Below are 120,602 nucleotides of genomic sequence, written 5' to 3' on the forward strand. Positions count from 1 at the left end.
TATCTGTGATGGGTTTTGGATTCACAGGTTTGGAGCCTCCTGTGCTGAAAACCGCATTTCAGTGAATGTGATGCATATGTGGATGATGATGATGATGATCTTCTGCAGGACTCAATAAGTCAGTGCAGATGCACCTTAAAACAGAAAGTAACAATAAGGATAATATTACAAAAGGGCAATTTATTCAGATTCATACATAATCTGGACTCTGGACACTTGAGATAGGACAGGGGGCTTTGACACTGAGGGGACACTCACTGGAGCAAAAGAGCAAAGTCAAATGGATGAAACGTTATAGAGAAAAGAAAATCTCATTATATGGGAAAGAAAACAGTTGTGTTAATTTCATGGACTGCTTCAGCGTGCCAGAACAGGTGACAGAAGGGGAGCTGTCCAATATGCAAGTAAGGAGTGCCCCCCGTCAGCTTCCTCGGTGTGAATGAAATAAATAAACAATGAATGGTCCACTCTCCTCACGCGCCTCATCCCATCTCATGCATGGCTGCCAGTAATGGTCTACTGGGTGTCAGCTTTTATTGGCACGACACAAAGCAAGTGCCAAGGGCTCGGTGGCTCGACTCCCCGCCGCAGACTCGGCCTGTGGATAAAAGCAAGCAAAATGCCCCAGTCGAGCTCACAGACATAGTCATGTTGGGCTGGAACGAGGAAGTGCAGTGGAGAGGGGAGGGACTCAGGGCGCAGCTCCATGGGGCCGCCGCGGCGCTGCGACCTTCTGCACATGGAGCCGGGGAGAGTTGGAAGAACTTCATACTGCAAACTCAAGGAATAGCAGGTAAATGGCTTCCACCGCGCTTTTTAGCTTGACACTGATATTAAAGATTAGTTCAGGGCGTCTAAAGCGAGCTCGTTTATTCTCAGGGTTTTTTAGGAGGCATTTGCACCTGACTGGAAAAGACTCTCCTTTTAGTTTCGGTGCAGGTGCGCCGCAGCATCAGATCCCGTTTAGTGCGCGTTATTCTGTGCTGCCACAGGACATGTAACGGATCAACTAAGCAGAGTGTCTTTAAGAAGTAAATACAGAAAATAAGCTCGTTTTTACGCGTCATTTTTAACTAAATAGGCAGCAATTTAACGGAAATAGTGGAATGTTCCCCTTTTTCCATGTGTATTTTTCTTTTGGGAACATATGGATAAATTATTTCACAATCACTTACATCTACATAAAAATACTAATCTGATTTCGAAGAGTTCCTACTAATTATCCACGGATGTGCCTATAATTTTAAGATATTTAGCACCTTTTTGCGCTCCTGTTTTAGCACCTGTTGCAACAGATGTGCGCACTCAGTAAACTTGAGGTTGTCCCTCTGTTTCTGAAGTTGGCCCAAGTTTAATAAAATATTAAAAGACATATTTACAGGTGAATAAAAACACTTTTGATAAAGTCGTAAAGATGTCGGGGCCGAACAGCAAAACGTATGTGAAAATACTTCAGCGCTGCTTAAACAGGAAATCAGTACGCGCAGACTAACGCTGTATGTAATGTTCCACTGAAGTTAATAATCGATCAATCTGATCATTTCTCATGCCGTTAAGCTTCGTATTCACCTGTTCGAACCACAGTCTCAGTTGGTCGTGAAGAGAAGAAAAACACACACTGGAGGCAGGACTGATGAAACTTTTTACACCGCTGACACTGATGTGGAAAGTGCTTCATCAACGCCCAGCCGACAAAACCCAGAAAGATTCACTCTCAAAGTGTTGAGAAAATAATGTGTTTTCATCTTTTGGACACGTTGCAAAACTTAAAGTTCCTGATTGTAGATGTTGAGCCTCTCAAAGAAAAAAAAAAAAAGAAAAAAAGAACAAGAAAAAGAAAAAAGAGCAACCTTTAAAGTGGCGTCTGTGTGATGTAAAGTCAATGAGTTGCAGTTCGTTTGTTCCAGTCAAACTGAGAGAGCGCATCTTCATTTTATAGAAACTGTACTCTGTACACAAGTAGAAATGCATTTGAAGTTTACTTTCAGTTAAAATGTTATTTTTCCCTGAGTGTGAAACATTTCAAGGAAGTTAATAATTCTGTAAATTCCCTCACATCAGACTGAAATGCAAATATGCAACAAAAACTATCATTTGGCAAAAGCAGCAGAACAATACGTTTGATTTCAGAATTTCAATCTATTTAAAACTCGCAAAGGAACGCCAATACCTGCACAAATAGGACTTTTTCATAGCTGGGTTGGACAGAGAAGTGCTGAAAGTGCTGCAAATCTGTCTGTAGATACATCATCTTTCTTGTCAGGAGAAACAGAAGTAGGAGGGGGGAGGGGGGGCAGAGGAAGGCAGACAGTTATTAAAATGATTGTACTGTCTGAATAGCAGAGTAGTGAAGTGTGTCAGATGCAAATGAAGGAAACTTCTCTTCAGCGTACCTTTACTCTCCCCTCACCCCCTCGATAGGCTCCCAGAACACATCCGCTAACACTATCTACCCACTTACACCCATACATTTCATGAATTACTGATGAGAATCTCTGTGTGTTTGGTAGTGTAGGATAATCTCTTCTCCTAATGCTTGATAAGAAAGCGCCCACAGCTTCATTACATCTCATAAACCCACAACAGTGAAAATTATTAATTCAGATATTTTCATTAATCGTCATTAAGTCTGCTTCGTAACTGTCTAACTGTCTAAAGTGGAAACTTTTAGTCGAGCCTGTGAGTGTAAATGACTTGAATTATGATTCATCTTGTTTGTGCATGAAATCAGAGTGAGGTCAGCAATAAAGTGTAATGGTACAGCACTATTATTTATGTAGTGTTGTATGTAAATGTTGTAATGTTTAATTGCAGCCGAAAATCTAATTGTCAGAAGCAGAAACGTATAAAGATATTTAACACCGGCTTCTTTGGCCTTAAATCCCACTTTTATTTAGTTTTTTTATGCTTAATCATTCCATGAAAAGTAAGATGTTATCAAATTACGCCATAATTATGGGCATTACTAAAAATAATTAAATGTATTGATTCTTAATGACATGAAACTTAATTTAATTGTGACTGAAACACTCTAGAAATGTCTTTTTTGTGACGTTTTTCCCCATTTCTATACTTAAATGTTGCTTCATCAGTCTTTATTGCTGATTTGAATTGTGTAGTGTGTATCTTATATATAGACATACGACACACGCCGTGTGTAAGCTTCCTCCTGGGTATCCAAACTCTGCTGGTGTGGTCCTCAGTATCTGTTAACGGTTTCGTTGTTTCTCATCTCCACCCTGTTCCCTGGTGTAGCTTTTGCACCTCAATATGAGCAGACGCCTCTAACCTCCCCCCTCTAACACACCACCACCATCCACCAAACACACACACGCACAGGAGGAGGACCGAGAATTCTGTCAACCCACAAGCCTCTTCCTGCCTCTCCTCACTTGACATATTCAGACCAAAACTTTTCCAGTCCCCCTGCGCTATATGTCACAAGTCTTTTCTGTGACTTCTGTTTCACTGGCTGAAAGATTCCACCTGCCCCCAGTCCACACACACACACACACACACACACACACACACACACACACACACACACTCATCTCCTCCTGGTTACAACTAGATCATGAGCAATAAGGGGTAAAAAAAAAAAATCCTGCTGTTGTCACAATTTCAGTTTGACTTGATTAAATGAATGAGAAACATGTTTTTGACTGGATGAAAACCTTTTAACTGCTCAGCACACGCTCTTATCAAAAAGTATGTTTTCGTGGCGAGACTTAAAACTCGTCGTGGTATCTAAAGATTGAGTCCCAACATAAAACAAAATGGGGAAAGTTCGGATAGTCCCAGAAACGTCTGTAACATGTAGACAGTAAAAACAGAGTGAGAGTCGTAGAATTGCAAACTAAACAGCTACTTCCTGAATATTCTACATGCACCTTACTTTCCACATGCCTACGCAAGTGGGTTGTGGCTGAATGTAGGATCTCTCTTTTTTATTTCTGTCGAAGCCCCCCCACCAACGCATCCGTGTTTCCCCTCGCACCATCTGCCCAGAAAAAAAGGGCACACGAGAATATACCCCCCTCTGCCCCCGACCTTCGAACTCCAGATGCTGAAGAACGGCGCTGCAGAGTCGTAGCTCAGCAGAGTAACACGCAACACCCCCGTGTTGTGCTGAACAAATCATCTGCACCAGCAACCTTTGCCCCCCTCCCCACCCCCACCTCCTCCTCCTCCTCCCCTCACACTTGCATCCTGGGCGTCTTCAGGCCGTCGAGCTCCTGACTTGACTCCGCAGAATGCTGCGCGTTGCGACAGAGTGGCCCGGTCGCTTCCCACTATTTGTTCCAAATGTGTGGAGCCATCTGTCAGTAAAACAGGAAGGCCTAGGTTCCCCTTCTCCCTTGGGCTCGTTTCGCTATTTTCGGGAGCTTCACTTCTCCCTGAGTGGTTGCTTGGACTGGGCAGCGGCCCCACCAAGGGCTTCTTGAAGTGGCGGAGCTGGGGCTGAGGCTGTCGGGCCCATCTGCTGCAGGCTTGAGGGCCATCCATTATTAATGGGGCCACAAGCACTGGTGACTCCTCAGATATTCAGCCCTGGCCAAAGGAGCGCTTCTAAAAAATAAATAAAGAGAACTTCTCTGTCCTTCGGCCTGCTTTTCTGTCTCTTCTTTTCTCTGCACCTTCCTGTTGCATTTGCTCTTCTGACTTCTTGCCCTCCCACTGCTATCTACTTCTCTGCCTCTATGTCTTTCCCGCTGCTTCTCTGTCTTCTTCTCTCTCTCACTCTCCCTCTCTTTGTTTCTCATTGTGCCTTGCATGCGTCTGTGCTCAGGCCGCGGGCTCAGCGATGCATGCTCAGTAAATTAGAGAGAACATGAGCGCCGATCAGCTGGGCACGGCAAACACCCGCATCCCCGTGACCCGGGGCCAGTTAATTTTCTGCTTAATTTTGCGGCAGTCAGTTTGCATTTTTGGATGATTACGTGGCAGGAAATTAACAATAAATAACAAATGTGGTCCGAAAGCCCATTCCCGGCAACCCCGCTATACCAGCGGGCCCCATCAGCCGGAGCCAAGCCGCTCTCCAAGCTCGGTCTCTCTGTCAGACTTGTAATGAAAATGTCTGTAATTCTTTGTAATGTAGTGCGGGGGACAGTGGTGTGTCTGCAGCTGTGACAAGACTGATCTCACTGAGGTTACAAAGTCACGCCGAGAAGTACACCTTTTACTCCACTCTAGCTTTTTATAATGTTGTTTCTTCAGCCTGCACTTGATTAAACTTACACACATCTACATCTCCATCTCTCTCCCATTAGAGTACTTGCACCGCATGGAGACAGAGGAGGCCCAGGAAATGGTCCAGATGCCAGGTAAAAGACCACCTACTGCATGATTGAGCCATAGAGTGCAAAAGGTAGATACAATAGGCCCACAAACAGGCTCTTACACCAGCCGGAGGTAATTTTGCTCCTCCTGAATGAGACACGTCGAAGGGTTGCGTGGTGAGTGATGGGTGTTTGCTGATGTGTGTCTCCTCAGGCAGGGACAGCCCCCCTGCCAACGAAGCTTCCGAAGAGGCAGAGGAGCCCATGGCTGTCCCTGAGGACCTGTCAGCCAGCTCCACCCAACAGCAGAACAGAGGGGACAAAGGTACGAGGCAACATCTCACCAAACGCACCCACAGCCAGAACATCACTGATGCTCAAATTAGGAATAAATAAATCTAAGTGTGTGATTGCCACGTTAGGTTGAGTGTATCCCGTGAAGCAGCAGTCAGAATGAGTCAGATCCACTGCAGTGCCTTTCCCAGCAGTAATGTATTCATACCCAAAGCATCCAAATCAGAGTAAAATGGTTAAATGAAAGTAATGTCAGTATCAAAAGCATAACATATACATAAAGAGCATAAAAATGTTTTCATAACTTAATCCCATACACATCCAGTGGGAGATTTTTGCTGTTCCAAATCCCTTGGAAAAATTAATTTAAAGCTGCACAGAGACACATTTAGGTCATTGGCAGAAAAGGTAAAAAAAAAAAAAAAAAAAAAAATCCCTTTGATCCATGGCATGTCATTAATAAGCCGAATCTTAAGGAATAGCTAATGTGGCCTTGATTTGAGTTTGTCAGCATCAAGCCAGGGAATATCATGGTGAAAATAAGGATGAAGCACATCGGCTGCGTATATTTATCTCAAGGCTCCTAACGTGGGTGGCTCGTTCATGTTCAAGGTGGAGTCATTACTGGTCATTAATAGCTAATCAGTTTTACATGACAGCAAGATGAATCAGACATAACAGCTTTCATAGGATAAATGTAGGTATTATGTTTCTTATTCCCATTGTTTATTCATGAAATGCGCAGCTTGTTGGCACTTTCAAGCACATTGATATGTCCGCTGAATGTACAAAATGTTAGGGGCTGTCACAGCTTTCAGGATGTTTTCAGCTCAGGTGAATCCATGAATTCATTTATTTAATCTTGACCGATCACAAGGATGGAAGATACAGGGAATAGAGATATAGAGAATGAAAAACTTTGAGGAAATGTCTCAGACAGTTGTGCAAAAAAAAAAAAAAAAGGTGCAAATCACAAAAATGTGGGTGGTATGTATTTTGTTCTCATCTACTTAATAGCGAAAAACAAGCACGACATCTGACCATCCTATTGGTGATTTTCCACTTATCCAGATAGTGGCATAGATTAGCAACACACAGTCAAAAATAAAATGTTGAGAGGAAACTGAAATAGGATGTGTAAGAGTTTCCTAAGAAGAACTTGCCATCAGACAGTTTCAACACTCCTGGAGATAAAGAGTTCAGGAACAGGGCCAAGCTCAGAGAGATCAGCGCATCACTGCACCACATAGGTCACACACCTGCACACACACACACACACACGCTTACTCACAAAGGCTCTCTGTTTGACTTTACAACTGTTGAGCTGTGTGGCACCGAGCGCAACGCAGGCAGGACTCTCTGAACACACAGAGTGAGCTCTGCAATGGCATCTGAACAATTAAGACATGTCTAATCGAGTTAGGGAGCGTTTGGAGAGCGACTGCGTGCGTCTCATCTCAGTCGACTCATGTTTTGTACAATATGGGAAAAAAAAATGGGCGTCATAGTGAGAAAGCAGATGATTTAAATGTTTGACTTTCATCGTTGGTATAAAGAGAGCAAAGAGGCCAAAGCTGCCGGCGTGGGTGTATGACTTTGTGTACTATAGGTGGGTTTCTGTTTATTCCCTATACAGTATGATCATGCACATGTGTCTGTATAGGAACAGACAGAAAGAGCCCAAAGAGCGAGAGAAGGGAAGTGCAAGTATCTGGTACATCTATGCATCGCTGCCTCTGTGATAAAAGCCAGAATGAGTTATAATTATCGCCCAGGATCATGTGCTGCTCAGTTCTCTGTAGTGAAAAAAGGCAAAAAGCAGGGGGACTATATGTGGGACATGGGACCTCAAAGTATCGAAAGCTCAAAACCTCAAAACCCAGGTTGTTTCCTGTTGCAAATAAAGTCTTCACAGCCTGGGATCGTCATTGTTGCTGCACATTCACAATGCTGCAATCCACACGCATGTGACTACGAGCCTAAGGGAGGTTTATAGTAGGTAGTAAGTAGGTAGGTCTGCTTTGTCGTCCATATTATGTTGGCTCAGTGTGTCTCGTAAATTGTCAGAGAAGTGCAAACTAAATTAATTTTATTGTCCTGTGTGGCTTAAACTGCAAATAGGGATGGAAACATTGCATTTTGTTAGAGTCGCAAGGCGGTAAATGACCTTCTCAACATCCCAGTGAAATGATTTCTCTTTCACTTTCAGTGATTCAGACAGAGCCCTTTGCTATTTCAGAGACCCGAGACTGAGAGGGAGACTGAGCTGAGTCTAGTTCCCGAAAACATGGAGGCGAGTTTTTAAAAAAAAAAAAAAAAGTGTGAGGGGAAAAGCAGGCTGTTTTTGGTGTTCCTGCAAGTCGTGTCGAGTGTGTTGCTAGCGTGGTTTAACACATGTGGTTCCACTATCTTGCACACAGGGTTATTTTCAGGCAGTGAGAGCAGCACGAGTCAGTAACAGGAACCTCCAGCAGGCTCCCTGTGTTTCCACACTGCACAACTAATATGCTTGCTAACTTTTTCTGTTATTGACCTTTATCAAAATCGCTTAATTATTTCTTCTTTTTATGCCAAAAATACTTCTTTCACACTAATGCTACAGCTTTTTTTTTATATGCCTCGGTCACGTCTCTCATTATTTGTCACTGTTTCAGTCTCTGCTGCAGAACGTGTTTCTCCTCTACCTGTAATCTGAGCATCAGATCCCCATCAGGTTATAACCATTTTATTGCGAGCTGCTTTGTTTGTCTACGATGTGATCTGACACTTGCTTCCCAAAACAAGCAAATCAGGATGTGTGACTGTGACAAACATGATATAAAGTAAAATGCCTTCTTCCTTCTCCCAATTCAGTCACAACTTCCTCATATCCATGAGAAGTGGGTGGCAGCCCAGCGTTCATGGTTCCCTTCTGTCTGCTTTAGCTGGCTGATAACCTGAGAGCCTTGCTGGTGTATTTAGTGTCACAGGAACTGACAACCACTGATAAACATAAAGGTTTTTCAGTGTGCTATTCCAGCAAATCTGAAATAAGCAAGAATGTACAAGATGTGTTGTGTACAACATCCACCTGCTTTAGGGTTTAAATGGAGGAGTCGATCCTGGATCAGTGGCTCTACTCCCATGTCTCTATTGCTGATACTGAGCAAGCCAACAGTCTCATTAAGCCTTGCTATTTGTACATCATTTTACAACTCCCTGTGACATCAAAAATATATCTCAGTTACCCAGAAAACTGTGGTTATCAGAGGTTTTGTGGCTAAAACCATACATTGAATTAGCAGTGTTGACGTGACGTAGCCACTTATTGAGTTTTGCTTTCGAGCTTTGGGATATGCAAATGAAATGAACTTGATCACTCACTAAAAAGTCCCTCCAGCTTATCTTAATTTTTTTCTGACTTGCATCACTTACATCATTATTAAAGTGCTTAGGCCCGACTGAAAAACCTCGGCGGTTCAAGTGAGAAATTCACATGCATGTTTTGCGACATTTGCAACGTAAAATCACCAGAAAGACTGCAGCTGCTCAGTGACTCTCTTCACCTCTGCACACAGCGTGAGTAGGACAGGAACACAACCTGACTGCATTACACAAAATGTCACAGAAGGGATAAACGTGTCTTAAGGCTGTCTTTAGCTCCCCAGGGCACTGCGAAAGCAATCTGGAAAAAAAAAAAAAAAGAAATTTGAATTCTGTTCTTCTTATTTTTGAGAGTATGTGTAAACTAGTATGTGAGCAGTTGGCTGTAATGGATAAACTGTTGACATAGCTAAAAGTAACAGATAAATAGTTAAAGTAAATATATAAAGGAAATGGGAAAAGCAGTTTAGTTTGATCGATTGATTGGATGAGATAAATAGTGGTGTAGATAACAGGGAACATGAGTTAATCTGACTGGTTATATCTGTTACCGCAGTGTGTGTAAGGCCTCATCTTAACTCCTGTGAAATGAAAGTAAAAGCAGTCGAAAGAAGTGACATTGAAAGCATAACGCCAATAATAGCTTTGGTAGTTTTTATACTAGATCCCCACTTACATGCATTGTGAGCTTTGTTGCATTGTGATGACATTTTGGTGGCACATGTAGCATGTTTGGTGGCTAATTCATCCACATTCTGTCCCATAACTCATCATCAGCTTTTGCACTTTAATAGAATTTAAGCAACATTTTGTCTTTACAAGCAGTGAAGCTTTTCCTTCCCTTTGCGTGCGTGACTGGCGTCTCTCTTATCTCATCAGCTCACCAAAAGACAAGAGAGTTGGTCCAAAAAAATTCAACAGTCGAGTCGATGAACAGATGTTTGTCACGCAACAGCATGACGGTTTTTTTTTTGGAAAAAATGGTGTGCGGAGATCGGATTGTGTGACTTTGATCAGAAAAGCGATCGTAAACATCTCATGATGCCCTGTAAGTTTCGCTCCACCTCCTGTTCTCTATGGGAAAAAGTCTGTGCATTGATTAGGGGATTTATGTTCCCCTGGTGGCTCTCAGTGAACACAAGACTCCTGTAAAGAAAAAAAAAAAAAAAATCATGTTTCAGTTACAGGCTGTTTTACAATTCCTTTCCCGTGCTTCCCTTTCTGTCACTTCTCCATAATTCTTGGTATTTCAGTTAGGCAGGCCCTCTTTCTGAAGCTTCCCCTTTTCCATAGATTCCTATATTTCATGATTTCCACTTCTTCCTCTTCAGTTGTACAAACAGAGGTAGAGGCATGGGGAAATCAGGCTGCCACCGTGACATGCAAACCACAGGCTGGTCGCTGCGAGACTTGCATGATCTGTCGGTTGTTTCTAAAGTTCTCTGGTGGGAAAAGAAGGAGCTGGTAGTTCAACACACTTCTCTTTTTTATTTGATCACTCTGGGAAGACCAGACGTCGAGCGTCTGTCTAATTCTTCCACAAATAAGCCACCGATCCCGCAGCATTTACACTCTGTAGAGGAATTAGCTGTAAAAGGCGAGTGTGCCTCGTGTGTGTGCTCATCATAGTCTGTTGCTCTGATAGACGCCGCTGTCGTCCCTAGTTTCACACTGCTTCCTGTGTCTCTGTTTCCTGTTTATCTTGCTGTCATTTGTTTCACCAAACTGTGATGGTGTGAGATGATGTGCGCGTTTCTTCATCTCATCGCTGACATCCTCAAACAGCAGACGTGCTATCCACCTGTGCATCCTTGTGAAATATTCGATGCTGCTTTGAAAAGAATAAGCAGAGGAGTCTACAGTTTAAATGGGTGGGCTGTGGGTTGATCTTATCTGATGTTTTGTTGACTTCTCACAGGCTGAATTTACAACAATGCTTGAAATAAGAGGAAGTTTTTGATGTGGCATCCCGGTAAACATGAAAATGTCGTATTGTGCACTAAAGGAAGTTTGCTATTACAAAGCCGTTATTGCTCTAGTTAGATTACAGTTCAGTTGCAGTGCGATTACACACAGTGTCTATCCCGACAGAAGAAAGAGGGAATGAATGCCATATTGAAGTTCAGTTACTCATCAACACAGTCTTTATAAAATGAGTAAGTATGAAATTTATTTGAACAAGAAAAAGAAGTAATTTAATATAAAATATGTCATGTCTCGTTCACAGAAAAGAATGGAATTGGTTGCATGAAGCTGAAAAATAAAAGGTTAAACAGTAAGACAAAGACGAATTTAACAATGACAGCTGGTCAGGTGAATGAGGAAATGAACATAAAAGTAAAATAATTACAACAAAGAGATTAAGAACAATATTAAAAGCAGCAATAAGGACAGAGTGCTTTTACTCAGAAGGAAGAAAAAGAAAAAGAGGAAAAACAAAATGCTTTTTTAAAAGTGATCATTTAGGGACGGTGACCAATGACCAAACATCTGTTAGAAACATTCATTCAGTGAGTGAGGACAGTCCAAAAGGTTCACAAAATCGTTTCACTCTCCTATTATAGAGCCTTTCAGACAGAACAAAGGCGACTTTAAGGCTACACAGTGTTACAATAAGCAGCTGTATCTATTCTTCTGTCACAGCATCAATATCACACTGATAAATTACCCATCTTCAGTATATAACATCATGAAAGAACCTTGCTCGTATTCTAAACCGTGGCCCCCCCTTGCCCTCTTTTCCAGCCTGTAACATTAAAGTTGAGGCTCGCAGTGATGAGGAGAATGGGCTGGCCTGTGACATGAATGGCGTGGAGGAGGAGGAGTGCGCGGAAGACTTGCGCGTGATCGATGCCTCGGGGGCCAAGGTGAACGGCTCACAGCCGAGCCCCGAAGCCAAGGCCTTCTCCTCGGCCGGCGGTATCCGGCTGCCCAACGGGAAGCTCAAGTGCGATATCTGTGGGATAGTTTGCATTGGCCCCAATGTGTTGATGGTGCACAAGCGAAGCCACACTGGTAAGCCGTCTGCAATACTTCTTGCCCTTCCTTTGCACCCATGTTCACTGTTAGTATGAGAGGGTGGATCAGGGGTAGAAAGGTGTCTGCTGGGGCTCATGTTTAGAGCATTTCTTTAGACTTAAAATGGCAGAAATGAAGTGAGGAGTTGACTCCTACTCTTTTTTGGCATTAACACAAGCAGTGTCACCGTGTATATACTGTAGCTTTGTGTCCTCTTTGCCTACACACAAACATTAGTCTTAGAAATAAGCTGCAGAGCAGAATAAACTGCTCTTATGTTTGCAGTCACTCTTATACTCAGCAGCAGTTGCAAAGGCATCCTTGTGTTTGGCTGTATGCATGTAGACCTTCTTATCGTGCGTGAAATAGACTTTGAACATACCATTAGCATTCATTATTGTTCATCTTAGTGACTCTGAATTACCACATGACAAGCAGCGGTAACTGATCAAATTATTGTGCGATAAAGTGGCGGAGACGAACTTGGTCCGAAAAAACTTGCCCTCACTTGAGAAACAGGATATCTGCTGCAATTAAATGGAATCTCTATGAACTGGCAATTATCTGGCTATTAAAAGTTTTTCAAATTTCAAAATTGATATTCTATTGTAATGAAGCCAAACCAGTGGTGGGGAACATTTTTGAAAAAGGCACTTAACTGTTAAGCTTTAGAAACTAATGAAACTCAAAATGGAAGAAAGGAACACTAGACTAATGTAAATGCAAAAGAAAGTACAATAAAAGATATAATGAAGTGCCTCCTATTTAAATAGAAAATATTCTGTGGTGAGTCTTTGCTCCTGAAATGCATTTTTAATGAATTTCCTTTTTTATATATTTTTGCTGCTTCACTGGTGACTCTTATTTTATGGGGGGCCTTTGAAAAAAAAAAAAAAAAAAAAGCCATATTAAAACGTTCTCACAGAATGCCACAACACTCGGAGAGGCTGGATATTGGTTTATTCCAGAAGCGCTGATCAGGAAGACTGGCTCTCAACACAAAGTGTTTCCTTCGCTTTATTCAAATGAGGCTGAATTTGCATTGTGATGTGCCGCTCTTATTTTAGAGACGAAGAAGGGGAAAAAATGAGATTTTCAGATCAAATTGACCTAGGCAATGGTGCATTACGGAACTGGCAGGCTGAGTCTGAAAGGCTCTTGTTCGATCAGAGCGCCAGAAGTCGGTGGGGCAGGGGGAGCATGGAGAGATGGAGTGTCACTCTGCTGTGAAACCCTCCCACAGGCTGCTGGATCGCTCTCTGCCCCGGGGACGCTCCATCATCCGGCTTGTTCTGGTGCTCGGGATGCTTGTAGTGCGGTGACCCCGCATTCCCACAGCAGCAACACGCTTTTTCATCTATGTAGAAAAGACAAAGACTTTGCGCTTTTATTGTTGTCAGTGAAGGGATCAAACCTAGTGAGTTTAGGGAGAGAGGTGCAATGCAGAAAAACAGTAACATTAAATCATGAACTGCCTGGTAGGGTGCATAAAAAGCATATAAAATGGGGTGCCAGTCAATCATACAATGCATTCTCTCTGTCTTTTCAGTGTGTTTTATCTGCATCTCTTTACAGTCATGTGCGTCTGTTGTGTTCTTGTCCTCAGGAGAACGTCCCTTCCAGTGCAGCCAGTGCGGAGCCTCGTTCACCCAGAAGGGTAACCTACTGCGTCACATCAAGCTCCATTCAGGGGAGAAACCCTTCAAGTGTCACCTGTGCAGCTACGCCTGTCGCAGGAGGGACGCCCTCACCGGCCATCTACGCACCCACTCGGGTGAGTATGCAAAGCTCCCCCACGCTGAAAAGTGCTGTTCTCATGGTAACTCTCGGTGGAAGCCTGCACGAAAGGCATGACATGTTCTGCAGTGCATACAGTGAGAGCTCAGGGCTCCGTAAGGGGAAGTTGACAGGGTGTAGATATGGTGTCACCTTTTTTTTTTTTTTTTTTTGTGCAAATGTTTTGCAGAAGTACGTGTTAATGAAATTTTTGGGTGTAAAAAGGACACTTAAAATGCCTGCAGGCATATAACCTGCAAAGTTATTCTTAGACACCAATTTCAACTTAAAACAATTTGCATATTCTGAGGCTGAACCAGCAAACATGACAGTGAGCATTATGATTACTGAGTGATGAAAAGCACAGGCTGCGTGGACGCTGCAGTCAGTCAGCTTACACACTAGGCTGGCCTGGTCTGTATTTAGTGTAATTTTTTACTGTCATCAAATAGACCTGTCAACATTGGGATTTGAAAATATGGAAAAATGGGCCGTCCCACCACCCTTACCCTTACATTTAGACAAGGCCAAACGGACTTCTAAAATCACAACGACACAACAAAGATGTGGGAGAATCGTGGGTACTTCCAACTTCCCTGCTATGTTTGTGACTCCAAGCCCATTCATTCCTGCTGAAGGCAGTTTTTACAAAGGGATCAATAATATGTTTCATTTTTCAAAAAGGCTGGCCAATCTAAACAAAGGGGTCATTTATGTTTTGGTCTATACCAAAGAGGAATAACCTATAGAAATGGCTCAAGCTCAGGGCTGTAGCCAGAATTTTAGAAATACTGAGGTCATTTTTTATTTAATCTTTTTGTATTTTTTTTTTAATATATTTTACTTATTCAGCTGTCCATTTATCTTTTCGATACATTATCTTTCACAACTGTGGGTTTAAAGACCTTCTCAACAAGGTCAGAATAAGTTCCTGGTTAGGAAAAGTTAATCCCATATTACTTCTTTTTCTATCTAAAGTGGCTCTAATCAGGAATCATCCCATAAAATACCCTCCATGGGTATGTTTGTTTTTTTTGTAAGACGTAAACTCTCCCTGAGCTGCCTTCCGAATTCCCCCAAAAATCCAGAAGACATGACCTTGGTGACCTCAGCAGTCGCTGCAGCCATGATGATGCCATAACAAGAAATGTAAAAGGATCCACAAGGGAAGTTATTGTGCTGGACTTCCCAAAGAAAATCTGTCAATCAAAGAGTGTGGGCGGTGCTGCCAGGCCTTTTCTTTGGGTTTTCTGTTGATGTATTTTTAGGTGATGCCCTTTTCGTTGTCTGACCACCGTCCATATTAAATACTTCCTTTTATTCCACTTAAAGTGGAAATATAAAATCCATCACTGTCTGTGTTTTTCCATTATTGTGTGACCCAACCAAAATGTTTTCATTTAACAATGACTCGTGTTATTACTTTAATATCAGCCATCACATAGAATATCGCACGGCTCTTTTCGCTGACAAAGCTTTATTTTTTGCAGTTGGCAAACCCCACAAGTGTGCTTACTGTGGCCGGAGTTACAAGCAGCGCAGCTCTCTCGAGGAACACAAGGAGAGATGTCACAACTACCTCCAGTGCATGGGGCTGCAGAACAGCATCTACACAGGTTGGCACCTCACCAGATGTAGCTTTCAGGCAAATCTGATGACCTCATTTACCTTGAATGCCGGACTCACTGTGCATGCAACCGCAGTGTATCATGCTGATGATGTTGCTGTTAATAAAATGCTCCAACCAGTTAGCTTCATTTACTTTCATCTCCATTTGAATAAAGGCTCATGCAGAAGTTCATCTGATATTCAAAATAATCGCAATGCTAATTAAGTCAATTTAATCATGTGAGTATGAAGGTCTGTATTTGTCTATATATACACTCAGCAGTTATAAATTGAATGAACACAAAAGAATTTGTGAGAAACACATCTGCACGTCATCTGCGAGCATGAATAAAACAAACACTGTATTTATAGACCAAGTGCTTCACATGTGTCAGAATAGTCCGCTCTGTGCTCTGTGAGAAAAATACCATCATGTGTTATCAGGCGCCGGTTCATCACTTTAAACAAAACAAGCTCAAACTACTTTGACTCTGAAATCTACTTTTCTGTCTTGCTTTCCAGTAATAAAGGAAGAAAGCAACCAGAATGAGCAGAGGGAAGACTTAAGCCAGACGGGATCTGACAGAGCCTTGGTGCTAGACAGACTAGCTAATAATGTAGCTAAACGTAAGAGCACTATGCCACAGAAGTTTGTGGGTAAGGGCTGAAATCTGCTTCCTTTGTGTAATTTCCAATGTTGCTACTTTTGCTGGAAAAGAAGTGTAACTGCTGCACCTGTGGAAGCTGCCTAGGCGAAGCTGCAGTGTGTTTTGTGTTCATTAGCCTTGCATATTTCCTTGCAACCCTGGCTCTGCAGAATGCATGCAGTGTAACAGACAAAAGTCTATTTTTGCTGTTCAGCCTGATCAGGAATTGTGCCTTTAACTTGTTTAATTACTGCTAGAAGATGCTGCGTTTTAATATTTACCGAGTGTTTACTCTTTGATATTAATTTTACATTAAGATTATGATAATCTCCATAACAAAATGAATTATTAAGAAGCTGAGGGAAATGCTAATATCAGACTAGAAATACCAATAGGAGCTCATGAGAGCAGAAAAAACAACAAGAGTGAGTCATTTTCAAACTCAGCTAGAGAGGAGCAGCCTCAGTATTAAGATGGAGGAAACACAGCATGTAGGTGAAAGTTTCAGCGTGTCAGTCAAGTATAACCTTCACATTGCTCCTCTGTGTCTGTCTGGCCCCTTAGGTGACAAACGTCTGTCAGACCTCTCCTACGAGGGAGGAGCAGGTGAGCTGATTCAGCCCCACGTCATTGACCAGGCCATCAACAGTGCCATCAACTACCTGGGGGCAGAGTCACTCCGGCCTCTGGTCCAGACTTCCCCAGCCTCCTCTTCCGATGTGGGCCTCAGCTCCATGTTCCCCCTCCACAAGCCGGCACCTGAGGGCCACGTGGGGTCGGCCCTGTCAGCCAAAGACAGCGCAGCTGAGAACCTGCTGCTGCTCTCCAACTCCAAGTCTGCCTCCAGCGAGAAGGACGGCTCGCCCAGCCACAGCGGCCAGGACTCCACAGACACCGAGAGCAACAATGAGGATCGCCCAGGCGGGACGGCCCCCGGCCTCATCTACCTGACCAACCACATCACCTCGGGGGTGAGGAACGGCGTGCTCCCTCTGGTGAAGGAGGAGCAGCAGAGGCAGTACGAGGCCATCCGGGCCAGCATGGAGATGGCCTCAGAGGGCTTCAAGGTGGTGACGGCAGACGGGGAGCAGGTGAGGGCGTACCGGTGCGAACACTGCCGCGTTCTCTTCCTGGACCACGTCATGTACACCATTCACATGGGCTGCCATGGCTTCAGAGACCCCTTCGAGTGCAACCTCTGTGGCCACCGGAGCCAAGACCGATATGAGTTCTCCTCTCACATAACGCGAGGCGAGCACCGCTACTGATCCCCGTAGACCGGAGAAAACACACACTTCCACACAAAGAGGTGTATATATGGAAAACATGAGACACACACTCGCTCATTGAAGTGCACCTGAAATAAATGCATAGAAATACAAAATGTCAAATACACTGTTGATGTCTTAGAGTTGTGTTTTTTATACAAAGTACGCATGTTTGTTGGACACAACTATAAAAAATGCATTTATTTTCATGCTCAGAAGGAAGACAAGTTCATCTGTCCGTATGGAAGAAACAAAATGATGTTCAGTGAAGACAACACAGGTTTTAAATCATGTATTTACAGCTGACACTTGTATAAAATGTATGGCAGCAACCTTTTTCTAGATTTAAAATAGAAAATATTTCCATCCTTACATTTACATATCTCTGTATGGAAGTGTCTGAAATGTCAATAGAATATTCTATTCTGCAGCGATTTTCAGTGCAGGAAAACCCATTTCAATATCGGTATTAAATACAATCAGTATAAACTTAACAATCAATGTAGATAACCCCACATTTCCTTCCAAAGTTTCAACCTGTTCTTGTATTTGTACCAACCTACATATTATTTATATCACATTTACACGCCAGTCTGTTTTTGTATTTATTAGAGTGATCAATGTTTGTCTGTAGAGTAGTTAATAAGAGCTGCATCTCTTTCTGTCCAATTGTACTAAATGTGTTTGAGGTGAAAACATGACTGCTGCTGGAAGCTGTTTTTAGTTTTAGCGAAGGGAAACGTCGTCCTGGCCTTTTGTTTTACACCTGATGGCTACAAATTGTCTCACTCACAAAATGAAAATGAGCCATTTGAGGTTTGAAGGAGCTTTATGCTTGCGAAATATCAATAAAGGATATTTTATATATGCAGAAAGAGTGTTTTATTTCCCAGTGACTGTGTATTATTAAGGCAAAAGCTGAATTTATAGTTGATGGAATTGTTAAATGAATGAAGGCTTACTGCAAACAGACCTGAAGCTACTTGAGATTATCTTGATATATTCATATTGATATTTTATGGCAATAATAAGATCGTTTTTCTTTACTGGATTATATTAACCACTTGTCAAAGAATATGGAAATGTCCACATGATGGCCAAATAATTCCTGGAGTTCATGCAAAGTTTCTCTGAGTTTTACTTCATCATCTTTCCTTCTTAAGAAATACAGAGATTTCATTTCACACTCTGGAACCTTCTGAAATAATTAAGCTTAGATGTCATTCAAGATGCTGCTCGCTCCTACCTGTCAAGAAAGAGCCAAGAAGGAGTGAGTGACTGGCATTTGAGTACAAAAAGAAAAAATACAAAAACACTGGAAGAGCATTTACAGTGAGAGGCGAAAAAATAGACACTTCTCCACATGATGTGCAATTATGTGTGGTTGCAAAGAACTTTTTTTTCTCCTCAAAAAAACTAATTTCCAACAACTATTGATCTTCAGGGTTTCAAAAAGCACCATTTCCAACTAAAGAGATTTTTTCTGATTATCTGATAATTTACCAAGGATGGCAAACAGACAGAGAAGACCAGGCTAACACATCAGAGTGGCATTTGTCTGCACAGAGACCCTCGTGTTAAAACTGTGACACCAGGGGACTACTGGTAGCATACGCAGCACACCACACACACACATTAGGGGCCGTTATGCGTGTGGAGACTCTCTGTGTACACACACACACACACACACACAGCGGCATGTTGACATGTGCTGCGTCCAGGACCTGAAGAGTCCCGCTGGTCCTCAGAGGAGCTGCCGCAGCAGCAGAGAGCTGGGACAGGAGGATCAGGCACTGGAGCAGAAGGCAGGGGCCGGGACTCTGAGGGCCAGGCCTGTCTGGAGAGGCTCAGCCGAGGCCGGCAGAGGAGCTCGATGGCGTTGTGCTGCGACAGCCTCGTCCAGATGGCTGCTGTGTGATTTAGCGGAAACGGGAAGCAGCTGTGGCCAGCGCTGAGCCCCCCCACGCTTGACTGGGACCCAACAGGGGAGGGAGGGCATTTGCATGAGAGGGATAATCTGGCCAACCAACTCTGGCCCTGCCAGAATCCCAAATCTCACTTCCCCTTTCAGCCAGCTGACTGAAATACTCCTTTAAGAAGCAGACTTAGCCACTTCCAATTGTGCTGTTAACAGGATCCAACAAGATGTTAGTAGTTTTTCACACTTTTCAAGGCTGTGTCCCATAAATGGATGAACATAATAGATAATTCACTGCAAACTTTGTGAAGTTGGTCACTGTGTCTCAACATTTGGGACCAACTGCACCATTAAGTATCACATTTGATTGTCTCTCTGGGCTTTTCTTCCCATAACTGGAAGTCTATTTGGTTATGGCCAATGAGCAAATGGGCCCGTCTGGATTTTTGTGTGCATCAAATATAAGGTTTTTCACCACTTTCCCAGTGGAACAGACTCAATCAGTCAATGACTGCATTTATCTACAATATCAAGGTACTTATACTTGAGTCTTTCTATTTTATGCTACTTTATACTTCTACTCCTCCGGATTTCAGAGAGAAATGTTGTAATTTTCACTCCACTATTTTTATTCAACATCTGTGGTTACTTTTCAGATTAAGATTTGACATTAAATATATTCCATTAGTTCATAAAAGATCAGATTAAATCAGTGGTTCCCAACCACTGTATACTTAGGGCCCCACGTCATGCATCTGCTGTCTGAGTCGTTATCAAATCCATCAAAAAGACATTTCACCTCTAAACGTGTTACACAGTTTTATTTATAGTGTTTGAGGCCCCAAGAGGTAAAATTATCCCATATGTCATCACGGAACTGGACTAAACAACCAAACTAGCTGCAACTCAGCTTGCTAACCAGCAACAACGGTAAAATTCTGCTCTGATGCATCAGTATTAAGATAATAGTATAACAGCCATGGGGGCTTTTTTTCCTCTGCAAAGTGAATGTGTTTTTTTTTTCATTTTTTATTTTGACACTTATAATCCTTAGATGAGGTTTAAAACCACTGACAACCACTGTTACATTTCTTTCATTAAATACAAATCCAGCAGGGGACCATGAATTTCCAGTGCAGCCTCACGAACTCATGCTGTTCCACTGATAACGGGAAAGCTGTCAATAATAATTGCAAACACAATCAGATTTTTTCTTGCTGTACGCGGCTCGAGCAGAATAAAGGTAACTCTGGATTACATGCTGCATTGTTCCCTAATGAATCCCCCATGCGTGTAAAGGCAATTTAAATCCAGTGCAGAAATGGCGGACCCGCCACCAACAATGAAAACTACTATATAGAGAGAAGACTGAATGGATACTGCTGAAAAAAAAAATCAGTCCATATATTAAATAGACATATAAAAGATTACACCTTTAAATATATTTTTGTTTTAAAATACTTTCACTTTCACTCTGGTAAATTTTTTTGATACAGGACCTTTATTTGTAATACAGTATTTTTACATTGTTGAACAGATACTTTTAAAGGTTGACTGCTTCCTCCACGACTGTCTACACCTGCTCTCTGGGAACAGCCTGATTCCAAACATAAAGCACTTATGAAAAATCATCACCATCCACATGTTACTGAGACAACCAAGTCTTAGGTGGTGTATTTCTACCTCAATTTTGTCAGTTTTCCAAATTTCAATGACATATAGGCAGTAGAATTACATCATCATTACATTTTTAAATACGTGTACTGTGTAATGTGTTTGTGTCCACTGCTGCACAGTCAAATCGAGGTACAAGCTTCCACCATATGGCACTATTTTCAGTCCATACTCTCTGGATCCCGCCAGCACCAGAGGAATTCTGTGCATCTGTCCCGGTCCAGCTGTGTGGAGCCCCCGTGTACGGAGACGCCCGAGGGGAGGTTGTGTGACTACTTTCACTGCTGGCTAATTCAACAAAGTTTCAACACAGTGGCCAACCGCACGTCTGAAATATTTATCAGCGACTTGACAAAAAGATGAAAAATAAATGAAAATCTTTTTTCATGGTCTTCCAGATTTTCAGAGATTGTTTCATTAAACTTACATGAGAGTTTCATGTGTGCACAATGGTCCTCTTCAATAGCAGCATATGTATGACCAGTGAGGCGTTCAGCTCCAAAAACATCAACAATGAATAAGAACCTCTGTTGACAACCACTTGGCAATGGATTAACCAAGTGTCTGCTGGGTGGAGGAGAGCAAGCGGCCATCTTATTTATTATTATTAATACTGACAGCTGAGACTTTAAGTGGACAGTTTGAAACAGATACATCTAAACGGGCCCTGAACCCTGTGGATTAAGGTCACTTTTGTAATTTTCTAATAAAAGGGATGTATTGCAGTCACAGATTTTCCTGTTGAGTCCACTGCTGTCTTAATCACTGACAGGAAGGGAAGCAAAGCATAAGCAAAGTTTTCAGGGGTTTTTTTTTTAAACATGAGACTCTGGATTCTCTGTGTTGCCCAACTTCTGCAGATATGATGAGCTCATCCAGACTCAGGAACATTTCAGGACAATGAGACGCGTTGGATATGTGCAAATAAAGCTCTTCACAGTGATCACACTGCCCTCTGTGGATTATGAGGAGGAGGATCAAGCAGGGAAATGCCACAATGCGCTGGAGACAAACATACTATTGATTTATTTCAAGTCTGATATGTAAACAAAGTGTAGATCAGAGCAAAATATATTTTATTAGCAAAACATAAAATTTTAGCAATGCATTTAATTGAAGCAAATTACAGCAATGTCAATTAAGTGTGAATACCTGAACATCACATATAGAAAAAAAAAATTTCAATTGCTATAAAGGAAGTAAAACAGTGTTAACTGTTAACACACTGTTGTTACAACGGCCTGCAGGTAAGAACTGAAATCAACGCGTCACAAGACATCAGGTTGGCTGTAAATAGTTGAACTAAACTGGCCCGTCGGACACACAGGGGATGGACAAAATAACAGAAACACCTGCTCAGTAAAATGCTAACACATATCTCTACATTTAGAAAATGATCTTTCTGAAGCTTTTTGGTGAGACTGGAAGGGAGCTTTTGATCCAATTGTAAGGTTGTGTTTTTGGCAACAGTGTGAGGAGCTCTTGTTATTTTGTTGATAATATTTAAGATCTATATTTTTCCTCCAGAGCTTAAATCTATATTTCAACTCCATTAGCAGAGGTAGAGGATAATCAGGATGAGGAGCTAAGTTTAACGTCCACATCCAAAAGTCTTATTCCACTCTTCATACAGCTCCAGGTCTTTAGAGGAGACGCTCGGTCGTACAGTCTTCAGGGCTTCCTGGAAGTCACTGTACAGGATTGGTCGCATCTGATCTGCGGTGATAGTGGCGATGTCACTGAGCTGGATGCTGCGGATGGGCCCCAGTGCTGCCTCTCGACACAGCTGAGTCATATCAGCTCCTGAGAAGCCCTCGGCGGCTGTTACGATGCTCTCCAGCTCCTGCTCTCTCAGCTGGTTCTTCTCTCGAGCCATGAGGTTCGTCACTATCTGCCAGCGGGCAGCTGCTTCGGGCAGGGGGATGTATAACCTCTTCGCCAGGCGCCGTCGGGCAGCCTCGTCTATCTCTTGAGGTCGATTGGTGGCGCCCACCACCAGGATGCGGTCCTCGGCCGCCGTGGCAGCCCCATCCAGCTGAACCAAGAACTCTGTCTTTATCCTACGTGATGAGTCGTGCTCCCCGTCTGTCCGCTGGGACAACAGTGAGTCAATTTCATCAATGAAAATGACAGCAGGCTGGTGGCAGCGAGCAATGGCAAACAGGGCTCGCACCATTTTTTCTCCTTCGCCCACCCACTTGGATGTGAGCGATGATGCACTGATGCTAAAGAAGGTGGCACCTGACTGGCAAGCTATGCATTTTCCTATTAGAGTTTTTCCAGTCCCTGGAGGTCCAAACAGCAGGATGCCTTTGGGTGGACCTCGGAGGCCAGTGAAGATGTCAGGTCGCAGCATGGGCCAAACCACGATCTCCTTTATGGTGGTCTTGGCAAACTCCAGGCCTGCTATGTCATCCCAGGCGACAGGGGGCCCATGGTCCATGATCTCACTCATGATCAGCTCAATTATCTTTGGCTCAATGTTTTTAAGACGCTCATCCAGGATCTGAGGTTCCTGATTGGAATTATGGCTCGTCCCACCTTCTTCCTCCTCCTGTCGTGGAATCGGTGACACAAATTTAGAGAATGCACCTCGAGGCCTGTTGGCACCCAGAGATTTCTTCACAGCTGGTGCAACCCCCGCAGCCTGACCTCTCTGGGGCTGATGGGAATGTTTTTTCTGTTGATCAACAACAAATTGCTCGCGAGCCGATCTGAAGTTGCTTCCAGCTCGCTGGTCAGCGCCTGCTTGACCTCCGTGTTGCCCCCTGCCCCCATCCCCTCCATCTGAGTTGTAAAAATTCTTCCGCTTAGACGGATTGGCGGTTGAGAAGAAGGAGGACTGATAGTTTTGCGTGCCCCCTGCAGGGCCTGAGTTTCCCTGTGAAGGAACTGAAGAAGGATGACTGAACAGAGACTGTGGTCGGGCAGGCAGTCGGGAGAATGAGTTTGGATTACCTGAGATCCCCTCAGAGCCTCTTGGCCTCTCTGATGTAATGTTAGTAACGGGATTGCTGGCAGTGTTGTCAACCTCCGCTTTAGGCTCTGGTGGTCTTACAGGTTTGAATATTGCAGCCTCTGACCTGACTCCAGTAAAGGGAGCAGTCAGGGAGCTGCCTCTGCTCTCTTGCCCCACAGATATGTTAACATCTCCTGGTGCCACCAGGGAGCCCCCTCCCTCTATCCCTACCTGAATCATCTTCTGCACGCAGGGCAGCTCCATCACACTCTCCATGGTCAGGGACGACTCCCATTTGTCACTGTAATTCCTCTGACTGCGGGCCAGATGCAGAGCACTCTCTGCATAATTGTTAAGTCCTGTGCGGGGGTCATCCGAGTCCAGCACTGCGGCATAGCGCTCCGAGTAGGTCCTGAGCAGGCTGGCCATGCCGGCCTGAGAGAGCTGGGAGCTTGCCCATGCATACTGAATGGAGAGGATGTGGGCCCGGTAGGCATCGGCCGTCTGTTCAGGTGTACAGTTGCCAGATGAAATGTCAAAGGACCTCCTCTGCCATTCGTCCAGGTGTGCGCCACTCATGCCTGGCCTGCTCCAGTCTGGTGAAGGAGAGGGGACAAAAATGATTAAAAATACATGACCTCAGTAAAAGCCAAGGCACACACTACCCCGAACTCACACACACAAAAAAGGTACATCTCATGACATTACAATGTGTGATATGTATGGGATTATGATAGAGATCAATTAATTCAGTATCACACTTTGATGAAGTCTAGGGACTCAAAAGAACAGATTTAAAAAAGCATGGTTAAAACTGGAGCAACAGAGGCTGAGAAATCCTGACATTTAGTCAATACAATGGGTCCGCAACACTGAATCCAGTTTATTAGCATAACAACTCAACAGCATGTCTCAGTTAAGACAGTCCCTGCCTGGTCAATGCCCATCTCTCTGAAACACCTCCAGTTTTAAGGCAGGCTTTGTTAGTCTCCATCTACCAGCTGATCTGTGCCCCATCTACGTTAAGCTCTTAACACGAAGGGTTATTTTCTCTGTCTTGACAAAGCTCTCTCAGAGCCACAGATAACAATATTCAACGCCCCTTTAAGAATATGCAGCTAGGCTAAGTATCTAATGTGATGGATATGTAGCTGATGCAGTGTCCTTTAACTTTAGGTTATTATTTATTCGCCTGACAGGGAAAACACAGCTTAGCCTCCATGACATGCAAACATTCTACGTAAGGGACCACTGCAGGCTACAGGTAACAAGTGTTCAATGAAAACACCCCGCCGCACACAACAGGCCACACTACTGACGATGAGGGCCGTCACTTACTATTAGTGATGTCTCCTTAGGACAGTATGACAAAAGATAATAGGTGCTACACAACAAACACGAGTACTGGGAACTTCTGCTTGTTGAGAACTTCTGTACTTTGACTCACCGAGTGATCTTTCCCGCCTCCTGCTTCTTCTTCAACGCTGCGACTTCCGGCCACGTTCCAATTCGTTCATCGAAAACCAAAATTCATCTCTGAGCATCGCTTTTACCCAATGTATGGACCCAGCCAAAACCGACCCAACTCTATCTGTATTGCGTTTTCAAAACGTCGCTTTAAGATGAAAATATAGGAACAACAGGGAACTAAATTGAAGCGCTTAACTTTTTTTTGAAAATATCCGAACGGGGCCCATATCTTGTCACAACTAGGGAGTGCTCCATTTATGCTCCAGGTTCGCCCAGAGACTGGTCAGTATCTGTTCTTGTGTTATTATGCTCTATCAATTACCACTTCAAGATGCTTTATTTCTGATAATTAATCAAAAACTACGGGACAATCTTACGTTTTTTTCCTTGAGTTTCAAAGCTTATTTTTTCTGGACTATGGTTTCAACAATATGGACCTAGCTGTTAACTTGTAATGAGATCTCCGACGCCATCTTGTGGCCGCCACACACTTACCAAATGTACTTATTAGAAAGTCGCTTTATCGTGTTGTCTTCTGGGAAATGTAGTACCGAGGTTATTGACATGCAGTCAAAACCGAATTTCAACATAAACAATCTTTTAATAAATGATGCTCATACATAAACTGCATTCTAAGTGATAGACGTTTGATTGTATTACTATAAGAAACATTTACATACAAACGACCCGTGATATCAGAGTATGTGTAAACTACAGTAACCACAACCCTGGAGCTTTTTGTTTATGCCGTCGACGGTGGATGACAGCGGCTGCAGAGCTTCACAGATTAAGTCATACGATGCCGGCTGGAAAATAGTCTGCGTTTGAGGTATTGTGTAGCCAACTAGTTAGTTAGTTAATGTTGCGCACTATTTATTGTTAGAGTCTTTGTCTTCGAGGGGGGATACCGGAGAAGTTTCCTGGACAGCTGCTCGCAGTGGTCGCAGTCCGTTAGCTAACGTTACAGCTAAACTGGAGACGGGATGTAAATTAATCCAGACGGGACCAGCCCCAGGAGCCGGCAGCAGCAGTCAGTCACACCCTTGTCTGGGATTTCTGACGGAAACCTGCCTCCTGAGCAGTATTAGACTGCCATCCACATGTTGTGAAGTTCTGTGTAAAGAAATGCTAGCCTCAGACGTCTGAATTGAAGCTTGAGGAAAAACTGTGAGCTAACTGGGAAGTGTGGACTGGATATGACTGACTCATCATCATGGCACGGACAGAGGAGATAACCCTGAACGGTTTGTCTGCTGCAGTGCCAACCAGATAGCCTCATCAACCAGCTAGACAGCCACATTACTCGCGCATTCAATCGTTTTCTAACACATACTTCCCCTCGTGGCCAACGTGGCATTATGAATTCCCCGATGTACACCTTTGTCACGCGTGACGACAACAGCACTGTTTATGCAGAAGTTTCCAAAATCCTCGTGTCGACCGGACAGTGGAAGAGGCTGAAAAGAGACAATCCCAGATTCAACTTAATGCTCGGTGAACGGAACAGACTGCCCTTTGGACGTCTGGGTAAATACTGTTATTTTCTATTTCCTATGATGCAAACAGCAGACAGTGAAGTGTGTTTGTGCTATATTTGATGCACACCCACTCAATATGAGACAGCTGCTGTGACTGAGCTGAGCTGCCTGATATAGCATCCTGTGGGAAGAGTGTGTGTCATTTAGTTAAATGTGCAGGGTGTACACATGTGGTTATTTGAGTGCATGTCACATATCCTCCCTTGGACTTCACAGGTCATGAACCAGGACTGGTGCAGCTAGTGAATTACTACAGAGGAGCAGACAAGCTGTGCAGGAAGGCGTCTTTGGTCAAGTGTGTATCTGGCTTTTTCAATTAAAAATCTATATCTTTTGTCTTGCCACGATTCTTGTCACACTTTTTAGCAAATAAATTATTCAAATGTCCGTTGCATTAGCTGACCATTTCCCCTCTTTACCATTAGGCTAATAAAGACCAGCCCAGAGCTGTCCGACTCCTGCAACTGGTTCCCAGAGTCCTACATCATCTATCCCACTAACCTCAACACCCCTGTTGCTCCAGCTACAAATGGCATCAGCCATCTGAAGAACAATCCCAAGACGGATGAGCGGGAAGTTTTCTTGGCCTCCTATCACTCTAAAAAAGAGAGTGGGGAGGGCACAGTGTGGATTGCCAAGTCTTCAGCTGGAGCTAAAGGTAAAATCTCTTCCAAGATACAAATTAGGCTTAATCAGACATTTTCCCTACATCGTCTTCAATTGTCAGCTATCCCCTTATCACGTGATCTACTGCTTGTGTTGTTTGCAGTTCCTAAACACATTAATAATTTGTTAATGTGTTAATTTGTTTTAACTGCAACAGGTGCTGGTATTTTGATATCCCATGATGCTAATCAGCTGCTGGAGTACATTGATAATCAGGGACAGGTTCATGTTATTCAGAAGTACCTGGAGAAACCTCTGCTTCTGGAGCCGGGACACCGGAAGTTTGACATCAGGCAAGTCTTTTCTGTTTAACTCACACACGCAGCAAATGTGCTAGAATGTCTGGACTTTGTAACTGAGGCTTTTATACATTACATTATGCTACTGCTAGGAGCTGGGTGCTGGTGGATCATCAGTACAACATCTATTTATACCGTGAGGGTGTGCTGAGGACTTCCTCAGAACCCTACAACAGCTCTGACCTCCAGGACATGACCAGCCACCTGACCAACCACTGCATCCAGAAGGAGCACTCCCAGAACTACGGGCGTTATGAGGAGGGGAACGAGATGTTCTTCGATGAGTTCAGGCTGTACCTGCTGAACACTCACAATGTCACCCTGGAGACCACCATATTACCTCAGATCAAGCAGATCATAAAGTAGGTCATGCTTATTTTTGCTCCTGTTTTTATTTTCGGATTTTGTCTAAAAGAAAGCATATATTTTTCCTTTTACAGGTATCAGCCTTTTACTGTATCCCAAACACTAAAACTAGCATATTTGTGTTGTTGGAGGCATTCTCCAAACTTAAATATTGAGAAATGCTTACTGAGTTGTCAAGTGAGATCAGTTGTAATTGATAGTATAAGGAAATGATGTATTCTTGTTGAAGTTACTTGGTTGATCAGGAACATTTTAACGATTAGACAGTATGAGGGGGATTCCATCCCTCTTGTTAGCAAAATGACCTAAATGCACCCCCCTTGTTAACCTGCTATCCTGCCTCTGCATCCTCTACTGGCAGAGGGGTTGTTTAGTTGTGTAAGTTAGAGTCCATGGCCCTGACCGAGGCTCCGAAACACCAGTAGCCGAACTATACTGTGTATTGATAACGATTCCGCGGTGCTGTCCGTGGTGCTGAAGCAGCAGACAGATTTGTAACTGCGCCTTTTTGTCTCAGTCCCGCCCTTCTGATAGATTTGTCTTGGATCTGTAATTTTCTCTAAACTAAATACTACAAACACCCAATTCTATACTATGTTGTAGCCTGTATAGAGAAGTGTCACATTCATGATCAAAGTAGCAAGTAGCAATGTGTATACACAGAGGAGAGAGAGTGTTGAGTGCTGGTTAGCAAATGTTAGCAGGCTAACATGCTAAACTAACACTGTGAACATGGCAAACAACATGCTAGCATTATCATTGTGAGCATTATGAACATGGCTGTAGAGTCTTAGTTTTAATAATTGCAATATGAGTGAGAACAAAGTTATTCACATGTGACATCTGACTTGTGTTTGAAACCATTTGAGCTACTAAAGCTCCAAAGTTTTATTACCAAGACAGAGAAGTAAATCACAGAGCAGTATTACCAGTACACATATAATATCTAGTATTAGTAATTGTGGTTTGCTACTTCATAGTTAGAGATTTAAGTTGCATCTCCTTTATTATGTTATGGTATTATAGCTCCTTTATTTGCTACACTGTGAACAATGTGACTTTGATGTCTATCAAATAGCAGCTACCATCACATGAAGTTGTTTATGTGTTTGCTATTAACAGCCACGTGACTGGAAATGATTTTGCCATCTGGTTTCACAGGAGCTGTCTAACATGTATTGAGCCGACAATCAGCACCAAGCACCTGTCCTACCAGAGCTTCCAGCTCTTTGGATTTGATTTCATGGTGGACGAGAGCTTCAAAGTGTGGCTCATTGAGATCAATGGAGCTCCAGCCTGTGCACAGTCAGTAACATTCAGCTGATCATTCACATACAGATACTTCTTTCTCAGCATCCCTTTCGGTTTTCCATGTCTCTCACCGCTGTGTTTTTTCCATCTGTAAATCTTACAGACTTATACTCTGTCTCCTATTCACGTCTGTTCCTTCAGTCTATAGTTGGAGATACTGTTTTGGCTTCTGTTTACCATATGGGGAAAACAAGCTTTTAATCTATTTCCCTTATTATCTAAAAATGTCTTGGGGGAAACGTTGGAGCAGTGTTTTGTTTTTCCTCCATGGAGGGTCAGAGTTCGAAATGAGGAAGCTTTGAAAATGTTACCATTGTTTTTTTTTAGCTAAACATTTGAATTTTGTTCCTCATGAATTTTAATGTTTGGAACTTTGACTCCTCAGTGAACTTGAAGTTTTCTTATGCAAAAGTGAAGTGAATAAATTTCCTGTGCTAGATATGAAATAGTCACAGCTGGCTGTGGGATAGGATTAATTTCCATAGACTTGATTAAACACATTAAGTCCGTAACACAAGCGTGAGGGCAAGCTGACACTTTTCTTGTCCCCCCCTCCCTCCACCAGGAAACTTTATCCAGAGCTATGTCAAGGTATCGTGGATGTAGCCGTTTCCAGTGTCTTCGCCCTGAACAGCGGCGGTGACTCCTCGTCTGCTTCCTCTTCTCCTTACTCCTCCTCCCCATCCTCCATGTTCACCACCAACTCCTGCTCCTCTCCCAAACTAAGAGCGCCTCTTCACGTGGGCCCTTTCACGCGACTGTAAGCACACAAATATCCCCCTCGTCTCCTCCGTACTAGAAGCTTCTTCATGCTCTGTCCTCACTCCCAAACTCTACCCGAAGAGTAGCACATACCAGAGAGCCGAGCCTTGAATTGTAGCTTGCCTGTCATGCCTGGAGGTAGCCTGTCTTTCTACGGAGCTTCACCGAACTGCAGAAATGATCTCTGCTCTCCTGATTATGCATATTATGAATGTGAGGACGGTCATGGATGGGTCGACAAACTTCCTGGGAGTTTCTGAATGAGGACAGACAGCCTTCCATCTCGGTTCCACCACCAGTTTCTCCTCAAGCAGATTGATGGAGTTCTGAAGGATGCAGACACGCTCCAACTGAGACTGTAGTGCCTTACATTTCCAGCCATGCTCCCTTAAAAAGACTGCCAGTTAGCTTGCTGTGTTACTGTGACTTGTACTTGTTCTATAAGCCTTTGCACTGTTGCTCTATAAATTCAATGCGGTCATGATCAGTCCACACGAGAATTAGCATAAAACCGATTCCTTGATATATGAGATCTTATTGGATTTGTGTAATTTCCGATGCTAGTTTTTTTCTCATCAGACATGCCTCTCGTTTTTTTCATTCCTTGAGGAATGCTAACAGTGATCAAGATAGAGATGGATATGTTAAAACTAACTAACTCAATGTGTCTGATGAGCTGAACATTCAAGATGTCAAGGTTTTCCTTGAAAATCAACATTCCTGTTAACCGCGTGGACGCTTCATATTATTTACATTCAGGGCAGCAGGGTGGCACAAGGGACCGGGGAGGCTGTCCTTCATCAGGTGAACCCAGGTTTAAGTCCGTCCCTGCAAGTTCTGCTCAAGAGTCCCTGACCTCTGACCTCTGTATGGCAGAGAGCAAAGAGAAATAAAGGGGTCAACAAAGTATTAGTTGACATTATTCTGTTCATGAAATTCTTCATACAGTAGTCCAGCTGAAGATGTTTTGTCATTTGAAGAGAGCATGTTTGTGTGACAGCATGTAGTAGTAGTATGCATCCTCATACGAGCCCCCACAGCACCTTCTGCCCCGGTTTGTAAAGAGCTGCCCTAATGTCTGTGTTTCCTCTCTGACGGATGAAAAGCTAGTCTGTCGTTGTAAAGTGTTCTCAGCAAATGTGTGGATCATGTTTTTCAACTGCTGAAAAGAAAGTAGAGTAGATTGTACAAAGTGTGTTGCTGAAGCATTTAAAGACCCCATGAAATGAAAGTGACTAGACATAAAAAACAGTGTAAGACAACAGAGCTGCTGGAGAGCAAAAACACAACCCTACTTCATGCTTCTGCACTAGTAACACACACTGTGTCTGATGTGTTATTACCAAAGAAACGTCAGTGGGCAGCCAGCGACTGTGAGGAAGCCACAGTTACTGCTGCTGTTCTCCTTTTTGCTCATCAGAGCTGCGTTTCATGAACGGCGTTTTTGTTTCATGGGGTCCTTAAAATACGTCAGTTCTTCTTCTTTTGATAAAATCTCTTTGTGAGTAGATGAGACCGTAGAAGTGTAGCCGTCCAAGAAGACTTGTGTCAAATGTATTTTACGTTAGACTGTTTGTTAGAAAGGAATGTTTAGTCTTTCTTTGGAGATGAAACTTAAAATTAGCTCCAAATTTGTGAGCGCTGCACATTGGGAAGTTGACTCAGCTGTTGTTTTTTCCAGGGGCTCATTTTAAACACAGAATACATCATGATAGGAGTTTTTACACAGTATGTCTCTCAGAATGACATAATCCCTGCTGCTCCTCCGTTTTATCTTCAGTTCAAACGTGTGAGGTATTGCTTCCCATTTTATGAGTGGCGTAAGTTAAGGGACACCATTAGAGCATTAATTTATGTTTTTAATTCCTGCATATTTGTGTTTACAAGATGACTCTGGGGAATGAAGGATATGTACGGGGTTGAAGGTCTGAAAGATGGAGTCGTTACAGAGCAGGTTATACTGATGAATTCAACCGTGTTCTTGTAAAGAAACATGGCTATGATAAAGATTGATCCCAGTCACTAAGAACATATGATGGATCCATGTCTATAATGTATTATACAGCCCTGCTGCAGCTGAAATTGTTCGAACGTTTGGAAAGATATCGATGTTAGCAGAAAAAGGGTATGTGTGACATGATTGTGTTGGCACATGAGTTACAAATGTTTGCTGATTTTTGAAGTGTCAAAAGCAAACTGTTGGTATTTGTTTTACTAAATTTGTAGGGAAATGTCTTTCCATCAAAGGGAAGGGTGCCTTAGAGGGAATTGCATATTGATAACAAGAAGCAATGGACCTCCAGCATTTAAATGCACCTTCATTTGTTTGTTTGTACTGAAGTGAATTTGCCTCATTCGTTATTAGACCTCTTAAATTTAACGATGTCATTTCCTCTAATTCAGAGTTTCTTTGCACATCTGACTCAGTTTGTTGTGTTTTTCTTACGTGTTTCATATTTTTCCTGGATTTCCTCGTCCTTACCAAAGATCAAATTCATGCTGTATTTCCAGTGTCAAATAATGTTTTGTAGCTGCTGTAATCTGGATACTATCACGTCAACTGGCCAACATGATCCAAAAGCAAGTGTCACATTCAGAGGGATGTCTGTGCTGTGTTTTTGTTAGGTGATGTTTTATCCAAAATCTTGCATGAACGTTTGTCTTTATCAGAAAAAATATTACTACAATAAAAAATATGACTATGATCAAGCTTCTGTCGTGTATATTTCTGCTTTACACAGTCCATTTGATTTCCTCCCATCACATCACCGACCAACTCTGAACTGGACACAGAAACGAAGGTGATCTCCATCTTCGTATATGACTGAGTAAGATGGAAACAAGCGTAGTTCCTAGTATAGCTCCTAACTAAGGGCTTCATCAACAGTCAGAAAGCAGTAATATGTCTGATAGATGAGTTAAAAGGTGTTAATGACTGGCTGGTGGATATGTCTCTCAACAGCATAACTTTATTTTTCTTCATTCTTCAGGAAGAACAGTTCAGTGGGTGCGTGTATGTACACATTATGGATGTTGGAACACGTGACAACAGAAGCACTCACACGCATAATCATTTTCTGTGTTTTTATTCAGCTTTTCCTTATTTATCTCCCAATCCTGATTCCTCCCCTTGGAAAGTTTTCGTGCAGCGCCCTCAGGTGGTGGATAACTGCTAGGACATGCTGAGGGAGTGCAGCTCCTCCAGAAAGGGATCACAACTGTCAAAGAGAGTCTTCCTGACTGAATTTAGTGTAATCAACAGAAGGAGAGATGTATGCAGAGTGGCTATTTCTCTCATATAAATACATTATTTATCACTTTACTTGTTACTTTATTAACTAGATTTTTGTATAAAGCACATCACGGTCGCGTTAAGTTGTTGGGCCCCCAAGAGCAAAGTTTACCACCTGGCTCCGGACTGATCACCTCCTGACCTCTCTGCATGCTGACTTGCTGCCTCTGATGAGGCCAAAATAAGGTGAAAAGCTAAAGTTCATAAAACTACATTATGAGACAGAGCATCTTTACAAAGCAAACGAAGCCACAACATTAGGCACTAATACATAATGTATTGCAAAATAACATTTCAAAGCTCTTGTTAGCACTGCAGCCGTAGTTTCTTTCACCTTTAGATGCCACCTGAGCGTGCTTCCGGATGACGTCACGTTTGACGCCTGAAAACCGCTGTGAATGAAGAGCTCCACCGCCGGGTGCGGTGGCGCGCGCCTGTAATCCAAGTCACCGGGAGGCTGAGGCTGGCGGATCGTTTGAGCTCAGGAGCTCTGGGCTGCAGTGGACTATGTCGAGCGGGCGTCCGCACTAAGTTCGGTATCGATATGGTGCTCCTGGGGGAGCCCGGGATTACCAGGTCGTCTAAGGAGGGGTGCACCGGCCCAGGTCGGACACGGAGCAGGTCAAAGCCCCCGTGCCGCTCAGTAGTGGGATCGCGCCCGTGAATAGACGCTGCAGCACAGCCTGAGTAACACAGCGGGACTCAGTCTTTTTACTCTCTTTGTGCTGTTCAGCAAACAGCCGTGACATCACACACCGTCAACAACATGTCTGCACGTGTTCCAGCAGCTTCAGCGTCGCTGATCAGTTTTCATGTTCCCATGAAGGAGCTTCAGAAAGCGCCTGTGATCGTTTGTGCTGCACCGCCTCCACCTGGAGGAGAGCAGCAACGAGCATCAGTTTGGAAGTTTTCCATTTTTCTTTTTTCTTTTTTTCTCAGTGATGTCTCCTCCTACTGACACATGCAAGTACAACAGCTAAATAAATAAAAGATTATTCTAGTATTCTCTCCACATTTAACAGTAAATGCAGCATCACACTGTTAAGCTTTTTGTAATGATTGTTTTATCCGTCGTCCTGCACTACAACGAAGTACATTTGCGTAAGTACTGTATTTCAGTCATTTTTATGTACTTAAAATTACCTTTACCTTTTGCCTACCTTTTAACCTTCCGCATGACAAAATTTTGCATATAAAGTTATGCAGTTAATAATAGTCCAGTGATATGATACCACGTTGATGGGGTCATTCTGCATTCTGAGTACTACTTCCAATACTTTTACTACATTGTTTTGTAGGGGGTGAGTATGTAGTGCTTAGGATGGATTTAATGGCATTATTTTCATCATGTCTTACAGAGTTTTACTAGTATTTACCACCTGTGTCTCGTGCCGCCTCTGCTCATTGCTCAGCGCAGCCCCGTGTCCGCTCTCATTGGTCCGACCGCCTGTCACTCAGCCGGTTGTCGGGTCATTTCAGTCCAGCTCGCAGTGTATCAGGTCGTTCTCAGTGTCTGGAAGTGAGTGTAATATGGCTGGACGTCTTCTTCTCCGAGCTTGTACAACGTTACAGCTAAGGAGCAATGTGGTGGCAAGACCGTTACACCGTGCCATGGCCACAGTGAAAGGTAAGAGAGTTTATAACCGACGAACTTCAGACTTTAGACCGCGTGTGACAGGCCCGCTGACTGCGGGAGAAACGCAGCTGTCCTCGGCCGTAGGAGGTCGGTGTAGGGAGCTGGACCGGTCGTCAGGTGGAATGACGGCGATGTTTGAGATCATGGCGCAGTTTGATTGCTAAAAATGCTGCATCAGACACGAAGTCTGTAATGTAATGGCAGCTAGAAAAATGTTACCACTGATGTTTTACATCGCAGAGATGATAAATAACACAACTTTTTGACATGTAACATTAATTCGCGGTAATTACACGTGTTTGTGTTCATTTGTGTACCACCGACTGTCACTGCGGTCCGCATAAATGTGACCACGACGTTTGAATCAAATAATGAAGGTCATTTGGACTTCAACTCTCGGAAAGGCCTTTGATAGACCCACCTCCTCTGGCAGCCGTCCGTTGGTGTGGTGCCAGGATCTTGATAGGGGGCAGGAGCAGGGTGGTGTTCAAGCAGACAGACTATCATGCACATGCAGGACTCTGAAGGTGATTTATAGTTGACGATGAATCATTTGCTCCTCTGCCATATCATTTTACAGGAATACCAACGGATGATGAACAAGCCACCGGACTGGAGCGACATGCCCTGCAGGGCTTCAAACATGGAAAGGTAGGCTACCACACACACCAGCGTACAGTGCTTAAACCTTACATGTACACACTTCTTCAACCTCCCATCGCAGGATCCCTACAGTATTCTGAAGCCCAGGGAATATGCCGGCTCTAAGGAGGACCCTCACATTGTGCCATGCATTGGAACCAAGAGGCTGGTGGGCTGTCTTTGTAAGTGATGTTCATTAAAGGTAAAATCCAGTGGTCTGTATCAACGTGTCTGTTACAAACCAGATGTGCCATCGTATCACGCTCTACAGGTGAGGAGGACAACACCGCTGTTGTGTGGTTTTGGCTTCATGAGGGAGATGCCCAGCGCTGTCCCTCCTGTGGTTCCCACTATAAGCTGGTCCACCACGAGCTACCACACTGAAAGCAAAGTCATCACAAGCTCTGCACAAACGAGACAACCCAGACATGTCTCCTTCATGGCCATATACTCCAATGTGTGCATATCATTTAACATGTACAGTTTATCATTAAAATGTAAACCTGAACTGTCTTGATAGGAATCTGTTGTCAAGTTTTTTTTTTAAATTAGGGAGCAGATGAACATTATGCTGCGACAAAAGGTAACACTGGAAACACTTGAATTTCAGTGATCTTGTCTGCATGAAGACAGTACTTAAAAAAGGCCTTTAACAACACAACAGTATTCTATCCCCAAAATAACTCCAATTTATTTCAGTGACTGCACTTTGTTTTTATTTGTGGATTGTTTATGGCTTACAGCCAAGAAAACTCCCTCCCAGCTTCACACTGCTCTCAATCAAATGTTACAACAGAACTGGTGTCAAACATAAAGAGAGTTAGTTTACACTGCCTGGGCTCGAACGTGAAATGCACAGGGGGTGGACACATCATCATTAACTCCTGTAAAGTACAGTGGTACTCACTGCAGTAGCCATGCAGCAACTACCATCACAGTGCAGCTTAAAATGTTACACTCTTGTTGAGACCCTGTCAGAGGCGCTGATTGGAAAATCTGGTCATTTCACGGACAGTGTTTGCATTACATTTGGATTATAATTTGAGGTGTTTCTGATATATTTTCCACCAGTATAGACAAACAGAAACATCTCACTGTTACATCATACTAAAAGCTTCAGAAAGCTAATGCTACTGCACTTCATTATATTTTACAGGTGTTCATGTTGCTGTATGCATGCCCTGTGCTGTATATTCCAGTAGTTTGCTTCATCATACTTGTCATATCCAAACATGAATAAAAGCATATCTACAAGAGCAATATCAAATGTAAATCAACTTGTAATAGGGCATCAAATACTGCGATGGCATGGAAAAAAAAGCAGGAAAATCAAAGTCAAGATTTAAGTGAAAGACTAAACATCCGACTCTTACTCGTTTCTAGTGTCATGTGGCTCCTCTTTCCACCCAGTGTTCAGTTCATACGACAGGATCCAAGTCTGCGAAGCTTAACGCTTGGGAATGTGGTTGTCATCCAATGTCTGAACACAAGAGTTTGAGGCATTTCTGTTTGTTTTCAGGCGAGATTAAAGCCTTGATTGTGATCTATGGCCTGTATAAGCTTCTCACGGAGTGTTTCTAGACTTGTGTACTTGGGCAGGTCCAGCAGGTTGAAGCAGGTGTGAGCAACAGGTAAGTAATGCTCCCCTCCACCGGTGGGCTGGATCACCAGCTTCAGGCTTTTCATGCCCAAGATGGGTATGCGGTCGCTTCCTGTGAGGAACACTGCAGAGACGAGACATAGTTTTACTTTTTCGGCTGACCGTAAAGTGCGAGTAAATTCATCCGATATTTTTGAAATAGGTCAGGCGTGGCGGACGTACACAGAAACTGCTTTTTCTTCTCTAAAGGAAGATCGTGGAACACCTCCCAGAAGAGCTTGATGGTGGGATGGTCAGCCCAGTACTCCCCTTTGTATTCAGTACTCTGAAGGGGGGGAGACAAAATTTGTAATATTCAAAATTACTCAGAGTTGGTGAGACGACACACTTCCATGAATCGCTCTTTGAAAGCACACCTTTTGGAGCTCCATCCAGTCGTAGGTGGTGTTGCCAATGACCATGGCTTGCAGTTCATTTGGCTGGAACAGCTCAAGAACTTTTCCACCGCACACCTTGTGGAAGCCTGCATAGAAGCACTCAAACAGCGGGGCCACTGATGTGTTGAAAACATAGTCTACATATGCATTGACAAATTCCTGCCTAGAGGAAGAAAAAACGAATTAATGTAAAAGTAATGTGATTTTTGGAAACAAGTGTAAAATCCAGTGAAAAGACAGCAATATGATCAGTTTACAAAACTTAACCAGTCAGGCAAACAATAAGGAGCTGACTTAAAACAATTTAAGATCTGGAAAACTTCACTTTCTTAAAAGAATCATTTGACATTCTGGGAAATGACAGCGATTACAGTACTTTTGGACAGAACCAGGCTAGTTCTTTCCCCATTTCCAGTCGTTATGCTAAGCTAAGCTAACTGGCTGCCAGCTCCAGCTGGTATTGATCTTCTGGCAGCAAAGCAAATGAGCGTATTTCCAAAAATGTCAAACCATTCCTTTAAACAACGTCTGCTGCAGGTTAACAGGACGACCACGAGCATTTCACCTGTTTGATTTGTTGACATTGATGTCTTCACCATTAGGTATTAGTTCCAAGACCTCTGTGGCACCATAGTTCTCCTCTGTGATCTGAAAATGCAGAGAATACGACAAACAGAAGTCACAGCTGTCTCTTTCACACCTCGCGCACCACACAGAGCATCGTTTGACAATCGTCTTACTGTGAAGTTCAAGCAGAAGATCTCCTCAAGGTCATCTTCCGTGTAGTCCAGTAACTCCTGCAGACTCCTGGTTTAAGAGGAGACAGAAACAGACGGAGTTTACAACATTATTTTCTTCATTTGTTCAACACCTGTGCCATCTTTTAATTAGCTCTCTGTTTGGTAATATAACTGCAACATGAAAAGATTCAATTGTAGATGCAGTTAAGAAAATACCAAGGCAAACTGACATTCATAAACATGTTAAATGGGAACCTCAGATGACTGTTCCTTGATCTGACCTTCCCACATCTGGCATTAGCTCTTTAAGGTCATCTAGCGTTGGCTTCCTCTTCAGAAGCTTCTTGTAAAGGGCCACGGGGAAGTGGAGCTCCACGATAGTGAGGTTGTAGATGGCCAGACCGCAGATGACCCCGATGAGGTTGAACAAGTCAATGTCCTCGAAGGTCTGCAAGTGACAGTCAGTGACAGTCATAAGATGTTTTACAGCAGGCGGACTCAGTGAGCATCTTACAACGGCGGAGCAAACAGCAAGCACCTTGTTTGAAAACCAGATGAGCCTGGACTCCTCGTAGTAACGAAACATCCCGTATTTTGGATCCAGCAGCTCTTTCATGATCAGGAGGAAGAACTCCTTCCTCACGCCTCCTGCGTCGACGGCCTCCTCTCCTACGAAAATCACCTGAACAGCAGCAGCACCGTTCATGTGTTCATCTCAATAGCATCACAGATTTCAAATTTAACTGTATACAGTTTACTCGCAGCTACATATTTGATAAATCCACTCGATCTACCCTTGACAGATAATTCACCGTTCAGTTAACAACATAAGGCCTTTAATTAAACATGCTGTCACTATGAGCAACGCCTTTCACAAACACTTTACTTGATCCACTGTTAATACAAACATTACAGCAGCTTTTACCTTGAGAGGTTTCTTGTAGTCAACATTCTTCGACTTCCTGAGGACTTCCATCGTGTCTCCAACAATATTTTCCCTCCGAACGATGAGGATGAGGCACGGGTTGACCGACTCCACTGCGGGCAGGAACATGGAGCTGAAGTTCTGCATCTGTGCCTGGTCCACAGCCATCTAGTCACATAACAAGGAAAGAATGAATGATGCGTTTCAAAGACACAACAATGCAGCTACTGTGATCCCAAATCATTTGACCTTTCCAGGGAGTGAAACCGATCGAACAGAGGGAACAAGCAACAAGCAGAGAAACCTTCATTAAGTGATTCACTGCATATTACCTGCATCTGTATGACAGCATCAGTCTGAAGCAGCGTTGTCTTCGCTTGGGCATCAAACACAAAGGGATACCTGCACAGAGTCACCACACCATCATGACCCTGAGGACACAGAGGCATAAACAATGGTTCATCCAGACGCCCGACCGTAGACGAATGTAACAAAGTGAATTGTGGGAGCAGCGGCCTCACCAGCGGATACATCTGCCTCTGAATCCACGTGACGTAGTCATTTCTGATGTCTATCAGGTCATCCAACTCATGGATGTAGAATTTATCATACTGAATGATGTGTCCCGCTCTCTCGCTCACCTGAGGTGACAAGAAAATGGATGTTATCAGCCGCTCTTCAACGTAGCGTCTGATGTACTGTGCGACAAATTCATTTCTCACCATGTGCAAGAGCTCCAGGAGTCGGAGGGACGTGTCCAGGAAGCAGGTGAAAATCCTCTGCTCCACTGCGGGGATGCCCACCTTATGCATCTGAAGCAGATACACCACCACTTCCTTGTACAGCTCCACCAGCCGCTGGAAGACTCTGGGCTCAAACGCAGACCACCAGTTTCCTGATGCAACAACATCAAACATTTGGAGAAAAAAAGACGATGGACATAAAAAAACCATCAGAGAAAATGTTGCATCATGTGAGCCACGAAGCATGAAAAGGCATCCTCCAGCCTACCTAGCACCTTCAGCGGAGCCTCTTTAAGGCTGATGAGCGATTTGGCGAATGGGATGGTGATCGTCACATAATTGTGTCGTTCGCTGAAGAGAGGGCATTCTGGGAGAGTGAGGTAGAGTCTCAGCGCTTCAATGTCCGGAGGAGAGTTACTTAGTCTGGGAAGCAGGTTCTTCTCCAGGCTGGCAGCAATCTGAGGGACACAGAGGAAAGCACATCAGTCTGTTGTTAATGTAAAACCCCCTAACTGATGCATCTTTTGACTAAACACTGTGATTAGAAGACGATGGGCAAAGTGCAACAATGACACACAGATATGACGCTCCAACGAGACTCTGTTGTGACCACTGACCTGCTGAGCCATCTCAGGGTGATCTTGTTGGACCACTCTGTGAAACAGCAGGCGAGCCATGTTCATATCCACCCCTGAACATTTGCTGCTGGTACTGTAGTGATCGGGGTGACTGTGTGAAAGAGATAGACGATTAATGTGAGTACACCGTGTACGCAGCACGGCTAAAAGTCAAGACGCGACGTCGAGGAAGAAATCAAGCAAGCAGAGCCCAAGCTGGGAGCAGGTCTGATGCTTTGAGGTTACTAACAGGTGCTCAGGATGTCTCCATTTTGACATGCTTCAGTTATTAATAGTGTGTGAATAAAACGTATGAAAACAGCAAAACTAACACCCTTGATTTAGTAATAATTAATTAATGATTTCAATTGAAATGCCATTACCTCGATGACAGAAAAGATCCGTTGAGGCAGCTTGCTGAAGAGAACACGAGGTCAATCTCACTAAAGGAATCATAAAAGGCAAGTAATTAGTGCGACTCTTCATCCCAAGCAAATCTCCATTAAGAACTTGTCCTAAAACCAGCCACAACAGCGATAACATGCGGTCAGTGGAGGATCTTGGGCAGAGAGGACTTTACTTGGACATTTCTTGTGGGAGTCGTCCCGGTGAGTGATTCAACCATTTCTGTATGATGTTCTCATTTAAGGTGCAAATCTTTCTGTGGGAATCTTGTATCCTCACATCATCTGTGTTCTGGAGCGTCTACAACGACAACAAAAGATGAAGGTAAAAAAAAAGGATTCAAGGAAAAGCATGACCTCATGGAAACTAAAGTTAAGGAGAGGGAAAAGTGAAGACATCATGGCTCTAAATCTACGTGGTATTGATTTCATCCATGTAGCAGCTAGAACCATTTCAGGTTGTCAAAAAAAGGTCCCATGCACCTCTTTGTCACCGAATCAGGGGCTGACAAATCATTTTATCACCAGATAAGAGACACAACTCTTGTGATTTAGTGAAAATTTGGAAGCATCTTGAAGAAACCTCAAAGGCAGGCCTCGGTATGTCAGAGGGCTGTTTCTTAATGAAAACTTACATTGGCAGTGTAATAGTGAGCAAAGCTCTGGTCTCCTCCGGCGTAAATCCTCTTGACACAACAGCCCTGCTCCAAGTCTGCAATGTAATGAAAGCAAGAAATAAGTGCGTGCAGAGATGAAGAGATTGGAATGACCTGAGTGTGCACAGAGGGAAGAACATGCCACGTAAAGCTCCACAAGTACATTTTCTGTGAGCGTGTTCCTACTTCAAATTCAACAACCAACCCTGTAGTATTTTACAGCTTTCAGCTTCAACTGAACCTGCTCCAATGAGACACTCTGTTTCTGCCATTAGAGTCTGATAACCTCGCTGTTCTAACAAATCGTTGCTGCTGTGAGTTTTGCTGTTTCGCTCTTCCTTCAACTCAGCGCTCCACACTCACTTTTCCACTCGTAGCACTGGCGCAACCAGTTTCCTCCTTTGGTCGCAGCAGCATGATTTGATTGCATCCTGTTTTTTATTACTGCCTTGTTTGATTTTATGATGTCTTGATACATTGATGCCTGTTATTAACCATATCTTATCCTTGAGAGCTTTGAATGGGACCTTTATATAAAATGAATTGTTATTACAGATGTCAGTGTATTGCCATGTTACTCTCAGATTGGGCCACTCACACGACTGGGACCACGTAACTCGTGTTTATCTCACAAACACTCGCACAAAATGTTTGCATGTCCTCCAAAAATATTTGATACAGCTTTATTTACTGCGTCTCACCTGTATCTGTTGGAGTATTGCAGTCTATGAAGGGGCTTTTGACAGGGGCGGGGCTTTTTCTGTTGCAAGTGGAGCGAGTACCAAGCTGCCCGTTACCACCGAGCCCAAACGAGTACATCTTTCCAGAGGAGGGCGTGAAGGCCAACGTGTGCTGCCTTATAACGGCATTGACATTGAAAACTGTTTAGTTTCATGACATTTCAATAAAACTCATTTCTATCTATTTCTTTTAGAACAACTACTCATTGACATTGATGTCAGTACAGGAAGAAATGTAGTCCGTATTCCATGCTTGAGATAAAATGGAAACATGCACATGGTCAGTTTTACCTTCCACATGAAATCTGGGTGACTACATTTCCCATGAGCTCAAACACTTTCCTCGGGTTGATTTCATGGTTTGTCGAGTTGTGACCGAGCTGTCCGTATCCTCCTGCTCCGAATGTAAACACACCCCCTTCCTGTAAAATCAGCAACACCAGAGTACTGCACGGCCAAACTGTGAGCAGCCACCAGCAAACAGTCCCGTCACAGGGTGCGTTTCAACATGCAAGTCTTGAAGTAACACTAGGGTCTCAAATTTCATAATGATGTCCATCAGTCATATTTATTATTACAGCATTACTTAGCAGCTTAATTGCTGAGATATGGGGACATTTGTAAGACAAGACTAAGCTGGATATTAAGGCGATCACTTGGTTCAACACTGACCTCCTGTACTTCACAGAATTCTGCCGAACAAAAACAAAGAAGATGCTGCAGCATGATAAGTTGCACCAAAACATTAAAAAGTGGTAAGAAAAGAAGCAGTAATGTCAGATCTTATCAATACTACAGTCTGTAATAAATTTGCTCTGGAGCCCTTTGACAACGGCTGTCAGTACCAGGTGTCTGCATTGTGCCTGAGGATGGCGTTACTCGTTAGAGGAGGCTTAGTAAACCCACACTTCAGTAGCCCCGAGCTCGCCGGGATGCTTGTGGAACTGTAACACTGCATCAGTGAAGGCTTGTACAATGGAGATTTGTTTTAATTTTACCTTAATTTATGCAGATAACACGGTCTCATTCTGAAAAGAGCCCTGATGAAACTTGGTGGCCAAAATAAATGGCAAACCCTGCCAGATCTCAGCAATTCAGCTGGCCAATTACTGCATGTCATCAGAAATGTTAGGAATGACGGCCTAAAGTATAAAAACAAGGCCAAGCCAGTAAAAACAACTAATTCACAACCACTAATAACACATCACCTTGATTTAAGGTAACCAGATTCAAAGCAAGGTCTTCCACACAGAACATGAACATGCAGATTTATCAAAGAGCCAAAGATTAGTGACTTAACTTGGTCAGTACAGCTGTGTGATCCTCTCCACAGGAGATGTAAATCACTCTCTGCGACCTAAGGGACTTCAGCAGGGCTGGGAAAGACCGATCTGAAACAGACCTTCTGGCAATTAGTCTGAGTTGAGGATTTCAATGCTCACAAACACTTTGGGGTTTTGACCACCCACCATTGCTGTCATTAAGACCCAGCTGACCAAACTTGTTGCGCCCCCAACCAAACACGGCTCCTGAGAGAGTGAGGGCGAAGCTGTGAGCACCACCCGCCGATATCTGGGCAAAAGGAATACCCTGCAGAGACTGAATGATTTGGGGCGTGGAAATGCTCTGTCCGTTCATGCCCAGGCCGAGCTGTCCATATCGATTCTGGCCCCAGGAGAAGACCTGGCCTCCTGTGAGGAGAAACAGACAGAACGCTGAACGGCTTGCCTCACGAGGCAAATATAAGAAGCTGAATGAAAAACGTGCATTACGCTGCTACAAACCAACCTCACCTCTTGAAAGTGCATGGGAATGCCAGTGACCACAGGCTACCTGAGCAATTTGTACATCTGACAAACTCTTGATGTTTCTGTTTTACAGGGGGAAAGAAATGACAATGTTTGACTTTATAAAGAAATTAATACGTTTCATTAAATCCCATCATATGTACCAGAATCGAATTAGGAAAGTTACTTTGATCGAGAACGAACAGATGATGATATGACGCTGCATTTACTGCACGTTTCTTCACAGTAGAAAGGATGAGCAAACGGCACATTATGCAGAGCAGCATGCAAATCAGTATCAACACACTGCTGAATTTACCGAGGCACACGAACACATTCTTCAAAGTTATTTAGGCCCAGTTGTCCATCTGAGCCCCGACCCCATGAGAAAACCTGCCCCTTGTCATTCAGGGCGAGTGTGTGGGACTCCCCGCATGACACTGCCACAATGATCTGTGCATCCAGAGCCACAACCTGTTCTGAGAGGACACAGAGAGAAACGCTTTATGTGATAAGAGTGGTTACCTGTAATCATTAAAAAAAAAAAAAAAAATTTAAAAATCACCAACCTGGTTTCTTTCTGGACTTCTCATGTCCCAGCTGCCCTAGATCATTGCAGCCACAGGTGTACACTGTCCCATCCTCCAGCAGAAAGGCTGTGTGTCTGTGGCCACACCCCACATCACACACTTTCTTCCCGTGGAAGAATCCACATTTTCGTGGTTCAACCACAATCTCTTCATCAATCCCACCCAAGCCTAACTGTCCGTAGGAAGCATTTCCCCAGCACAACATTGTGGATCTCCCCTTTGGCTACACGCGCCAGCAGGATCCCCTTCCCTGTGAAAACGGCAGACACACCTCGGCTAATAAAACCTTTCAGAACACATTCAGAGATCCATAGTTTGGGTTAAAGATGCACTTCAACTGGTATCGCCTAGCAAGGTAGCCAAACAACGTGATAGCTAAATAACATTACTAATGCTACACAGAATATACGCAGACGTACGGTTAGCTTAATTACTGTACTTAGGATTTAGCATAGCCTAAAACAAATACTATGAACTTGTGGCTGACCGGGTAACATGTAAACAGATTAGCCAAGTACGCTACAGTTAAATAAACGGCGGTTGAAATAGGTTAGCTGAAATCATCAAATACAGCGACTTCCGTTTTGGGCGTCGGGAATTCCAAATTAAAACACATATCTGAACATATTTAAACACAAGAGATGCTAATATTTGTATTTAAAGGCATTTATCCCATAACCAAGAGTTCAAAATAATGACCCCTGTCATAAAAATAACAAGTGTCATGTTTCTTCTGACAGTTGCATGTATAACTGAAACGGAAGTGCTATTCTCGTTGTGATTGGAAGACGCAGAAAAAGACAGCTAGCCTGCCTCTTGACAGGACCATGATGATTAACTCACAACTGAGGCAGATCTGTCATGACTGTACAACTTAGCGAAGTTAAATTTGGCGTTACTTACTGTTAACGTAATGGTATTACACTTAACAATGACGGCTAACGATTCAAAGAAACAATTGTTAGAAACACGTTCGACACGTGGCGACATTAATCTATAATAACTTAGCTTTTCACGAAGTGCTGTAACGTTAGCAAGATAACGTTAGATCATTATGCAGTTCGTTAGTCATTTAGTGAGTTGACAGCGCAGCTAAAAACAGCAGCTTACAGATATGTCACTCTTCCACGGTTTACAGAAGCAGTTAACATGTTACAACATGTGCAATGGCTTTTATAACACTAACGTTGAACCCAAATAGCAGATCTTACCAAACCCGCCAGACTTGACAGGTACTGTCTTCCAGTGTTTTGCTCGCTAACTGGTCCGACTGTTAAAAACGAACACATCGGCTCATTTTCGGTATGTAATACCAAAAGCCAACTATCAGCTAACGCTTATACTAAAATCTCCTACCCAGTCCTTCTACTCCAGTTCTCTATCAGCATCTGCTGTACGGTTCTGCTGAGGAAAGCTGTCAAGTTATCTGTTCTACACACTGAATGTCAGATTTTTGTTTTAGAAATAAAACTCGTTTTGTGCTAGTATAACGGCCAGGCGTCCAAAACAAAGCAAATACGCATTTTAGTTTCACTAGATACTGACAATACTATCAGGGTAATTTGAACACCTTATTTATAAAGTGTAGAGTGAATGCTGCCACACCATCTGAGCCACATGCTGAAGCGTAAAAGTGGTGACCTTTAATTTGAAGGCATACTCATTTAACAGGAAATCTTCCTGCTTTTACGTACACTTTACTTTTTGGAGGTGAAAAATGTCGCGATGCATCTACAATGTTCTAGATGGGACACTCACGCGCATGCGTGTCTCAGAAGCTATATATGTGCACGACTACGGAATGCACAAAAACACCCCCACCCCCAACCGCGCGCACAAACATTTTATGTATAAATGTACAAGTATAGCTTACACTTTATGTACATAAAACCATGTACATGGTTGTGTGTAAATAAAAGAAAAGCGAAAAGTGTACGTACACTAACTTGGCATGGTCCTCAGAGCTCACATTGCTATCAATCATCTGTAAAAGAAAAAATTAAATACCCAGAAAGTAAAATGAAATAAAATATACCAGGCCTACGGAAAACTGTGCTACAGGCACCATAAAAATATATACCAATATATATAGATATGGATATATTTAAGGACACCAAAGAGTTGTAAAAGAACTGTGAAGTTCATTATACTATAAAGAATACTGAGATTCAAATGTATGAGATGATATTGTTTTTATTCTATCAAAATTTTGTTGTTCTTATGTAATTCTGGGTCTGCTGGAAGGATCTGGAACTAAGGACTTTCCAGAAGAGTATTTCTTTGGTGATACCACAGGACAGAATTAAAACATCTTTACCCCCCTCTGGTGGGGATGATGAGCAAAACTAATAGTGTAGTATGACTCCTGCCACATTATCACCGGGTGATTCACAGTGGTGGAAAAAGGTATTCCCACACTTAAAAAAAATCAACAACTAATAATAATACTGTAATACTGAAATATAGCCCTGGGGTACAGTATCATTAAACATATAATTGGATTGTTTATCAAGGTATTAAGGTATAAACATAATACATTACTGATGCACTAACATGAAGCAGCACTTTAATGTTGTAGCAGCCTGAGGTGGAGCTACATTTCAATACATTTTACACTGCTGGGTAGTTTTATAGTCTATTTTATAGCCTCGTCATATTGTGTGAGAAAAATCCCAATCTCCAAAGTAAATACAGCCATCAGATTAATGTTACGGAGCAAAAGCAGCCTCCAACATTACTTAGTACCTCAAAACTGTACTCAAGTACTGTTTAAATTTACTTTGTTGCATTCAACCTGTGGTGTTTCATAATACTTGTATGGGCAGCAACCATACAAATTGCTTTAGTGGGGCCAATTTGACGATTAAATTATGATATATATAGTATGTATTTCAGTGCTACGTCACAGTAAGAAATCATGGCAGACGTACTTCTCTTTTGTTATTTGCAGGTGACAGTGAGATACAGTCTAAACTGGAAACTACGTAAACTGAAAGTCTGTGGTAGCCCTATTTCCATAACAACAGCCCATTTTACGCAGACAGTTACGTAAGAGACATTGGTCTGGTGATTAACATCTTTCAGGTGTAGTGCTTCTTGAAATGCAGTGAATCCTGTACGGCTGGTTCTTCATGGGTGTTTTCTCCTTGTGACTTATGCACTGGGGTCTGATGTCTCAGAGCAGGAGGAACTTTACCTGACAGTGAGTTACAAATCAGAGCACAGGCAGGACAGAACCAAGAGATATACACATGTTGCAGTTGGTGGGAGTAAGTAAAAACCTCTCTCTATATTACTTAACTTTCTTTTAGCTATGAGAATACATCAGTGTGCACTTATCAGAGTTTCTGTCTAATGAGGACTGTGGCTGACTGTTCACTGGTGTTTTGTCTTAACGTGCTCAGATTGTTGTTGGCCTCCTCTTCATCATAATGTGCTTTTCAAAAGGACTTAAAGAGGTGAGTAAACCTTCGCAGTGTTTCTCTTGTGCATGATGGATGTAGTTTGGATAAAGAATAAGACACAAATCAGCCATTAAAAGACAGGAACAAACAGAAGCTGCCACAGCCAGAGAAAGTGACCAATGTAATGGAATGAAGTGGGCTTTTCTGTAATGTTATTATCTTTGACAGGGAAATAAACCTCAAAAATCTCAACCTCCCGAATCATCTGCCAACACCAAGAAGGTGAGTAATCATCCAAAGTCAAATGCTGTAATCACGAGTGATAATTGAGATGAAAAATGTCACATTAATCTCTTCAGCAGAAGGATCTGAGTGAAGAGGATGTGCATTTATTGGCCAGGATCCTTTCAGCTGGATTGGTGGATGCAGATCCAAACTATCTCCACCATCTTAAAGGCTACAGAGACTTGCATGGTGGATGAGCTCCATCACAATAAATAAATAAACAAATAAAATCATCCCAGGAATTAATGGACAAACCACAGCTGATCCTGGATATATCATTGGATTTATGATGGCATCAAATCAAGGCTCTTCAGCATTGTGTTTTGGATTATTAAGTTATTCTTCCAACCCCTCCAGACATTCCACGATTAATGGAAAAATATGCACTTTATTCAGGTCAAAGACGGAGCTGGTAATGAATTAGGAGCAATGGCGCTAAATATGGATGTGCTCATTTTGAGGGTGGATCCCAACTGCTATATTTATTGCCTAACTTTGTCATTTGAAATCTGTGAATATGTGAAAAAAAGAGCCTCTGATACATTACATCCAACACTCACCTCTTTTTTTAATGAGGAAATGCATTAAATGAAAATAGAGTAATAGGACGATGTGCTGTTGTTGTCAGGGGTGCTTGGTTTATTAAGCTTGTATGATGTTGAAATTGCATTATTCAAGTGTTGTGCAATTTTAAATACCCCTTTGCTGAGCTGTAAAGCTAAACTCGAACATTTACATCAGCAGCATGTTACACAATTCAGCAGTTGTGGCCAGTTTCAGTGGCTGCAGTGAGGGTTTTGCTTAACAGACGGCTACAATCAGGGGCGTAACAGTATCAGCAGCAGCATGAGTGGAGAAGAATCATGTGTATGAGTATTGTGCTTTATAGAGGGTTTGCTAACTTTAGCTAAACATTAGTCATCTTAAGTCAGTGGTCACACCAGACCAAAAAGGGCTGTAGACACAAAAACCCAGGAGTGCATTTACTTCAGCAATGGTGCATTTTAATGCTTATAATTTCAAAATTTCCTTTTGTAAGAGGAAGAATGTGTTGGCTCTTCTTTGAAAAGTTACACAGTCTCAGCTTTGAGGGATTACTGTTTGACTTTTTTTATGTAGCAGAGAGGTTGAATTACTTTCCTTGGGTCATTTTTTTCATGTCCTTACCTAAAGGAGACAGGAGAGAGGGAGGTAGACAGACAAAGAGAGGGATTAGAGACAAATGAAAACATCACTCCTCATGTATCTCCAGTCGTGAAGTTATTGCCTCTTACTCCAGACATGGCTGTTGAGCTTGTCCCCTAGCATGTAGAGCAACGTCACCACTGACATGTTGAAAAAGAAGAAGCCCACCAGACCAGCGGTGCTAAAGAGGCCCAGGAGGGGATACACCCAAATCCCAACTGACAAGTACACCCACACAATCCTGTGGAACGTGTTCAGAGAGAAAGAACAGAAACGGTCGGTATCAGCGTATCTATCAGATCATCTTGTACTGTCTTGTCTCTTGTGCAAATATTCAGTGGTTTGCACCGTTTGACACCGAGGACACTGATTGTGAGATTGTAACAGCAAAACACTTGTGCAGCATATTCATGGTTTGTACCATCACATACATGAGGATCTGTTGGTGGATTTATAGTACATGAGCCAGAACTAATGGAGGTTCAAAGGAGGTTTTTACCCTCAAGCTGTTTCCATTATGGACCAATAAACACTGTTGCACTGGACTAGTGTAGACTAGTAACAGTAAGAACACTGTGGTACACATTTAAACTCCGCTGTGCTTTCAGCTACATCAAAGTGTAAGAAAGACTCATTTAGCCTCATAATTAGGATATCAATTCAAGAATAATCGAATTGCTTTAACATGCTGTGATTTTTGTGTGTTAACTATGCACCTATTAAACTCTGGAACTTTTTGCCATGATTCTACTGTGTATGATGACTCTACACTTACCAAAACAAGTAAGACAAGCCCACGACTCCTAATGCTGCCAGCGCATTTTTCCTCTGTGGGTAGATGTGAGGCTGCAGCAGCACCTCTCCAAGTAACACAGGAAGGACAAACGTGTGCTGAGAAAGTAGTGCAGGAATCACTCATTAGGTATGATGGTTTGTTACAGGAGAATCGAGCTTATTTAAATGCTGAAAATGTAGATTTACAGACCATAGCGTGGTTAATCCAGGGGGGGAAGAAGGTGTCAATAGTAGCTGGGTAGACAAGTTCTCTGTCATAGGCAAAGATCGCCCAGAAAAGTAGAACAACAAACTAAGAAAATGAAATGCAGAGAAAAAAAGAGTTAATGTGGAGAGCAATTCTTATTTTATGAGGATTTTTAAAAGCCTGCTTCTCACCATGCCCACAGGGAAGGCAAAGACAGAGAAGAGAAGGTCTTTACATTTGATCAGAGCACTGTCTGACTTTTTCCCAGGTTGTAGGTCATTCACCGCCGCCAGTCCAAAGAATGTCATCTGTAACAACTAGAATATCAAAAAGCAGCATTACTGTTTTCCAATACCCTTTGTATGCTAATGTATTACATACATGATACATGATATGGCTAACATGCTCACCAAATTCAAAAAAGTAAGGTACTTCCAGGGTCCTCCATAAACAAAGATTCCTGGTGGTAACTCCTCTCCATCCTTAGCAGCGAGACACTTCACAATGAAAGCATACCAGCTGAAAACTGCGATGTGGTACACTCTCCTCAGGGTTAAGGCCATTCTAATGTGAACTTACAGCGATCCCCAACAAAGAGCAAAAATAAACTAAACACTAGCAACAACTGAGTTTTCCCTTCAAACTGGAGGTACTTCAGGCACTGAGGGTTCTTTAAAGATTAGTGTAATTCAGCAAGAGCTTATCAAGACATCTGCGAGCGGCGGAGGCAGAGCGACTCTTGCAAACAAGAGGCCCACTGTTTTTTATGAAGCACATGGAATCAACATACTGCAACACGTGACAAGTTCCTTCACAGTGAATCAGTAATCGGTTTCATAGCGTTTTGCAAGAAAAGTCCCTCCACGTTAATAAAGTAAATCGGTTGAAGTTAAGAAAGTAGCATCTTTTGAAGAACAGTTGATTCTGTGTTGTTACACTTGAAAGTGTCCTTGACCAACACACTAAATTCCAGCCGGTATCCGGTATGCAGCTTAGTAGATGACCTTGACCTCCACTCTCTGTGGAGAGACAGAGAGTGGAGGTCAAGGTTTCAATATGAAAAATAGACAGTACCATATTTTGTTCCTTGCAATATAAATTAGGCAATTAGGTAGAAATGCAGCCCTGACACACACGGATGCACACACATACACAAACAAAAAATAATTCTTCATTATTCTGCTTGGGAGATCACAGCCTTCAGGAGCTAATGTGAGCTCTATCAAGTTAATGATAGGAACTTAACAATGTTTGAAGGTCAAAATAGCCTTAACTTTTTAATTGTGTCACGTCATCTAACAAGACCGGAAGTCTGCAGCAGGGTAGCAGCCCTGTAAAGCTGTAATGCTCATGTCAGAAAACAGCTGTTTGACAGATGAAACACACAGTTTAAAAAAACAAGAAAAAAAAAAAAAGTTTGGGATTTTGTGCTCTAATGAGATTTACATTTACATGGTGGTAGTAAGCAGTGCTATTGGCCCAAGGGTGGTGCTAGAGGACAAGTCATTGTGGTGAGACCGTCATGAGGTTTGGAGGCTTGGGAATCACAGGACACAGGATTAAGTAAATTTTAAAAAGTAATTTGATGTTATCAACATACAGATGATCCAATAATATGTAGTTATTGCAGTCAACTACAGTCATCACAAAATCTGTATGTATTAAGCTATTCATTATTATATATTTAATTCATACATTAAGTATCATATATTAAGTCATTCTTTAGTGATCCTCATAGGGAAGTTCATCCTCTGCATTAAATGCATAATAAGTATGAGGAGCAGTGGGCAGCATCCAGGCAACATCTCCAGTTCTAAGTCAGTGCCTTGGTCACTAACACGAGAATTAAGCCCATTAAAATTAACTCCACACAGAGAGGAACCTTCTTTGCTGAAAGCATATCGACATGTCACAGTGGTGAAAAGCACAAGTAATAAAAAGTTAACTGATTTCATTTAGGGGATTCAGTTTCAGTGTCCTGGTGTTGCCCATGCTGGCTCACTGTCACGGCTTACTGGTTGAAAAGATTGGACTTGGTGTTGTCAGTAACATCACTGCTTTTCCCACGGTGACAAATCAAAATATCTGTGACGAAAAGTGTCAATACATATGTGTGAATTACGCATTTTTCCCAACACAATGAACTGAACCACTTCAGCTTCTCTCTGTAACTTCCTTTGGCAACATCAGGCACACAGAGATAAGAAAACATATTTTTAATACATTTTATTTACAACTGGCAAGTGTTGCTGTATCATAAATGCATTACAAAAGCTGAACACTCAGAGTAGAATTCCACATACTGTTGTAAAAATTATTTGCAGTTTCAGAATTTCTTGTTTCTGTGTACAGGTGTGACAAGTTCTGATTTACAAAGGCAGATTTTCAGAGACGATTAAAGGGTCAGTTCGAGCAAAATACAAAACAAATAACCCCATATTTCGTCACTCACCCCTTGTGGAATTTAACCATGCAAGTAGCGTTGGCTTTGCATGGCCAAAAATAATGTTTAATTACTCACAAATCATCTAAATAACATAAAAATCATATGAGGGGTTCAGGTGATTTGGGTGAACTAACCCTTTAAGGCAACCAGGTGCAGCCACAAAAATTCCTCCTGGATAAAATTCAACAGAAAGAACAAACAAAAAATATGACATATTATATGGCGTAACATGATTTACACATTCATATTGTAGATGCATCGTGTTTAACCTGCAGTTCCATTTTAATCTTCGATTTATTCACCATTTCAATTCCATGTTTCATTCAGATGCCAAAGACTTAAAGCTACAATTTATTTCCACCACAACAAAAAGTCATGCAAGGATATGAATTTATATAACCACTTGTTTCACAAACACATGGAATTATCCACAACGTTGTTTACTATGATTATGAAAAACTACAGTATAAACCACAGTATATTACAGCTTTGCGACCTCAGCCTACTTGATATAATCTATTACACTTTAACGTCACATTTTGTCTTAAAACCAGTGAATACAAATCAACTGTCTGTCAGTGCTGTACGAAAAGCCAATGACAGACCTCATCATAGAAACAACCTGCTGCAAACATTGCACTTAACCCATGCAGTCAGTAAAAACATATTTGATCACACACATAAAGTCTCATGCCTAGTCCACAAGTACACAGGTATTTTTTAAAATATAGCTTTTCCCATGTGTTTTGGCCTTTCATTCACATGCAAACATAGTTTTAGGTCCCTGACCTTTTGGAAAACCCCTTTCAGGGTGAAGATATTCAGAAACTGCAACAGCTAATGTGGTCAGAAATAGTGCTGGTGTTAACCTTATTAGCAGGTCTTTTTGCATGCTTCCACATAAATATACAGTCACTCTTCCACTTTTACTGAAGAACAGAGGCATCAGAGTGTGCAACGGAGGTCACTGTTACATAATCCAACACTCCCATACCACAGACCCATGTCAGTTTTGGATGAGACCTAGTCGGATCACTACTAGCAGGTAGCCTCCCGGTAATAGCACTTTTCAGGCTTCTGATTGGCACCAGGTTTCTATTCCTTTGTATTACAAGTACATTTACCCTTTTCACCCTGCTTCTTCATTGCACATCATGCCTTGCTTGCAGTAAACCCTTGGTGACAGTCCATTTGGTCAGAAAATGTCTTGGTCATAACTTCAGCTGTGATTTTGCTCTTCTCTACACGTACTGGATACGCTGTTAATCCTCTCAGCTTTCTTTGGATCCCATTTAAGGTGCCATCTGTGAAAGAAACAGGCACAAAATGTACAGTGGCAGGAAAAATGTACTTTTAAAATCGGTAACAGTAACAATGGTGCTAATGCATTCTTACCTCAAAACGACTGTAGACTTTCCTCTCCTTCCTCATGCTTTGGATCTTCTCCAGCAGCTTCTCGCGCTCCTGACTTGACTTGGGCTGCCCTCTGCTGAATGATCTCATCCCTCTTTCTTTCTCCCTTTTGGCATTTTTGTCAGCTTCGTCTTCTTTCTCGTCATCTGTGACAGGAGACTCTTTGGTAGCCTCATTCCTGCTTTGGCTTTGTGCAGATATTTGCTCCAGAAGCAGCTTTGTGTCATCTCTGAGATTGCTGCTTGAGAGCACATTGGCTGTTGATGAGAGGTAGCGAGACTGGCTTGATTTTGGCTGCTTGGACTGTGGTGATGTAGGAACGGCTTCATCTGACGTGATCGCTGTCACCTGGGAGCAGTTATTTTGCTTTTCTAGGTCATTTGTTTTCTCACTGCAGACTGATTCCTGTGTAGTAGTTGTATTAACCTTATTTGTGGTCTCAGTATCATCAGTTTTTTTCTCACCAGGGTCTGGCGTTTCTGGTTCTTGGCTTACTTCTTTCTGACTGTCCATATCACTATTTGCAGCAGGCACTGGTGGCTCTGAGGGGTGTGTTTCAGAAGTCACAGATTCAGGTGTTTTGCATGGCAGATCAGGCTCTGTGGGGGTGTTTGAGGTAGGCTCAGTTGGACTACAAGTTTCTGTTGAAGGGAGCATTGAATCTGTTGTAACCTGCTGTGGAAGAGAGTAATTATCCGAGGAGCTGTGCAATGCAGACAAGGTTTTTTCTGCCTCAGGGGACAAAACTGATCCAACTGACTCGGTTAGAGTAGTACATGATAATGTTTCAGCAGGGCAGGGGGTGACAGGTTGTATCAAGTTAAGTTCAGAGGGAGGGGTCACTTTCACTGGAGCATCTTGAAGATATGCAGTTGTTTCTGACTCGGAAGCATTAGGAGTTAAGTCTGGATGGACAGGAGAGCTTGTTTCTGCTGAAGAATGCTCAGGTGGAGAGTCAGCTGGGCAGGGAGTGGGAATAATAATCTCATTTTGATTAGATCGGGATTTACTTTCCTGATCAGCTACATTTGGTAAACATGACTCAGGCAATAGGGGGCTAATGCTAGGAGATGTGCTATCAGATTTGACATCCTTTGATGATCCAAGAACCTCAGATTCCTCTCCAACAACTTGTGGAACAGAGTTGTTTTCTGATTTGGGAACACGAGCACAAGATTCTTCAGAGTCTGTCTTTGCTGCGGACTGTAATGAGGGTGTGCTTGGCTCTGAAACAGCAGCACATGTGTCTGGAGAAATGTCAGATTCCACATGTGCAGATTCAACTGCTGAAGGGGTCTCAGATGATGTCAATTGGGAAACAGAATCTAGAGCTTGGTTAGGCTCAGATTCTGTTTGGTTGATGGAAGAAGTTGCAGATTTTTGTGAAGGTTCCACAACTGACTGGGCTAAGGGGCCAACCGTTCCCTGTGCATTTGGGGATGATATGGGGGAAGTCAGGGTTGAGCTAGAGTCATCTGTAGTTACATCAGAAGATATGGTCTCTGCTGGAGAAGAAGGAGGAGGAGAGCTAGAGGGTGAAGGATTTGGACGGATCTGTGAACCACAATCTGGCACAGTGTGATCAGCGGAAGAGCTTTGTATCGATGGGTTAGAAGAGCTGAACTCTGACCCAGTGTGTTCTTCAGATAACAGTGGAGAAGAGGAGATGCTGGTTTCTACCTGCACTGATTCAAGATTCGGGATGTCAGAGTACAATGCAGATGCAGAAGATGGTAGTACCTCCACTGAACCAGTAGTGAGTGACCTAGACTCCTTTGAGGTAGAATCAAGGCACAGATTTTCACTTTCATCAGTACCTTGTGTAAGAGAAGGAATATTAGGAGGGGTAGCATTCGTGGGTGTAGGTGGATGACTGGGGCTACTCTTTTCTACTGTTGGATTTGACAGCTTTGGTTCTTCTGATGGTTTGCTCTGAGGTGCTTCTGGTTCTGCAGAAACAGTCAGAGTTGCAGCTGGTTGGCTATTCTTCAGCTCAATCTTCTCTGAATCAGCTGAGACTCTGCTTTGTTCTTCTTTAGACCTTTGGCTGGTATTGGGATCATTCTTGACCTGACTGTCCACCTTGTCAGTCTTATCACTGACATCTAAAGACAGACTGACTGACTTGCATGCTTCTGTGGATGCTGTTTTCCCTGCATTCTCTGCAGTAGAATTTTTTTTTGAACCCTCAGATGTTATAGTGTCAGCCACCTTTTCTGCAGTTTCTTGTGGTACAGGTTCCTCCTTTTTAACAGTAGCACTGTTTTTTAGTTCAGTTAGTGGTTTCATTGGAGCCTTCTCTTTGCTCTTTTCAGCTTCTGCAGCCATAGCAGCTTTGCGTTTGGCTGCCAGTTCTTTGAAAAACATTAGCCTTGCATCAGGATCATTCATATCCACATACAATGGACTGGTGAGCAAAGATTTGGGTGGTTTTATAGGTTGATCAGTTTTGGCCAACTCAGCTTCAGAAGGCTTGGATTGGGGCATTGATGGTGAAGAATCTGCTTTCTCTACAACTGGCAGTTTTAATGACTCTTGTAGATCCTTTGAATTTTCATCCGTTGATGAATCCTTACCATCTGCTTCATTATTTCCACCGTCTGGTTTGGGTGAGTCTGTGGCAGAATTATCAAAAGTGGCTGACTTCATGTAACGGGTGAAATCAAAAAGTCCTCTTGACCTCCTTTGTCCCAAACCCTGAGAAACAAAAGGTTGTTTTGTCTGTTCAGCCTCATTTTTGTCTTTGTCCTCATCCTGTTGGCCTGAAGCAGTTTTAGTATCTTGAGAAGTATGCTGCTGGTCCAGAGAGCTGAATATCAGAGAGGATCTTAATCTAGAGCTCCTCTGTACCGCTGCATTGTATTTCCTTCGGAACGACTCCTCCCTATGAACAGCAGTTTTTGGCTCCTTTGGCTCTGCCTCCTCTGTCTTTTCTCCTTCAGCTGTGGATGATGAGTCTGAAGGTGTCGGGGTTGTATTAGTGTCCAATGCCACAGCTGTAGGTTCATCAGGCAATAACTTTGTCTGCTCTTGTGCAGCAGTTTTGGTATAAATTGGCAACTGACTTGCCCTAGGTATTGCAGGAATCTTAAACTCTCTGACATTGGGAATTTTAGGGACTGATAAATCTATGCCTGGTGCTGTTTGCTGTGTGAGGTTAGAGGGCTCTTCAAAAGCATCTGCAGCATTAGGCGGTGCTAATGGCAGGCCTTCATCTCCTGGATTGTCATATGCACTGAGGTATGAGCTAATCCTCCAGTCTCTTAGCCCCCGTTTCACCATAGGATCCTTTCGGTCAGTGTTAGGTTCCAGGAAAAAAGACTTCTGCTCAGTAGGAGCAGTGGGGGTGGGAGACCTTTGACAGGCATATGGCTGGCCTAAACTCAATCTTCTAGGGTGAGATGAACTAAAAGGCAAATCTGCTGCAGGTGGTAATTTATCTGAGCCCTGGTCAAAGTCTACATCTCTGGTAGATGATAAATAGTTAAGCACTGGGTCAAAGTTATCAGGTGGTTCCATCTCTTGTGGTAAACCAGGTTCAGAATACTGATCTGCTAAAAGATAGTCTTGGTTCCAGAACTTGTCATAGGCACTGTGATCTGCTTCTTTTCCTGGGTCGTGTCCTGGATAAGGCTGGTGCCCCCTCTGAAACTGCCTTCCCTGGTTGTCAGGCTCTGGCATTCCCTGTTGCGGCAGGAATGGGTAAGAGTATCTACCATGAACACCTTCAGCGTAACTGTGACGTTTGAAGGCAGGACTTTCCATCATGGGCATCCTGGAAGCACCCTGCTCAAACGACGGATCCATGCGTGATTGCTGGAATGGAAACTTACTGTACACATCTGCAGGGTCATGCACAGTTTCCTTCTTTTTTAGGGGCATCATTCTCCAATCAATATCCATACGTTCATCACAGGAATGCCTCGCCCATTCCTCTGAATGAACAGTGTCCATTGATCGAAATTTCCTTGGTTCTCTGTACAGTGGAGTTCTTTCACTTGGGTACAGCTTCTTTTGTAGAAGGCTATAATCTTCCATTGGAGCAAGCACATTTTCACTCATCAGTGGTTGGGACTGAGCAAACAGAATACGAAACTCTTCGTCAAAGGTCGATACAAGCTGTCCCAGGAAAAGGTGTGCCATGCAGCGATGGAGCTTCTCAAAAGACCACATGAAGCTGGACAAAGACACGACAGTAAGTAGAATTAATACAAGCACAGGATATAAACTGAATACAATATTAAAAACACAAATGAATCATTCAAATCCTTGTGTGGTATGATATGTAGAGGTGTGGATTTCTGTGGCAGTTTTAAACAGGCTCACCTGTAGTTTCCACTCAACACAGCCCTGCAGTCTGTCAACAAGAAGCAATCCATCATCTGACCTTTGAAGGATTTCCCTGAGCGGCAGTGATATGTGATGCCAGGCACTGTTCTCACTCGCAAAAACTGCAAGACACACATCAAATCACCCAAAATAAATATTAAGCTGAGGTAGTATGCCGGTGTTAATGTTTTAATTGCAATCCAAACTAGGTGGCAGCATTGCATTAGTATTACCACTCTGAACATGAGGACATAGAAAATGGCTACATTTCAAATTCCCTTTTTACAGTAATGACTGGATTTCTACCAATGGGAAAAGACTTTACAGTCCGTGCGAGATTTGTTCATATGGCTTACTTTCATCTGAGCATAAAAAAACAAACATGACAGAAGGAACTGAACATTACAAAGGATGACACAGCATAGTGTTACACAAGAGGCATGAAGGCCACATACAGTAAAAGCAAACAGTTAAGATTCAGCATATAAAGCAAATGACAATACACAATAAAGAACATCATAGGCAGCCTAGAAGCTTGACAGAATTACTCCAGATACAGAAAATGTAAGCTTAACATTGTTGGACAGGGCAGGATGAGACAGCTAATTACGAACAGCTCTCTCACATCAGTTTGAAGTGGATGCCAGCCAGTGATGTTCATAGTGAAAAGGCTGTTTTCTATATCTGTATGAGGGAGTCACCTCTAGCAACAGCTGGACTTGAGCTTTTTATACAAGTTCTATCAATAGAGAAGGAACAAGACTGTGAACCAGTGTTTGAGTAATGACTATATTTAGCATGTTAAGGAAAAGCCCCCGAAAATGTTTCCTGTTAGAGGTGGAAACACAAGATTTGCTATGAAAACTGTCAAGACGTGGCTACACATGACATCTACATTTTTGGTTTGACATATTTGCCTTAATTTGATTCAATGCAAAAAATTACAGTTGAACCTTCATTTGACATTCTAAACATCAGACTTATGCTGGATCAAAACATATTATTGAAATTGAAGGTGTTTGGTATCTAATGGTACCATGTATTTGATATAACGCCTTGACGTTTTTAAATGTGGACATACAATTTCCCGATTTGTGCTTTGTTTAGCTCGTATGTCAAGTGTGTTAGTCTGTCTCTCAGAATGAAAAACTCTAACACAGCTTGATTACAGTGTCTGTACCAAAATGCAATATTTTCTAAAGGAATATGTACTCACTTGAATGCTCTGTAGATTGACTCTGCAGTTGGACACCATGTTGAGAAAGTGATGGGCATTCTGCTCATCTAGAAGGATGTAGACGGCAACATTCCTCATGGCAGCATTGAGAATATCTTGAAAAATGTCAACATCAGTAAACATGTTCATCACTATAGCAATCACCTGAGGAGATAAAAGATGCAAACATGAGCCGTGTAAAAACAACACTGTCAGAACAAAGACACTCCAAAGACAAGTTTCCATTGAAACCTTGTTCCATAAAGAAAGTGAAACATCCACCTGATGAGCGTTCTTGATAAGTCGTCGGGCCTGCTCCTTGATACTTGGCATGTCAGGTTCAGGGGGGTTGACCAGAGTGGTGACCTCTGTGGGCCCAATTAAGTGATGCAGTTGAGGCCAGCCAAGGTCCAAACCTGGCACGTCCAGGTCAGAGTGAATCGGCCAGTAAGTGTCTGAAGAGCCATCTCCGCCAATCTCTAGAAAACGCTGTTCAGGGTGGCTGCTCTGCTGAGGGACCTGAACAGAGTCCTGAATGTGCTGAATCTCAGGCGAGGACAGGAAGTCCACCACATCTGCTTTTTGAAGGAACTGATAGTATCCATCCAAGTCCTCCTCAACCAGTGCATCAATAGCCAAACGGTACTCTTCTCGATAGTGAGGAGGGAGGTAGTTGGGGTGCAGGGGGTTATCCCCAGCAGAGGAACACTGAGAGCGACGTGCCATGATGTAATCTAAAGAGAAGACGAGGGTGAAAGGAGACATGGTTAATTTACTGTATGCAGTATGAATCACGTTCACACCACACATCTGTATCAGCGTCACAAAGTAACATAACAAGAACAGCAGCTACAAAATGTACATAGAAAACTATTTCCAAGCACTAATGCTGCCTCCAGCATCATAACTTTAAATATTTGTGGTTTTTCTATGTCTTAACAGATAGACAGAACAATTATATGGTGACATAATCACATCTTGCTGTGCACACTAATCATGACAAACAGTAAGTGATTAGAAACTAATAAAATATCATAGTGAAGTTTTTATTTAGTGACACAAAGTTAATTGGACAGACTATTTCAGATGTGATATTGCATCCATTTACCACATTATGACATAATATCATGATACTTTTTCCAACCATGTCACCCAAACCTACAGCTCAACACTGACTCGGAGGGTTCAAGTCTTTCTGCTCACATCTGTAGCTCCTACAGCAGAGACACAGCTGTGATCCTCTGAAAGCAGTGAAAGCACAGTGAATGAGGGGAGATGGAATCCGACCACAGGACAGTGGGTTCAGGGTGCGGCTTCTCCCTGTGGCCAAAAACCCAAAGTCTCCATTTGCAAGTTCATGTGAAGGCGCTTATAAGAGAAGTGCCGAGAGGAAACATCCCCGTTCGAACAAAACACCTAAAAAAAGACCCCACTACCGCGACTCTTCCGACAATTAATCACCCATTACAAGACTGCGAGGCACCGTTAAGTGTTGAAAGTCCAATCCAGATTATATCTACAGACCTTTGTTTCCCCTCTGAGACCGAGACAATAAGTCAGAAAGCTTCTCCACAGCCAGGCAACACCAGCACAAGTCAGTACTCGCCGTATGTAAAACTTCGTACCCTAAAACCGTAAAGGAGCGTCCAGGCCTTAGAGAGAAAACTCACCCCGCTGACATGAACTCGTCAAGCTGTTCGTTGGTTAAACTTTAAGACACTCATCTCGCTTTTTTCTCCATGCTGTTTCTTCGCGGCTGCGTCGCTCCTCTGGTCCAGGTGGGACTTGTCGAAAGTTGTGTTACATTGCTATTTCTTCCCCCGTCACCCAGCTCAACCAGTTTACTGTCACGCTTGAGGCATGTCGGCGAGTTTGTTACACACACACACACACACACTTAGAGAGAGAGAGAGAGAGAGAGAGAGGGAAAGACTGCTGTCGACCGTCCTCGCCCCGCCTCGACTCCAGGTCCTCTGCTGGCTCACTGCTGCCCGCCTCGTGAGGCTCCATGATGAACTCCTGAACTCCGCACAGCTCTTATCTGTCTGCTGCCGAGTGACCGAGCAGCTATTAGCCGGGGCCGAACAGCTATTAGCCTGGACCGAGCTTTGCTGCCCCCATACAGCCCTCTGCTCCTATTCATTCCTCTTCAAAACATTCTCACTCATTTCCCTCCTTTAAATATAACTTATCGCCCAAATTTATTGTGCAGTATCTGAAAATAAAAGTATTGCTTCATCATTTTGATCAAAGTACAGAAAGATGGAATATAGAGCTATTGTAAAAAGGATAGCAATTTCTAATGAAGCAGCCTATAAAGCTTTTATAAACGTCATAAACTAATGGCTTTATGAGTGGTTGGTAAATTATTTACTTATGTTTTGATCAGTTATCAGCTATCAATAACAATAAAAGCTTGGGTTACCAGGTTTAGAAAAAAAAAACTAGGCTATTGGCCTAGGGCCCCGGGGCCTGAGGCTCCAATGTAAATGTGGCAAAGATGTTACTGACTGAAAATTTGTGTAGTAAATATGTACAACTAAAGCACAATGTAAACTAAGATAAGATAACTATTTCAGGCCCTTGTAGTTTCAGTTTATATTTTGCTTACATGGCACATGTTTCTGAATAAAGTTTTGCTTTGTCAGATTAGCATAAATTAATTACTAACTTCTGTATATACAGAACAACCACTGGGCAGTAAGTAGGAACACACGGCTCATTTTTGCCCAGGGGCCACATCGCAAGTTTATCCAGTGCTGCTTAAATGATGACTTCTGACACTATGAAGAAAGGGTGGTGCCTAATTATAGGTATTAAGAAATAAGACCTAATCATAATTATATTTGCTGGAGGAAGATAAATAGCAGCAAATTACTAAATTTAATTCTTAAAGGCTATTATAGGATTTTGCTTGGTAATTGTAGCATTGGAGATGAAATTGTGAATGGAGTTAAAGGAAAAGGTGAAAAACAGGCTAGGCCTACATATTACCATTTAAACTGGATGAGTCTCTTGAGTTTAATTTAATATTTAATTACACAGCCATTAAGTGATGACACCATAGGGCCCATATACTCAGACCTGTAAAACATTTTGAATTAAAAGACTGGTATGTCTCTAAGTAACAGAACAGCACTAAAGACGGCAATTATGTCAGACAATGCAGTGAAGAGTATATTGTGACTTTTGTCTCACTTACTTGCCTGGATGAAAAGAAGGGATTTAATTGGTTAACCTTAAACCTCTTAACATAATGACTGAGGATGGGTGAGGATGATCATTATAAAGACTACCCTGCCATCCTTCTTTGAGGTCGTAGCAGGTAACATAAACAAAAGAGCGGAGCAGCAGAGGGCAACTGGGAGAAAGCCTCAAAGCCTGTGCAGAAGGCTTCTTCTGCCAACACTGTGTCAGAGTGCATTCTTTTGTTTCTTTACATGGTTCATTAACAATCTCTCTTGCCCCATTTGCAATAATGGCCACAGGCTGAAATGATATTACCTCACCAGACAGACTGTGATCTATCTGTGGTTTCATAAGAGCACTCATGTGGAAACCTGGCTTTGAAGTTGGAGGAAGGTCATCTGTATTTCCAAGATAGGACCTTGTAGCATATGTTTTGTTAAACCGTGAAAGGAGAGAGAGAGAGACAGAGAGGGAGGGGGAGAGAGGGAGGGACAGGCTGAATACAGTGATTTCCCTTTAATGGTTGTTCCACACTAAAACCTGAAATAGCCTTGTCAGGATGAAATCTGATGTAACTAAAGTAGAGGAAGTGATGCAAACATAGTTGCTCAAGTGAAGACTTGAAGACAATCCTCCATTGTTTCCCTCAGGCACCACCCAAGGCACACAGAGGAGCAGCTGGAATAGTAACATCAAGTGAATATTCACTGAGATAGTTGCTACACAACATACCACAGGACAGCATTCACCGCTGCGATCTTTTAACCCCTGTTACTCTCAGCTAAATATGCATGTGGTGTCCTGCCTTTGTTGTTGTGACTGACAGCTATGGTTATGAAACATAAAATTAGTCAAATGGCGAATCAGAGCTGGAATCCTTCCCATTCATATAACGTCTCCAGGAATGTATGAATCACACACACAAAGTGTAAATCATGTGGATAACGTGATAACGCAATGTCCCTCGAGAGGAACCGCTATTGTTAAAGTTGAGCAAGGATGCAGTATGTCTTGTGGTAAACACAAAGTAAACAGCAAAGATTGATAACCATGTCCACACGGAGGCCATGCAGAATAAATCTGTTTACTCAAAGTACTGAAGGATGCAGTTCATAATTCCTGTTGGACCAAGTCTTCTTCACCTGAGGGCAAATTTAGGACAATTTACTTTAACTGAACATTTCGTTAAAATGGGGGCAATGCTTCCATTATGCCAAATGGTGTCATAAAGACTATGATCCTGCTCAATAACTGTCGCCATCTTTCACGCCAATGCAGATGTGACAGATGCCAACCTGAGAAGACTGGGCTTCAATCGTTTTTAAACTTTTCACATTGAGAATAAAATATTCAGATTCTCATTTTTTCAAAGCAAATGAGGAAACATAAGAATAACTATATGGCTTCAAAGCAATAGTTGGCCTCAAAATGCTTATTAGAAAACAAAACTTCAACTATGGCGGCACGGTGACGCAGCAGGTAGTGCGCGTGCCTCAATCGCCGGTTCGATCCCCGGGTCGGGTAGGGCCTTTCAGTGTGAAGTTTGCATGTTCTTCCCGTGCAGGCACTCCGGCTTCCTCCCACAGACCAAAAACATGCTCAATAGGTTGATTGGTGACTCTAAATTGTCCTTAGGTGTGAATGGTCGTCTGTCTGTATATGTGGCCCTGCAATCGACTGGCGACCGGTTCAGGGTGTACCCCGCCTCTCACCCGTTGACAGCTGGGATAGTCTCCAGCCCCCCCCGCAACCCTGAAAGGGATAGTCAGGTATAGAAGATGAATGAATGAACTTCAACTATAGGGTGGAGCTAAGCCGGTGCTGGCAGGTCTTTCTTAATGCGGGCGCTCACATGCCCAAACAGGTGGTAGAGAAGATGATTTTCAGCCACACTATATACATGACTCTCGGGATCGCAATGTTGGTCAGTTGGTCTGTCTACTAGTCTGGTCCAGAAAGAAATATCTTGACAATATTTGCATAGATTGGCATGAAAATGTGTACAGACATTGATGGTCCTCAGAGGATGAACCTGATTGTGACGATACACTGACTTTTGCTCTAGCGGCGCTTTAAGGATATTATATGGTTGGATGGATTGCCTTAAAATTGGGGGCCTACATGCATGTCCCTCTCAGGATGAATACCAATAACTTTGTTGATCCCATGACCTTACACCTGGCGCCATCATCAGGTCAGAGTTTTAATTTGTCCAGTACTTTGCTCTCTGACTTAACACTCTCAAAACTAATGACATTCCCATCAGCCTCAGCTTTAATGTACTAACAGTAGCACACAAACAGGCTCAACTAAGATAATGAACATGATAAACTTTATACCTGCTAAACAGCATGTCAGCATTGTCTTTTTGATGTCAGCATTTAACTCAAAGTACTGCGTCTAGCATAGAGCGGAAGAGTATCTACAGATTATCAATGTGCAAGCTGTAGAAAATGTAATCATCTGCAGCTTTGGTCAGTAGAACTACTTGAACGGCTGCTGTTAAAATTCTGCACCACCATCACTTTTAGTTTACACAGGAAAGTAAGCGTTCATCTTGTGTTTACAGCATGTCTCAAGGCTTTTGACGTCCCGATAAGGAGAGATCAGAAAGATTGTTTGAGCAGAAGGAAGGGGATGAGAAAACAATGGAAAAGGGAAGAGCAGCAGCTGCAGAATCCGAGATGCATCATTTGATTGAGCAAACAGGAAGTCTGAGCAGTTCTCAAGGAGGTGGGATCATGCTTGCAGACAAGATAATGAAGGCAGGATTAAGGGGATGATGAATTTGCACAAGTCACGACACTAGGACTGGTCTGTTACTTGTAATATGCTGACGGCTGACCATGACACATAATCCATAAACATATAATCTAATGGTGATCAAATTGACTATGAAATTTTTGGATTTAAAAAGTAGAGGAGAACTCATCTAATCTGATTTTCCATTAGAAGTGAATATGTGAGAGTCCACCCTAATCATCACAGGAAAGACAGGCTCCTCTATATTGGTCACTTGGAGAAGCCATGGCAAATTCCACACATGATTGTATTGCCATAACATTCTGTGTCTCTGAGAGACACTGTGCACCTTTTAGCCGCCCTGTTACGGGGTTTGATGGCAGTCATCACTCTGCAGCTTTGTCGTAGGCGGCTGGGGGTGTCCTGCCAGAGATCATCACCTCGCTGGCGGAGAAAGGAGCAGACATAAACACACAGGTGAGACAAAACCACAGCAATAGAAACAACAGGCTCTTGTCACAGTGGAATGTATTGACACACTGCAACACAGAGGTGTGGAAAGGTTCCAGGTTGCACTTCGGGATGGGCACCTTGGATTTAAACTGTGTTTGCAGGCCATGTTGGGGGCGACTGCAACAGGGGGCTGACCTCCCTGCACATGCTGGCCGTGCTTCAAAGCAGCAGGTGTGCATTTGTATCTGATTTGACTGTCATTTACTTGTTGACCATGTGTGTAATCAGGAGTGCATTCTTCTCTGTGTATCTGTGGGTTATCATAAGAACTTTGGACCGAAAAATATAGAATTTCTTTTTAACAATCCTCTTCAGGCACACTTAGTTTCTGTTCTGTGTGCATGCATGTACTGCTTGCATGCGTGCATGCTCGTGTGTGCAGTCACAGTATCATGCGTGCTTGTGTGTGGCTGTCATTGCGTGTGGCAGGTCGCTACAGGAGTGGCAGTGGCAGCTCTTTGAAATTGTTGTAATAAGAGTTGCAGTAAGAAAGGAGATATAAAAGTGTTACGAGAACAATAGCAACAAAAGAGCAATGAGACCTTTTGTGATCTGTGAGATACATACACAACCAGTTCTGACCCCACCCAGACTCCTGTTGGGTGAAGCGTTCCATAAGACATTGTTTACAGTTTCATCTATTCAAGGAGTACATTTACACAGACTAGACGGAGAATAGCTGCCTACAATTATGTCGTAATCGCTGCCTGACAGTAGAAAAGGTGAAGAACAGGGAGCAGCAACTATGCTTTACATTTTATTTTGCAGTATTGTCTTGTGTCCATCTGCTTTTTTGACTTGTCTGGTTTCTTTCCAGTTCTATTGTATTGCATCCTGTGGCACATCCTGCAGCCACAGCACATACAAGAATGTCCTGTCTTGAGTCAGGGCCCTGTGTCTCGGGATAGACATCATATCCCCCGATACATCTTAAATGCAAAGACAACACAATGGCCGGTGTTTTCCGTCAGCCCTAAAGTGAGAGGTGGAACAACTTAAACGCGAATGCGATCGACGGCAGAGTGACGTAGCACACATCTGGATTTAATAAGAGCATAGTTAATTTAGGAGAATGTGCTTGACATTATAGTGATGTCACTCCCGACTGTGAGTGAACGCTGTGGTTCAGCTGCAGAAAGAGATGACAGCTGAATAGGCAAATTGCTGAATGAAACAACTGCACACATGGATTTATCACATTTCTGCCTCTTGTTTGTTGGTTCCAAGGTGACTTCCTTTCATACTTCCAGTGACCTTTCAGGTTGTGGTGCTTGCTTTTGTCTTTCTGTGGTAAGCTACTTCGTGGCACTGAAGTCGTATTGGCAGGAGCTCAATGAGCAGCACAGCAAGCTGCTGAACTACCAAACCGTGCCAAGTTAGCTCTTGGGGCTACCTGGTGCAGGCTTATACTTCTGTATAAAATGTGTTATTAGTTACACAGAAACACCCAGTTTTATAGCTGAGTTTCCCTCGTTCAGACACTTTTCCAGAAATGCAGTGGGGTTTGCGAGGTCCAGAGGGGAAACGGGTCAGAAGTACATCAAAAAAAGCTTTCTGAAGTTAAAATGAAATTCAGTTTTGTTGCACTGCTGCATTTAATCCATATTATCCATATTTTGCTGTAGTTGTGGTGGAGTCTTCTTATCAGGCTCTAAGTCCTCTCTGCTGCAGACAAATACAGATATGGAGCCTGAAAAACTGACAGTAACTTTTTTAAGAGCAACCAAATTTGAGAGTATTATGACAGCACCTTTACTTTTTACACTCACGATCTCTGTTCCTACAAATCTACCAGTCTGTGCTTTGTATAAAGCAGGACTGTGGAATCAAAACAAATCAAATCTCTATGGCTTTCTCAAATATGCATAATAAATGTCTTTCTTTTCTGCTTCACTTTTGATTCCAACCCAAAAATCGAATTGAAAAATTAGGATAGAGTTTTAAATGTAGACTATAAGAAACTAAAAGCAGATTTAGTTTCTACCACCTGTCCTCAGTTTATTTGTTTTGTTCATGATGACATTTGAGGATAGTGTGATCCACTGAGGACTCCCATTAAGCCAGAACTAAGTTCAGGTTGGACTGCATTGAGAAGCCCGGTCATGACGTCCAAACAGCGCCACTCCCCGGACAGCCTACTCGCAGCATTTCATTGTGCTGAGGTCATTGTGCCTGAGGCCCAAGATTAGCACCATAGCAACATAAGTTTTGCACCTACTGTAACAATCACAGAGGAAAACCATAGTGGAGATTAGATTTCATTTTAAAAAAACATCATCACCAAATTTCTTTGAAGACTTTTCTGTTTTTGCAGATTTTGGTCCACCACGGCTCTGCTGTTAGAAAATCTCCCCCCAAACACAAGTGGCTCTGTGAGGAATGGAGACACAAACGTGGTCTGGCCAACAATGTGCTCTTTGCAGATTATAGTGAATCCCGAACAAGCGAATGTGCTGAAGAAGACAATATAGAAAAACTGCATAACCGATCAATAATACGAACAGTTTTTCATGTTAAAAGATCCAACTGTGCAAACATTTTTACTTTACGTTACTGACATAACATAGTAAACACTGAAGATTTGCCACAGCGGGTTAAATCTTCTGGTAGGAGTGAATTCACTCTGCATAGGAAGGATTGGTTGGAGTGTTGTGTGTATAGATTAATGGACCTGGAATTTGAACTTTTCATTGTGTTAATGTTATGCATTAAATTTCTTGGTAGCTCACACAGGCAGTAAAACATTGTTAACACCTGGACAGTTTCGTAACTATTGACAGACATAGTTGTTAAAACAAGTATTGACCTGTAATTGATTCTGTCCTCTGATCCTTTTTGCAGACTAAGCAGGAGACTTTCCCCAGGGGGACAATTAACTTTATCTTACTACTTTACATGATGCTCTAAGAAGCCACTTTAAAGTGGTTCATTCTACAGTTGGACATGCCAGAGACACACATACACAGTGTATCTTTTACTGCTGTATTATAGCATGTAAGTGAAGAAAGATATAAAATAATTCGTTTTATTATTCTACCACAAATTGCAAGATTGGGATTTTGATATGCTACTTTGTACAAAAAGAAAAGTGTGCACAGCACATAGAACATATTGATAGAAATGACCCTTTATTCTTTTTGCGTTCTGGAAAAAGAGAGGGTGTGGTGTAATGTGGAAAGATCCTGTAAGCAAGTCTCGAAGGAAAAAAAAAAACATTTTTAGGCCACTGTTGGGGGACGCTGTACAAATTTTTGGAGCTACCATGTTCCAAAATATTTACCAGAGAAGAAGACTTTGAGCGAATGACATCCTCCCACTGCGGGACGCAGGACCCGCCCCCCACGCTTTCTCCCCGCGCAATATCATCAAAGATTGTATATTGTTGAGAAGATGCATCACTTGATGTGGAGAAAAGGGAGGCTGAAACAACATTGTTTCTATCAACAATCACGCAGCGAAAATGATAAACGTCGTGTTTTCAGCCTATTTGTGGGGAAGTGAAGCAAGTGAACTGTCTCAGTAACGCTCATACAGCTGGTATTTGGAAAACTGAGCAATGGCTTGATGACTTTATCTGTGCTCTGACAGTTGGCGGCAGAGTGAGACTTCTTAATGTTTGTTTACGTCTTTCGTCCCATACGTTCCCTGTTTCTAGTTCAAGTTGTGATGCTACATTAGCTTACATATATAGCTTTGTATCCATATATATGCGCACTCATAGCTATTATTTGCTATCTAACTACTCTGAAGCTAAGTCAGCTGCGCTGTAAACATGGCAGGAGTTATCCGGAGGCTCGACGAGACTGTTGTCAACCGCATTGCTGCAGGAGAAGTTATCCAGCGTCCTGCCAACGCCGTCAAAGAAATGATTGAAAACTGGTAAATGACTCCCTCCGTGATACGGTTTATCTTGCTATCGTGAACTGATGTTCGGGTTTTGACTAATGGCTTCAAAAAGTAGCAGTGGGACAAGTAAAAGTGAATAAGTGACAGGCGCCACGTTGTTTCCATCACGTTTGTGGCAAAGCCGTTTATCAACACCTGTAGCGTAGTAACAGCTCTATGATACTGCGCGCTGATTGGATAATTCCAGCAAAAATGTCATACGGCTGTGTAATCGCTATTATTTGTATTTTGAAATGTTACAGTTTGGATGCCAAGTCCACCAACATCCAGGTGACGGTGAAAGACGGCGGGCTGAAGCTCCTTCAGATTCAGGACAACGGCACTGGCATCAGGGTGGGTGACAGGGGCCAGGATGCCAAAAAGCTGGGGCATGACAGAGGGGAGCTTTGTGCCCCCCCGGTATCCAGTCTGTCACTGAGTCTGGTCCTCTCTGCCCTCTTTTGATTAGATAGAGTTTTGTGTTGGTTTCCTTGCCCACAGTGTGGTCTACTTTGACCAAGCTCTCTCCGTTTTATGCCTGTGGCAGAAAGAAGATATGGAAATCGTTTGTGAAAGGTTTACCACCAGCAAACTTCAGACTTTTGAGGATCTCTCAGCTATTTCAACCTATGGATTCAGAGGAGAGGTGAGCAGCATCAGCCTCCAGGTTGTTAAACACTGCCATGTGTTTTGTTGCTCATCACATTCGGTGTCTGTGTTCTTGTCTGCAGGCCCTTGCTAGTGTCAGCCACGTCGCACATGTGACCATCACGACTAAGACAGCCGATGCCAAGTGCGCCTACAGGTATGCTGATATTGTAAACCGTAGTTCACTCATCTACTTCTCCTTTTGCCTCTGAGATGGTTAGATAGTCTTGTGCTGTAGGGATTGTCTTCTTGTGTATCGTGCAGAGCCAGCTACAGCGATGGCAAACTAAAAGGCCCTCCTAAACCATGTGCCGGCAACCAGGGAACACAGATTCTTGTGAGTTAGTGCAGCACATCAACTATTACAGAGTGGAGTATACGGATGTTTAGAGCTTACAGTAGTTTGGCCTCTTTGTGTGCAGGTGGAGGACCTCTTCTATAATGTGTCCACCAGGAGGAAAGCTTTGAAGAGCCCCGGTGATGAGTACTCCAGGATTGTAGAAGTGGTCAGCAGGTGTGTGATCTTCGCCTCGTGTCTGGTGATTTCTGCTCTTTTGATGAACGTCACTGTGTTTGGATAACTCACAAATTAACCTGTTGTTTTGAAGGTACGCCATACACAACTCAGGAAAAAGTTTTTCTGTCAAAAAGGTGAGATGGGATTTCTTTTTCTTTGGTGAACACCTGACAAAAATGAGTCACTCTAGTACTGCTTTTCTCTGTGTGCTTCTCTTGTGTGTGTCTGTGTGTGTCCAACAAATTTTTCAGTATGATATGTGGTCTGTTTTTCCAGCAAGGAGAGACTGTGGCAGATGTGAGGACTCTACCCAACGCTTCTGTGGTGGATAATATTCGAGGAGTTTTTGGCAATGCAGTCAGCAGGTATAAGTCAACCAAGAGAGAAAAATAATGCTCTGACGCTCTTTGCGGTCGTGTGACCTTTTATTACCTTAACACTCGCTGCATGACTGCCTCTGTGGCATGTTCCCAGGGAGCTGATTGAAGTGGGCTGTGAGGATCAGAAGCTGGCTTATAAGATGAAAGGCTACATCTCTAACGCAAATTACTCCGTCAAGAAATGCATCCTGATCCTCTTCATCAACCGTACGTATCACAGAAGCATAGCTCTCTGGTGGAGATGGTTCAGTCTTATCAGTGCTTTGCTAAACGGAGCCTGTGATCTGTGACGTCTCAGATCGCCTGGTGGAGTCGAGCGCTGTGAAGAAAGCGATCGAGACGGTTTATGCTGCGTACCTCCCCAAGAACACGCACCCTTTTCTGTACCTCAGGTAACTTGGCGTGCATTTGTCTGTTTTCTGACGAGTCTGTTATGGTTAAATTGGATGTTCATCGGTGCTTTCTGATCACCGCAGCGTAGAGATCGCACCGCAGAACGTAGACGTCAATGTCCATCCCACAAAACATGAGGTGCACTTCCTGCATGAAGACAGCGTCATCGAGAGCATTCAGAAGCACATCGAGAGCAAACTTCTGGGCTCCAATTCGTCACGCACATATTTCACTCAGGTGTGATATGACTGTGTCACTTGATCTCCATGTTGTGTTATGGTCACATTGTTTTCATCCACTCCTCCTAGAGATCATCTGTCATTTGTTTTTGCCTCAGAGGTACAAGAAATGACGCATTGTGATGACACATGACTCTGTGTGTTTGTGCAGACGCTGCTGCCTGGGCTGTCAGCCTCAGCTTGCAGTGAGGTCAAGTCCTCCAGCGCTGCAGCAGAGTCTAGCGAGCGAGTCTACGCGCATCAGATGGTGAGGACCGACTGTCGGGCGCAGAAGCTGGACGCCTTCCTCCAGCCGAAAGAGAAGCCGCCTCCCGATCCTGAACCAGCTGGTACCAGCAGCAGGGAGGCTGCGACCAAAACCGCCCAGCCTGACAGTGAAGAGATGGACGAGACGAATGACGCAGACATGCTGGAGGCCCTGGTGGAGCTGGAGGCAGAGGTGCCGAAAGACGGCGAGGACGATGCTAATGGCATTCAAAGGTGACCGACTTCCTTCCATGAATGAATGGTGGCAGTGCTACACGGGGTGTAATAAAAAACTGTTGTAAGATGTGGGATATTGTGGAAATTGCTCCTGGATTTCATTGAGCCCTGTGGGGGGGTGAGTCAGTCAGTACCATCATGAGTCATCCAGACAGATCCAGACAGGTCTTGAATGTTTCATTGATCCTGTTGTTTTAGCAAATCTGAACATTTGTCAGCAGCAGACAAATTGAGTAAGAAAGCAGGAAGAAGAATGCAAAAGTAAGCATGTATCATCACAACAAATGACGCCTACCTCCGCTGGGCCAATCAGAAACAAGTGTCACCTCGCATTTACCTGGTAGTGACCTTTGATGAGTTAGCGTGTTCCGGTAGTACAGTATGACAGTTTGTATTGTTAAAGGATTTGAGGGCTTGTGTGCACTTGAAAAACTAATCTGTTTTTAAAGCTCCACCTATTAGGATTTATTTTTATAAAGGCATTGCTTACACTGATGAACCCACACCGAATTGACACCCTCTGCAGCTCTCTGGAGTTTTTTTGGTTTACAGCAGGCACATTTGCACTGTGGTTCAGTCTCACTGCTCTCACTAGTCCAGCTTTTTCCAGTGGTTTTGTTAAATCCTGTGCGCACTACCTGCCGAGCACTAATCAGCAAAGAGGCAAAGCTAGGGACTAGCCGGTGAAGAACAGTCAGACACCCAGCAGCTTAAGACCCAGATATTTCTCCCAGTAGTTGGTAGAAACCAAACACAGCTGAAGAGAGGCTGAGTGTTGGAGTTGCATTCATCAGCAGGCAAGAAACACAACCCCAGATGAAGGCTAATGTTTCTCTGTGTGTGCTGGATGTGTAAATTGCTAATGTTTGCTAGTCACCGGAAAGGTTGTAGCCATCAAACTTTGGATTTGCTCTGCCCCCATGTGGCTGAAGAAGTAATTCACGCAGCCGTAAATTGCCGAGTACATGTTGCTTTGCTTTGTTGAGTTTTCTGAAGGATTCAGGCGTCACGCAGAGTGTAGTGTATGCTGGAGGTGTGACAGCAGTGTGTGTGGTCATTGCGAGCCAGGAAGCGAGCCAGGAAGGAGCAGCAGCAGGAGGAAAGAGACGAGGATGACGCGGCTGCAGCCACGCCGAAGAGACGAGTCATCAAACTGAACAGCATCAAAGAGCTCAGAGCTGAGATCACAGAGAACACACACTCAGGTAAGGAGATGTCGTTTTTCATGAGAAACACCACCAACACACCTTTTCTCCCCTCTGCCACACCTCTGCATTTCCCAGTGATTGTACTTTATGCTTCAGGCCGCAGCTCATTTCCATAATTCTTCATGTTGATGCATCCACTTCTGTGCCTCATACCTCCTCTGCAGCTGTTTGAACAGTCTACAGCTCAAACTAGGTTCAAATAGGTCTTGTTGGCACAGCTTTTGCACATATTTTCTCCAGGTCTTCAAGAAATGCTGCAGAACCACTCGTTCGTGGGCTGCGTCAACCCCCAGTGGACTCTGATCCAACACCACACCAAACTGTACCTGCTCAACACCACCAACCTCAGGTGAGGGCCACAGCAAACACACACCTGGTGCTTTCAACCTGCTGCTTTATGTCTCATTTCACTCTTGGTTTTCTGTCACAGCCAGGAGCTTTTCTACCAAATACTCATCTACGACTTTGGGAACTTCGGTGTACTAAGACTGTCAGTAAGTGAAGCAGAGATTGTGAGTGATTCCAACATACTGTGCAGGTTGTGATTTTAATGGTTGATCATGGGAATGCAGACACCAGCTCCACTTTATGACCTGGCCATGTTGGCCCTGGACTCTGAGGGGAGCGGCTGGACGGAGGAGGATGGTCCTAAAGAAGGCCTGGCTCAGTACATAGTGGACTTCCTGAAGAAGAAGGCTGAGATGCTGGAGGACTACTTCTCCATGGAGATAGACCAGGTCAGTTGGAACAGGTGGTGCATGTCAGGTCGATTGTGCTGCCTGTGTCTTTTGTCGTGTTTCAGCAAATCGTGTTTATTACTCATGCTGTAAACGTTTGTGCGTTCTAGGAAGGAAATCTAACAGGGCTGCCGTTACTGCTTGACAAGTACACCCCCATCATGGAGGGTCTCCCCTTGTTCATCCTGCGTCTGGCCACTGAGGTGAGCTTCCTGTGGGTCTCTCATTTATGACGGGGTTCTGGAAACACGAACGGCATTTAAAGGCTCCTGCTTGGTGGTGTTGTGCAGGTGAACTGGGACAATGAAAAGGAGTGCTTTAGAGACTTCAGCAGGGAGTGCAGCATGTTCTACTCCATCAGGAAGCAGTGCATCCTGGAGGCTGAGCCGGGAGAGGAGCAGGTATGAAGAACGCCAGGCTCATGTTTGCACTTCCTTTGCTTTGCGATGTTGACAAACACCTGAACTGAGTGTGATGTGTAACGCTTGTTTCAGGATGGCGAGGTGAACTCATGGCGTTGGAAAGTTGAGCACATCATCTTCAAAGCTTTCCGAACCCTTTTCAGTCCTCCGAAGGGCTTCAGTGAGGACGGCACCGTGCTGCAGATCGCCAACTTACCTGATCTCTATAAAGTGTTCGAGAGGTGCTAAATGTGATCCGAAAATCTGACTGAAGAACTAATCAAACACACATGCTGCTCTTTTATACGTGATGTAACCTGTAAATAAATGTAAATGAGTACTTTGTATGAAATAAGACTTCAGATGTTTGTCTTTGAGTGAAAAACCGTTTTCCATGATGTGTGTGACAGGAAATCCTTGTTCTGAATAGCCTATTTAAACGTGCCAAGCCTTCACATAGTTTTCTAAAAGTAATACTCGGGACATGCAGCCAGGAAAAATAGAATCGGGTCATGAATCCCAGAACGATACCTAAAATGTGCCAGCACACGGGTTGACTTTTATTACAGCCTGTCAGACAGAGACACGTGCAGTGTGGAGGGATCAGAGCTCAGGGTGAAGGAAATGAACACCACCACCAATGTTTCCAGAGACCTTATGGACGGTTAGAAGTTTGCAACCCGGGAATTGAATGAGTGAGTGAAGGAAACCAGCAAAACTGTATTTCCATGATTCATGTTGGAGCAACCAAGTTCCTAACTGTACCTTTGTTCCAATCACAGAAGGACTAATCTGGAAAGCAAACAGTAAAGAATAAAACAGCAGAGCTGAGTCATGAAGAAGCAAAGAGAAGAGCCTGTATACACAGTTCTGTAAATTACACATTTATTTTCAAGAAATCTTTTAAATATTTGAAAAATGTCAATGAAACCGCAGCAGACACAGTTGGTTCTACACATTTTCAAATAATGACTGCACCTTTTTAAATACATCATTCTGTACCTGTTAAAACGATTATTGTTTCAATGAGAGGTGCAGACCCCTCCAGTCTCCTAGTGTGAAAAGGCACTTCACTGTGTGAGGGGGAAGCTGGGAAGGTGCGGGGGCCGGAGCAGCCGTGAGGGTTGAATAGTTTAAAAGCACATTATACTCATTCATGCAACTTATCAAAAAGAAAAAAAAAAAAAATAAAGTACAGCCAAGCACCCAGCCAGAGAGAAATAAAATCTCATGGATAACATGATGTAGTACAAAGCTCTGAAAAATTAAGTAGTGACTAGAGAAGTTTCCTCAGATGTATCTCCCAGCAACTTTAGAGTTTTATTAGTGAAGTTTCTGAGTCATTCCTCCAAAAACACAGGCAGCTTGCCAGACAAAGCCAACGCTTCGGGTTTTGAAAAGAGACGAGCGGTTGAGCGTTTCGCCTGCGCTACAAGGTTTTTAAGTGTTTTTGGTTAGCTACAAATCTTGAAGTGTTACAGCTAAAAATGGAAATGTGCTCCAGATGGCAGTCAGAGGTCTGAGGTGCGAGTTTAAGGGCTTCCGTGGTGACGCTGCCTTGCCTCACTGCTGCGACAGAAGGGCGTTTCTGTTGGCCTTCATCTTCTCAAGGCGCTTTACTAGGTGGTTATTGGTCATCTCCATCTCCTCTATCTTATCTAGAGCTGTGCGCAGCTGTGGGGGGGACAGAGGAAAGACGTTACACTCAGCCTGCTGATGTCTCACACCTTCAAATGAAAGTCTGTTTCTTTACCTCTCTTTGAAGTTTCCGTTTCTCTGCTTTAAGCTCGTCTTCTACTTTCTCTGCGTTGTCTGCTGATGTCTTGTACCTGGACACTTGCCCTTCAAGTCTGTTAATCTGGAAAAGGGACACAGAAGAGAATATTATTATAATCTAATGTGAACTATTACTTGGTTTGACAGGACATTTGTATCGAACTTACATTTTGTTCCATTGTACCCATTTCCTGTTCTGCCTTAGAAAGCTTGAATTTGTATTCGCTAATCTGTCTGTTGGCATCTCCTACAGAACAAAAGAGAAACCAATGAGTTTGAAATTACACAAAATGTTGTGACGATCATTTCATGTGTGTGCTGGTACAAAATTAGAAGGCCAACTTACTCTGCATCTCAATAAAGTGCAGGTCTGTACCGTTCTCCATCCTCTCTCCGTCCGTGTACGTGCTGTCCATCTTTGAGTGTTTCTGTCTCTCCTCCTCCAGCTGATTCTTCAGCTTCCTGATCTGAGCCAACAGCTCATCTTTCTCCTCTGCCAACTTCCGTAGCCTGACATCTACAAAACACAAGGAAAACACATTAAACTCATGCAATTTAGCTTAACAGGAAGAAGAACTTTGTGTGTTACAGTTGCGGGAGGGATATATTTTCTGCAGAAGCTCCAGCTTGGACAAATGGAATGGAGAACACAGGATCACTGAGTTGCTTTTCTATTTGCAAGTGTTGGTTTATTGAGCATCCATGTAAACAGTTCATTAGTCCTCAATCAAAATGAATTCTTATGAAGGGAGTAAATGGTCTGCGCTGTACCAAGTCTGTCTGACTCACCCAGCGGGCCTTCCCCTGCAGACTCCAGCACCTGGGCGGCCTCCTGGGAGACCACAGTGATCCCTGAGGACTGAGACTCGTGGCTGACATCTCCATTTGGTGTGCCGTCTGGAATGATGACCAGCCCGTGTTTCTGTGGTGAAAGAACACGCATCACTGAGGACTGGCTTACCGAGTGCAGAGGGTGTGCACTGATGAGGTCTCTGACAATGATCTGTACAACATACTGAGCAGTCAGTGGTCTGCCGATGTTGAAATGTATGGATATATGGAGCCTTCTGCAGTCTATAAAAACGTATATTCTCTGTGACTGTTATTTGCACAACATCTCTTGTAAATGCGCAACAGCAGATGACTGTTGTGTGTTTGCCACAGGAGGAAGTTACCATGGTGACATCTATGTCCAGTGTCATGACATCTATACTCTCTATAAACAACACATCCACCGGTATTTTGATACAGCACACTGTAATCATGGTGAAGTACAGATTAACATGTACAAAATGAGTTATGTAAAACCCGCAAGTGCACAAACCACTGACTAGAAAAGAAAACGGACAGAATTAACAGGCTTAGTTCCAACCAAAAGGAAAAACATAAAAAGTAGTTTAGGACCAGCAACTCACTCCTCTAATCCTGGTTTTTCTTCTGGAACTTTAGGAAGACCTACCTCTCCAGCTTTGGCCTTCCCCTTGATGTCAGCAAGCTCATCTCTGAGCTCATCTCTCTCATTCCTAATGCAATCAAAGTACTCTTTCTGCCTCTCTAGGGCCTGGCCACACACATGAGAGAAGACAAGAGAGAGGAGAAGAGGCAGAGGAGACGTTGGATAGACTCTGGACAGACATGCAACACCACATGCTACAGCAAGACATCCTCCACACACAAACATGCACTGTGCGCCCATCAAGCCAACAAGGACACAGAAACACACAGTACACACAGATGAGGACCAGGCTGCATGCTCACAGAGGACGTTGTTAGGAGAAGTTAAGACATGGAACAGCACAGGGACTGATGATACAGAGTCTGTGAGGAGGTCGATATTTTTGACTACACACAAGTATGATGTCTGACTTCATGGCCTAGCTCATGAATTGATCCACAGGTGGAACCATGCATGTCATGCTAGAATATAGAAGTTTCTTTTTAAGCTTACATGATAATCCAAAACAAAAATGCTCTTTTGTCACAGGCTGTCCACTGCAGGCTTTAACACAGTGCCAGAGCACTTGCATGGTTAGCCGAGGTTATGGGATCCAAACCGAATAAACGCTGTCATTTGGACATGCAAAAATCCAAACTTGTGAATGTGGATGGGTCCGGGTACGTGCTAATGCCTAAGGGTCTCCATCATGCAAAGACAGCACGAGAGGCAAAACAGGTGAGTGGACAAAGACGTCTGACCACCTATTGCCTCTCACGTACTGTCAGAGCACCCATGTGGGACCTCCTACCCCGATCTTTTTGTCCTTCCAGTTTATCGTTTCCTGCAGGTCAAACACCTCTCTGGTGATGGCATCTAACTTAGTCTGCATTCGCTGGCTCTCCTGGAGAGGTGTTGAGCAGTACCAAGACGACACAGTACAGGATAAGAACACAATAGAAAACATTGAATAGAACAAAGGCAAAAGAAGTGAAAATGCACATACATACACACAGACACAAAAATGAGAGGTAGAAACACATGAAACAGGGTGAGAAAACACTAATTTGAAGATATAATGTTGAGAAAGGAATGAAAGATAGAGTTCAAGTTGGATAGGACCATGAGCGACAGACTGGGAGAGGACCTAGAGGCAAGCCACTGCCAATCAATCCTTATCTAGTTCCTGCAGAACAGTGCCTCTGCGGCAGCCTGCACAGAGCCACGGACACCTTCCAAGGTGTTAACAGGATAGCGATGTGATGTGGTCAGGCTGGCAGAACAACTTGTTTTTCTAATGCAAGGGCAGCCGTACCTCTATAAGCTCATCTCTCTGGCGGATTCCCTCTTTCAGTTCTTCTTGTTTATGCTGCAGGACTGTACATGTGTGCTTTTGTCTTTCTAGTTCCTGAAAGACCACAGACAGAACATTTTAGACACAACGCTTCCATATAAAGATTCTGCAACTTAACCGACATGAAACTGACTTACGACAGGTGATTTGACATGATCATATGCTTCAGAGCTTTTTTTGAGAGACAGATATTTCACCTTTGACTTTTCTTCCAGCTCCCTCTTCATCTCCGCCATCTGTTCCTCCATCTCCTCTATGACGTCCTTTAGTGTGTCCACTTGATAGATGAGGTTGGCTTTGTCGTTGTCCAGCTGTGCGTTCGATACCATGGCTTTCTTATACTTCTCCTCCACCTCTGCAAGTGACTCCTGATAGGGGTGGGAGCACGTTCATGAAGTGAGAAAGGTGGTTTAAAGCACAGCTCACCTACATGCACCAGGTATGAAAAGAGTTGGTGTTCGTAACACACTTAACACACACTGGCCAAACACACTACACACATATTTTCCTATTTCTAAATGCAAGACTTAAAAAAGGCATAATCCTGTGTCACCTTTTGTGTTTTTTATTTTATTCTACTAATATGCAATGAGCAAGTGGTGACACTGATCACACCATAATTAGAACGCATTGAATCACTTTCAGGAGTGAAACAAGGCAAGGATATGAAAAGGGGATCTGAAAGAGAGAAGTACAAGTGAACCAGGAAACAAGATGATGAAAAGAAACCTAAGTAAAGTGCATCAGCTGCACCAAACTCTACCAAGAACAAGCCAAGAGTCAGGTTTGTTAGTAAACTACTCTTATCATTATAAAATGGAGTGTCCTTCAAAGAGAACAGGAAGCTGCTGAAGGTGACTGCACAGGTCAGTCAGCCAGTAGGCCATCCAACACTGTGGCAATGAAAGCCTGGCTGGAAGAAGAGCCTCAAAATTGAAAGCATGACCGTTATCTGTCAGCAGGTGGAGCATTATAACTCTTCTTCTTACAGCTCTGAACCCAGCTGAATTGTGGGAGTGTCTTCATTTCAGGCCACAACCAGCGAGTTGGATCAAAACAGGAAGTGAAGGGGAGATCATGCAAACAGGAGGATCATTATGCAATTCACACTGGGAGCACGCAAAGACACGGCTGAGGTGTTAGGAGCTATGAGTGGTGGGGGTACAGAGGGGTGCGAGTGGGGAGGCAGGGGGTGGGGAATTAGTGACGCCATACTGCTCCCAGAGAACAAGAGAAGGCATGCTGTGAGCTCAAGCCCCTCTACCTTCAGCTCTTTAAGCCCTTGCATGTACCGCCCTTCTACATCCTGAATCTGGTCCTTTAGTTCATAGATATCCTGTAGAGCAGATGGAAGGAATGGTTGGGGTGAACTGGGGCATCAGAGAGGGTAGGGAGTACCAGGGAGAGATAAAGCACCCACGCTGCCATCTCAAAGACAGTCCAGCTGGCATACACATGACCAGCCCACACAGATAAGGAACAGCTTCAAAGGACACATGTCACATCCAGTCCTCCCCGTGCATACATAAAGAAAAATGGTTAAAGCAGACAAATAGAACAGCAGGGAGGGCACAACGGAGGAAATGCTGTGGGAGGTTCATATGCAGAGGGAAAAGATATACACATACATTGCTCAGATAAAGAACTTAAACTTTTAAGCTCTATGATAACGTGACATCTGGAGCTAAAACAAGAACAACTTAATTCATATGCTAGCATCACTCTATTCAGTCATATGTTTAGAAGGGTGACACTGTTTGTGTTGTACACCTTACCCTAAGTTCACTCAGGCTGGTGTCGGGGTCATAGACGCTACCCGTGTCTGCACTGCCTCGTCGTGACGAGGTGCCACCCAGCGACGCCAGAGTGGCTGCTGAAAGGCCTGGGGTGGCACAGCGGGAGGATGGCTAGGAACACACAAAGTGACACAGAACTCCAATGAGAAAAACAGAGAAACAGCTCAGCACAATGCGACACAACTCCGTTATTCAACACCACGTGATACCGTGAGGGGGGTACTGTCATGAAACGTTCTCACTCCACAGGCTGTGTGGATAAAAGCCAGAGAGTTTGTTTGCTGTTGTGTTGTGGTTATATGGTCGCTCCCTAATACGTCATTCAACTCAATTTATGGCTCAGTGTGAGGTTTTACTCACAGACTACTGCACGGTCATGCGTTATTGTGCATTAATCTTTCCATTTTCCTATTCACTGTGTGGTAGAGAGTAAAAGTTGCAGTGAACAGAAGAAATAGCTTCGCCAGACCACAAAACACAAATCTGTCTAGTGTTACTGTGACGTCCACATAGGTCTGGTGTGTACTTACATTCTTGAGGAAATCTGCTTCGGTGAGCCCTATATGTAGCTGCTGAGTTATGAAACTAAGGCATCACAACTCCTTGACGAAAATGTGGTGCCTGGTGAAGATTTTGAATGAAAATAGTAAAGTAAAATGTAAAATTGAGGCGCACTCACCCGACTATAATCTGAATACTGCTTGTCACATTTTTCATCCAGCTGAAAGAAAGAGCAGAAATATTAAAAAGACACAGAGGCACAGACTATTCTGGGAGCACCATCCTGTGTGGTCATGCTTGGAGCCGTTTCCCTGTCTGTAAAAACAGGGAGTTAGCCTTTAAGTTAGTATGAGTCTGTAAGTCTTTAAGTGCTGCATGTTCACAGACCATTAAGTGCTGACAAGCAAATGAAACACAGTGAATCACACAACTCCATTAAAGAGGATACCTTTCTAAGTCCATGCTGCTGCAGCACTGCAGCCACATCCACTTCAGCTACCCATACATCACTCAACTCATTCATAAGGTTGTCAATAACAGACTCTGGCATAAATTTCAAAAACCAAATGTTATTTTTAATCATGCACCACTTCTAAAATAATTCATCCATCACTAGTGTTGCACTGCACTCCCCAGCAAACCGTCGTGAACTTATCTTAGCCACTTACAGCGTCCAAATCTGGAATGCTCAAATCATCGAGGTCAGACACAATGCTGCCTCTTCGGTTGGAGCGGCTGAAATAATCAGCAGCCGACTCACTAATGTCCGAGAAGTCAGATGACTGCTTACACCACACACAGGGGGAAGAGGGCAGAAACAGAGGCAGAGAAGTAAAGAATAACAGAGGGCCAAAGAGTAAACATCATCAGAGAGGAAAAGGACTAAAGGAAAACAATGACATATACAGCCACAGATCACTCTTCAAAGTACTTAAAATGCACGATGCATTACAGTAAAATAAAAGAAACTGTTGAAAAAGCTTCGATTACTACATTATCTCGTATCAACTGCGACAGAAGCGCATCAGTCTAGATTTCGTGTAGCGCAGTCCCTACAGCTCACCACACTGTCCCTGCGGCCCCTGCTGACGCGTTCCTGGGACACGCTGCTGACAGTGTCATCATCTGAGGAAGACTGAGAGGAATACACACACATACATGTAAACACACACGCACATGGTTAGGAGCTAAAACAATGTAGGATGGCTGCATGTCGAAGCACGCGTGCACACACGCACTGTTCAAACACCAAACACTCTCCGTATTAAACAGATTATTGGATTACTCCGAAGTCTGTAACCATGAAAGAAATGCCAATTCATGCAATTATGACAATTTTGTCAAAGGCACCAACTGGAGCTAAGTCAGATAAGACAATCTTGCAACAACACCTTAGCCCACAGAGCACTACAGAAGAAAGTCTTAAATCACACACTTTAAGGTCAATCGAATGTTGTTCCCTAAAGCAAGCCGTAGTCAGTTTGGAGGGAGGCCTGGTGCTGAGCGGGAGTGAGAAGAAGCTTGTTAGCTGTGGGTATCTGTGTGGCGTTAGCTGATATCGTGCAGGGTGGCGGTGGTTCTAAGGTGCTCACCACAGGGCTGCTGCGGGTGGAGCTGGCTCCAGAGGAGTACCAGCTGTATTCAGAGGGCTGCGGATGGAGGGGGAGGAGGACAGGACAGGGGATCAAGATGAAGAAAAATGTCAGGCCACAAGCACAACAGTTAGCTGCTGTGGTGGTGACACTGCTCAAACGCTGTTTGACAAACATTCAGAGGACTTACAGCTTTTGAACTGTACCCCGAGCCGTAAAGACCGGTGTCGTCATAAATAGAGGCCTGAGGGGACACGTGGGAGACAATGCAGGACTCAGCAACACACAGGAGAGGGCATAGGTCTTTAACACGATAGCCAAGTGGGTTGAGCAGAATGACTTTCTCTCTCTCATGCAATAAACACAAACACTGTATTTCCAACATCAAGTAGGCCACTTGTTTCAGTGATCTTCAGCAAAAGCCCTGGCTTAATGCAAACTCCTTCCTTATCTAACTGAAGCACAAATGTCTGGCCACAGCCAAGAGTTCAAGAGTGTCCGGGAGCTAAATATAAGCAGTCCTGGTACCCCGGGCATCCTATCAAACATATGTGGCCACAACAGAGGGGGAAGTTCTCCTGTAGGAAACTAGAGGCATGCAGAGAGATGCTGGTCACTCAGTGGACAGAAACTGACCGTGCTGTAGCTGCGAGACAGCCCTGTGCCAATGGTGGAGGATGAGGAAGTGGTGGCCTGTCAGAGAGGAGGGGGGCAGGGAAATGTCACTTTAAAGGACAGGGGAAAGCTGTAGCGGGAATGTGAGGTGGAGTGAATCTAAGGAGCTGCAGCAAGTAGAAACAGGATGAATGTTTTGCTGACCCAGCGACATGTAGGGCCAAAAGTGTTGTGGGAAGTGAGGTCAGGTGACACCCTGGCCCTGTCGACTGCTTTAATACTGGTGGAGCTCCACCTTTGTCAGTCAGCAATTTACATGAATTCAAATGATCACAAGAACTGTTTCAGAGCAGAGAGAGATCTCAAATCTAAGAGCTGAGCTTTGGATTTCTGTGACATACTGGAGACCATCAGCTACACGAGCTACAAAACCACGATGCTCTCTTTGCTTTCATACTATTATGATATAAACAATGTATTTTATTGCAGTTATCTAAGGTTTGTAGGGTGTCTAAATATCAAATAAACTAGACCATGCAGATAGTAATATACTGCTTCATCTGGCTCTGGTTTCACTGGGTATCCTTTAACTAGAATAAATGAAAGTTTTACAGCACTGACAGGAGGACCGACCCGAGGCTGATAGGTGGAAGTGGAGGGAGGTGGCAGTGCTTTGGTCTTCGTTAGGCTGGTGTAGTTCCTTTTATCATGGTACAGTCCAGTCTGGAAGGGTAGTGACATAATATGGTCTCAAATAAACAACAACGTAAGAATTTTAATCCTCAAGCGTCAGACTGATACGTTCAACATAGCTTGGCCAACATCTATGTGACGCCTCACAAGGCAATGAACAGTCAATCTTATCAGGATAAAGTCGATCAACAGTAAATTACCACCGCAAGCCACTCGGATTAGTCTACATTGCCTCCATGCTTGAGGCTGCAGCAAAGACATCAACACTGAAGGAGTACACTGACCAGCAGGTCCTTCTTCGAGGAGCTGGATGAAGCCCTTTTATGGCCATGCAGGTCATTGTACACAGAACTCTGTCCAGCCCCGAATAAAGTGTAAAAAGTAAAAAACAAAGAAAAGAAAAAAAAAAGAAAAGAAGAAGAAGCTAAAATGAGACAAAAGGCAAAAAGCGTAGAGGCACTGATAAACAAATGCTCGTCACATAGGTACATACAGTGGAGCGGGAACTCTTGAGGGTGGAGCTAGAGGTGAGGCCATCAGACTGAAGACAGAAGTCAGAAAAATTACAACCGGAAGAAGAAGCTGTTAGGTCTGCACTGGCAGCTCACATTTCATGTGTCACACCAACACTAATTTAGTTGTTCAACAGATTAAAAAATCCAACACAGCAACTCATCAAGCAAACTATTTATTTTCTACACTTAGTCAAGGCCACAGTAAAGGAAGGTCAGTGGCAATCTGCCCATTATAATGGTCATGCGATGTTATAAAATTAAGAAAATACTATGTGGGTCCACACTGTTGTTGATGATCATGTCAAGGCACAAAAAAGCGCATCAAAATCACACAGCAAAACACTGTCTCCAACAGTCGCCTCAACGCTGTCTTCTTCCAGGTACAACACAAGCTGACATATGCAAACCTCTGATATGAAAAGGGTATAAGTGGAGAAGAACACAGATAAGACAGACTGAGGCAAAGTGGATACACCAAGAAAATTTGAATTCGGAAAACAGTTGCCGCTGAGCACACTGGGAATCTAAGTTAGTTCTGCTTTGCACAATAAAGTTTGCCTGAACTCTGGTTACATGCTGAGAATCCAGGTACTCAATCATCAGTATTATGCTCTCACACACGTGCACACACAACGCACCAAGGCATCTTTTCTACGGGAACTGGATCGACTTCCCAAATCACGTATTCCCGACGAGGTTGACTTCAAATAAAAAAAGAACACACAAAAGCAAACATTAGGAGAAATCCTCTCTTGGACACGAACTTTATGCTGTGACCCAAATGAACACGACCAAATAGAAGTGCTTCACCCAAATGTATTAACATAACAAGTGCTTTCCTCAAAGGAACAATGACTTTCACACATCGGTGCGCCTCTATGAGAACGCAGTCTTCATAAAACTGGCAGGGATGTATCATGTACGCACCCTGTAGCTGCGAACTGACATGACATCATCATCCAGCCCCTGTTGATGTGGAAACATGGTGTCACAGCAGAAAAGCAGACAGAGAGGAACATGGGTGATGAGAGATTAACTGCAGGATTAAAGGAGAAAGAAGAAAGGAAATACAGACAGACAAAGAGGAAGTGTGTGGGGGAGATACAGACCCGGCGATGACGGCTGCTGGATCTACTACTACTAGAGGCTCTGGCTTTTTCTGTATCAGCCTGGAGTAAGGGAGGAGAAGTTCATTAAGATTATAGATTGAAAGTAGAAAGGCTCAATCGCAGGGATGAGTAAGGTCACTGCAATACTCAACAGTTGCTATGCAAAGCCCAAACCATGCAAAACAACTTCTGTCATCGTGTTTACAACCAAATGGATGTCATAAACATTTGCAAATGTTATCCTCTTAAAGCCAACAGCAAGATTAATGATACACAAGAACAGATAATATATTGCACATTTTTGTCTCATCTGTTCTTTTAAAAAGGCGGTACAGCGGCACACGATAAACATCTGTGCTTCTCTTTCCTGTGTCGACACACCAACACGCAATCATACAGATTAACCCCATGCAAACGTTGGTCATTAACATCCAAAAGCATCCATCATTTCTGAAGTGGTTGGAGGTTGGAGTAGTAGAGCTAGATGTCCAAACCACCTTCTTGCATGCAGACTCACCCACTCTAAATAAAGTCAAAGGCCAATGCTCGCTCTACAAATACACACAGTCACAGATTACGGTGTCTCCAAAGCAAATACACCGCTGAGGCATATTTCCACAGTGAGGTACAGTGTAGTCTGTGAGTCAAGTGTAGCTAAATGGTCAGGGTTGACCGAGGCTCAATCCCACACAACAGGCTGTTAGTGGAGTGAGAGGCTGCTGCACTCTCTACGCGCGCCTACCATCCACTGGTGGATTTGACCCCATTTTCTGTTGCTACTGCTGGATGAGTGGTAAGAGAGCTGGACAGGGGGAGGAAGTGCCAGGAAAAACATACAATCATACTTCACTAAAACTGCTGAAACGTAAAAACTGGGTGACATTTACTTCAGGAATAGAACTTTTGGTTTCATCTGTGGACATGCAGCACTTTCATTTTTCTTTCTGTGGGTACAGTTTTGTGTATGAACTGTCAGATTAATCCTTCAAGGCATAAAGCCAAACAGCTCCTCTGCTCTGGTGACTATGGACGCAGATGAGCAGCTTACAAACACTGAGTGAGTTACTGTAGTAATAGGCCTGAGTTCATGTAAAGCAAAAAAAAAAAAAGGCCTATTTCCATGTCCAATCCAATCTCTAGCTGATCTGTGTTGAGAGCAGCAGTTATGGGGCATTGCTCTAGCTCATTTAATGGGTTGAATAATGGTCACAGTGTATCTTTGCCAGTCAGTCCTTCTTGTGTTATATACCTCTTTCTGTTGCCGTTCAAGTTCCCTCATTCGAATGTCCCTGGCCTCTGCCCGAGCGGCCCTCTTTGCTGCCAGCCTTGCCTCCGCCTGTGAGACACAACATGAACACACTTGTTAGCCATGAACAGAAAACTTGTAAAAGGTGCCCTTCTCTGAGGACACGCCCATCAAGAGCAAGGAATAAGCACCAAGAATTGATTATTAATTATTTTATAGTATGCGGGACAGCAAACAATGAAAAGTAATTGCACCAGATGTAGCGAGCTGCATCTGTTGTCCCTGGTCAGATAGAGGGAAAAAAAAAAAAAAACACAGAACAGCAAATAGCTTATTTGGATAATTCACCCATTTCCTGTAAGAGAATAGAGACAGTGGAAACTGCACACGTGACTTGATTTCAGCTGTTGTTGTCGAGGCCTATGAGAGCCCAGCTTCTTTCACCAGCTGGAACCTGATTAATGAACCTTTGGATGATGAGGTTGACTTTATGGCAGCACTGCATAGATTCGACAATAAATTACAGTGCTGTATTTTTTTGATATACTAAATCAAACAACACAACAAAAAGGAAAAGAAAAATATGCAGAAGTTCTTTGTTTTCGAAGATGTACACTGAAGTTTAGAGGAAAGTTATGCACAGCATCTGAATAATGTGTCAAGACTATAGTACGTTTTCTGCTGACAATGTATTAACTTGTTAAGTCAATACTGCCTTTTAAGTGAATTTCTAAGCAACTGAACATTCAGAACAACAGGCCACACAGTTTTAGAGACTTAGGAATAATGCAGGTCACCAAATAACGAATGGAAGCCAACCAATAAATCAATCAGGTAGGCCAATAGTTGAGCAGTTGAACAGGTATCACTGTATATTCCAGCCAATAAATAAACAAGAAAGTGCAGTACAGAAATGCCAAAGACAGATTTGAGGCATATCAGAAATAGTGATTCAGTCACATAGTTTATGCACGGACTAGTTTATCTTTCAACTGTAAAATGCTCCACTCAGCACATGTCTTAGTCTTTAATGATCAGTCTAACAAATCCACCATTTGTCTGGCTATGAGATGGATGGTGTGCCGTAGCTGACCAGTTTCATCTGTGAGTCACAGCTCTGCAGTCCTGTCCAGGGTCAGTGTTTGCAATGCCTCACCACCAACACCATGCGCTAACCATCACTTTCAGGAGGGGTGACTGAAAGACCTCATAGGGGACATACCAACAGTGCACAAACAAACTAACAGAGGAGGACAGTATCAACAGAAAGCAAAGTGAGTCACAACAGTGTGGCTGTGCTCAGTCTGTAAACATGGAGGTGATTTCACAATATCTAACTAGCTGAACCTTGTGAAGCACAAACAAGTCTAAGTCAAAGCTAAACTGAGCCCAATAAACTCTCCTCCGGGGGGAAAGTGAGGAGAGTCATCACACAATTTGCCCCCAACTGAGTCACAATATGAATAGGAGCTAATTTTACAGAGTACTTCAGCAGAAGGAGCTAATTTAGGCGAGCCAGTACACAGCCCTGAGGAGTCACACAGGTGACTATGTGGACTATCTTTCCATTACGTCCATGATACCAATTACATTCCCTACATGCTCTGAAACTAAACATTCCACCAACAAAGAAAGGCACATGTGCTCGTGGAGCCGGGCCCTTTATCTCCAACTAAAAGACAGTACATTAATGCAGTGCGTGGTGTGTACAGTATCTCACTGCAGACAAACACTGTCAGCATTCCAGCAATTTCTTATCTGCATTGCCAGAATAGTCGGCCTGTGGGTATAGACTATTCCTGTTTCAGTAACAGCCTGGAGTGAACAAACACAGTTTTACAGCAATGCTGAAAAAATACCAAAATCCAGGTTTGTTTTACTTTGCTTTACCTGTACATCTAGTGCTATGTAAAAGGAAATCATTTCACATAGTTAAATATGTTTTAAGAACAGAAAAAGACACATGTGAGCGAGGTTAGGGTAAGAGCTCAATCGTAGGAGGAAGTGACCTGAATTCACTTGGACATACCGCAGTTTCAAACAGGAGCATAACAACCATCTTGTTTTACAGTGATAAGATATCTTCGATTAACTTGCCAAGACAGGCAATGAGTCAAATCTATGAACCAGAATGATGCAGTCTGAGCAAAGTTAGGGTGATGCATGATATATATTTATGACCATGACATAAAAATGTGCATTTTTAGTAGCTGATACACAAATCTTACATTGAATTATCATAATTATGAGCAAAGGAATACTGTCACATGATTTCTCTTTTCATGTGTGAAGACAGTTTTTCCAAAACAGCATGAAAACTAAACCAAAACCCAAGGACGCTTATGGTTACAGGCCATGTGGGACATTTTTGTAACCATTTCCTACGGCTGTGTGATTGTGGAGTCTAAGTGTTGGCCATACACTGAAACACGCTATGTACAAGGTGAAAAAGGAAGTAAAGTTGCCAATGTATGAGGAGAGAGAGCAAAGAGAGACGGCTGGCCCTGTGCTCTGCACCTGTTGAGCTGTCTGACAGTGTGACCTGCTCTGCACAGCAGCACAGCTGAGCTCTCTGTCTCTGTCCTATCTATAGCCTGGCCCATCCGGCCCCAGCTCTCTGACAGCCATATCATGGGGCTAGGGGGGTAACCTGAGCAGCAGAAGTTCACCATCAAACACACCTCCAGCACTCTAGGCAGTAAACGTCAAGCAATCCACCATGAGATCACCTGGAGCTCTTCAACGCTGAACTGTAGACACGCTGAAATTATGATTTACCAGCTAATACCACATTTAGGGTAGTTCTTATCACTGTAGATCACTGTAAATGATATTTTAAAAACACATTTTATTTATTATAAATGTATTTAGTTATTTTCTGACTTAACTGCTCAAAAATCTAAACAGTAGCAGATTAATCAATAATGAAAAAAATCAACACAATATTCCAACATTTGTAAGAGATGAATTTACAATGGATATATTGGAAGTGGAAGGTGCTGATATGTAAATGGAATACTTCAAACATCCTCAATAAAAACTACATGTGTAAATACAGTTTAAAGAACAAACACTCATCTTATTGCCAAATCAACTCAAAACTTCTTGTCCATATCATCATCAAAAAGCCATGACTGCATACTAGCTATGTAAAAACTAAAAACAGCTCCTAATAATTGGCAGATTTGTTTCGATACAATCAGACTTCAGATCAGGCCTGTAAATAAGTCTGCACTATAGGTGCACTGAACTTGTCTATGTTATGTAAATGGACAACCTTTGGCTCTCTTTCGCAATACTGAAATTACATGTTGATTGCTTCCTTCAAATAAGACATAAACATGAAATTTTAGCTGTGTCATAAAATACACGTGTTGCATTATATGGGGATCAAACTGACCATTTGTCGTTGATAGGTACTGTAATATGTGCTTTGTTCTCTATAGCCTTATCGGTCACCTAACCATAGACAGAAAGAGAGAGTGCAACGCTGTATTGTAATAATGACTGAGATCACAAATAAAATCACATGGACTATGAACTATAGCTTCAACACAAAACACACACCCTCTGCATACTGAGGAAAGTCAATGATTGCCTTGTTCAAGTTCCATTAGCTCCCTTAGATCCTAATCTGAGGGACAACGGGTATGAGATGATCATCTAATTCTAACACTTGGCTACTGTCAAATTTGTAAGCAAGCTGCTGGTATTCAAAAAGAACTGACTGCCTGGTAATGTAAGAGGCCTCAGAACTGGGCTGGTGACGGTGCAGGCTCAAATTCACAGTCATTCTCGGCAGTGATCCGTGCCAAGCACAGGCAGGCAGGCTGTAACTTTTCTTAATCGGGTGCAGACAACATGAGGCAGAAGCTGCAGTGTTTTGAAGATTTGTTTGAGAGGCAGTGATGTGCAACAAGTCAGACACTGACCCCTTGAACTCCCTGCACAGTTGATCTAATCTCTGTTTTGCTCCACAAAGAGATTCAGATTTAGGACCTGACTGGGAGGGTCAGATGACTCATGTTTCTATGATCAGCCTGCATGACTATAAAGAGAGCAAATGGAGTCTTGTGCTTAGTGCCCATGAATGAGGCACTGAACAGCTTTTAAACAGCACAGATGAAGCATTCTTAAAATGGGCCAAGGAAAAAAGCTGACTTGTTCAGTATTACATTTCTACCTGTAAAAGCAGGAAATGACTTGACTTGACCTGAAGTCTTCACAGATAAATCTTTAGCCAATGTGGCTATTTCACCCATGCCTACCAAACCTACACTCTGTAAAATTATCTTTGGATTTCATGCTGTTAACCTCCCCATTCTGAAAAGAGGCACAGGAATGACAGCCCTGCTGTGGAACAAAATGGAATAATCCCAGGGCATGTCGTTACAGGCAAGGCAGCCTCTCTCCTCGGCCCGTGTTTTTCCCCCCAAACGAAAACACTGCACGTCAAGTCAATCTCCCTGTGGTCCAAACCAGCTGTCTCCACTAGCTTAGGCTGAAACACATGTGGATATTCGGGTTCGGCTGCTTAATTTGTAAGTATGTGCTTCAGAAGCCCATTTGCTGACACAACTTTGACCACCATGTCTCAAATGAACATTATTTATTGTGTGATAGATACATGTTTCCATCTCAAGTTGACTAAACACCTGGTTGTTGAACAGTGAATTCTGTAACCAAGCAGAAAGTTTGACTCCTGACATATCATCAGGAAGGTTGCACTCTGCATTAAAATCTGAATCTATGCCCAATTTACAAAAAATCTATCTGCAGCTGTTGAAATCCATAAACCAAATCCGATCAAATAACAGAGTTTTCAGTTTACTTAATTATCATCACAATTACCTTTGCTTTCTCCATTTGTAAAGTCACTTTAATAAATATTTCAGCGTAACATTTCATTCAGCCATAGTGCAGAGTCAGCCAATCATATTAGTGCTGATAATGGTTTCAGCTGTCTACTCATGTTCCCTTTATTTTAAAACAAGATGGTGCTGTTGCCCAAATTAACATCTGTGACTGACAAATCAATCCTCTACTGATGCATGAAGTGCCCATTATCTGGTTGAGGATAAACACGAAAGTTTGAACTGGATAAAATCATATTAGCATTGATTCAACAATGCATGAATGGAGCAATGTGGGAACAATATAGCCTTGATCCATCTGGGCTTGCTCAAAAAATGGACAGACGTGTGTGAAGGAGCATGAACTTACCTCTCGGGCGATGCTACTCAAGGCCTCATCCTCTGCTGAGAAGCGATCCTTCAGAGGGGCACGCTTTCTACCAGAGCCTTGTGTCCCCATGTTGCCTCTTGCAACTGAAGCTCCACCGATGGTGTGTCAGGCCAGAGAATACACAGAACTGTATGTAAATGACTAGAGAAAAAGAGACAAGAGATAAGTTGAACAGATTGTAAACAAAGCCAAGTGTTAGAATAGTCTGACATTATGCATAAGAGTTGTGTCCAGTTTCAACTACATTTCACTGCGTAAGGTATTACGCGCTCTTACTAACAACTCATGCACTCCCCATCTCTTACTTCCATTCTTGCAACAAACAGTCACTCATGTATGGCACCTACAATGGCTTTAGATAAACACGTGTGGCTGACATGAACCACATTCCTGAGACATGCATGACCACTGCAACCTCGCAAATCAGCATAACATCCCCATAAACACCAGCTAATGGGGTCTATAGAGGGAATAATAATATTGATTAATAATATTCTATGGTTTAAACTGATCTGAATCCATGTTTGATAAGGGTTGCATTAACAGCTGCTGCAGTATTCAGATGACGCGTGTTTGATATACATCCAGACAATCAAAGTTAACAGATCACACAGACAAAAGAGCCCTCTCGCTGGCTGGTAGAGTGGGGAAAACGCCTAGTTTCGGACCCGGCTGAGTCAGAAGACTCAAGCGAAGCATGAGCACTCCTTTAAGACGTTAGGACCCCGTGGATCCAAAATTCAAAATGACCAGTCTGACCATCTCAATGAATCCGGACAATCCTTGATCAACTGGCTGGATAAGTTACCACTGGCTTACTTTAACCATCAAACTTCAGTTAACGTAATGAAATGTTTGCGTTTACTCGGACAATTTTCCACTCACTAACAAAGCCAACATTACTGTCCCGATGACTGTTATCGTGCACATTGCGAAAGAATGGATAGCAAGTACCTTAGCTAGGTTAAAGCTAAAGTTACGCCAGTATACTGCCTTGTTAGCGTTAGCTAGCTAATTATACTTACGTTAACGTTGACTGAGGTTAGCCAGCTCACTGGTAAGCTAAGTGAGAGTGCTAACTAGCATTTCGTCCTCCCGAAATTCTCATTAAAAAGTTATTCTTTTAGGTTCTCACTCCGCTGAGATTAGCGCTTTTCAAAAAACGAGAACTATCCAGACATGTCCATTCCACGGCAATGACCCCCAGCACGGACGACAATCTCCGGGAGCCAAGTCTAGTTAGCTGATCAGTTCAGCTGGGTAGTTAGCTTGGATAGCCAGTGGGGCTAACCTCGACTCTCATGAGAGGCAGACAGGGCAAACTGGCATTGATCCTCCCGTCAGTATTTCCCACCCCAAAAATATAACATTACCTTCACGACACCTTTATTAACCCGCGACACTGCCAAGGTGTTGTTCCCTTTCTCCAGCAGGTTCAGGAAAGATCCATCCGGCTTCTCTTCAGAGACTGGTGGTGTTTTTGTCCACACTGACAGCTGTCATCAGTCCGCCTTTCCACCGCTCTCCACTGCCCTCCTTACCCAGATTCCACACACACTGGTTAGCTTCAAAGGTCCCGGATGTTGGGAAAAATTAGGGTGTGATGCTGCCTTCATGGGGCGTTAGACACATCACAATGTCACTGCTATAACCCTCTGGAGAGAGTGGTTTTCCACTGAGGGAGACTTAATCGTTGTTGTATAACTGATATGAGGTGACTTTCCAGTATTCGGCTTTTAGGGGCTGACAGCATGGAAATTGTTTAAACGAGCAATGACGCAAACTGGTGGTATTATTGTTACTACATACATTTTTTGCTTCTGTCAACCCGTGGTCTGCTCCCATTGACGCCAACTCGGGCAACACGATTTTCATTGCTAAAGCAGCTAATAAGACAGATCTTTTCTTAAATAAGAAATACAATTTTTACTTGTAAATGGTTTTAAGCCTTTGTAACTTCAGATTCAAAAAGACTATATAAGGTCTACAGTGAATATAGCATCTTCTGTATGAACCGCACAAGTGGCCTCCTGTAAAAATTACTGGCTGTGAACATCAGTCGGAAATAATGGGAAATCTGACGCAACTGGAACTTTTAAAAATGTTCGCGTAATTTTTTTTTTTCCAAATTCTTGAATTATGTTACCCTAACTCACCTTGGCCTGAGATAATTCTTGTTTCTGAAGAATTATCTGTTTCAAATTAAGACCATTCTCATACTTTTCCTTTTGACCTCAGAAAACTTGGTATTGGTACATAGCATATAACAAAGTACATTTCCAGCTATTCAAAATATTGAATTGGATTATTTATTTATTTGAGACTTTTCTCACCCCATAGAGCGCACATCGTTTTTGCAGAACTTTTAATTGAATATAATTCCAGCGCAGAACCACATTTTATTTGTTAATATAGTTGACGAAATACACCTACTTAATAGTTTATCACCTGTAATATTAAACAAAGCAAAAATATTATACAATATATCGACAACATATTGAGATCACCACGGGAGCATATCGGCTATATATGCTTTTTCCACAAGAGGGCAGTAGCGGATAATAAATTATTGTGTGCTGGCGTGAACTGGTATACTGTGTGTTGTTACACCACATGTAAATTAGTATGCCCAAAGATGGAGTTGCATTTCAGCCGTCAAAATAAAACACTTCAGTCACTATGGACTACAGGTTCCCAGCAGATGCGGTTACAAAGATTTTATTTATTGCAAAGAACATTTAATAATCTGCTGTATAAACTATTGTGGGAAATTAAGACATTACAGTCTGGCATAGCTAAAGATGATGACAGGACGGAAAACAGCTAACAGCATTTTACATGGCACACATCAGTGCAGCACAGCAGAGCAACTTCTTCTGTTGCCGACAGTATGAACAATGCAATCAGTAAAAGCATTGAGGACAGAGGACCTGCAAGAAGAGTTTCCAGAAGACCTGCACGGGATTCCCCTGACTGACACCCATACACCCATAACACAGGTTGCATGCAAGTAAACACACACACACACACACACACACACACACACACACACACAGAAACAGTTGCTGTATTATTCTCCCTCATTCCAGCAAGCTAATGACTGTTTTGTCTCTGATCACCCCTCTCTGTTTGCTACCGTGCAGACAGGGTTTACGGGAGTCTTAACCCAAAGACACCATCAGCCATACAGTCTCCATGCCACCACTCCTGGTGAACTTTCCATGTAGTCATCATTTTCAGCACTAATTAACCACCTTTCCCAGTCATAATGATAAAGGATTACATCTAAATAGACAACAGATGCATAACATCGCATTCAGTTATGCAGCTGCTGATCAAACTGTAATAATAGTAATTACAACTCTACGGCCCTTTCAGTTGCAGTGCTGACAGAACAGACAGTCTTTATATGAAAAAGAGGAAAAGGAAATCTTTTAACATACATAACATTATGAAGTCTGCTGTTTGGCAAACTGGTCCTGCTGACTCTGTTCAGACCTGTAACAATGTGGTTTACTGTAACACGGCAAAATAAAGAACCATGTGATTTGTAGTGGAGGAAAACAGAAGGCCCAAAGGCGTCCAGACAGTGCTTAATTGTGTTTGCACAGTTTATGGCCCTTTTAACTCATAAACACTCAGACCCTTGGCTTGTTTTCCTGGGATAGACACGCATGTGCTCAGCTGCACCAAACCTGAAAATGTCTCCCTGCTTTTCCCTTCAGTATTGTTGTGCCTTTGTCAGTGCTCTCCTCATCTTGTTACTCTCACCCAATAACACTGTGCTACAGCATGTGCTTTTGTGTCTGCTTGCATGTGGATTTGTATAAGTTTGGATGGCATTCACTACCAGTCAGTGATCAGTGGTTGGAAGCACCTCCCACTGCGCTAACAGGACCGGCTGAATTGTTAACTGGTCTGTCTTTAAGCCTGACTCTCCACAGAAAAAGAGTAGAAACCATGGAGCCCCAACTTGTAATTACCCCATGGAGGGCAATGCTGCTCCCTCTCTCCATCTCCTCTGGAGCCCTTTGAAGATGCCCCTTGGGGAGTTGGTTGTAATCAGGACACATGACTCATTGATTACTCCTTTGCGGTCTTCCAGGAACACAGCACAAGGAGTGGACGCAGCAGGGGGAGGGTAGTCTCCTCAAACTGTGTAGATAGACCGGAGGTACAGTTGCAGGATGGACGGCACAGCCTGAGTCTTGGACACAAATTAGATGCTATAAACAATCGGATGTGCATTGTTTTTCTGGTGGTTAGCTCAGTTGGTCTGCTAAAGTGGCTATTCATTACTGTCTGGAGCAAGGACGAGCAACCATATGCCAAGGTAGTCTGCAGGTTTTCATTCCAGCCAAACTCATTAGTACACCGATTAGTACAGTGTCAGCCAGGGAGAGGAGGAAATAATCAGTGAATGCATCTGGTTCAGAGGTGGGTTTAAATAAAACCCCTATAATATCCAATATGAAAAAAACCCCACAGTATAAGAATCACATATAGTGTGAAATATATGAATTTATATATGTCATACATTTACAAGGTTTTGTGCATTTTGTCTTACACGCTTATGGCCAGCATGATATGCATTTAAAACAAAATACTTACATTATATTTTGGGTATACCACTTTAATACCACATAATTACATGGTGGACATGTAGAAGGTAGTTTTGCAAATAATCTGTTTAAAACTAGCCAGAGCACACAATGAGTTCTCATAGCTTTCCATGGGAAATGCTTTCTTGTCACTGAAACATGCAATTAGTCACATAACCTGTACTTTTGCTGCCCTCTCTTTTCTTTTATTATTTTCCTACATTGTGCTCAGTTGAGTTGACAAACAGGTTGACTGAATCTTTGCAGAACGGTTGTGCAGAATAAGTTAAAGAGTTATAGCATATGATAACAGCAATGCAGCTATCTGTAAATGTGTGAAACCAAAGGCCTGTACAAAGCTTTTATCTACATAGGTGGACTTGCAATAGATCCTTAGACGATGCTTCATTTGGCATTGAGAAAGACATCTCTGGTAAACAGAACGGGCAAAGCAAGTAGACCATAAGAAAGATGATAAAGGCTGTCTTTTGATGTTTCTGGGCTTGCACTCTGGACACCTGTGGGGATGAACCCAGTGACTGGCTGTCCTACGTGAACATGTTGAGTTGAGGTAATTGGGTCATTACTTGTCAAGAAGCTGAATTAAAGCCTGAGGCAGTGCTTCAGGCAGTGAAAACAAGTATTAATTTCACTGCACAGCTTCACAAATTCTCACACAACCGCCTATTTTTTCTTAAAATAAAAACAAACTCAGTCAAACAAAGTATGGATTCATTGAGATTTCGTCTCTCTGAAAACATCTGCTCCTGCCTCGGCTTTTACAAACAGCAAAATGTAACTTTTATCAGTTAACTGTCATGGTTCATACAGGCTAAGGTTTCTATTTGTGCTGAATTGTTGTTTGGCAGTCAAGCGATGTGCATGTCTTGGTTTTCTCACACAGGTCTGTCTGATGTCTCCTGCCTTCCCTGGGAGAGTATTAGCGATGTGGGGTGTGTTGTCCAGGCCTGTTCAGATAGCAAAACAAGAGTCAGAGGAGCGTGGAGCTGCAGTCAAGCTACATACACACCCAAGTCATTGTTGATGACCACACTGGAACAATAGCAGTGTTGGAGCAGCCGAAAAGGCCTGCAGCAGAGAAAGTTCAAAAAGCCAATGAAGGAATGCTGTCCACTTACCAGAGGCTTGTAGAGAGGCTCATTGGTCACATTGTGTCTTTATCTTGTCAGAGACGAGGACCTTTTGTACTGCAGATGATATGTTAGCGTATTTCCTCAACTTGTTTGTCTCCATTCATATTGTGATCGCTGGATGATAACATTTCAAGCATTCAGAGTCTGCGTTTTTGTGTAAAAAGCAAACAATAAATAAGACAACTGTCATGCAGATAGTGGTTGTGTGTGTTTGCTTTGTGTATTTGTGTGTCTTTGTCTGCTGCTGTGTGTTTGCAGGATTTTAAATGATTAGTATTATCTTACGCTGGGAGCATCTAAAGGTCTATAACTCTTTATTTGCCTACATTTAGCATCTTCTTGTGTGCCGCCCGTTATAAAGAGAATGGTTAGCCTAATCAGGGTCTTCTTTGGGGGTGGGCTGGGCTTATTTGCCAATTGACATTTGGTGAAAGGGTGTTAGATGAAAAAAGCACCTCACACCATGAGGTAGAGGCCTCACACCAAAACTCATTTCAGACATGTTGTGTTTGTGTGTAAAGAGGAACTTGTGTTTAAGTGTAAAGAGGGGCCTGTTTTATCACTGTCTGCTCAGAGCAGAGCACACTCTCTCTGAGCAGTGTGAAGTGTGTTGATCCAAGCCCATAAAATTTTCTTAAAAAGATATTTTTTGAAGCTTGGATAAATTGGCCTATTTGCTTCTTATTCACTGTTTTGCCAGCGTAATGGACTAATTACATGTTAACCTGAGTTTGGGACCTGTTATCTGAGCATTATCATTAGAAGAGTACAGAGTGATTATCTTGCTTACCCTGTAATTACTTTAGTGGGACAAGGGTAGGTGCAATTGTGCAATACTGATAAGTGCAGATCATTTTGCTTTAGCATTGAAAATGCATGCAAACTATGAGGAATCCATATCACATATCTGGAATAAAATGAAAAGCTTTCTTTAGTACACTTTTGGCTGATTTAATTATACTGAACTATGGTTTTTAATACTCTGTGTCTCAAATCTCCAAAGAGGGAGCAGACAAGCTGACAGCTAGGTTAAGTCCAATCTTGTGATCTGTTGATTTTATACTTATGATGTGGTAAACATGCATTATAAATGTACACTGAATATCAGTTTCTTTTCTTTTTTTTCTTTCTTTTTTTTTTTTTTTTTAGTTCATTTTGGGGATAATATACTGAAACAAGGTTACTGGTCCTGTTCCAGCACATTTATACTGACAGTAAATCAAGTTAAATTCAGCGGTATTATGATGTGGCCTGAGGCTCATAGGGAGGCTGAGGCTCAGTCCCCTCCTGTGTCACGCTATGAAGACTCAAAAATACTCATACACTTTATAATGACTAGGCATTTCTGAGAATAAAGTGAAAAAAAAAAAAGCAAGCACATAAAGGCTGAACAACATGATGGGAGAGACAGGCCCTGGACAGTGGATAAGCAGTGGGTCTGAATCTAAGCCCCTCATTAGACAACTGACTCATCCAGGGATGGAGGATGGGACTCTGCAGGGGGCTGCGATGTCAGATTTGTTATGAGGAAATGGCAGAGCATTAGGAATGTGTAGTGAAGTAAAAGTCAGCTGACTGCTCTTTGAACTGACTCTCTGTCTTCAGAGAACACTCTTCTCTTTATTTTCCCCAACTTCTATGTAATTGCCATTGCTTTTCAATATATATTTTTATCTGTTTTTAAATACACTAGAAACAGTAATGCATTATTGATGTTTTTACACATCATTCTAGATGGATTGGAAAACACTTTTCATATAAATGTGAGTGTCACTGAAACTGATGCACTATTTAGCAAAGCTGTGCTTTGAGCTAAATGCTGAAGTCAGCATGCATGTTCACAATGAACATGCTAAGATAAGGCTGATAAGAACGTCAAGTGTCATATTTGGTCATAAATGAAAGTGTTGGACAACTTAATGTTTTTACTTTTACTGGCCAACTTTTAGCAGAGTGAAGAATATTTTAGTAAAAGCGCAGAAACATTATAACTGTAAGTTATTGTTGTTTTATTCAACCAATTAGAGAGGAATTACCTCTTCCTTCTTACTTCTCCTGTGAGAGCTTACAAAGTGCCGTATTGACTTGTGTTTCTGTAAGAAACAGTTAAGATCTTTTCATCAACAGGGGAGCAGGCTTGCCCTTTCATTATGCTAAACACTAGCACACATTACTTCTTAATTGAGCTGATGTTTACAATAGGTGATTGATGACAATCATTCCCCTGCCACCACTCCAGCAAACTTAATGGTGCATTAAGGCTTCACAGTAGTCCATTACTGCTGCATATGCGTGCTTGGTGAGACGGAACAATGCCTGGGAAATTGATCTCACACCTGGAAAAGCCACTTACACTTCCAACCCAGATTGCAGTTGCTATAATAGCGGGTCAGATCGCTGTCCTCTGACTCTTACTTAGATCCTTCTATAAATATAGCCTGGTTTCCTGGTTTACAAATCCACTTATGGCACCTCTGCGTAAGTATGTGCCAAATGTTGAGTCCCACTGATGCGATGGCTGAGGTAAGAAGTGATTAGGAGGAAGGGTAAGAGTGGAGAGGATGTCTGTCATTAGCATTCTAGCCAGTACGATGGAAAAGTGACATAACGGCTCAGGCCTTGCACACTATTGTCATCTCAGATTAGCTTCCCTTCTCTGCCTGTGTGTTGCTCCTGCATAGAGGATCCAAAGACCTCACTGCTGCCATTGTGGAGACCAGCATCCTGTGCCTCACTGCAGGATTGCCCAAGACGCTTGGTAAACACAGGAAATACAAAGCCCCTAAATACATCCCTACTGTGTTTGGAGGACTGCCATGACAACACATAGTGGATCTCCTGGAGAGCCTGGGTGTTTGTTAGGTGGATACACACTGAGATATGCCCAAGCAGTGCCCTTCTGTGCAAGGGCGTGCAGCTTTAGCTTATGCACTGTCTGTCACACCACCAAAATAAGAAACCCCTCACTGCAGGGACACAGAATTTGTTGGAGACAGGAATCCACTCTTGGCTCTCACAGCATGCCTAATTCTGAAGGAATGTCAGGATAAAAATCTCAACTAAATGTAAACACACTAATCTGCTCCAAGGATCTTTGCACTGGAGTTTGAGATAAGGCTTTGAGAACTGCTCTGTGGGTTTTTGACACAGCATACCTGCTCTGGCCTTTATGTTGCACGGCTGAGGAACTCCAGACAACTTTAGATTAGCCCCTCTCTCTCTCCAGAAACAACTGTCAAGGCTAATCTGCGCTGTAAGCACAGGTCATCTGGATGCCAGATCCACAGAGCCAGCATCAAAGCTGGACTGTCTCTTGCTCCCAAACTGTCTCTCCCTCATCATCTCTTGCTTTTCATCCCTTTTTCTTTTGGTTTTAATAGCTTGAATGACCAGAGGAGAGTTCACATCCTGTCATCGATCTCACGGAGGGAGGATATGCTGTAAAGAGCAGTGAAAAGGGCTGTGCATTGATCCAACTAAAACACACCGAGCACCAATCAATAGAATAAATCTGCTAAGGATTCATGAGTGTAGCAGTGTCAAAGTGTACTAAATGAGGGCCGACGGCTGCTGGACAGCAGCCTGACAGGAGCCTCTAAGTCCTTTGTCACCCTATCTGTCATCTTTTGTCTTATTTATTTAATGATTATAGCATTTGTTAAGTGGCGCCATGAGGTAGCGTGACTTCATAATCCTAACTGAGGTCATATTGTGCAAACTTCCCACGGAAGATTCTATAATTGTTGTTTTGAACCGGAACACCTCACTACCTTTGCATAGAAGAACCACAGACTTACACTTAAAAACAACTGTTTAAAATTAGCACTTCAGATGGAAAAATAGAGCTGGTTCTCATCTTAATTTGCCTGCTAAGTTATAAATGCTCTGACACCCACACACAGTACTTTATGCTAACAAAGCGTTGGCAAATGCTTTATGGATCTTTTACACCCAGTGCTGCTTTTATCAAGACTGTATAATGCACGTTTTCTCATAATAAACCTGTCATGTAGACGCTGATTCTATCGATTAACCTCTTTTCTGTGAACTGTGTAGTCGAGGCCTATCACTGAGCATATGGTTAACTGAAGTTAGACAGAGTTTCAAGAATGCTTTGATGTTAAAACTTGACCTCATCAGGATACAGTACATGCAAAAACACACTCAAACGCTCATGTCTTCTACTCTCCAAGGGAATTGTGTTTTGATACATGTGAACCTCATCTGTTTTTATTTTAAAGACACATGACAAGAGAAAAAAAAAGATGATGGATCTCAGTTGCAGTCCTTCTCCAAATCCTCTGTCCTTCATGTGCAAATCCCTCAACAAACTGGCCTAGAGTGTCACCCTGGGTTGTCCTGTTCAAAGGAACTCTGGGGTCAAACCTGCCAGGTCAACCTCCCTCAAAGTGACAGAGTTTAGCCCCAAACTCGCCCCCTTCTCTCTAAAAACACATGGGGCCCCAGATAGACTGTCATCCTTCCTTACACTGCAGGCCTGTGGTGATTTACTGCCTTGGTATACAGCCCATATAAACATATCATCCACATGTCATCATCCAGGCCTCTGGGGGTACTTTTGAGCTGCGGTCCAGATTTCGAAGATTTATCCACTTCTTTGTTGTGAACATGATGAAACATTAGCCATGGCTGGCTTGTGATAGGATTTCTTCAGAAGTCCCTTCATCTTTGCTACAACAGCATAGATCAAAAATAGTAATCTAGGTTTATCTTGAAGCACATTCACTGTCAGGTGTTAATGTTTATCTTAAGAGCCATAAAGGGAAGTTCAGTTGCCACCCTTTTAACATATTTATGCCAGGAAGCTGTGGTGCTAACAGCCGAGAGCAGATAAAGGAGGAATTGCCATATGTTGCCTTTAGGTATCACTGTAAAAATACACGATTCAGCCTTTGAAAATCAATATAATTAATGAAATTATAGCATTTTGCTTTGTCATGCACTGATGAATCCTTTCTTAATACCTCTTACCCCTGCTCACAACAAGATCCATTTCTCGTCTGTAAGCCTTCCCCTTCAACTTTCCTTAATACCCCAGTACAAAGGGTTAAGGCCAGCCCTCCCCCATCAGTTACTTGTGTCATATTTCAAAGACGCATTCATCAGTATAACATACACAAATGACAATACCATGCATCATTTCAGACTTGTGCCCTCTTCATCTTGAAATTATCAAGTTTCACATGACATGTAACTCTAAATATTTTGGTGTAAAACATACCTCCCTGATAATCACTATGTTTGCATGTCAATACTCATTCTAATGTGTTGAATCATGCATGCCTTATAAGCCACGCATGCTTTTATACCAATTATGATCAACTAAATGGTTACTGGTTAGTCTGACAGCTGTTTGAACCTGTCTGTTCTCATTGTGCTTCCTGTAGGTGCAGAGACTTAATACCGCATAGAGGATCAGTTCCCTGCGTGACCTCCGACCCCTGCTCTGAGATAAGGGCCAGCCTGTCCAAATCAGTCCAGAGACAAGACCTCAGGGTGTCCCACAGTGTGTTAGTGGAGCCGGCTGAAACTACAATGATCTGATCCCCAGTTTCGTGTTTGTTTGCTTTTTTACCTTGGGACATGCCAGAAAGGGGGGAAAAACAAACAGTGAAATAAAAACTAATGCAAAACAAGAGGATAGAAAGGAGGTATATGATTCTGAGTCAGGGTGTGTTGATGAAAGAGCCTTATTATCTTCCACAATTTCTGACTGGTGGATCCTTTCCACTGCACCTGCGAGCTGGGACCTGTCTCAGACGGGGGAACACAAGCTAAACCACTAACTATACCTGAGAGACAAAGGCAAACAAACCAAACAGCAAACTACTGACCCCAAGGAAATGCTGCAGTTTGGCCCATAACAAGCAATTTCCCCCCAGCTGAATAGAATTTAATTGGGCGGTATACCATGCTTTGGAAAAATGAATGTGCCTATGTGATTCTTTTCATTTTAATTCAGCTAATTATTTCCACCCTGATCATGTTTTTCCCACATCACGAAGAAGCAATTAAGAAATAGCAAAAGGAAAAATCATGGAAGTGAAAGAGGAGGAAGAAGGGCCATAAAACTGTGAGCTTACCAAATGGTTCTATGCTCATAAAATTAATAGAATATTGACTCTTTCAGACGTGCCAGCTGAGCCCGTCTTTAACTGGAGCACATGCTTTGGAAAGAGACAAGCAGGAGTCCTTGCCAAAAGTCTAAAACAGTTTTTATAGGTGTTAGCCAAGAGTCCATTAGGCTTGAAGCTGTTGGAAGCCCCAGCTTTCAAGTGGTCAATGTGAGCACACACCCAACGGGTTTATGGCATCTTGTGGAAGGAGAGCAGTCACACGTGAAGGGCAGACAAATAGTGTGGAGGCGATTAGCAGAGATAGCTAGAAAACAAAGATAAAACGTAGCTGTGTGGTTGAACATAGATGCTTCTAATACAAATACATACAACACGAATGTTCACCTATTCAGGGGCAAGAAAAGAGCTGAAGAGCCAAAAGGGAATTGACATGTTGGTAGGTGAGGGACTTGTTAGTGGCCATATGGAGCAGCGAGGAGGGTGCAGCGGCGGGAGGGAGGTACCTGCGGGGTCCCATGTACTCCTGTCACTCTGATCTTATCAGGGGTCCTGACCAAGAGGAGGACCAGCTGTCACTCTCGCCGCTCTTTTGATGTCTCCTTCACACACACACCACTTCAGAAGAGTTGTTCATAATGAGGATTGGTGGCTTTGTTGGCGGGCCAGTTGACGAACCCCACTGTAGAAAAAACAAAAAGCAAGATAAAGCAAGATAGCTGCAGCTCTCTGAGGATACGTGGGGCCAGGGCGGTTCAGTGTAGCTGTTTAGAGCCTGAAGCTTGACAAAAGAGAGGCAGTCCTCTGAGCTGACACAGGACATCCTGCTCATAAAACAGCCAGGACGTCCTCACGGAGACACTGTGGACTGATAACAGGGGAAACACTGTGTATTCATCTGAATCTTCTTCACGTGTCTTCTTTTAAAAATTGCACACTTTGGGTAGAATCCCTGTAAGCTACAAGGCGATTGTGGAGTAATTATTTTTGCCTACCCAAGCACGAAAGCTTGTTCTACGAGTCAACTAGGCTGTTTTTGTAAACTTTGAGACGTGTTTCAGCAAAAGAGGAGTAAATTTAGGCATTTGAAGGACTGAAGGAAGGATTGAAGGATTACTACTCTTATTTTTTCAGATCCCACTCATTTGTATAATCTTGTGGCCCGACTGTTTTTTTGTTGAGAGGGCTACACTCCTTCGTTTCTTAACCTCGTCGTCTTATCCACAGACAGCCAACGCTCACGTTAACCACACAACTTTTTAGCCATGTTCGCAATGCTTGAGGCATGGTTGGTTTGACCCTGAAATCAGCATATTGAGCAAATTGCCATGAAACTTTGCACAGACATTCCTGGTCCCCAGAGGATGAATCGTATAACTTAGGTCAACCACTGACTTGACCTCTAGCATCACCATGAGATCAACATTTGAGGCTTTGAGTGAATTTCCCTCAACAACCTCTGGATGTTGGCGGAGATGGAGACATTTATTTTCCACTCAGGATTAATTAGAAAAACTGTAATAATTTCGGTGATAAGTCTTGAGCCTATAAATAATTTTAATGTGTCAAATACTTTGATTTATGACCAAACGCCTGCAAAACTAATCACATTCCCATCAACTTCAGCTGTGCTTTGAGTTAACTGCTGATTAGTGTGAAGGGTGTGAATACACTACACTAAAATAATGAACATTATACATTATACCTGCTAAACATCATCATTTTGGTGTTGTCATTATGAGAATGTTCGCATTTAGCTCAAGTATACCCTCACAGAGCTGCTAGCATAGCTGCAGACTGTTAGCCTTGTTCAGATAATACATGGTATTTAGAATAGGCATGTTGCAATCTGTATAATATGGCATACAGTGTGTTGCAATAGCACGTGTAAGCAGATCAAAACAAAAATTGCTATTCTTATAGTAGATTGCCTGGTAATACAAGGCAGTGCACTGTAGTTCAATTATCTGTGCCCACGTTTTGCTTTGTTCACGTCAAAGAAAGCAACTGATGTTGGCCTCCAAAGCTAGAGGCCAAACACTCCCTAACTTGCATGCACAGGGATTTCTCTCTGTCTCGCACAATTGCCTGGCAGGGGCGAACACACTCACAATGCCCTCTGTTACTGTGAGTGTGTGCTCTCCATACACTGCGAACTTTTGAACCACCTCTTGACCACAGCTTGAAGGGAGAAGAGACAATGGTTAGTAAACACACTGGAGTGAATGAAGGGATTAGGTATTAAGTGACAGGATGTGCTTAAAGAGGAGCAGGTGGTGGTTGAGGAAGGACCAGCAAAGCCTCACAGGAGCGAAGCATCACGCATCTCCTGGTGGCTTTTTTCCGCCATTTTCTTCATCTTCATGCTCTGTCTCGGTTGCTCTCGATCTTTCACACTTGTCTCTGGAAGCTCATCTCTTCCTGCTCATTTCCCCTGCTCCTATCTCCTCATCTCCTCTATCTCTATTGTCCTCTTACACAACCAGAGAAGCCTGCTCCTTAACTCAGGCCTCAGACAATTGACATTCATGAGGTTGGACATTCCGGTCCAGCACCATTCATATGTACAGTAAGCAAAGGGACAAAAGCCACCTCACACACTGGAGAGCCCATCCCCCATGCAAAGGGTCATGGAGGAGCTGAGTGAATCTCAGTGGTTTCACTACAGATGAAGCTACTCCATTGTTGGCATACATTCAAAACATACTGCAAATCTACACTGTTTTCTGTCCATAAAGCTTTTAAAGAATGAGTTTGAAGCCAACGACTGAATCTGTCTGTATGACTTCACATGTTTTCATGAGCGGATCTGATTTGGTGAAGAATATTTAAAGTGTCAAATTGAAGATAATCCTGACCACCTCTGTTTTTCCAGGGGTGCACTGGGGTAAAGAGTGGCTCTTCTCATCGGGGTGGTAATGAGTTTCTGAGCTCCCACTCGTTAAATCCACAGTTTACTGTATATCTGCGGCCCGGCACCCTCAAGAACATCCAGTGAAAAAATTGTAAGATGAGAATGTAAAGATACACAGACAAGAAAATGTAACACAAATACAAGATATGCAGTGTTAAGCTTAATGTAAATAAATAAAAAACAAAACCCTGAGTGTTGTAAAGGCAACAGTGATGAAGACAGTTTGATGAGGTGTCATTTGTTCTGAGCAAGGAGACAGACTGGGAGGGGCATGTTGGATTTTGGGATTACCTCATGCCCACGCAAGAGGAGAACCCCCCCTCCAACTTTGACCTCAACCAAGTCAAAGTTTAATTAGCACCTGTCTGTGGCATATCCTTTGTTATCATTACTCCCTTTTCTGCTCTCTGATTTGCGTGTGTTTGCAATGTTTTTCTTGTGTTACAAATGTCACGGTGTGTCAGACTTGTCAAATCTACTGAACAATGCTGGATTTGGGATTTGGATACATTTTGATAATTGAGACGGAGATCTGAATGAAAAGGTTTTGATCATCAAACAATATGTGTGTTAACAGAAGGAAAGTGGAGTACGGTGACCTGATGTGTAATAAGATCACTGTCTAAAGCAGCTCAGAGGCGTGCATTCACTGCATTACCTCAGCGTATGCCTGTCCGAGTACTCAGAGTAGTTTGGCATGACACTTGCACCTATTTTTATCTCACTGGTTGCTGAAAATGTTCTGCTGCCGTCTGATTTGGAAAGCGCATGTGAGGAAAGCTAGGTGTGAGTGAAGTCAATGATCTGTTACCTTTATTTGGCTGGTTAAGCCATGCTCTTTCAGTACCTTTATTGTTTAGATATATCATTATTATTATTATTATTATCATAAATATTATATTTTACCTTAACGGTTGTAAAAGTAAAAAAAAAAAAGCAAACTACAAAGGTTAAAAGACCTCAGTGAGGATCTTTTATCGGCAGGTGTGGCATCAGCTGAGGGTGTATGATCTTGATTAAACCATTTGCCCATGTGTTTTCATGTATATAATGTCAAAGTCAGAGCACTTCTGTGTAATGAGATCCCACACGACATCTGTAATCCTTCAGTATGACTTGACTGCCACCCATAGGGAATATTTTATAACCCCCTCCCCCCGCACTAAACTTTATACCCTATAAATCCTATTTGCAGGTGCACTTGTACACCTGCTGCACAGGTTGCTGCTTCCGATTCAACCCACAGAGGTTTAATTCCCTCGCTGAATTATCTTTATCCAGCATCTAAACATTAGGTAAATCTGATGATTCTGCAAAAAAAACCCCAAAACAACAACAACAAAAAAAACATCGAATGTGTATTTCGAAAGAGCAGACTTTCGAATGAAGGGGTCTTGCTGTAGACACACCGTCTTACAACAGACTTGAACAATGAGACAAAAGAAAGTAGGTTCGACAGACATGTTTAACGCAAAAAAAGACAAGCCCAGAGACGGCGAGGTACAAAAAGACCCCTGACCTCTCTATTGTGGGGTGATGTGTCCTCAGAGATGAGCCAGCTCTACACTGGAAAGGTCAGCAGACGCACAAGGTCAAGCCGACACGGTCCTGTTATACTCAACATCAAAGACAAGTCCAGCGCCCGTCATTGTCCCTCTGAGCTGGGTCGAAAACAGCAGCACTAATCCCACCGACCACTCGCCCTCACTCTTGTGAAGAGGCCAGAGGTCAGCTGGGTGTACAAATCCTAAGAAGTTGCTTCAATTGTAGCAACTTGCTAAACATAAAATGGGATTGTTGTCTTTTACAAAAGTCTTGTGTTTGATGAATAAAGAAAAGAATGCTGCTGAATTAACATATGCCCTTTAATGAGTAGTTTGCTTGAAAGAAAGAGGCTTTTTCTTCTTTGAAAGCAAACTGAACATTTCTGGTTGAAGGAAAAAAACAGAAAATGAATAAATGAATTATCCCAGAGTCTTAAAAATAATGGCCTCCACAGTGATTAAATCGGCAGGGAACACAACTTCAAAGGAAAATTTGATGAAATGCTGAAAATGTTTGTTGGCCCTATAAGCTTCTTAGTTGGGAACTCTAAGGTCACACTGGCTGCATAATGGGAGAAAACATTATTATGTATGTATGGGAAAGAGTGCTGATGTTTGGGAGGCTGGTCACTGGACTACTTACCTTCTCAAGTGCCCTTTTGCTCACCTCGTCTTTGAAAGGATTTTAATGGAAAGATACCAAGGCAGATTTTGGAAATGAGATTATTGGGCAACACTGTGCAGCTGCCCACTGTCTGATCTCCTCATGACAGCTCAGAAATGAGGAGCCTCTTATCATCTGTCACTCCTTCTAAATCCCGTGTGCCCCTTGCCACATACACCAACTGTTTAAAAACCTCCACTCCCTCCTCAGAAACCCGAGCTTCTGCTACCATCATGTTAATGTCTGCTTGTGAAATCGTAGGAGTGTGACAGTGTGTTTTAGTACTTCAGCACAAGTGTGTTTACTTACATTTAAATGGCCGAGACTGATAAGTTTTACCCTCTAATCAAACATGACTGTCTGGTTGATTGTTGAAGCTGCATCTCATTAAACCAACAGCTGGGCAGAATCAGGAAACCAGATAAGGAGCCCTTGGCAGTATCTGTGTTAAATTGGTCAGGCTCAGTGGGACGTTTGGAAGGATTAAGTGTCCTTTTTTTTCAACATGTGTGATAAACAGTCATCAGAAGAAGAGAGAAGTTGGCAGATGAGATGCTGCAAACATTGTTTAATCACTTTGCTCATTGTAATCAATGAGCAAAATGAAGAAATAATCTGAAAAAAAAACATCATTTGCAAGAAGAAATGTAAAAAGATTGGTTTTATTTCTCTGTTACATACAATTATATGACAGAAATGTCCATGAAATTGTCAAATGCACCCACATGCCATGAGAAACTTTAATTACAACATAAATATCTACAAATTAAGTGTAATAATTGTCTTATACATGTTCTATACAGTGCACCATTTTTTACAGTTTCAGGTTCAACCATTGTCATTTCTTAACATTTTTTTTTTGTTTTAACAAAACTATCAGTGCACAAATGCAGTCCTGTTTAATTGCTGCTTCTCAGTGATGATTAAGGGTGTTGTGCTGAAGGACAAGGTGAGATTATTCCAAACAGTCTTGAGAGCATTTCCCGCAGCTCTCTGTGTTTTCCCAACAGTGCTCATTCTGCCCGGGGGACTTTGCTACACCAGGGTCATGACCTTCAGGGAGGCAGGCTGGAACCGACGAATCTTCTTCTTTAGGGCTCGGGAAGCTTTGATGCGGCATGCTGATGGCTCGGGGCGTGGGAGCTGTTGGAGGGGCAGCCCAGCGGCCGTTGGCCCCAGAGCAGCCTCAGCCCACACCAGACCTCTCTCCTCCCCCTGGCTGTCCACCTGGTCCTCCTCATCCAGGGACAGGCTGCTGTCAGAGTCCGAGAAGGACTGGAAGCTCTGGCTGGACTCGCTATCTCCAAAGCGATTGGTGGTGTTATCACTCATCTCCCCCTCGCTGCTTTCAGCGATGGTGGAGTGAAACAGTGAGGCGCATTCTGCTGAATACTCAGACTCACATCTGGGTGGGTAGAGGCTGGACATGTGGAAGGGTGCTGGGGGGTATCTGGCATTGAGATTGTGGAGAAAAGAGTTAGAGGATTGGAAGGATCGGGGAGCTCCTATCCACTGGCCTGGTTTGGCACTAACACTACGGACCATCTGCACGCTCCCTGGTGCCTGAACATGGGCATCTCTTGACCTCTGACGCTGAGCACATGATGCCTGGAACATCTCCACATCGGATGGCCATTTGGCAGCCCCCTGCCTCCTCTTTCTCTGCTCTACAGGCTGCTCATAGTCCAGGCTCTGCAGTCTGCGGCTTTTGCTGGACTTTGCAACAGCAGGGATGGGATGTGGCTTAGGATGGACCTTGTGGGTGTACATGAGTCCGGGGCTACAGTGGCTTGAGTCTGAGCCTGAGCCCTGTCTGCGCTCCTCTGTGTGACAGGTGGTGCATTTCTGGGGCACTTTTCCTTTTCCCGATCTTCTCTGTTCCCCCTTAGTTCCACCACTGGCCTCTCTGGTCCTTTCACTGGAGGAATAGCCATGTTGCTGCCTCATTGCTCGAGGTTTCTCGCTGCTTTTTCTTCTCAGTTTCAAAGCTTTGGTTTTACGGTCTGCCTGTCTCACCTTGACCCTCTGAGATCCAGCAGGGACAAATTTGGCATGCACAAACTCAGGGGAAGCTGTGTGAGTCTCAAAGCCTTGACTTTCCTCTGTGCTGGAGCTGCGAGCCACAGCTGATCTTTGCCGTTGGCCATTCCTCTCTTGAGGCCTTGATTCTGGATTGTCCTCATCTGCTTTCTCTGAATTACTTCTTGCCACACCGGCATACTCTCTTTGGGATCTATCATTCTTCCTCAGGGATGAAGTGGTAACCTCATCAGAGCTGTGCGCCCTCATGGCAGCTGGATAGGAGTATCGGTAAGAAACCTCCAGGGCTTTCACTGACTGTTTGTGGTTTGCATCATCAGTTAGCTCTTGGCTGGAATATGTCATGCAGTGTCTCTTGTGGTCGTTGTCTAGTGGGATGGTGTTTGTGGTCTGGGCTGGAGGAGGTTGCAGCATAGACACCTCTTTTTGTGACACTTCAGGAAACACAGTTATAACTTCAGTGGGCCTCCTATGATAGTCACTCTGTGTCTGCATAGTCTCTGTGCCTGTTTCACTCTGGAATTTGCTCAAGCTGCGGAGGAGGAGCTTGTCAATGTAACCCAGGGTCTTGCTCTCATAACCCATTTGTGCCCTCTGGAGGGTGTCAGAACGATTCTCTGGTGGTCCTCGAAGTCCAGGTGTGGCTGTGTCACCCCCATGGGAAAAGATTGGGCTCTGGAGAGCTACAGCATGCAGGGGGCTGGGGTAGTGGTACATTTCAGTCCCACTGCGGGACACCAGGTTGGTCTGGAACTTGGGATCCACTGCGGAGGTCTTCAGGTTTGTGCACATTGATAGCTTCCTTGCATCTACAGGTTTGTAGTAGCCCAGCCCTTGAGCCATCATGCTATCAAGATCACCTGATAGGCAACACAAAAATACTGATTAACCTTTAAATCACTCATCCACTAAAAAATTACATGCAATTATGCAGCAAAATACATGTTGAGTTGCTTAGTAACAACTGTTGCATGGTTCCCATTACTACACGAGAGATTATCTTAAATTAGAGATGAAGAGATTTGGTTACCTGTTGACACAGGTCTTGGTCGTGCCTGTTCGGTGCCTGTAGCGCTAGCTCGGATCCTGCTGCTGCCCAGGTGGAGGCCTGTGCCCCGCGGAGGGTTGGGCTGGGTAGTGCTCTCGTCAGCAGAACGCCGGCGACACGCATCAACTTGGGATGGAGGGCTAATGTGGGAATTAGCAGGGCTCATGGGAAGGAGAAAAAGGCTTGTCTGAGAGGATGACAGACACTCGCTGTACACAGATGTGCAGGAGTTTGACAGCGAGCAAGAGCCACCATCACTGAGCTCATAGAAGCCTGGAAAGAGCAGAAATAATTATGCATATTGTGTATTTTTCTCAGTATCGAACATCATGTGATGCAGATGCTTTATAGCTACAGTTGCTAAGTAAACAACTGTAGGGCTTTTTGTTTGAGTGTGTGTGTACACACCTGAACTTGGCCTGCTGTCACTCTCCAGCTGCTCTGTGGAGGCCTTGCTCACATCCAGTTTCAGCTCACTGATCTGTTGATCCAACTGCTGCAAGTGCGTCTTCAGGCCTACATCCTGTTTTCGAAGACGAGACTGTGAAACAGACAACACATATTGATTTTAGCCATCCCCTAAAAATATGTGTGACACAATCGAAACCAAAGGGCAAGTCTTGTAAGATTTTCTCAGGAAAGGAGGGAGTTTGAGAATGGGAAGTTATGCCACTAAGCTCCTCGTGCAGATGCATGAGGAGGAAAATTAAGCAGAAAGTCAGGATGAAGTTTAGCACCGCTGGAATCTTACTAAGACGAGGCCTGTTGTTCACATAAAAGATGCTCTAATGTACAGCCATCAGGAAAACAAAAGCACCTCAGCTGTGGCTGATGATTAACCCCAGCAGGACATGGGGGAGCATGGAAGAAGCAGTGGTGGGTAACTCATTTCTCCCCCACAGCGAGGGCCTGGCCATTGTGTAAACTACTAGAGGAGGAGAGCTTGGGGGTTGGGTTGAAAGACTGTTTGCTCTGCAGTTAAGAGCTGGGCATTTACTGTTACAGTTGTTCTCAAAAAGAGGGCTGCAGGGTCAATGGCTGCAAAATGCATCATTTAATTAATGTTTCTCAAGTTAGCTCAGTTGACTTCTGTTTAAACAACAACGACAAAAAAGATGTTGGAAAGAGTTTTTGAATCATTAAGATAAGATAGACTTTTTTATTAAGCAACGCTAGAGGTGCATTTAAAAGATAGGCTGTGTAAGTCTGTAGTGGATCAATTTTGCATGAATGTAAAACACAATTTAAACCTTCTGTTGTCCCAGTACTTTACATTGCATCCTTTGATGCATTTGTACCTTTATCTCTGTACTTCCTGTAAATGGTTAGAACAGCAGCCTGCATGGAAAAACTTGTCATGGAAACCTACACACAGCCAGTTGTCTCCAACACTCAGGGGCCTGTCATGACAGAGACCCACACTGAGGGTCATTTACAGCAAAATATCCACCTTTAAAAGGCACACCACCATTTTTTTTTTTAATTTCCTGGCGTTAGTGGTTAATGATTTAAGTTCGCCTCCCCCCCGCAGTCCACACATGCACGGTGTGCGCGCACATGCACAACACACAACACACTCCTGCAGTGAACCTTGATTTATGACACCTTTCCTATTTCCTACCCCCAGCTGCGAGCATGAAAGTGTGTCCGGTAATAATTGAAGACGGAATGCACATGAGCATCAGATGACTGCAAGATTCAAGCACTTCATTCCGAAGACAATAGCTGTCCAAAAAAGTGATTGTATGTGAGCCCAATGATGTTATCATTATGATACTTACGAACTAGATATTGAAGTCCAAATACTATGGTGATACCAAACTACTGCCTGCACATAATAGTAAGCGAATAGTAACCTAGGAAGGCATTTAAATGACTCTGTTTTATGGCTTTTGATTTAAATGACTTCCTACCAGCTGTTGCTTCAGGGCTGTCAGGGTCGCCTCCAGCCGCTGCTCCTCAGCGCCCATCATCACGGGACCCTCCGGGCCTGCGTGGACAGAAGAGACCGGCTCCTCTCGGTCCATCCTCAGTGCCCAGCTCACCATGTCGCTCTGTCTGTCCTTCAGCAGATGCAGCTCCTGCAGCCCGGCCAGAGCAGCCTGCAGCCGCTCCCCGACCCTGCTGCGGTCTACTCCGGCTGCAGCGCTCATCATCCCCGCACAAGAGCCCTTCCTGCTCAGCATGGCGAAGAGCGGCGTCCGGGCATATCCAGAAACCAAATGCGGTCAAAGAAACGTCCTCCTAGCGGGATTACACCTTCGTTCGTCACTGTCTTGCTGCTGCTGCTGCTGCTTGTGCTGCTGCCCTGTTTGCTTTTTAAACTACCTGTTAGGATAAATCTTGAGCTCAGAGGAGAGAGCGAACTCCTCCCACAGACCAAATGGCCCTCCTCCTTGTTGGCTGGCCACTGGGTCCCAATGAACATCTGGTACTAATCTTCCCCATTCAGGTCCCCACTGGAGCTGCCCAGGCATGTTGTCTGCGTTCATCTGCCTAATGCCACATGGCATAATGAGCATATTATTATGCTATTTACACGATTCTTTTGTTTTCACCCTTCTCTCCTGTAGTAGGGTATCCAGAGACATGTGATCAGCTTTGTGCAAGTCTGTAAGTGAAATGAGGGAACGTAAATGTGTGCATAAAGACCCTACATTTTCTCATATCATGAGACAACCACCCACCAAACCAAAAAACAATTAAATCACCTGAAAAGCATGTATTCAAGCAGCTTTGAGGCAGGCAATAGTGTACATGTTGTACAAGAACTGAACTTGTAGCTAGAATTTTGTCTAAACCTCACAACCTTAAATCAGATTTGCATTAATTGGATGTAAAGAATGTCAATCCCCCTTTTCATCTATTCAGTAGAACATAAAGTCTAGATTTAAAACTACCAATCTCATTCAGTAGTGGGATTTCTATTTTACATTGGAAGTAAAGAAAGAAAGAGAAAACAGAAAAATCAGATTTTGCTGGCAAACCTGTGATGGATAAATACTGTCCTCTTGTGGTAGAGAACACAAGCGTTTGTTGGCCTGCACATGGACCCCAGAGGTCCCTCGGCATCTGTTTGAGCCACTTGCATAACACAATATTTAAGCATTTCATTGTGCCATTTGAACAAAATGTAATTGATACTAAAAATACTAAAAATATTCCTAAATCACAGTTTCCATATTCATTTAACTTTACGGCTGTCGGACTTAACTCAAGATACTCCATGTGAAAGAAAGGTGGAAATTAGAGCTCAATATAATTATTATGGACAACATGTGGAAAGATCGATGTGGCCACCCATGAAGAAATGATCCATAAAAAGAATTGACTGGATGTTAAAATCAGGTTAATTGTGTCAACATTCAATAAGACCTCATTAGCAGCTCTTTGCTGGAGGAAGAAGAATGATGGACAATCACACTTTTTTATGCTTTTGGGAGGGAGGAGGGGACACACACCTGAAGATGTATATGACAGAGATCAAAGATATATCTTACGCATTCCTTTAATGGCAGATAACTAAAAATTGGATGAAAGAACACTCCCAGAGCCTGAAACAAGTCTACATGATAGAACATGTGACAGCACAACTGCAAATGAAAATACTTTTCCACAAAGATGAACTCCAGTGATAGCGCGCTCGAGGCTATGGGATCCTGAATAAAAGGACACTGACTGCTCTTTAGTTTGTCAGCGAGTGCTTGTTAACTCTGTGTTCAATGTCAAGAATATCAGCATCAACAGCTGCATCTTAACTTTAAAATAAAACTTTTATCTGTTTGTGTGCAGGGCTTAAGTATTACTCTGCTGTAGGTGCATGCCTTTTCATTCAGTCATTAACTGCATGCCGTATGAAATCATATCACTGATCTCATTTGTTCATTATTTGATCTCTGCTGCGATTTCTAATCCACACAACCATGACTCATAGGACAAGTATCACTCTTGCTTTCTTTCCACCTGAGCTGCGGTTCATCCAGCTGAGACGAATGAAGCACTTGTTCTCATTGGCAATAATCTGATAACAAATAAATGAGGTAGTGATTGAGCCCTCATCACAGGCGGTGGCAGCATGAGGATACAGACTATTCTCTTACAGTGCTGCTGTCCACCCTGTATGGGGGGGGGGGGGGGTCCTTTCATGCTGATATCTACACTTATCTTGAAGCCAGGATTCAAAGGAAATACAAAAATACCAGGAGGGGAGTACACCCCCCCCCCCCCCCCCACACACACACACATTTTCTGTGATGGTTGAATGGCATTTTGGACCCATACAGTGATTTTACAACTACTAACCTGCAGACACTAGAGGGCAGTGTCACACTTCTTCTCAATCCTGTGACCTTAGTTCTAGACTTTGATATATTGTTGCTGGATGGGCCATACATTTTGTGGATGCTGCATATTTCTCTCACCTGGAAATATGAAACTGAGTGACCCTGGGTGGAAGATAAAGCTGTTTGGCCCACTCACCAAGCGGCTGATCACAAAATTCACAGATTTATTTGGGAGATATGGAGCTAAATCGCTTGTTTACTCATCCCTGATTGCAATAACACATCCCTGACACTTTGATGATGCACTTTGAGAGGCGCCTCATCAAGGTGCTCATATTATATTGTGAAGCCCACTCCTCATGAGGATAGCGTCATGTCCTTGTAATGCTGCTGACATACAACACTGCATTGTGATGCCTGGATGTCCCTCTGCCCACATCCCCTTCAAAGCACTTCCTCCAGGGTGACATCAGCTGGGGTGCTGCTCCAAAAGGTGCCCTTTCTTTCTTTTCTTTTTTTTTTTTCTTTTTTTTTTTTTTTTAGCAGTGGGGGCTTTGTACTAGAGTCAGCAACGCTCTCCTAAACTCATCCACCCCGGCCTGCCTCTTAAACAAAAAAAAAAAAAAAGAAAAAGAAAAAGAAAAACCCTCTTCACCTACCACTTTGCAAAGCTAAATCCAAACAGTTTTGTCTCACTGGAGGTTTCTCTTTGTGTGGTTTCTTCTTTGTGTTCTGAATTTATCAGCAGATTTTCCATCCTCCCTCCTTTTTTTTTTTTTTTCCTTTTTCCATCCACTTAAGAAATGATAAAGCAGCCAAATGTTGATAACAAAACAAAAGCACATGGGCAGGGATCCCTTTTACTGTATCCAGGATACTTCTTAAAAACAGCTGCAGTGGAAAGAGTGCGACAAAGAGTTTGGACCTGCTCAGGTAGATACAGACAGGAACAATGGGAGATGCTGCCACAAACAGGATGCGTGGGGGGTAAACACGGGGTGTTGTCATATGTGGGACTGAGCCAGTATCTGTGTGCATGTGTGAGAGGAAGAGCCGGGGAGTGAATCTGTTGTCAGCTCTGTGTACATGGAAAAAAACAACCTTTTCACATGTAGGCATTATGAGCTTATGACTTCAAAGGAGGAAAATCTGATATCATACATAAGACACTCTGATGCACGCTTAAGAAGAAGCAGGATTCCTATGATGGGTGTTGTTGAATTTGAGCTATTTCCGGGGGGTTTGTGTATTTTCACATATTTCTGTGTGTGCGTGTGTTTTGTTCTTGTTGCGTGTCAGGGGATTCCCATGCAGGCTCTCTGATTGAACGTCCCTTTCCCAGGTATTCTGTCGTCAACAAAGGCAAAGATAGGGAATTCGAGAGATCAAAGCAGCCTCTTGTGTCTGCCAACGGAGCCCTCCATCGCTGTTGCACCCCTGACCACTGCAGGACTACAACCTACAACACAATTATCACACACTAGAATGAGTGAATGAGTGAACCTCACACACACTAACCTACTTTTTGATGTTAACACGAGGCTGCTCACCAGATGATTGCTTAGATCTCTGCTCATGAGTTACTGAGGGAGATTATGGAATTAGATTTTATTTCCAAGAGAGTTTTACTGGCACTGAGGTGCATCTGTTCTTTATCTGCAGCTTCTTAAACAGATATATCCTTTCAAACGAAAGGCTTCCAGTGAATTCATCTCCATGGTTTTGGGTGTTTTGAAACCTTAGACTTATTTTAAGTGATTTCCAATCGAAAACGCTTCAACTCTATCCCGCATGTCAGGGATTGTAGTAAGCTGTTTGGGAAGTCCTTGATCTTAAAGTCCTGAGACAGAAAACAGAATTCATTTGTTGTTCCAACAAAATCCACAGTCAAAGCTGCGTCCAAGAAATATAACTCGTCACTGACTGATAGCTGCTTTGCACACAACAGTTCCCAGGGTTTTACCAGATATTCATAACTGGTAGCGACTACAGTAACTGTCAAACCTACTTGAGAGCAAAAGCTCACACAGTCACTGCACACAATCCACCATGTCAGCTTCCAATTCATTGTCAGTGGAGCAGCTCCAGGATTTATCTCCTGATGAAATCCCAGATTAGAGGCTTGTTTCTGTGGGTTTTGCTTTGATTGAGAGTTGTTCATGCCAAGAAATGCTGAATGAACTGTCCAATGTTGTTGGAATTTCTTGAAGGTTACTTTACGTAAAATAAAATTGGTTCCTTCAGGTATACCAGTCAGCTTCTGAGGAGCTTATAACGTACTTGTGAGGGGTGTTTTGAGTATTGTGAGTTTAAAAAGACCCACTGGATCATTTTTGAAGCTACTAAAAGGACTTTTGACAGTATTGTGGGCACAGGGAGGCCTGTCCCCAATGGTGGACCAGATCAGCCAAATCTCCCTCTATCATCTTGTCCCTCGTGTGCTGAACTACCACTTCAGACTTTCAGTTCATTTGCCTTCAGAGTGCAGCACCCCTGCACATGAGAGAGACCTTTATGCTGTATGCTCGCAAAATTATCTCCTCATCAAATTTTATTTGAGCTGAACAAATTTTTGTTTATTCAGCAAGTAAGGGAGACTGGCTTCCATGCTGTACTCCTGCAAATCATAAAGACATCAGTCTAAATTAACTGATTTAGCATTGCCTTACCTATGAATGCAGTGTGCTGCTTTCAGCCAAGTTCCCAAAGAGAATTTAAAGCAGTAGATGGTCTATGCCTCTTGTGTGACAAGCTGGGGGG

The 120,602-nt window shown here is 43.1% G+C and overlaps 11 protein-coding genes and 1 long non-coding RNA gene across 31 annotated transcripts; 5 read left to right on the forward strand and 7 right to left on the reverse strand.

Annotated features, from left to right (window-relative positions):
- The first annotated feature begins 498 nt into the window (after positions 1-498).
- Positions 499-18,128, forward strand: ikzf1 (IKAROS family zinc finger 1 (Ikaros)). 4 transcript variants are annotated; one of them, XM_076743778.1, is made up of 8 exons: positions 627-793; positions 5,274-5,327; positions 5,497-5,607; positions 11,685-11,954; positions 13,564-13,731; positions 15,224-15,349; positions 15,864-15,998; positions 16,553-18,125. In XM_076743778.1, exons 1-8 carry the CDS (start codon positions 649-651, stop codon positions 17,254-17,256), a joined length of 1,713 nt encoding a protein of 570 aa, XP_076599893.1. In that variant the 5' UTR covers positions 627-648; the 3' UTR covers positions 17,257-18,125. The 4 variants fall into 4 exon arrangements, with proteins under 4 accessions (XP_076599896.1, XP_076599893.1, XP_076599894.1 ...); XM_076743779.1 differs by lacking the exon at positions 15,864-15,998 and having other exon boundaries at positions 628-793; positions 16,553-18,128; XM_076743780.1 differs by lacking the exon at positions 11,685-11,954 and having other exon boundaries at positions 629-793; positions 16,553-18,126.
- A 3,780-nt stretch (positions 18,129-21,908) lies between these two features.
- fignl1 (fidgetin-like 1) lies at positions 21,909-25,300 on the reverse strand. Its single transcript, XM_076743587.1, has 2 exons — positions 25,255-25,300; positions 21,909-24,403 (listed from the first exon to the last, which is right to left on the reverse strand). The coding sequence occupies exon 2, from the start codon at positions 24,384-24,386 to the stop codon at positions 22,440-22,442; it is 1,947 nt and encodes a 648-aa protein (XP_076599702.1). The 5' UTR covers positions 24,387-24,403; positions 25,255-25,300; the 3' UTR covers positions 21,909-22,439.
- Positions 25,301-25,983: 683 nt separating this feature from the next.
- Positions 25,984-32,924, forward strand: ttl (tubulin tyrosine ligase). Its single transcript, XM_076743772.1, has 7 exons — positions 25,984-26,804; positions 27,032-27,110; positions 27,241-27,473; positions 27,639-27,774; positions 27,873-28,142; positions 29,308-29,451; positions 30,023-32,924. The coding sequence occupies exons 1-7, from the start codon at positions 26,636-26,638 to the stop codon at positions 30,219-30,221; spliced, it is 1,230 nt and encodes a 409-aa protein (XP_076599887.1). The 5' UTR covers positions 25,984-26,635; the 3' UTR covers positions 30,222-32,924.
- Positions 32,925-33,939: 1,015 nt separating this feature from the next.
- Positions 33,940-36,302, forward strand: cox5b2 (cytochrome c oxidase subunit 5B2). Its single transcript, XM_076742660.1, has 5 exons — positions 33,940-34,474; positions 34,870-35,138; positions 35,728-35,798; positions 35,872-35,971; positions 36,061-36,302. Exons 2-5 carry the CDS (start codon positions 35,042-35,044, stop codon positions 36,171-36,173), a joined length of 381 nt encoding a protein of 126 aa, XP_076598775.1. The 5' UTR covers positions 33,940-34,474; positions 34,870-35,041; the 3' UTR covers positions 36,174-36,302.
- A 176-nt stretch (positions 36,303-36,478) lies between these two features.
- Positions 36,479-46,431, reverse strand: herc4 (HECT and RLD domain containing E3 ubiquitin protein ligase 4). Of its 3 annotated transcripts, XM_076742659.1 has the most exons (24): positions 46,240-46,431; positions 45,008-45,278; positions 44,758-44,917; positions 44,445-44,521; positions 44,121-44,342; positions 43,947-44,042; positions 42,943-43,069; positions 42,613-42,767; positions 41,891-41,967; positions 41,432-41,556; positions 41,235-41,294; positions 40,852-40,963; positions 40,503-40,692; positions 40,214-40,386; positions 40,013-40,132; positions 39,824-39,922; positions 39,492-39,659; positions 39,105-39,248; positions 38,848-39,014; positions 38,567-38,633; positions 38,392-38,474; positions 37,806-37,989; positions 37,612-37,714; positions 36,479-37,513 (listed from the first exon to the last, which is right to left on the reverse strand). In XM_076742659.1, exons 2-24 carry the CDS (start codon positions 45,231-45,233, stop codon positions 37,305-37,307), a joined length of 3,144 nt encoding a protein of 1,047 aa, XP_076598774.1. In that variant the 5' UTR covers positions 45,234-45,278; positions 46,240-46,431; the 3' UTR covers positions 36,479-37,304. The 3 variants fall into 3 exon arrangements, with proteins under 3 accessions (XP_076598774.1, XP_076598772.1, XP_076598773.1); XM_076742657.1 differs by having other exon boundaries at positions 39,824-40,132; positions 42,943-43,073; positions 43,951-44,042; XM_076742658.1 differs by lacking the exon at positions 46,240-46,431 and adding an exon at positions 45,448-45,563 and having other exon boundaries at positions 39,824-40,132.
- A 1,764-nt stretch (positions 46,432-48,195) lies between these two features.
- LOC143328256 (uncharacterized) lies at positions 48,196-49,435 on the forward strand. Its single transcript, XR_013077802.1, has 4 exons — positions 48,196-48,297; positions 48,433-48,486; positions 48,661-48,714; positions 48,792-49,435. It is a non-coding gene; the product is annotated as an uncharacterized LOC143328256 (long non-coding RNA).
- A 30-nt stretch (positions 49,436-49,465) lies between these two features.
- Positions 49,466-51,597, reverse strand: LOC143328255 (androgen-dependent TFPI-regulating protein). Of its 2 annotated transcripts, XM_076743323.1 has the most exons (6): positions 51,295-51,597; positions 51,076-51,201; positions 50,888-50,989; positions 50,678-50,793; positions 49,992-50,143; positions 49,466-49,884 (listed from the first exon to the last, which is right to left on the reverse strand). In XM_076743323.1, the coding sequence occupies exons 1-6, from the start codon at positions 51,445-51,447 to the stop codon at positions 49,850-49,852; spliced, it is 684 nt and encodes a 227-aa protein (XP_076599438.1). In that variant the 5' UTR covers positions 51,448-51,597; the 3' UTR covers positions 49,466-49,849. The 2 variants fall into 2 exon arrangements, with proteins under 2 accessions (XP_076599438.1, XP_076599439.1); XM_076743324.1 differs by having other exon boundaries at positions 49,466-50,143.
- A 1,498-nt stretch (positions 51,598-53,095) lies between these two features.
- Positions 53,096-62,134, reverse strand: fam83ha (family with sequence similarity 83 member Ha). Its single transcript, XM_076743875.1, has 6 exons — positions 61,959-62,134; positions 60,571-61,022; positions 60,289-60,453; positions 59,070-59,194; positions 54,726-58,920; positions 53,096-54,634 (listed from the first exon to the last, which is right to left on the reverse strand). The coding sequence occupies exons 2-6, from the start codon at positions 61,012-61,014 to the stop codon at positions 54,623-54,625; spliced, it is 4,941 nt and encodes a 1,646-aa protein (XP_076599990.1). The 5' UTR covers positions 61,015-61,022; positions 61,959-62,134; the 3' UTR covers positions 53,096-54,622.
- An 8,213-nt stretch (positions 62,135-70,347) lies between these two features.
- mlh1 (mutL homolog 1, colon cancer, nonpolyposis type 2 (E. coli)) lies at positions 70,348-76,493 on the forward strand. Of its 2 annotated transcripts, XR_013077761.1 has the most exons (20): positions 70,348-70,611; positions 70,881-70,971; positions 71,165-71,263; positions 71,349-71,422; positions 71,530-71,602; positions 71,688-71,779; positions 71,874-71,916; positions 72,059-72,147; positions 72,257-72,369; positions 72,461-72,554; positions 72,639-72,792; positions 72,946-73,274; positions 74,346-74,482; positions 74,726-74,834; positions 74,916-74,979; positions 75,058-75,222; positions 75,333-75,425; positions 75,513-75,623; positions 75,717-76,318; positions 76,406-76,493. XR_013077761.1 is itself a non-coding variant. In XM_076742387.1 (19 exons), exons 1-19 carry the CDS (start codon positions 70,505-70,507, stop codon positions 75,870-75,872), a joined length of 2,193 nt encoding a protein of 730 aa, XP_076598502.1. In that variant the 5' UTR covers positions 70,348-70,504; the 3' UTR covers positions 75,873-76,493. The 2 variants fall into 2 exon arrangements, 1 of the variants encoding a protein (XP_076598502.1); XM_076742387.1 differs by having other exon boundaries at positions 75,717-76,493.
- Positions 76,494-77,162: 669 nt separating this feature from the next.
- Positions 77,163-95,059, reverse strand: LOC143327842 (leucine-rich repeat flightless-interacting protein 2-like). 12 transcript variants are annotated; one of them, XM_076742389.1, is made up of 15 exons: positions 94,873-95,059; positions 93,479-93,640; positions 88,259-88,345; positions 82,664-82,705; positions 81,964-82,095; positions 81,453-81,524; positions 80,386-80,556; positions 80,150-80,242; positions 79,646-79,738; positions 78,859-78,960; positions 78,189-78,321; positions 77,746-77,916; positions 77,567-77,646; positions 77,377-77,481; positions 77,163-77,297 (listed from the first exon to the last, which is right to left on the reverse strand). In XM_076742389.1, the coding sequence occupies exons 2-15, from the start codon at positions 93,566-93,568 to the stop codon at positions 77,187-77,189; spliced, it is 1,482 nt and encodes a 493-aa protein (XP_076598504.1). In that variant the 5' UTR covers positions 93,569-93,640; positions 94,873-95,059; the 3' UTR covers positions 77,163-77,186. The 12 variants fall into 12 exon arrangements, with proteins under 12 accessions (XP_076598504.1, XP_076598507.1, XP_076598508.1 ...); XM_076742392.1 differs by lacking the exon at positions 81,453-81,524; XM_076742393.1 differs by lacking the exon at positions 79,646-79,738.
- LOC143327844 (leucine-rich repeat flightless-interacting protein 2-like) lies at positions 83,946-88,236 on the reverse strand. 2 transcript variants are annotated; one of them, XM_076742401.1, is made up of 10 exons: positions 87,752-88,236; positions 87,010-87,069; positions 86,828-86,866; positions 86,539-86,601; positions 85,879-85,926; positions 85,670-85,738; positions 85,326-85,415; positions 84,714-84,770; positions 84,268-84,321; positions 83,946-84,134 (listed from the first exon to the last, which is right to left on the reverse strand). In XM_076742401.1, the coding sequence occupies exons 1-10, from the start codon at positions 87,890-87,892 to the stop codon at positions 83,946-83,948; spliced, it is 810 nt and encodes a 269-aa protein (XP_076598516.1). In that variant the 5' UTR covers positions 87,893-88,236. The 2 variants fall into 2 exon arrangements, with proteins under 2 accessions (XP_076598516.1, XP_076598517.1); XM_076742402.1 differs by lacking the exon at positions 87,752-88,236 and having other exon boundaries at positions 85,314-85,415; positions 86,828-87,703.
- Positions 95,060-111,337: 16,278 nt separating the features above from the next.
- dact2 (dishevelled-binding antagonist of beta-catenin 2) lies at positions 111,338-115,919 on the reverse strand. Its single transcript, XM_076742301.1, has 4 exons — positions 115,473-115,919; positions 113,968-114,100; positions 113,542-113,832; positions 111,338-113,371 (listed from the first exon to the last, which is right to left on the reverse strand). Exons 1-4 carry the CDS (start codon positions 115,743-115,745, stop codon positions 111,507-111,509), a joined length of 2,562 nt encoding a protein of 853 aa, XP_076598416.1. The 5' UTR covers positions 115,746-115,919; the 3' UTR covers positions 111,338-111,506.
- Between the last annotated feature and the right edge of the window lie 4,683 nt (positions 115,920-120,602).

Source organism: Chaetodon auriga, chromosome 11 (genome assembly GCF_051107435.1).
Source record: "Chaetodon auriga isolate fChaAug3 chromosome 11, fChaAug3.hap1, whole genome shotgun sequence".
Classification (NCBI taxonomy): Eukaryota; Metazoa; Chordata; class Actinopteri; order Chaetodontiformes; family Chaetodontidae; genus Chaetodon; species Chaetodon auriga.

Bases quoted from the DNA above. Each gene is read 5' to 3' on its own strand.
- ikzf1 (XM_076743778.1), top strand. From the start codon at position 649: ATGTTGGGCTGGAACGAGGAAGTGCAGTGGAGAGGGGAGGGACTCAGG. The intron at 794-5,273 runs GTAAATGGCTTC...CTCTCCCATTAG, and splicing joins GCAAACTCAAGGAATAGCAG to AGTACTTGCACCGCATGGAG. The intron at 13,732-15,223 runs GTGAGTATGCAA...TATTTTTTGCAG, and splicing joins CCATCTACGCACCCACTCGG to TTGGCAAACCCCACAAGTGT.
- fignl1 (XM_076743587.1), bottom strand. From the start codon at position 24,386: ATGAGTGGCGCACACCTGGACGAATGGCAGAGGAGGTCCTTTGACATT.
- ttl (XM_076743772.1), top strand. From the start codon at position 26,636: ATGAATTCCCCGATGTACACCTTTGTCACGCGTGACGACAACAGCACT. The intron at 26,805-27,031 runs GTAAATACTGTT...TGGACTTCACAG, and splicing joins ACTGCCCTTTGGACGTCTGG to GTCATGAACCAGGACTGGTG. The intron at 27,474-27,638 runs GTAAAATCTCTT...TAACTGCAACAG, and splicing joins GTCTTCAGCTGGAGCTAAAG to GTGCTGGTATTTTGATATCC.
- cox5b2 (XM_076742660.1), top strand. From the start codon at position 35,042: ATGGCTGGACGTCTTCTTCTCCGAGCTTGTACAACGTTACAGCTAAGG. The intron at 35,799-35,871 runs GTAGGCTACCAC...CTCCCATCGCAG, and splicing joins AGGGCTTCAAACATGGAAAG to GATCCCTACAGTATTCTGAA. The intron at 35,972-36,060 runs GTAAGTGATGTT...CACGCTCTACAG, and splicing joins GAGGCTGGTGGGCTGTCTTT to GTGAGGAGGACAACACCGCT.
- herc4 (XM_076742657.1), bottom strand. From the start codon at position 45,233: ATGTTGTGCTGGGGAAATGCTTCCTACGGACAGTTAGGCTTGGGTGGG. The intron at 44,522-44,757 runs GTAAATTCAGCA...CCTGTAAAACAG, and splicing joins GAATGTGTTCGTGTGCCTCG to AAACATCAAGAGTTTGTCAG. The intron at 43,074-43,950 runs TTAAGTCACTAA...CTGATTTTACAG, and splicing joins ACACAGCTGTACTGACCAAG to GAAGGGGGTGTGTTTACATT.
- LOC143328255 (XM_076743323.1), bottom strand. From the start codon at position 51,447: ATGGCCTTAACCCTGAGGAGAGTGTACCACATCGCAGTTTTCAGCTGG. The intron at 51,202-51,294 runs GTGAGCATGTTA...TTGATATTCTAG, and splicing joins ACCTTACTTTTTTGAATTTG to TTGTTACAGATGACATTCTT. The intron at 50,990-51,075 runs GTGAGAAGCAGG...TCATTTTCTTAG, and splicing joins TTGCCTTCCCTGTGGGCATG to TTTGTTGTTCTACTTTTCTG.
- fam83ha (XM_076743875.1), bottom strand. From the start codon at position 61,014: ATGGCACGTCGCTCTCAGTGTTCCTCTGCTGGGGATAACCCCCTGCAC. The intron at 60,454-60,570 runs GTGGATGTTTCA...TTATCTCCTCAG, and splicing joins TTATCAAGAACGCTCATCAG to GTGATTGCTATAGTGATGAA. The intron at 59,195-60,288 runs GTGAGTACATAT...TGTGTCTTGCAG, and splicing joins TCAATCTACAGAGCATTCAA to TTTTTGCGAGTGAGAACAGT.
- mlh1 (XM_076742387.1), top strand. From the start codon at position 70,505: ATGGCAGGAGTTATCCGGAGGCTCGACGAGACTGTTGTCAACCGCATT. The intron at 71,603-71,687 runs GTGAGTTAGTGC...CTTTGTGTGCAG, and splicing joins ACCAGGGAACACAGATTCTT to GTGGAGGACCTCTTCTATAA. The intron at 74,980-75,057 runs GTAAGTGAAGCA...ATGGGAATGCAG, and splicing joins TCGGTGTACTAAGACTGTCA to ACACCAGCTCCACTTTATGA.
- LOC143327842 (XM_076742388.1), bottom strand. From the start codon at position 83,641: ATGTGTGTGTATTCCTCTCAGTCTTCCTCAGATGATGACACTGTCAGC. The intron at 78,961-79,645 runs GTAGGAGGTCCC...GTGTGTGGCCAG, and splicing joins GGAAGGACAAAAAGATCGGG to GCCCTAGAGAGGCAGAAAGA. The intron at 77,298-77,376 runs GTAAAGAAACAG...TCCCCCCCACAG, and splicing joins AACGGAAACTTCAAAGAGAG to CTGCGCACAGCTCTAGATAA.
- LOC143327844 (XM_076742401.1), bottom strand. From the start codon at position 87,892: ATGTCACCCAGTTTTTACGTTTCAGCAGTTTTAGTGAAGTATGATTGT. The intron at 87,070-87,751 runs GTAGGCGCGCGT...CCCTTACTCCAG, and splicing joins GTCAAATCCACCAGTGGATG to GCTGATACAGAAAAAGCCAG. The intron at 85,416-85,669 runs GTCAGTGTACTC...CTACCCTTCCAG, and splicing joins CCTCGAAGAAGGACCTGCTG to ACTGGACTGTACCATGATAA.
- dact2 (XM_076742301.1), bottom strand. From the start codon at position 115,745: ATGCTGAGCAGGAAGGGCTCTTGTGCGGGGATGATGAGCGCTGCAGCC. The intron at 113,833-113,967 runs GTGTGTACACAC...TGCTCTTTCCAG, and splicing joins TGACAGCAGGCCAAGTTCAG to GCTTCTATGAGCTCAGTGAT. The intron at 113,372-113,541 runs GTAACCAAATCT...GTTGCCTATCAG, and splicing joins ACCAAGACCTGTGTCAACAG to GTGATCTTGATAGCATGATG.